General features: G+C 48.2%; 4 protein-coding genes across 10 annotated transcripts; 3 read left to right on the top strand and 1 right to left on the bottom strand.

The window, feature by feature from the left end:
- Nucleotides 1-14265: 14265 nt before the first annotated feature.
- Nucleotides 14266-21952, top strand: IGSF8 (immunoglobulin superfamily member 8). 4 transcript variants are annotated; one of them, XM_067728315.1, is made up of 7 exons: nt 14266-14656; nt 18146-18523; nt 19230-19691; nt 20022-20429; nt 20642-21055; nt 21407-21537; nt 21699-21952. In XM_067728315.1, exons 1-6 carry the CDS (start codon nt 14317-14319, stop codon nt 21520-21522), a joined length of 2118 nt encoding a protein of 705 aa, XP_067584416.1. In that variant the 5' UTR covers nt 14266-14316; the 3' UTR covers nt 21523-21537; nt 21699-21952. The 4 variants fall into 4 exon arrangements, with proteins under 4 accessions (XP_067584416.1, XP_067584418.1, XP_067584419.1 ...); XM_067728317.1 differs by lacking the exon at nt 14266-14656 and adding an exon at nt 14809-15072; XM_067728318.1 differs by lacking the exon at nt 14266-14656 and adding an exon at nt 15794-16353.
- Nucleotides 21953-22642: 690 nt separating this feature from the next.
- Nucleotides 22643-78365, bottom strand: KCNJ9 (potassium inwardly rectifying channel subfamily J member 9). Of its 4 annotated transcripts, none has more exons than XM_067728321.1 (4): nt 78191-78365; nt 45977-46084; nt 28287-29193; nt 22643-25659 (listed from the first exon to the last, which is right to left on the bottom strand). In XM_067728321.1, exons 3-4 carry the CDS (start codon nt 29134-29136, stop codon nt 25328-25330), a joined length of 1182 nt encoding a protein of 393 aa, XP_067584422.1. In that variant the 5' UTR covers nt 29137-29193; nt 45977-46084; nt 78191-78365; the 3' UTR covers nt 22643-25327. The 4 variants fall into 4 exon arrangements, with proteins under 4 accessions (XP_067584422.1, XP_067584423.1, XP_067584421.1 ...); XM_067728322.1 differs by lacking the exon at nt 78191-78365 and adding an exon at nt 49035-49144; XM_067728320.1 differs by lacking the exons at nt 45977-46084; nt 78191-78365 and adding an exon at nt 31436-31610.
- On the top strand, nt 38970-71623 carry KCNJ10 (potassium inwardly rectifying channel subfamily J member 10). The gene is made up of 2 exons (XM_067728325.1): nt 38970-39152; nt 66524-71623. Exon 2 carries the CDS (start codon nt 66524-66526, stop codon nt 67661-67663), a length of 1140 nt encoding a protein of 379 aa, XP_067584426.1. The 5' UTR covers nt 38970-39152; the 3' UTR covers nt 67664-71623.
- PIGM (phosphatidylinositol glycan anchor biosynthesis class M) lies at nt 77739-84324 on the top strand. The gene has a single exon (XM_067728319.1). The coding sequence runs from the start codon at nt 77984-77986 to the stop codon at nt 79253-79255; it is 1272 nt and encodes a 423-aa protein (XP_067584420.1). The 5' UTR covers nt 77739-77983; the 3' UTR covers nt 79256-84324.
- Nucleotides 84325-135213: the final 50889 nt, after the last annotated feature.

Below are 135213 nucleotides of genomic sequence, written 5' to 3'. Positions count from 1 at the left end.
TAAACACTTCCCATGAGTTACTTCATTTAATTCTCATAACAGCTCTTTGATAGATGGGGAAACTGAGACATGAAGATCCCAAGATGCTTACCCAAGTAAGGCAGCTGGGATTCAAACCCAAGCAGTTTGGTTCTAGAATCTGCACATATAACTTCTGGGTTATAAGGATGCAGAGAAGGAGCTGCTCTATCCCCAGGAGCACACGTGCAGAATCCTCCAGGCTGCAATGGCGAGAGAGAGGAATGCCCCAGAAGATACAGGGAAGGAACAGTACAGCTGGCTGCTGGCTGCACACTGTTGTGTTTAGAGGGTGATGGGAGCTCAGAGAAGGAAGAGATGGTTCTCAGCTGGAAGAATTAGGAGGCCTGCAGGGAGGAGGTGGCATTCTAGTTGGGTCTTGATGGATAGGTAGGATCCACCTCTGGCTCAGAGAACCAGAGAGAGCGTATTCTGCGTAGAGGAAACACAATAGGCACAGGCACAGAAGCCTGAAGCACCCAGTGTGCAAAGAAACAAGGGAGCTGATACTGGGAATGGGTGTGGGAGCCGTTTCATGGGGGGGGGGCCTTGAACACCAGACTAAGTGCCATTCTAAACGCCAGTATTTCCTAAAAGGCTCTGATGATAATAATCACTTCAGGGGCTTATTGCAAATGCAGGAGAGCAAGCCCATCTCTTAGAAATTCCGATCCATAAGGGCAGGGGTGGAGAGTGGGAATCTGTATTTTTACCGCCAAGCAACTTTGAAAAATATTGTTATAAGCAACGTGGGGCCGCTTCAGATTTTTGAGCAGGGGAGAGATGCTCTCGGAAGGTTCACTGATTGCAAGGGGTGTGTGTACATGGACCGAGGTGTTGGGCTGGAAGGGAGAGACAGGTAGGCGGTTATGGCAAAAATTTAGCCAAGAGGTGACAAGGGTCTGGAGCAAGAGAGTGGCCATGGCAATGAGGAGAAAGGGACTTTGGGAGGTAGAATTTCAGGATTTGTCAATTGATTGTACGTCAGGATGAGAGAGGAATGCGCTGGAGATGGGGGAGGATACTGGTGCAGAGTGAACTAAGAGAAGGGTATGGAAGAAAGGAGGTTGTGTGAGAGAGAAGACGCACATTTGCCCCGGGGCATATTCAGTTTGAGGTGTTCCTGGCAGGGTCTCCAGGTGGCGCTGGAACTTGGGAGAGAGGGCAGGCTGTGGAAGTCACCTGCACAGAGGTGGTCACTGAACCAGGAACATCAACTATCTTGGACAGAACCTTGGGTAACACCCGGTGTAGAGAAGGAGGATCCAGAAGATGGAGAAGTAGACAAGCCAGAGAGATGGGGGAACTAGACCAAGTAGGAGGCCTGGAAACCGAAAGAGGAAAAAGTTTTAAGGGGCAAGGAACTAACAGCTTCAGATGCTACAGGAGGCCAAGGGGAAATGAAAGCTGCTCACTTTGGGGGGAACTCAGAAGTTACTGGTGTGACTTTTGAGAAAACCATTTCCATAGAGGGTGGAGTTTGGAGATAAAATTGTGAAGGGATAAGGAGTGTATGGAAACTGAAGCAGGCGTGGAGATTACCCTCTTCCAAGAGGAATACAGGAAGTGGAGGGAAAAAGAGTGGGAAACAGAGAGCAGAGGGGGTGGGAACCAGGGGACAGACACGGCTCACTTAGAAGAATCTCCCCGCCTCTATTTGCTGCAGGTCCTCCTCCGCCACGCGCCCTAGCTTTGATCATAGCCAGGCACCGTGATACCTATATTCTCATTTTATCTTCACAAAACATAAGGTCAACACTGTACTAATTCTCACATTCCACATGGTGAAACCAAGGCTAGAGGAAGTCAGTAACAGGATGAAGGCAACACAGCCAGTAAAACTAGGTTCAGCCAGACCTATGTTGTCTGATTCTCGAATCTCAGCCACAAAGATTTTTTTTTTTAAATACATTTATTTATTTATTTATTTTTGGCTGCATTAGGTCTTTGTTGCTGCACATGGGCTTTCTCTAGTTACAGCGAGCAGGGGCTACTCTTCGTTGCTGTGCGCGGTCTTCTCATTGCGGTGGCTTCTCTTGTCGTGGGGCATGGGCTCTAGGCGCGTGGGCTTCAGTAGTTGTGGCACAAGGGCTCAGTAGTTGCGGCTTGCGGGTTCTAGAGCGCAGGCTCAGTAGTTGTGGCGCACGGGCTTAGTTGCTCCACTGCATGTGGGATCTTCCCGGACCAGGGCTCGAACCCGTGTCCCCTGCATTGGCAGGCGGATTCTTAACCACTGCACCACCAGAGAAGTCCAGCCCCAAAGGTTTTTTTTTGCGGTACGCGGGCCTCTCACTGTTGTGGCCTCTCCCGTTGCGGAGCACAGGCTCCGGACGCGCAGGCTCAGCGGCCATGGCTCACGGGCCCAGCCGCTCCGTGGTATGTGGGATCTTCCCGGACCGGGGCACGAACCCATGTCCCCTGCATCGGCAGGCAGACTCTCAACCACTGCGCCACCAGGGAAGCCCCCAGAGTTTTTGACTAAGATGAGAACACAGAAGTTTTACTTCATATGCCTGAACTCCTAAAGCTAACAGGCTTCATCCCCCAGCGTGGGGGTCTGCTCTGTCGAGTCACCTGCCCCCAGGGACATCTAGCTCAGAAGCTGGCATCGTCAGCACCAGCGCTCAGTGCCTCAGTGCCCTCTGGAGCAGGCAGTCCTGCCCACCTGGATTCCCATCACCCTGTCCTGCCAGCTGGCTGGGCCCGCACCCTTGTCGTTCCCCCAGACACTGGCCCTTCGGGATTGCCGTCTGTCCTATGCAGAAGCTGCATGGCAACGTAGTCAGGAACTACTGTGGAGTCAGAATGCCTGGATAAGAAACCCTAATCTACCACTCACTGGACAAAAGTTGAGCTTCTCTGAGCTTCAGTTTCCTTATCAGCTCTAATTCACAGGGTTATTTTGAGAACTCAGATGCTCGATGCATGTTCGCTACTATACTTTCTGCCCTTGCTTTTCCATGTCCTGGTCTTGGGACCGCAGTTTCTTCCTTAGCTGAGTCCAGTCTCCAGCACACTTCCTCCCCAGAGGACAGAGCTCGGCCCTTCCCAGGCTGCCCAGGAAGCCAGGCTGGGTTGTCTGCTGAGGGATGGAAGGTTAGGGCTCTGAAATAAGCGGAGAAGCTTTCTGTCAGCTGTGGATGGTCTGTTTGTCTGTGGAGTGTCAGACAAACTCCAGAGGGGGCAGCAGTGCCCACCGTGGAGGCGATCTGGCCACGAGAGAAAGGACCCAGCTTCCCTCTCTCTCCGTCACCCATTTGCTCCCGCGCTTCCTCAATTGCTTGGCACTTATCTGTGGTGCTTCTCCTCCTTGCCAAGCACTGTGCTAGGCATGGGGGCAGAGCAAAGAAGAGCCAACGGTGGCCTTGAGCGGCTCGCAGCCAGGATGGAGAGGCAAATATAAAGCAGGCTTGGGACAACAATGCAGAGTGGAAAACACCATCAAAGGGCTGAGGACAGGTGCTGTGGGAGCAGGGGAGGGCACGTCAGCATCAGGACCCCAGGCCCGCTCCACGTCCCCGGGGTGAGCTCCTTCACCCTCACCATCCACTCCGTTTCTTTGTTTTGTAGTCTTCATTTCTGGCTTTGTTTTCCCTTCTCTTTTCCAACAGAGAGCCTTTGGAAAGATTCCACCCTTGTTTCAGTTGGACTAGGGAAAAGGGCATTTGTCTACTCTTTGGCCAGGAGAACCAAGGGGTGCCAGGTTCCTGGAGAGTCCAGGTGTGGACATTGGGGTGCCAGGGCTGTGGGGAGGGGGGCTTGGAGAGCACGCAGCACCGGGGCAGGGAATGGTGACAAGCAGGGACTGCATGCTCCCATACCCTCTTCCCAGAGCTTGCCTCATATCCCCCGTCCTCTGTTCTGATTGGAGGGGAGAGTTAAGGCCCCCGTCCATCTCAGGGAGCCCTGTGAACCCCGCTTTCAGTCCTTTTTCCCCACCCAGGGTGCTTGGAAGGGCTGGGACCCCAGAGGGAGAAGTGAGCCTTTGACATCGGCAGCTCTAGAGGGCTGTGTATGTGTGCGTGTGTGCACGTGTGTGAAATTCCTCTCGCCCATTTCTCCCCCCACCCCACCCTCCATACCACACACACACACACACACACACACACACACACACACACACTCCTCTTATTGATTCCTCTTTTCCTGAGCCTCAGCACTGCATTCATTCATCGAACAAATATTTATTAAACACCCATTATGTGCCAGGAGCTGGAGACACCCTCACGGGAAAAGACTGTTATTTCAAGAGGTTGTATAGACACCAGGAGTGCGTGCGTGTGTGTGTGTGTGTGCGTGCGTGCACATGTGCGTATATGAGCAAGTGTGTGAGGGTGACGGTAGCAGGAGGGAGAAGAATGTTAGCAGCTTAAGTTCAGGAGACAAACGGCTTGCACCTGCATCTGGATGCTAACATGTGCTAGCCTGGCGGCCTTGGGTAGGGGATATACCCTCTCCAGGCCTCCTGCTCCCATCTGCAAAACAGGTGGCAACAGGACCCAGCCCTCGTAGTTGTTGTGAGGACCGGGCCGAGGGAGGGAGTGCGTGTGTGCAGGGTGCGCAGAGCAGTGCCTGGTGCACAGCAGGTGTTCAGGAAGCATTAGCAATCGCCGGTGCCGCCCCCTCACCTTGCTCAGAGCTGGGTGTGGGCAAACTTGGAACGACCTGTTCTCTAAACCTGTCTCCCGCTCACTGACTCAGAGGCAGTCACCAGGCGCTTACCACCTCCTGCCCCCGGAGTCTCATCTACAACACGCAGCCCACAGACCTCTGTCTAGCCATACCGCTGCCATCTTCTGCCCACTGCCCCACCCCAGCTGCTTGTGATGGGGAAGAAGTGACGTCACACAATGGGAGCTGCCTCAGCCCCATTGCCACTCTCCAGACATATAGGTCTGCACCGGCAGCTCCCTCTCAGCTGGCTGGGAATGGAGGAGAGAGATGCGGGAGCACCTGCGGTGGAGCCCAGGCACACAGCCTTATGGGACCGGGGACCAAAGGACTTGTGGGGGGGGAGGGGCTTCCAGCGGAGAGGGATCCATCCACAGCCTTCCAAAGTGGGCGGCCGCTGGCACTAATCCTGGCTTTAGAAATGACAGGGCTTCCTCCGGAGTCAGGGCTAGGCCAGCAATGGCGTTGTGGGTTCTCTGTTCTTTTTCTTCTTCTTCTTCGTCTTCTCCTCTTTTTGGCCACGACATGTGGCATGCAGGATCTTAGTTTCCTGACCAGGGACCAAACCTGCACCCCCTGCAGTGGAAGCTCGGAGTCTTCAACACTGTACTGCCAGGGAAGTCCGTGGTTTCCCTGCTCCTGAAGAGATGTGCCGCCCCCTTGGCATAGGCTTTGAGAACTGGGGGAGGAGTGTGGGCTCAGCCAGGCCTAGAGGAGGGTTCAGGGAGTAGATACACACACACACACACACACACACACACACACACACACACACACACACACACACGATCCCCCATGAGGGTGCAGATGCCTGGCTAGGAAGGAGGGAGGGAGAGGGTCTGGTGTGAACGTGTGTGGGTGTGGGAGGTAGCTTTGTGGTTGTGTGAGTGTTTCTGGGTGTGCACGCTGCCTGTGTGTTTCTCTTTTGCTGCACCCAGGTCCCTGTGTCTGCATCTCTGTTTCAGTGTGTCTCTGCATGTGTTGAATGTCAGGGTAAAGGTAGGTTTTTTGCTCCATCTCTGTCTTGTCTCTTTACTTGAGCCTCTCAGCAAGTCAGCAGAGGGAATTTCCCCTTTTGGGAGGGTGGGAAAATATGGCTCATCGGGGCAGTATGGGTCAAGGCTTTCCTAAACACACACAAATCACAGGACATTCTTGTGTGTGATCCTTAGCTCCCACTAAACTGGGATTTATACACATTTAAGAGAAAGAAAGCCGAGGACTGCGCGTGTGTTTGTGGCTCTGCTGTATGTCTACTGTCGGGTGGGTATGTGTGCTCGCTTCTTGGATGTGTTTGTCACTCTGTCCCCAAGGCACTGTCCGTAACCATAGAGGGGTGTGTGTCTGCACACACATGCTGGTCCACGTTTGCCTCTAAGAAGCCGTTTAACAGAAGGAGCACCGGCTCCTCAGACAACCTGAGGTTCAAATCTGAGTTTGGACAGTAACTAATCCATTAACTTTGGACACGTTCCTAAACTCCCGTAAGCCTCAGTCTCCCCACAGGGGTGATAATAGCACTCATCTCACGAGGTGCTGGGAGGATTAAATGAGATCATGTTACACACCTGGCACACGTGAGAATATGTCAACAGCCCCATCTGTGAATGTGCCTCTCTGGGAAAAATGTCTCCACGGTTGTGACTCGATTATCCGTTCCTTTAGGGCACAGCGTGGGTCTTATCTTTAAGGACTCAGGACACCTCAGTGCCTTGTATATATTTCATCTTAGGGGAAGTGAGTTAAATAAGCCTGGGAAACATAGGCCTGGTGTCTGATGTATGCCGACCCCTGGTGGTACAAGGAGGGCGAGTTGGCTGGTGATGGCATAGTGACAACAGCCCCCCATGATCACTACCGCCCGCTTCACTCACATCTCTGTAACCCCAGGCTCCCTCCCTTATGGCTGATGAGGCTGGCCCAAGACTCATGGAAAGGCCGCCTTCCTCCTTTCTCTGCTCACCCCACCGCAGGCATCAGCCTCGGTGCTGGGTAAGCCTGGGTGGAGTTTTTAGGGACCAGATCGGGAGGGTATGGGAGACCTCTCCGCTCCCGATGATATATCCCTCCTCTGCAGCATGTGGGTGTGCTGTGTGTCTGTGCATCGCTCTGTTGGGGGTGTGACGTCTTTCTGTATGAAGCTTCTCTGTGTTATTGTAGGTACGTGCGTGTGCTACTGTGTGACGCGCCTCTGCCTGGGGTTTGCTCTCCTCCCCCAGTTTTCCCAGTTACATAAGCATCTGAGGGGCTACTCAGGCCTGGGCAATGGGCTCCCCCTGCTGGCAGCCTCTGGAACTCACAACCTGGGGAGGGGCACGTGCAAGAGCGGGTCTCCCAGGGCCTCATTCCCACCGGAGAGGCCAGCCCAGCCCTCAACAGCTGCCTGCCCTCGGCTCCCTCCCAGCCCCAAGCCCTAGGGTGTTCTCTGCTCCTTGAGAGTCCCTCTCATGACCCTCATTCTGGGGGTTGGTTATTACTTGCTTATGGTACAACCCTCTGGCACGACTGTATGTTCCCTGAAGGAAACATTTCTGCCTGTTTACCACTGCATCTCTAGTGCCCTGCATGAGGTGTGGCCAAATCGGTATTTTTGTGTGTGCGTGTGTGCTTCCACAGCACGTCCATTTTTTGGAAAAATTTTTATTGGAGTATAATTGATTTTAAATGTTGTGTTAGTTTCTGCTGCACAGCAAAGTGAATCAGTTATACACATACATATATCTACTCTTTGTAAGATTCTTTTCCCGTATAGGTCATTACAGAGTATTGAGTAGCGTTTCCTGTGCTATACAGTAGGTCCTCATTAGTCATCTATTTCCAGTCGGTATTTATTCAATGAAAAGTTTATAGGGTGAAGAGGCTTGGGAAGAGAGACAGTGAGGTGAGGGAAGATTTAGAGTTTGGGGGACAGATAGGCCTGAGCTCATCATACCTTGGCCACTTAAAAGCTGTGTGGCCTTGGGCAAAATGCTTAACCCCTCTGAACCTCAAGTTTCTCATCTGTTAAATGACACCATCTGGCACAATATGCTGTAAAGACTGGAAGTAATGTCCAAAAAGGCCTTATTGTACAGGCATCTGTGAAATTGAACAAAGGAAACCTAAATCAAAATGGAGTCAGGAAGCCATGAAGGGAGGTCTCTCATGCACTCATTGCTCACCACAGCTTACAGATCCCAGCAGGAAGAAGGAAGTCTTCCTTTTGACCCAGCAACAAGCTGCCTGCCACTTGCAGCCAATGAAAATTCCCTGCCACGGCCTGCCCTCTTCTCCTCCCATTTCTTCTTAAAACCTAGTAAAACTTGACCTTCCCTTTGTCTCCTTGGACTTGCCTGTGGTTCACCATAGTTTGCTTGTCCCGAATTGCAATTCCTGTGCTATTCACGGATAAACTTATTTTGGTTAGTTTAAGACCTTGTTTAATTTTTATTTTGTTTTATTTTTTAACATCTTTATTGGAGTATAATTGCTTTGCAATGGTGTGTTAGTTTCCGCTTTATGACAAAGTGAATCAGCTATATGTATACATATATCCCCATATCCCCTCCCTCTTGCGTCTCCCTCCCACCCTCCCTATCCCACCCCTCTAGGTGGTCACAGAGCACCGAGCTGATCTCCCTGTGCTATGCAGCTGCTTCCCACTAGCTATCTATTTTACATTTGGTAGTGTCTATATGTCCATGCCACTCTCTCACTTTGTCCCAGCTTACCCTTCTCCCTTCCCACGTCCTCAAGTCCATTTTCTTCGTCTGCATCTTTATTCCTGTCCTGCCCCTAGGTTCTTCATAACCTTTTTTTTTTAGAGTCCATATATATGTGTTAGCATACGGTATTTGGTTTTCTCCTTCTGACTTACTTCACTCTGTATGACAGACTCTAGGTCCATCCACCTCCCTACAAATAACTCAATTTCGTTTCTTTTTATGGCTGAGTAATATTCCATTGTATATATGTGCCACATCTTCTTTATCCATTCATCTGTCGATGGATACTTAGGTTGCTTCCATGTCCTGGCTATTGTAAATACTGTTTCATCTTTAATGGTGACATTTCATGACAACCATTAAGGGATCTGAAGGAGATGAAGCCCCCTGGTACTGCATGCCCTCTGCTCCTATGAGATGTCTTCTTAGCGGTTCACAAGCCTCCTCTCAGATTCGAGCTCCCTCTTTTTGGCTGAGCTCTCTGACTTTACTCAGGATCTGTTTTCCTGAAGGCATTGTCCTTTTGGTGAGTACTTGTTTGTTTTTCTGAACTTCTAAGTTAACATTATGGGATCCCACAAACACTCTCAGGATGGCCCTTCCTTTGGGACCCTGGCCCATTCTGTGTTTAAAAACTATGGTCCCGGGCTTCCCTGGTGGCGCAGTGGTTGAGAGTCTGCCTGCCGATGCAGGGGACGTGGGTTCGTGCCCCGGTCTGGGAAGATCCCACATGCCGCGGAGCGGCTGGACCCGTGAGCCATGGCCGCTGAGCCTGCGCGTCTGGAGCCTGTGCTCCGCAACGGGAGAGGCCACGACAGTGAGAGGCCCGCGTACCGCAAAAAACAAAAAAAAACAACAAAAAAAAAACTATGGTCCCTCCTCACTTGCATTTTTAATGAAATGGACTGACCTAACCAAAGATAATTTAGAACTTCAGTGGCCATTATGGCGAAGCTTCAATCTCCCCAAATTTGTTTCTCTCAGAACCAAACTTGAGGACCAAAACTCTAAAATACAACAAATTGAATGGGATACGTATTTCAGTTGACATCTTGAGGCTTTACAAAAAAACCTTTCTAAATTGACAGGGGTGAATAAACCATTCCAAGAAGATTAACACGCATTGGAAGACTCTTCATCCTCTTCCCCTACTGCACTTACTCCACCTCCTTTGTACCCACCACATCCTCATTCCAACCCTTCCAGTGAATTTCCATTTTTCTCCAAACCTCTCCCTATTTTCTCTTCATCCGAACCTCTTAGAACCTGCTCCTTTAAAATCAGTCCCTCTGAGGATCCTATTGCTAAGCCCCCAATTTCCTATGTCCTGTAGACTAAGGCCAAACTAAAAGCCATAGTCAAGGATTGTCCTAGAGCTACTGAAGATCCTTATAGATTTTGCAGAGACATTTAATACAGTTACCCAGATTTACCAGTCAGGTTCCTCAGATATATACCAGCTAGTTCACACGCTTGTTGGCAAAGGCCAAGCCCAGCATTGAATGAAAACAGCTACTTGGGATAATCCTGAAAAATCCCTAGAACTGCAAATGAGAGACCTACCCCCTGCCTTGTTATAGGATCAGGCTGGGCAGTTGCTAAATGACTTCACCTGGAAATCCCAAAACCCTGTGAACTGGAATAAGATTCAGGCTTACACTCAGAAACCCAGTGAACCTGTGCACAACTATGACAGTCAACTCCAAATGTTTTGGAGATTTCTGGTCTCCCTCTGGATGTCCAATCCAATTGGGTAGGCTTCAAATCTGTGTTCATGAATGGGCTAAACCAGGACTTTTCTCTCTTGGTTAAGAGAGGCAGAATAGAATGGGAAACCATGTCCACTGCAGACTTAGTTTGGCAAACTAATTAGCCTGCACCCTAGATGATTATACTAAGAAAAAGACCATTAAAATCCTTAATCTCTAGCTTCAGCAGATGGAGGCCTTTAAGCAAAATCTCCCCGGCCTGTTGTTACTGTAAGAAGTCAGGACACTGTAAAAAAGGCTGCTATAAACTAAATGGTCCAGGAGTCTTCAGTCACCCAACCAATCTTTCCAATGTCCTTCCACATCCCAATGGTGGGACTCCGAGGAATCACAGGGGCTTTCCCCAACCCTTCTCCAGGCTGGGAATGACTTTCCACTGGGGCTACTATTAAAGAGGCCCTGCTTCAGAATACTAAAATGATTCATATAGTGGGGATCTCTGATAAACTTCAACCAGTCAAGAGAAAAAAACCATTGCATCAAAAATGCTTAGTGCCCTTTGAACAAGACTGAACAGACTGGTGATGACAAAGTGAGAGAGCAGGTTGACACACTGTTGAAAGTGTTGCATGTCGTGAATTTTAACACCAGTGTGCAGACTTTAAAGTTGCTTTCCCAAGTCATGAATTCTCAGCAGATGATAGCAGACCAATATTAGGCAGCATTGCCTAGGAAGATGTTGGATCCAGGGATGATGTTTATTCCTAAAATACAACCCAGAAAAATCTGTCCTCACTGCTTCTCGGCACTTTACGTTGCCTGATGGACCACGTGAGCCTTGGCAAATGGATTTTATACAGCTTCCCCCACCTCACGGGCGTAAATATGTCTCGGCAACGATTTGCATGTTTTCTTTCTGGACTGAAGCTTCTCCATGTAGACAGGCTACTGACTCCTCCGTGGCTAAGAACCTATTGGAAAAGATCATTCCTACCTGAGGGAACCGCCCCTAAACTTCATAGCGTTAGGGGAACCCACTTGACTCGTCAAGTGTGACAGGAAGTCTGTGCCACATGGCCAGTTCTACAACGTTTTCAACGCAGTTATCACCCCCAGTCTCCAGGACTAGTCGAATGTACCAATGGCATCATCAAAACCCAACAGGAAAAATCTGTAGAGACCCTTCAAATACCCTGGCCAAAAGCATTGCCATTGGTCCTTCTGAGCCTTAGGGCCACTCCTTTAGGAACCCACAAACTATGCTTAACCATATATTAGAACAATCTTTCCATGGCATGCTCCCAGGACATGAAGATCTTAAGCACCATACCCTACAACCTGGAGAGTTGTCTATTGGAAAAGACATCACTCTCTTCAGCCCCATTGGAAAGGTCACTATCAGGTACTGTTAACCAACCCTTGTGCCACGAAACTCCAAGGAATAGGCTCTTGGATGCATATATCACACGGGACCTACGTCCCAACTGGTGACCTAAAAGTAAAGATTTGCAAGAATTGAAGCATACAGTAGCTTAAGGAAACAGCTTTCCCATGATGACCGGCCTGTATATCTTTTCCTTACTCTTACTTCTTGCCTTATCTTCTCCCACTCTTTCTCGGAAAGACAATGCTCTTACCCATATTTCCTAATCCATTGCCAAAGGGGGAAACCTTCTGACTGTTGAATATGTTACCAGAAACCTCGATATGTCCATGACAGTGGTTACCCTCTGGTATTAAGTCTGCTTGATGTAATGAAATAACCCCTCTCTTTGCAGCCTTTAGGGACAAAATCCACAGAACAGAATGGTTTCTTCTTAAATATTCCCCAAACGTCATTGACTCTTGGCTCTAAAGGACCCACTGGTAAATTCCAGTTAGTGGCACTGTTAATAAGTCTTATGTGCACCCCCTGGCTTTAGCCTTGTCTGTGGCAAATGAAACTCTCAATGAGCCTATGAATGTTTGGACAGCTGGTAAATGGGAGGCCAGTGTTTACTGGGATATTTAACCATCCCTGTTAATATCTATAATAAATCTGAAGCTTCCCACTGATCTTCCCCATTATATCTTCGTAAGCATCTTAAATGGGAACTACCTGGGGCATACATGACTCCGGGCTTGCCTCCATAGCGAGACGCTTTCCCCCTTGGGTCAAAGTTCCAATGAGAATATGAACATAAATCTCTCCCTAACATTAGAAGAGCTAGCTGATTCTGCAGCCTAACAATGATCACTTGATTCCTTGGCTAAAGTAGTTGTAGACAAGCAATAGCCTTGATTTTGAACCAGGTGGCATTAGCATATATCACCTGTTGCATATGGGTAAACGCCTCTGGAGAAGTAGGAACTCAATTATACGAGAACAGGGAACAAGTGCACTTGCTAGTTGACTACTTTAGGATCATGACTTAAAGCCATCATACAAACAAAGTCATATTACTTTTAATTTGCTTTGTATAATCTTAAATTTTTGCACCTTTGCCTGCCCAACCTCTGCAGAAACTATGCACCAAACAGAATGTTGACTCAACACAATGCTTTCAAGGAAAGATTTTGATCAAAAGGGGAAAATGTGAAAATGAACAAAGGAAACCTAAATCAAAATGGAGTCAGGAAGCCATGAAGAGAGGGCTCTCACACACAAATCACTCACTGCAGCTTACAGATCACAGCAGGAAGAAGGGTTTCCTTCTGACTCAGCAACAACAAGCTGCTCACCAGTTGCAGCTAACAAAAAAGAAAACTGCCACAGCCCTATCCAGTTTCCTCCTAAAACCTAATGAAAGCTGACCTTCCCTTTGTCTCCTCTGACATGCCTATGGTTCACCATAGTTTGTTTCTCTCAAATTGTAATTCCTCTGCTATTCCTGAATAAACTCATTTTGGCTAGCTTAAGACCTTGTTATTTTTAAGATCAACACATCCCATAAACTGCATCTATGATGATGATGATGATGATGATGATGATGATGATGATGATGATGATGATGATGATGTTTGGCAACATCTCTCATCTCTCAAGCATCAGGAAGGTATCATGTTCACTCCTCTCCCCAATAAAGGGAGAGTGGCTTTCCTCCAAAAGCTTCCCTATACATTTCAGTTTTCACACAGCTCAATCTGGCCTGTGGATGAATTTAGATGGAATGAATCTGGAGATATCAGGCTGTGGATATGACAAAGTAGGAGGAAAAAGGCACCCTGCTGCCCTGTTCCTGGGCCAGAACTGGAAGTATTGAGAGGGGAGGGTTGGACCTCTGATTCCCTCAACTGTCCCCAGCGTTCTGTCTCAGAATTTCTCCAGTCTCTCCAGGGTTCCTGAATGTGGCTTCAACTGAGCACTTCCTCTGATCTAGCCACTGTGTCAGGCTCTGGGAAGACAAAGTCAGGGAATGTCTGGTCTGGCCTGTGTCACTTCCCCTCTCTGGGCCTCCATTCTCTCCTCTGTAAAAGGGAGTGACGAGTGAGTGGGAGGGTTGGGGGAATGAGTGGGGACTGATGGAAGTTTGAGGATGAAGGTGCTAGATGAGCTCTGGGGTCACCTCCTACGGATGGCCACTCTGACAGGCTTAGCTTTGCAGACCTGGCTGTCCCTTTTCCTGGTTCTAGTTCCACCCTTCCAGCTCCTTCCCACTCCCCACATTCTCCACAGTTGAGAAAGAAACAGAGTGCCTAGGAAAGATGCCTTTTCCTGTCTCCAACCTCCAGGGCACACCCCACCCCTCCCAGTGCAGAGTGTTGTCCACTTCTCCTCACTGGAACTAGAGACTCCTTCACCTAAACCCAGGCTCACCCTTTCCTTAGGTCCTAACTAAACCTCTTAGCAAAGAGTTTAAATAATTTATCCCCCGGTCCCATCTCCTATTTAGTGTATCCTGTGCCAAGCACTTTCTGTACATTATCTCAATTAACATCACAAAAATCCTTTGGGATGGATGTCATCCACCTCAATTTGCCAACAAGAAAACAGGTTGGAGGAGGTTAAGCAAGTTGACCAGGATCGCCAGCCAGGAAGTGACAGCATCCAAACGGCCCAGCCTCCTAACTCACTTCTTCTGGTTCTGCCCCGAGGGGGTGGCAAACAGGTCTCCAGTGACATTGCAGAGCCCTGAAGCGCCCTTCAGACCAGATCCTCCTCGTTCCTTAACTCCTAGATCCCGCCCTTTCCCACTTCAGCAGGGTTTGCGGCAAGGCCTAGAGGCCTAGAGCAAATGGCTGGATTCAAAGTGAGAAGCCACAGTCACCTAGCCGACTCCAGGGCCCCTGCACCCAACTCTCAGGGAAAAGCTGGAAGGTGCAGGGTACCTGTGCCCTCTGCGGAGCAGCCGGAGATTTGGCCAAGACCAGGTGCAGCCCGCCCCCGGACCGGGGTCGGGGCGGAGACAGGGCTGAGGGGGCGGGCCCGGGTGGGGGTCGGGGCGGAGCCGGGTACCGAAGAGGGGGCGGGGCTAGGGCTGGAGTCCGGGTGGAGCCTGGAGCAGGGTCGGGGGGAGCCGGGGCCGAGGTCCAGGACCCCGTTGGGGCACACCCGGGGACCTGAGCAGGGCCAAGGTCTGGAGGGGTCAGGGCGGAGTTGGGGACCGGAGTGGGGCCGGGGCCGGGGCCGGGAGCCCAGGGCGGGGGCGGGGCCTGGGTAAGGCGGGGCGGGAATGGTCTTCCGAGTTGCCAAGGCGGGAGGGAAAACAGAGGCGGAGGAGAGGAGGAGGGGAGAAGGGAGGAGGGAGGAGGGCAGAGGGAAGAGGGCAGAGGGAAGAGGGCCGTGACTTGGCAGCTCCAGCTTCGCTCCGCTTCGCTCCGCGCACCCACGCCTCGCTGCCCCGCTTCGTGCCCCCCACCCGGGCATGCGCCCCCCGAACCCCCGGCCACCCAGAGCCCGCGCCGCCCCCCAGAGCCTTCGCAGAGCCGGCTGCGCAGGATGGGCGCCCTCGGTCCCAAGCCGCCGCCGCTGCTGCTGCTGTTAATCCTGGGTAAGCCCGGCTCTGGCTCCCAGCCCCGCCCGGCAGGTGCCTGCCACCTGGTGACCAGCCCTGCCCTCCTCCCCAGCATTTCGGAGCCCCTCGCACCCGCTTCTCCGTCAGGGGCTCCCCCAGCCTCCCCGGGCCTGGCGCCCAGCTGCTGTCTGTGGCCGCGCTCCGAGCCAGTCTTGGGGCGGGCGGGGGTGGGGTAGCGGTGAAGGTTCCCCAGTTCTAGGCCCCGGGCTGGGGCACAGTGAGGACCCACCGGATGTCGCCCCCAGGAACCGCCAGGCCCCACTTCTCAGCCGGCACACTCAGGTCCTGAGGTCGCTGCGCACAAATGCTGCGACTCCTCTCTGCCTCACTTAGCTTAAGGCCCGGCCTTGGGTGCTCGCCCTGGTGGGCAGTGCCTGTCCATCTTTATAATTGCCCAAGTTGGCTGGAGGCCCAGGGGCCGGTTCTGCCCACAGTCTTTGAAGTACGTCTACCCTAACTGCACCCCCCTACCACCCCGCTTCATCATCTGAAGTTGGAGGCAGTTCCAGCTCCATCCTGGGCTGGGTCTTTCCCCCACTTTCCCTCTCCCAGATAGCAGCACTTGGCTTGTAGCCTCCCTGGTTGTCACACTCCCTTAGTCCCAGCTTCCCTGCCTCAGGAGAAACCAGGCTCCGTGGAGACTGATGCTGAGCTCTCCAAGCACCCTGTACCTGTTGTGGTGGGTGTTCCGGGCCACCGCTGCATGGATGCATGAGGACCGTGACGGTGGAAATGTTTTTGGCGTGAATGGGAGGGCTCCCTGTAGGGGTGGTCTGGGGAGGAGTATGGTATCGAGGCAGTGAGACTGCCTGTACAGATGTTCAGGAGACTGAAACCCTTGAAATAAGAATACAGGGTGGTGAGGGGGTGGCTTTGGTGTCAGGATTTGGAGCTGCCATAGTTAAGGCAGAGGCTGACGTAGCCCCAGCCGCCTGTTTCTAGACCAGAGCTGCATCGTGGTGCCAAGGAGCCTCCCTGTGCTGCATAGGTCCCTGGGCCCTGGGGGACTAGAATGAGTCCTGTCCTTGGGGCCCTGGATGGGAGGCAGGAGGATGTACAGAGGAAGGAGCTGTGAGGCCTGGCTGCCTAGTACTTGGCCCTTTTTCCCCAGTGGGCAGCGTGGAGCAGAGAGGAGCCCAGGGTAAATGTGGTGCAGAGATAGAAGAGCTTGCCGGATGTGAGCGCCCTGGGTGTAGGTGCTTAACTTTCATTTTGAAGATGAGGAAATGAAGTCACTTGCCCCAGAGAACATATCTAGTGAGTGTTGGGGCTTGGATTTGAAACCACTCCCGTGTGACTCCAAAGCAGGTCTCTTTGCTCTCCTTTCCCTCTCCGCTAACACAGAGGAGGGGACCTGGCTGGGGAGAGAGCTGCCTGGCAGCTGGTTTCCCGAGGCAGTGGGGGTGACTTTCCCATGGGGCTCTCCAAGCATCAGCATTTGTGGAGGCAGGAAGATGGGAGGGGGCCCTCCTGAGCAGAGTCTGCCCGGAGCCCAGGGAAGGTGTCAGCTCGCTTGTCTCCGCCATCGCTCTGATTATGAAACAGCCTCGGGCAGAGCCCTGCTGAGACACAGGCTCACTCACTGTCAGGGTGGAAGCTCTTAGCTCTCTTCCAGAAACTGAGGCCTGGGAGTGGAAGGGGCTGGTCCAAGCGGTACAGCTGGGGATGGGGATGGGGATGGGGATGGGGCTGGAACCCGACCTCCTGATCCCAGCCTGTGCTCTAACCGAGCAACCACAAGTTTTCCCTCTGACTCAGCCGCAGGAAGAAGGGAAAGGTAAGGGTAGTGCTTCTGGAGGAGCTGGAGGACAGTTTGAGTACAGATTAGGTGTTTTCCTCCAGCCGGTTATGCCCCTGGGACATTCTGGTTGGTGAGGTCAGTGCCCTCAGGCCTCTCCTTGGAGTTCCCCATGCCTCTCTGGCTTTGTCCCTCTGCAGGGGCGTGTGGAAGCTAGCCAAGGATAGTAGGAACTTGGCCAAGACATTATACTTCTTGTACCTTAACTTTCTCATCTGTAAAGTGGAGGCAGAGGGCTGACCCAGCCCTTCTTACATTCTGAGGTTCTGTGATCTGGGGCTGTGGAAGGATGGAAGGAGAGAAGGAAGAAGCTGAGCCCTCCAAGGCCACCGGGAGTATCTGCGAGGGCAGGGTAGGGGTGAGGGTGGGGTGAAGAAGAATGTTGGCCTCTTTGAGGAGAGAAGGATGGGAAGGGGCAGCTGGGGGCTTATTGCCGCCCTACTGAAAGGGAGCGGGGATGTAAATAAATGCACACCGTATGCAAATGAAGGCTTCTGTTAGGGAGCTGGAGGGGGTGGGGTGAGGGCTGTTTGTCAGCTGGGCCTGCCCGGGAAGATTGGCAGGCACTGGTGGGGGAGGGGAGCTTCTGCCTCCAGAGGCAGAGGGCAGAGGCTGGTTCTTGCCCCATGAGCCTCAGCTGCCTCGGCAGCGCTGTGGGGCAGAGGAGCAGTGAGCTCATGGCACAGCTGGAGTGGGGAGGGATTGTGTGGTGAGAACTGACTGGGCCTGTGCTCTGTCCTGCTCGGGCCACTGGCTCCATTGTCTGGAGTCCCCTGGCCCAGGTGACACAGCTGAGCGAACCAGCCCTTCTGATCAAGATTTGGCCAGCTCCCTTCAAACAAAGGAGGGGGACATGTGGTCTCAGGATCCCTTAGCTAGAAGGCTCAACTGGCATAAACGTGGGGAGACGGGGTGGAGGGGGAATTAAGGCACAGCCGGAATCGGGAATGGTTAAATCAGGAAGCAGATACACTCCTTTCTGACCTTAGATGCTCTGCTTCTGGCCTGCCAGTAATGGGGTGTTTCTGGGGTCTGAGGCAAACCTGGCTCTATACCACCACCTCCTTGAGACCCAGGTGTCTTACCTCCCAGCATCCTTTGCCTGTTCTCGGAACAGGGCCCAAGTGTACACCAACTTTCCTCAGGTTTCCTTTCCTTTCACAAGCAGAGGTCAAGAGTGATGCGGGGGTGGGGGTGGGGGGCTGCAGTAGGGACCCAGGCATCCCTAACTTCTCCTGTCCTTCCCTCTAGGAGTCGGGTGCTGTGCCCGGGAGGTGCTAGTCCCTCAGGGGCCCCTGTATCGCGTGGCTGGCACAGCCATCTCCATCTCCTGCAATGTCACTGGCTACGAGGGCCCTGCCCAGCAGGACTTCGAGTGGTTCCTGTACAGGCCTGAGGCCCCAGAGGCTGCCCTGGGTATTGTCAGTACCAGGGATACCCGATTCTCCTATGCTGTCTTTGGGCCCCGAGTGGCAGCTGGTGAGGTACAGGTGCAGCGACTGCAGGGTGATGCCGTGGTGCTCAAGATTGCCCGCCTGCAGGCCCAGGATGCTGGCATTTACGAGTGCTACACACCCTCCACTGATGCCCACTACCTGGGCAGCTACAGCGGCAAAGTGGAACTGAGAGGTACTGGGCCCTGGGATGGGGTCAGGGCCGTGCCCTCCCAAAAGGCAGAAAGTCAGGGCCAGCAGGGACCTAAGAGGAACCTGAGGCCCAACGAGGTTAAGTGACTTGCATGAAGTCACCCAACAAGTTAGTGGCTGGCCTGAGACTCTAACCCAGAACTCTGGGTTAACTCTCTTCATTCCAGTCCACGGCTCTTATTCTGTCAAGCTACTTCCTGGGAGAGGAGAAGTGTCCCTAAGCTCTCCAGCCCCTTTCCATTCCCTGATGGGGTAGGGGAGCCTGACAGGGTGAACAGACTCCATTCCTGGAGATTCCAGGATCCAGATCTGGGGGAGTGGGGGTGGCGGGGGAAATAGAGGCAGGGTAGGAGGAGTGAGACCACATGACATTCTTGCTCTCAAGTTTGTCTTCTGAGAAGGAAGACAGAGCCACTCTTCTGAGTATTTCAAACAGGGGTCAGTCTCAAACATAAGGGTCAGTAGGCGATGGGCTGGTTCTATGAAATTCAACAAGTATTGAGTGCCTGTTGTGTGCCCAGCACTGTGCTTGGCACCATTGGGTTACAGAAGAAATAATACAGCATGAAGTCTCTGCCTTCTAGGAGCTCACAGTCTATTTAGGGAAATAGGTTGTAGGTAGGAAACAGTACCAAGGGTTAGTTACTGTACAGCTCCCAGCCCTCCCTCACTCCAGCTGTTCTCTCCAGTTCTTCCAGATATGCTGCAGGTGTCTGCTGCCCCCCCAGGGCCCCGGGGCCGTCAGGCCCCAGCTTCACCCCCTCGCCTGATGGTGCACGAGGGGCAGGAGCTGGCACTGGGCTGCCTGGCACGGACGAGCACGGAGAAGCACACACACCTGGCCGTGTCCTTTGGGCGAGCTGTGCCCGAGGCGCCAGTGGGGCGAGCAACGCTGCAGGAAGTGGTGGGACTCCGGCCCGACATGGCCGTGGAGGCCGGAGCTCCCTACGCTGAGCGGCTGGCGGCAGGGGAGCTGCGGCTGGGCAAGGAGGGGACTGAGCGCTACCGCATGGTGGTGGGGGGCGCCCAGGCGGACGACGCAGGCACCTACCACTGCACTGCCGCTGAGTGGATTCAGGATCCCGACGGCAGCTGGGCCCAGATTGCGGAGAAGAGGGCTGTCCTGGCCCACGTGGACGTGCAGACGCTGTGTGAGTGCCACACGTCCCACGGTGCCAGCTGGGAGCCTTGGTATCTCAGTAGGCACCATGGGCACTAGATGGCCATCGTCTGACTCCAGGGAGCCCACCTTCCCTAGAGTGAAGTCCCATTAGTATCGCTTCCTGTCAGCACCTGTACCCGTGACGGGCTTTCTCTGCTCAGAAATTGGGTGTGGGGATGGGAGGGCCATGGCTGAGGGGTGAGAGCCAGGCCCCTGGGTGGCAAAGACGGGTGGCCTCGAAGTTGCTGCTGTCAAGGAAGGACAGGTGCTCTGTGCCCTCTCCTGCCTCCCTGACACCCCTTCCCCTCCTGTGTTTCAGCCAGCCAGCTGGCAGTGACAGTGGGGCCTGGGGAACGTCGGATCGGCCCAGGGGAGCCCTTGGAGCTGCTGTGCAATGTGTCAGGGGCCCTGCCCCCAACGGGCCGTCATGCCGCCTACTCCGTGGGCTGGGAGATGGCACCTGCGGGGGCACCTGGGCCCGGCCGCCTGGTTGCCCAGCTGGACACGGAGGGTGTGGGCAGTCTGGGCCCTGGCTACGAGGGCCGGCACATTGCCATGGAGAAGGTGGCTTCCAGAACCTACCGGCTACGGCTGGAGGCTGCCCGGCCCGGGGATGCGGGTACCTACCGCTGCCTCGCCAAGGCCTATGTCCGAGGGTCTGGGGCCCGGCTTCGGGAAGCCGCCAGTGCCCGCTCCCGGCCCCTCCCCGTGCACGTGCGTGAGGAAGGTGAGAGGGGGCGGGTTGGCCCTGGACAGGATATGGGGTCTGCAGAACCTTTCCCTTCTGTTTCTGTGCCTCTCTCCCTCTCCATCGGCTGCCTCCGTGTCTGTCTCACACTCCTCTTCTAAGATTGTGGGGACACCCGGAGTTTCTGGGGTGTTGCTTGGACAGCAGTCCTAACCCCATGCCCCTTTCACCTTCTGACTTTTGTTCTGCAGGTGTGGTGCTGGAGGCTGTGGCCTGGCTAGCGGGAGGCACAGTGTACCGCGGGGAGACGGCCTCCCTGCTCTGCAACATCTCCGTGCGGGGCGGCCCCCCCGGGCTGCGGCTGGCTGCCAGCTGGTGGGTGGAGAGGCTGGAGGACGGGGAGCTGAGCTCTGCCCCTGCCCAGCTGGTGGGTGGCGTGGGCCAGGACGGTGTGGCAGAGCTGGGGGTCCGGCCCGGAGGAGGCCCCGTCAGCGTGGAGCTGGTGGGGCCCCGAAGCCATCGGCTGAGACTGCACGGCTTGGGGCCCGAGGACGAAGGCGTGTACCACTGTGCCCCCAGCGCCTGGGTGCAGCACGCTGACTACAGCTGGTACCAGGCGGGCAGTGCCCGCTCAGGGCCTGTCACGGTCTACCCGTACACACATGGTGAGCGGTGCCCCCCCTTGCTCACGCGCCCCCAGCCCCCCTCACCCCTATGCTCTTGTTCTCCTTTTTGCATCTCATCCTCCTGCCAGTGGTCCCTCTGGTTCCTCTTTCTCTTCCTCTTTGCTTCACACGGAAAGTCTGAAAGTCCAGCTTTCAGCCCTTCAGTGCCCGGCTGCCCCGGTGTCCTGGTGGTAGGGGCTGGCTTGAGCGCAGAGCGGGCAGGGAGCAGGCGGGGGAAAGCTGTGTGGGAACGGGAGGAGGTGGTGTGGACAGCCTGACCGAGAAGGTACTGGCACGTGGGTGGAGGGCAGTGACACCCCGGACTGAACACAGCCATCCTCTCTTGCCCAGCCCTGGACACCCTGTTTGTGCCCCTGCTGGTGGGTGCAGGGCTTGCCCTAGCCATCGGAGCCACCATCCTGGGCTCCATCACCTGCTGCTTCATGAAGAGGCTGCAGAAACGGTGATCCCTCACACCCCAGGTGAGGGGCAAGGACCCCCATCCCCATCCCTGTCTTCCCTAGTCCTGAGATGAGCAGCTCCCTCCCTGGTCCCAGCTGGAGAAGGAGAAGCCCCTCTCAGCTCTGCGGGCCAGGGCCAGGAGGAATTCACACTCTCCACGTGCATTCTCCCGTTCCTGCAGGTGTGACTATCTTCCAGCCCAGCCGCAAGCCCGCCTCTGGTGTCTGAATACCCTCTCCCTCTGCCTGCCCTTCCTTTAATTTATTTGACCTACTCCCACCCAGAGTGGGGGACACGGCCCCCATGCCCCACTCCTTCCTTCCCAAGCTCCTCCCTCTGGCCTTCTGTTCATGATCTCATACATAGCCCAAAGGGAGGCCGTTCCCTGTCCTAGAATTAGTTTTTCTAAAATGTGAATAAACTTGTTTTATAAAATCCAGGGCTGGCTGTGTCTTCCCCGCCATGAGGCTCTAAGAGGCAGGGGCGTGTTGGCAGGTGGGCTACTGGGGGCTGACAGCCTCTTCTGGACGACCCGCACTTCTCTTCCCCCCCCAGAAACACCATCTGGCCTCCGTGGGCCGTGCCACCTACCCCGGGAGGGGAAACCTGGGTCCCATCTGCTGTCTGAGCTGTCAGTGCAGAGCCAGTTCCTGTTGGGATTCCTCCTTGGGGTGGGGAGAGAGAAAGGGGGATGAGTTCCAGTTGAGCACGGCCTCTGCCCCTAGACTTCTCCCAGGTTGCAGGGCAGGGTCTTCCAGGGCCCGGTGCCCTTTTCTGAGTCCCCATGCTATTCTGCAGTCTCATTCTCTCCGTCAGGCTGATCTTGGACCTGACTCCTCCCCCCAGGCCCTGGGGCCTCAGCCTTTCTCCCCCTGATCTCCATTATTCTGCCTGACAGCAGCAGAATGGAAGGCCCAGGACACAGCCACCTAGGCGACGGGGACGCCAGCAGTCAGAGGGGCCCCTGCACACACCCGCCCCACCACCTGCGCGCAAGCCCCCTTGCTTCACCCGTCCTCCCGTGCCCCCGGGGCTCCCTGCATTTGTCTCTGCCTAAGGATTCTCGGATCCTAGAATTCTTAGCTGCACTGCACCTCGAGAGGCACACAGTCTACCTCTTTCAACTCAGTGATTTAAACATTTATTGAGCATTACCAGTTTACCAAGTGTTGTTTTTACAGATAGGGAAACTGAGGCCCAGAGAAGTGATGCGACTTGCCCAGAGTCATAGAACTAATTCGTGACAGTGTCAGGCCTAGAACCCAGGTCCCCAGACTCCTGGCACTGCACACAGTGGGGCCCTGAGTGGTCGCTGAGTGGCAAGGAGAGGGGTGGCGGGGTCCCAATGCCTTCCATCCAGCCTCAGTTCCTCTACGGTGGGTTCACTTGCAATGGGTGAACTACCGCGTGAGTGAGTGTGGACACCCAGAGCCCGCTCCCTCCTGTCCGGACTCTAGATGTTTCAGCAAATTAAACCAGAACTGCTTCTTACCCCCATGCCCCAACATTTGTTCTTTGGGAACAGCCAGCACCAGTGTTCAGGGACCTCATCTTTGGGTGATAGTGACCCAAGTCACCCTGTGACCTGAGGCAAAGATGTTCTCTCCGAGCGGACCCAAGCTGGCGTGGGCTCCCTCCGCAGCCCCCTTTCCTGCTTCCAGGAGGCACAGCATCCCCCAGGACCCCAGCTTCCCAGCCTGGAATGCAGCACACTGGGGTGCTTCCCCGCAAGGGGCTCAGACTTTTGTTAAAGAACAGGAATGGGGTGCAGCCCGGGCCAAGGGCTGGAGGTCACTGCTGGGCCCGTGTGGTGGGAGGGTGTGTCTGCCTGTGTGCACACATCTCTCCCAGAGGCAGGTCCCCCTACCTCTGCCCCTTCTCGACTCGCCATTGCTCCTCCTTCACAATCCTGGGGTGGGGGGTGTCCCTGGTGACCGCGATGACACCAGGAAGGGGGTACACGTGGCGTGGGAACACCTCTCCAGGGGCTCCTGCCCCAGCTGGGCAGACGGCAGGTCACAGTCACATCCAGACATTTGGACTCTCGCTTCTCTCTCTCACATCTCCCACATTTAATCCTGCCTCTTAAGTCCTACGTGGGATTCTCTCCTTTGCCACAGATGCCCTTCCTACTTCAGCTCAGCACCACCCTGGCAGCACTTCCCCTGAAGCCTTCCCGACTGCTCTGTCCCATCTATCTTGCCTACTCATCTTGCCCAAACACCATCTCTAGCTTGTCACAGCCCTATTTCCACTGACGGGCGAGTCCCTAGGCCCAGAGTCGGACTCTTCAGCCTTGGTTTCACGGTCTCCTTTCCCCTCACCGCAGTTCTCCATACCCATTATATTTCAGTCTCCTCCCCGAGGACCCTCAGCTACTCCTCAGCTTGACGCCCACCTCCTGACAGGACCCTCAAGTCTGCTTAGGGAAGGGCTTCTCGGAGCGTGGTCCCTGTTCCAGCAGCGTCAGCAGGACCTGGGACTTGTTAGAAATGCAAAGTTTTGGTCTCTAGACCCATTAAGTCAGAAACTCTGGGAGTGGGACTCAGCCATATGTGTTCCCAAGCCCTCCAGGGGACCCTGATGCCCACCCAAGTTCGTGACTGCTGGCTCAGGTCACTCTCCAGGCCTGACGCAATCCGTGACGCAACTCTGATTACCAAGCCCTTCCACCCCGTGCTCGGAGAGATCGCCCAGGTTCTCAGTTTGAAACAGCTGCCACAGGCATATTTCTCTGTTTTCCCCACGTGTACTGTATTCCCAGAATAGGAATCGGGTCTCTGACTGTCCTCCCCACACATGCCCGGGTCAGTGCTCTGGACCCAACGGGCACCCAGTGAACCACGTGAATGACTCCCTCTCACTGTGCCCTAAGACCGATTCTGCTTTCCTGAGGACCCCGTGTCCCAGCTCTAGTGAACTCATGTTTCTCCATCTCTCCCCGGCCCTTCTTCCTCCTCAGAACCTCTCTATCCCCTCCCACCCCTGCAGTGGTACTCACGAGACCTCACTTCACTGTCAGAAAATAGCCATCCCTTGTTCCCCTTTCCTAGGCCCTGCCCCAGGGCCCCAGCTCTGGCATCTCCCCCATCGCCGGTTTCCCTGCACACATGGACAAGGTCATTCACACCCTGCTGAGCCGCCCTGCAGCCTTTCGCCCTCCCTCTCAGCCTGTCACAGTGGCAGGGGTGGAGCTGGGAGGGCACCCTCCTCATCTCTGCCCGCCTCCGTCCAGCTTTCTCACCTCTGGGTCAGCTTGGGCTACTGTGTCCGGTGAGACAGGTGTGCCAGACTCAGGGAAGCTGGCTGATGAGGTGAGTGGGGCCTAAACTCCAGCCCACACTCTGCTCCCCAAGCCATGCACCCTAGTTTGGGGTAGTGTCAGTCTGGAGGGAAAAGGCGCCTTTTTAGAATTTGCACCAAGATGCTCTGTGAGTCAGCGGCAGCCCTGAGCACACCACCTGTCTGTTGGTCTGTTGGCCCATTCACCTATCCACTGGCTGGCTGTCTCTCTCTGCTTCCACCTTCTCATCCAACCCGCATAGGTCCATCCTCTGTCCATCCATCCACGCGTGAACAGAAGTGAAGGTCAAACACAGACAGGCTGGCGAGTTTACCCATTCCCCACCCTCCGTCCTCCTGAAATCAGGATCTCTCCCATCCATGTTGGATCCCAGACCTGAGATTCTGAGGAGGCTCCCCAGCTTTAGTGCATTCCCAGGGACCTTGCCTGCGCCCTCCTCCACCTTCCATAACCAGCTCCCCAGGTACCTGTGTCTGGCCCTGCCACAGGGATCTGGAGGAAACTGGTCACACCTTGGACTCACTCTCCGGGGGCGGCAGGCAGCCGTTCTGCTCTTTGTCAGCCCCAGCGTCTTCGCCCGCCCCCTCCCCCAGCCCCTCCTCCTCCACCTTCTCATCCAGCCGGCTGGGGATGGACCAGTAGAGATGGGCGTCAAGGCGGGCTGCGGCCTCGGCCAGCTCCCGGGCACTGCATGAGGGTGTGGGCACCTCAAAGGTCTCGTGGAAGCTGGCATAGTCCACCTCGTAGAAGCCATCCTCCAGGGTCAGCACTGACGTGAAGCGGTGACCCCACAGCACCTCATCCACCAGGTAGGAGCTCCGAGCTTGGCATGTCATTCCTGGGGGTAAGGGCATGGGTCAAGGGGGATCCCGGCCCCAGCCTTCCCTCCCCTGCCTCATTCCACAACCCTATTCCTAGAACCCTTCCCTGGAGCCCTCCTCAAGGACCCCCACCCACCCACTTTGGTCCAGCCCGCTTTCTCTTCCTTCCCAACTCTTGTACTTGTCCAGTTCCCCCTCCTCCTCTCCATTTGCCCCAACTCCTCTTAACCTCCAGCCCACATTCTCCCCTCCTCTCCACTGGAGATGCCAGTCAGAGAAGTTTAACCTTGAAACTGACCTTGGGGATCATCTAGCCCAATTTTCCTCTCCATACAGGGCTCCCCACTGGAGCATTCCCAATAATGGGCAACTAGCTTGCTCTTGATTACATCTCAGGATTGAGAGCTCACCACCTCACAAGGAGCCCACTCCTTTGTGTGACGGCTCTAATATTTGGGTTGTTCTTTATACAGAGCTAAAATCTGCCACCCTTATTTTCACTCTCCTGCTGTATGACACCCCTTCAAGTATCTGAAAGCAGGAGTCTCAGTTTTCATCATGTCTTCTCTCCTTCAGGCTGAACATCCCTGTCTCCCTCCACCACTCCTGATGTGACCTGGCTTCCAAAAATTTTACTTTCTTGACTGCAAACCAGAGTGGCCAAGGAGGATCCTTTAAGCACTCTGAGTGTGATAAATACTCCAACTGTGGCCTGATCCATGCATAAGAGAGGGCTCGCCACCTCTCTCTTCTGGCCATGACGCTTTAGCTAATAGGGCCCAAGATTACATTACATAAACATTTTTGGAAGCTGTATCACATTGCCTGTGGCCAACTAAAACCCCCGATTCTTTTCTCACCAGAGCTCTTCCATGCTGTGCTTACATAAGTGATTTTTTAAAGCCTAAATGTAGAACTTTATATTTATTCGTTTTAAATGTCATCTTGTTGGATTTTGGCTCATTTTACTTGCTTTTCAGAAGCATTTTGGATACTGACTCTCTCACCCAAAATATTACCATCCTTTCCAGCTTTGTCTCTCTAGAAAAATCCAACAAGCTCCCCTCCCTATCTCCTCCACCCTACCCTCCCCGTATCTCCTCCACCTCACCCTCCCCTGTCCTCCTTGCTGTGGGCCTGTGTCCTGTTTTCTCTGTGGGGTGGGCACACCCACCGGGGCAAGTGATTTTCCTTCTACCCTGAGATCTCTCATGTTCCCCACAGCTCATATGCACCTCCGAACAAGGGAGAACGGAAGAGTGAACATTAGCTAAGCAGAGACTGGCTCTCAACATTGAAAGCCCTGCCCTGAGCAAACTTGGGGACATTCCTTTGTTCCTTTGGTGAAGACTGGCGTAGGAAATGTCCAGTAGAGGAGGGGAAGAAGAGGCAAAAGGGACACTGGGGAGAGGGGCTGCAAGGAAGGAAGGGAAGGGCTGGAGGTACAAAGGGAGAAGAGGGTTGGGCAGGGACTTCTCAGGCACCAGCAAAAATGTGCCAGCCGGTGAGATGAGAGGAAAGGAAGTAGGGTGCATGGGGGAGGGAGAAGGAGTTAGGGGAGTATTGGGGTGGGGAGAAGGAGTGGGGAACACTGAGGCAGAGAGCGGTGAAGTAGAGGCTCAGCATGAAGGGCCAGGAAAAGGGTTTGATGACACCAGTCTGGGAGAAGCCAGCAGAGGGCAACACTGGCAACAGTGGCAGGAACTGCAGGGCCCCCTGCTGGGCCTTTGGTTATCCCACTTGCAGTTTTCTTCTCCACTTCTGGATCTCAAGTCCCAAAGGACTCATTTGCTGCCCCTGCACTGGTCTTATCCTACCTGCTCCCAAACCTTTCACTGTATAAGCCTGAGTTGGAGGTTCTGACATCACAGGTACATTGCTAGTTCCTTCTGGAAAGGGGCTTGAAATGTGCAGATCATCTATCCTTTGTCAGTGGAAACCGAATCTTCTGATGGATGGGGAAACTGAGGCAGAAGTGAGCCCAGCTATCAACCTCTCCCTAAGGTCCAGCCTAGGAATAACTCAGGCCATGGAAAACCTGCACCATCACATTCCAGGGGCCTGGACCCCTCAGTACTGAGAAAAACCCGGAACCTAACCCTTCCTTCCTACTCTGCACCCTAAATGCTGAAGCCAGACTGCCTGGGTCCAATCCAGACGTGGCCACTTATTTAGCCTATGACTGTGGACAACTTAACCTTTCACTGGGGCAATTTCCTCCCTGAAAAATGAGCACAGTAACAAGAAATTACCTTCATGGGGCTCCGATTAAATAAACCAGGAGGTGTAAAGTGCTTTGGAACCGTGCAGGGCACAGAGTAAGCACTGGGTGTTGTCTACTATCATTACTGTCTCCTATTCCCAGTGACACAGACCTCTCAGCCCAGGGCCCCAGGCCAGGGCCACTTCGGAGGATTCCTCCCAGCTTTCTCTCGCCTCTCTGGGTGGGTGGGTGGGGGGTCACTCTTTTCATACACCCCTCCCAAACCATCTCATCTCGGCTCTCCTCCACCAGCCTCTCCATCCACCCCCCCCCCCACCCCGCTTCCTCCGCCCTGGCCCCTCTGGGTCCAATTCCCCGCCCACCCGCTCCCCTCCTCCCCCTGCACTTCCTCCTCTCCCTTCTCCTTCAGCCCGCCCGCACCCGTGGCTTCCACCATGCCCTCGAGGATGACGACGATCTCGAAGTCGTCCCTCTCGAGGGCGCGGCGCGACGCCTCCCAGAAGGGGCTGGCGGCGTCGATCTCGTGGCTGATGACGAGCGGTGAGACGAGGAAGAGGCGGTCGTCGCCCGTGTCAAAGCCCACGCTGAGGTCGGTCTGGTGCAGCGGGATGAACTCGCCCTCGAGCGTCTGGCGCGAGCGGATGAGCTTGGCGCGGATGGAAGCCTCGACTATGTGCGACGAGCGCAGGTCACCCACGCGGAACATGAGGCAGAGGCGCCCGTCGCGCAGCGACACCACGGCGTGCGAGGAGAAGACGAGCGTGGCGGCGCGCTTGTTGGGCTGCGAGATCTTGACGAACATGCAGCCCACCATGAAGGCGTTCACCATGGAGCCCAGGATGGCCTGCAGCAGCAGCAGCACGATGCCCTCGGGGCACTGGTCGGTGATGACGCGGTGCCCGTAGCCGATGGTGGTCTCCGTCTCGATGGAGAAGAGGAAGGCGGCCACGAAGCCGTTGAGGTTGTTGACGCACGGCGTCCACGCCGTGTCCTCCAGGTGCTCCAGGTCGCCGCGGCCGTAGGCGATCAGCCACCAGATGGCGCCGAAGAAGAGCCAGGTGAGCGCGTAGGCCAGCACGAAGAAGAGCAGGCTCAGGCGCCACTGCAGGTCCACGAGCGTGGTGAACAGGTCGGTCAGGTAGCGGTACGTCTCGCGCACGTTGCCCTGCTGCACGTTGCAGCGGCCGTCCTTCTCCACGTAGCGCTGGCGGCCGCGGCGCCGCGGCTGCTCCTCAGGCCCCGGCGAGAAGGCGGCGTTCTCCTGCGCCATGGCCGTGGCCGCGGCGGGGAGGTCACGGCCCGGGCGGCGGCGCGGGGCCTGGAGGGGCTGAGAGGTGGGCCAGATTAGCCGAGCCGCGGGAGAGGCCGAGACGTCCGGGCCTGCGCCCAGGGGCCGGGTGGCCCAGAGCGAGTCCCTTGCTGTGTCAGCCTCAGCTTTCCGCATCGGTAGAATGGGAACAATACACACAACCCTAGCCGTCCCCACCCCCATCTCACAACACCGTGAAGATCAAATGGGATAGTGTGTATGAACTGGATCGCACTCTGCACGACTATTTTCAGGGAAACGGGGTACCAGAGGTCTTGGTCCCACTGCTCTAACTGGGCTGTGCAGCACCTCACGGCCACCCCCAGGCGAGAGGCCCAGGCAAGGAGGGAGTTTCCTGAAACGCTTAGACTGTGGGTTCCTTCGAGGCAGGTGCTTAATCTTCCTCTCCTGTGCAGAGCCCTCCCTGCCTGAAGGCCACCCCCGCCCCACTCCGCCCTGGCTGATATCAGGCCATCCCCTAATCCCTGTCTCCGCAATTCAACCTGCTGTCTAACCAGGCTCTTTGGAAGTTCACCTGGAGACTGACACAGAAAGTCTTTCCCATTCCTTCCTCCCTGAACCTCGCTTACTCTACCCCCTCCCACATCTTCTTCCTCTCAACAAGCTTACGAAGGAGAAATGGAAGTGGTGGAAAACGAGTGAAAAATCTCCAGTGGGCAAGGGTTGAACATTCCCACCTTGGGAAATTCCTACTGGAAATCCTCCCTGAGGACTGACCATGATCAATGCGGCTGTAGCGTCAGCCCCATTTCCCCTAGGTTATTTCCACAGTGGAGACAGCCTGCAAATGGGCAGGAGGACGGGAGAATATGAGATCAACATGGACAGCCGGGGTAAAGGAAGCACAAAGTTCAAGGTAGGCTTGCAGCCCTCTAGTATCCTATTCTTCATGAGCCGTTAAATCAGATAAGTGATTTAAGCACACACCTTTACCTCCTTCCTCCCTTCAGTTCGCCCCTCCCTCCCCAGCCTCCCACCTCCCTTGACTATCCTTAAACGGCCCCCCTCCATATGCCGCAAAGCTCACATTCCCAGGGAAGCCTACCTGATTTTGTTTTAAGTTCTTCCCCGTGAGGAGCTCTCTGAGCTGCAGGCTGCCCTGAGAGAGAGAGACCCAGAGCCCTTCCCTAGGCACCCAGGGGCCCCTAGGAGGTATGGCTCGTATGAGGAAAGGTTAAGAATTCAGGACTTTTCAACTTTCCCTTCTTCTTGGGAATCAGCCTCTTTCCCCACTCCAAGGAAACCTGGGCTGGCTCGGGTGGGGTGATGGAGGGGAAGAGTGTGACATAAGGACCACAGATGGCCTGGACGTTTGACCAGGTCCTGGGGAGAAACTGCCTGGGTATGGAACTCCAAACCCAGCACTGTCGAATTTAAATTCTGGAGTGAGATGTTCTGCAGCCAGACCTTTGGAGGGTGTGTGTGTGTGTGTGTGTGTGTGTGTGTGTGTGTGTGTGTGTGTGTTTGTGGTGTGGTGTGGTGGGGTAGAGGGCAGGAGGAAAAAAAATGAGACGGCTTGGAGCTTAGGGGCATCCCTTACATTTCCAGGAGGAATCAGGGGACACAGGATCCAGGAACCCCAATGCAATGGCAGATTAGGGTCTTCCCCTCCCCCAACCATGAGCTTGCTTTTTCTCTTCCTGCAGCCCACGATGTCCTCGGTTGGCTTAGAGATCACAGGTCATTCAGAGAAGTACCTGGGCCCACTTATTCCAGCTTCTGCCAGGGTGGGCTTTCAGATGTTCTCTCAGGGTCTTAGGTAATCTGACCCCCAATCTGCCTGCTGAGCTGCCTCTGCCCAGGTGTGGGGAAGAAATGCCAGAGTCTGATGGCCCCCAGAACTCTCTCACCCGCCATTGCCCTGGGAATCTAGGTGGGCCTCACTTTGATTGTGTTTTATCTCCTGTCTTCGGGCTGCACTTTCTCCATGGGTAAGGAAAGGTGTGAAATTGTTGCCTCTATCTCAAGAGCATCGATTTCTACACCTTCCCTCCAAAGAGTCCTGTTCCTCCAGCCTATTCCTCCTTATTTCATGTGCATGCTGTCCCCCTTTCCAGAAGACCCCAGTGCTGCATTTTCCTGGATCTCCCTTTCTCTGGCTAGAGAGTGCTGGCCAGCAAGGGGGCTTATTTTTTGGAAGGGGATCGGGCGAAAACTCCCTCAGGAACCAGCTCTTCCCAAACCCCCACTTGCCTTGGAAATAGGGGCCCAAACCCAAGTCCCCTGGAACTCAACTCACAGCGTGTGGAGAGGAGAGTAGCCGGCAGCAGAGACCCCTGGGGGTGTAGCGTCCATGCCCCTGACACCGCCTCCCCCCCTACCCCAGCCCCCTTGGAGGGTGGGAGCCGCAGGCACCGCTGTTTCTCCTAAATGTAGCGGCAGCTCTGACTAGGACTTGCTATCTGTGTCATCCGCACTTCCCAGGCTCCCCTGCTCCTCTCCTGTTTCCACAGCAACCAGTCTGGCGACAGCTCTAGAGCATCCCCCTCCCCTCCCCAGTCCTGGGTACCACTAGAGGCTGATCCATACGCCATAGCTATTTTTAGCCAAAGTTCCTCCTCCTGGACAACTCAGAGCTCGCCTCTTCACCCCCTGAGGAAAACAAAACAAAAAAGAAAAAAAGAAAAGCTAGCATGCTGACTCTTTCCTAAGAAGCTCCTTGCTCTGGGAAAATACAGGCCTTGATGTGTTTGGGAATTAGGCATTTGGTTTCCTAGGGATTCACCTCCAGCCGGGCTTCTGGGTGCATGTGCTGCTCTCCGGTCAGGCCTGCCATCGCAGTCTCCGTTTTTGGAGAGGTCACCCTGATCCAGAAGAAGGTAGCTAGAGGGAAAAGAGGTCCACCCAAGGAAGGGAGGTAGGGTCAGAGGTGCTAATCTTTGTCACTGATTTGTGATGTGACCCAGAGGAATCACTTCCCTTCCCTCAGCCACAGTCGCTCCATCTTTCACAAGACGTGGACGTGTGCAAATAGCCCTTTCTGCCTACTTTACAGGGTGTGCAGATCGAACGAGGGAATGTAAATAGAAGGGCTTTGAGGAGTGGTTTCTTAACAGCAAAAGGTCTAGAAACAACCCAAACGTCCAACAGAGAGAAAAGGCTAGTTGAGGGCTTACTAACTCTTCATTCAACAAATTTTTGTGGAGCCCACGTGCCAGGTAATGTGCTAGGTGGGGCTGGTTACAGAAGTGGATAAGTCCCTGGCCGCCAGGAGCTCATGGTCCAGTGGGGGAGAAAGATCCGTAAGCACAGAATACTAACACTACTACTGAGAACTGACTGAGCATCAGCTCTGAGCTAGACACGCGCCGTATTCAACAACCCTGGGCGATACCCTATGAGACAGGTATTATTTTCTCTACTTATAGATGAGAAAATTAAAACTGAAAAACGTGAAGTGATTTACCTAATGTCACAGAGTTGGATATCGGCAGAGAAGTAGTCACACTCATACACCTGTGTCACACCCCCGTGCTCCGCTCCCTTGGTGATGCAATATTTGTGGCAGAGCAATATAATCAGTTACTATGTTCATATATGTAAATGTGCATGCAGGTACACTGTTACATAAAAACCAGGACATGAAAGTCTTCTTTTTTATTTTTGCCCGCAGCACCACATGTCTTGCAGGATCCCAGTTCCCCAACCAGCGGTCAAACCTGTGCCCCCTGCAGTGGAAGCGTGGAGTCCTAACCACTGGACCGCCAGGGAATTCCCCAAAGTATTCTTATAAACTGATCATAACTGTATAGAAATAGCTTTAGGAATACTGATAAAAATCAGGAAAAAAAAATTGGAGAAATGGAAATACTTCAATGTTCATTTTCCCCAGGGAAATAATCAAAAGCAGAGAGTGGTAGACGAATGCCAGGTGTTGCTAGTATCAGCATTATTATACCCAAGATATTGATCAGTTCTCCAGCTGCCTTAAAGTTGGAACAGGGAGATGTGAGCTAGAGAAGCAGGACGATATAGCAATGGATACCAGCAGGTGAGAAGTTCCTGGAATGGCCTGGCAAGGTGGAAAAGGTGGTGCTGAGTAATATAGTCTCAGGAGGCAGTGTCCTGGGTTCAACCCCCAACTCTGTCCCCTATCAGCTGGGTGACTTTGAGCAAGTTACTTAACCTCTCTGACCAGTTTCTTCATCTAAGAACTGAGAACAGCTGTATTATCCATCTCGGGGGGATTGTCATGAGGATTACATGAGGCAGTGGTGGCACATTGTAAGTACTCAGTAGATGCTAGCTATGGTCTTCCTTCTTCTCCTCATCATCGTCTTCATCCCAGGCATCTCCTGAAATCTCCACCTACCCTGTGCCACCTTCCTCTGTGCTGGTGCCACCCAGTGAGACCTGCAGGGGGCACTCCTGGTACACCGCCCTCCTCTCCCAGCCCTCTCGCCTGTGTTTCTTGTTCCAAGTGGAAATATCGAGTTTTCAGCCCGAGATTGGCATCAGGAGGGCTGTTAAAGCCCCAGTCAACATCCCCGTCTCCTGGGCCTGGCCCTGTCACCTGAGCCTTGGGACTGCTAGCCTGCCCTTCTCTGTCCTGCCAAGCAGCTGCTCACGTTGGTTCCACTGTGCCAGAAGCTCAGAGAGAAGAAACCAAACTCCTGGGCAAGAACGTATTTGCATAGAACTGGCCCCATTTCCTGGAGGGGGAAATCACAGGGCTGGCAGCGTCCTCCGGAAGATGTATCAGCCAGCCCCCTGCCTCAGTGCAGGCTGCCTTGAGCGCGGCCTTCCTGACAAAGGAGAACACCACCCCCTCCCCTGCTTTATGGATCCGGCAGGTCCTGGACTTTGCCTGGTATCTAACCTCAATTCTTTGTTTATCATTGAACTTGAACAGAGTGAGGGAAAAACATGTTTTCTGAGGTACCAGGATACAGAAAAATAAGCAGGATCCTAGCTTTCAGGTATTATGAAGTAAAGAAAGCAACTTTACGAGGAGTCAATGAAATATGTCAGTACAGTTGTGACAATGGGAGATTGGGTTTGGAACTGGAGAATCTTGAGGGCAGGATGGGCACAGCTGGGGCCACATTGCTGGTCTATAAAGAACCTTGGTACAAGGTAGAAAAAAGGAACCCCCTCTGGGCAGATGCACTCCTTATGGCATGTAGCAAGTGGTACTTCGGCATAAGAATAAAATAAAAAGGGGAATCCCTCCAGTAGACACGGCTCCAAGCCATGATGCAAGGAACGGCAAACTGAACATGGTTCAGTCCTCAGTTTTCCCCCACAGTGGGTGCCTTAATGCAGTGCACAAACTGTACAACTGTATGTGGCAGCCTTGGGATCAACCAATCTGGGAAGATTTCCTTGAGCAATATCATGAGACTTCTTAGGTAAAAGGTTGGAGGTGGGAGAGGAAGCATGATGGGGAATACAGGAGATGGCTGAGGATATGAACTTAATGGAGCAGGGAGGCCAATCAGTAGATTATAACAATTTCTATAAATTCAAGGGAGATGGGGCACTAGAAAACTCAGAGCAGAGGGAGCATAGGTTTGCAGGAGTGAAATGTGGCTGGATATTAGAGTGAAATGGGGAGAAGCAGAGCACAGATCCAGGACACATGGAGCCCCACTGGGCTTCTGAGGCTGCGGGCTTTGCTGGTCTCCTGGCTGAGTTCAGGAGAGCAAAAGGATCAGAACCTTCTCATACACAGGTCTATCTTGCTTTATAGGACTGGAGGAAGTAGACCAGGATCTAAAAGTCATGGACGTTAGAGGTAGTCCAGAATTAATCTTCACTTTACAGGTAAGGGATGCATCCCAGGCAAATTACAGACAAGGATGGGTCCCAAGTAATTTACAGGTAAGGGATGGGCCCCAAGAGCATAGACAGAACTAAGACCCAGGCCTCCTGGCTCCTGGTCCCTGGTTGTTTCTTTATTCCCTGTTGCCTCCCTCCTACCACAGTATATTGGGTGTTTCAATAGAATTTCTGTCCATTGGACCCAATTAGAAAGGTACCTAGTTAAACCACCTAGTTAAAGAAATTCTGGATAGAACCCTTTGGTAATGTGATTAAGCATCCCCTAACTTATGTCTTATAAATGTGAGTTCTTGTAAATCACGTTTACTGAAAGGAGGTGGTATACCTAAATAATGATCCATTCATGACTTGGTAGGGGAGTGTAGCTCAGTCCCTCTCTTGGATTTCTCCTCTGTGGTCACGATTATCCAGCTATTAGGTGCCCTACTACTAATGGAAATTGTTCAGCCTTGTGGGGCCCGAATACTAAAATGCCCCTTGGAATCCTGTGGTGGGCGTTGTCAGTATCTCTATTTCCAGCCGATCCCTCTGACTGTGAAATGTTGCCTATTCTGAGCCTCCTCATGCCTCCTGACCCAAAGCTTCCCTCATCCCTTCCGTCCGCACTGGCTTTTCCCAGCAGAAGCCCCTCATACTGCTGCCCACTTGTGGATTCTCCTTCCCAAACAAGTTATTCACCCCTTACTGTCCTCTGTGCTCTGAAGGAGCCCCTGCCCTATTACAAATGAGGTAAAAGAAGAGATGAGGCCAAAGTTGGGAGGAGGGAGTTAGAAAGGAGCAACTGAGAATAAGAAAGACAGAACTTGCTAAAGTGAGGAAACAGGGGTGTCCTTAAAAAGAGATGGTTCCCCTAACTGCCATTTTCTGTGGGAACACTGGACATCGCAACCCTGGCAAATTTTTCATACCGATGTGTGCTCATATGGACAAGTTTATGTTTCAACTATGCAAAATCACTCTAGTGTTACCTCGAGACAAGCTTTGGAGTTCAACGTGCGTGGATTCAAATTCCAAATCGAACACTTTCTAGCTATGTTACCATAGGCGAGCTGCTGAAACTCTCTGAACCACAGTTTCTCCATCTCAAGTAATATGTATATCTTGTGTAGTAAACACTCAAAAATATGAATGTCCTATGCCATTTATTATTGATTTCCTATTGGGCTCCTGGTGACTGTTCTAGGACTTCTTTCTTTTGTAAAAAGACCTCGAAATTAAAAACTGACATTTGATATGTAGAAAGGAATGTATACATGATGGATATCTGTGTATATGCTATAAAACGTAATTTAAGAACAAAAGCTCGATTTAAATCACTCTTGTAAAATTAGAAACTTACAGTGCCGTTCAAGCTATCTGTGTCTTTTTCCACAACCTCTGCACACCTGCTGTTATGGAACTTCTAAATGCTTTCTAATTGCTCAGTCCCACTGCCACCCTGAGTTTCAGTAAATGGCTCTTTTGAACTACAGAAGAGTGAAAACCATTTGGAAGGAACTTCTGCAGAGACTCCTTCACCACCAGGTATCTCTTTCTGCTCCTGCCCTTTGATTCTTTCTTCCCTCCTCTCTCAGAGGAGTACTCCAAATGTCGAGCTGAGGAGTTTGGACTGCGACCTGCAAGCAAGGGCCACCAGTTTGGGGTTTTGATCCAAGGGCACAGGGACTGACATTGTGAATACAGGTTACCTCTTCCTTTGAGACTAGAGAGAAGGGTGAAGGGCGGGTCAAGGTCCTGGGCTGCTAGTGACCTTCCTGATCCTGACAGTAGCCATGAAAGGAGAAAGGATATCCTAGAGACATAGAACAAAGGGAGACTTGACAGAATTTGGTGGTTTTGTTGACATGTCAATGGATGGAACATAGGGTAAGGGTGAAGAGTGAAGATGATTTTTAGCTTTTTAATCTGATCAACTGGGAGGAACACAGAAGTAAGGAAGGAAGTCATGAGAACTCCCAGCCTTGAGGAGGAAGAGGATGAGTTCAGTTTGGAGCCTGTCCAGCTGGGAGTGGAAATCCCCTGCCAGCCACTGGAACTGTGGAGGTAATGCTCTAAAGAGAGCCTAAGGCTGAAGGTAGAGATTTGGGTATAACTCAGGAACGATAGTTGGAGCCATGTAAGTGACGAAGGGTCCAGGAGCAGGACATGGAAAGAGAACGTAAGACTGAACCTTGGGTATTGGAGGAGGAAACAGCTGTAGGTTGGGGTGCATAGGGGCAGTGGAAGAAGATGAGGCTGGAATGGCACCAGGTCCAGGTCATAAGAGGCCTTCTGTTCCATGGTTAGGAATTTGGACTTTACTTATAGACAATGGGCAGTCTATGGAAAGGTTAAATCGGGAAGTGACACAGTCAGATTGGTGTTTCAGAGAGATCGGTGTTTCTTCTTAAATGAAGGATTTCATGATCTGACAGATTATTAGAGTGGAGAAAGACTAGAGGTAGGCATTAGAAGGCTGCTGTAGTAATCCTGGTGAGAGGTGATGGGGTCCTGGACCACTGGCATGATGATGAGATGGAGAGGAAGGGAGTGGGATTTATGTGATTCAGAAAGTAGATGCATTGATTAGATGAGGGAGATGGGGTGAGGAAGAATGAAGTCTAGGATTGCTGCCATGTTTCCTCTTGAGTCAAACCATTTTGTTCACCTGCAGATTAGTGTTCCTACAATTCTGCTCTACCTTTGTCTCCCCTCTGCTCAAGAAAACTTCATTTACTCTCCATTGCCTTCAGAGCTGACCATGAATGGGCACAGCTCTATACTTACTAGAGGTCTTCCCCCACCACAAACGCTACGCTTACCTTCAGCCCAGTGGCCCCCCACCCCCGCCATGGGGGCTATTTGAAATGGACATTTACCCATCATAGGGCGTCTAGAGGCTGAACTGAACTAAAATGTCAAGTGCCTTTCCTCTTTTTCCCCCCACTATGTATATCAACTCAATATGATAATACTGGTTACCGATTAGTAGTTAAATATCTACGATGAGCAAAAATGGGGAAATAAATGTTTTCTTCCTTAATACATGCCAAGAGTGGGAGATTGTGGATAAAAACCTCTCAAAACATGGATTCAGATAATGAAAGAAGTCCTTCGTGTTGAAAAGGTTGAGAACCACCACTCCGTATTCTGGTCCAGTGGACCACTTTGCTGCTGTTTCCCAAGCAGACTTGTATTTTTCCTGTCCTCCCAGGACTTTGTGAATGCAGTTACCTCTGCCTTAAATGCCCTCCCCACCGTCTCCCCGTACCTGAATCCTCTGCATTCTTTAGGGGCCTTATCGGATGGATGTCACGTCTGTCCTCCCACATCTGCAGGACCCCCTAAGTAGAGTGATCTTTCCCTTTCTGCTGCCTCCAGCACCTCCTGGGCACTTGGGCTGCGTGTTCTGCCCTCTCTCAGACCAAGCCACTGCAAGTGGGAATGATGTCTGCGCATTTCGCATCCAGGACCTCACCCTGCACTTAGAAAATGGCAAACAGCATGGAAATGGTGCTGAAGGATATAACCCCGTAGTCCCGAGCCCGCCCCTTCGGCGCTGCCTGTCGGGCAACTGGGCCGGTCCTGAATTCATTTCCACCTCATTAACTCGGCCCCAGGTCCGCCTCCGCCTGCTCCCGCTCTCGTTCCCCATCCCTGACACGACAGCCTCCTTTTTCTTCCTTCTCTCTTCCCCTGTCATCTTGCCAGCTCGGCTTCTATCGCTTCGCCTATCGTCTCTCTATTTCTCCCTGAGTCTGTCTGGGTCTCTGTCTTTGGGTGTTGCTCTCCGTCCTGCTCCTCCAGCTGTCTGGGGCTCTGCTTCGTTGCCCCTACGCCCCACCCCCTGCCCAGTCCCCTCCAATCCCGGCAGCTCGGGCCTGGCGCTCCACATTCCCATTGGCCTGTCTGGAGCCCCCCGCCCCCGCCAGCCCGGCCCCTCCAGGTCCCTCAGTTCACGCAAAGTTTGGCTCTGCGCTGCGGAGGGAGGGGGCGGCCCGGCCCGGCCCAGCTCTGCCCCCGGCCGGCCCGACCCCGGCCCCGGCCCCAGGACCAGCCCTTATCTGATCCCGGCTCCGAGTTTAAGAGTCCTGGCCCTGCCCGTCGCACAGCTCCGTTCCTCACGCCTGCCCGCCCCGTCTGTCCGTCTGTCCCGCTGCCCATCCGAGGGGCCACTCCACCCCGGACCCAAGGTAAGACCCTGGCCCTGATGAAGGAGTGCTGCCGCCGCAGCGGGGGTCCTGTCCACCTCACTCTCCAGAGATACCGGGGCCCCCAGCCCCTAGGTCCCTACCCTGACTTGCCTCAGTGGTACCGTCCTATTCCCCAGCCTCCCACCGGAGCGGCCCCAAACGGAGCCTTATAGGAAGGGCTCATCAAGAAGGAAACTTTCCCAAACTGGTCACCTCAGCACTTTCAGCTAAGAAAGGGGCTTTCCTAATGCTCCTTCCTATTGGGCAGACCTGCAGTTGCATCACAGCCCTCCAACTAAATACAGTGACCACCACATATAACCATGCACCCTCACAGGCACTGCAGACAGTGCCCCCTCTTCCCGGGATCATCAGGTTACTCCCACTCCCATGCCCAGCCCCTTTTCCCCCTCCCCATGATGTGACATTCACATAGCGACACTCACTGATCACTAGTTCACACAGGGGAAGAAAACACCTACAGCTCAGGTTAGGGAGATGTAGTAGCCTGGTGTGACGGGGACCCCTGCCCGCCCAGTTTCTTCCCTTCATTCCAACTTGCCTCCCACTTCAAGACACCTCTCCCCATTACAACCCTCCGCCCCTCGCCACAGCTGTTTCACACTGAGATCACCTGGAGGAGAGCAGCAGGGTCACCTCTGCTAGAGAAAGAAGGGCAGATTGGGTTCTATAACATCCACCCTCCAGGTGAGACGCCCCTTCCCCATCCCATCCCTTCTCCCCATCAGGAACTAACCAAGGGCACCTGTGTTAGGAAAGAGACCGGTTGGAACTTCCTGATTTGAGGGAGAAGCGTTGAGCCCCAGGATGCATGGAAGGACAAAACTGGGGACGCGTGCGCGTAGGACCTCTTGTATCTTGAGATCTCATGCTTGTTAACGAAGGGCCCCAGGCACAGCGAGGCAGATGGAGAAGTGGGGGTGCGGAAGAAGCCAGTACAGATTTGGACCCCAAAGGGGGCCTAGGCTGAAAGCCTGATTCTGTTGCTTATCGATACGTATTCTGGCTAAAGATTTCTGGCCCGTCTGCCTTGGCCATGGTGCTTGAAATTTTTTTCCCCACCAGAACTGCTTTAGGCATTTCTGGATGGGAGGGAGATGATGATGGGAGACTTGGTGCGCTTCTGTGAGGAGTGACACTTGTTTAGGCATGACGAGGGCCTGGAGTGGGTATCAGGAAACCAGTCTGAGAAGGGACCAGAAGCTACTCTGAATTCCATTCAGTTTCATCTTGAAATGCTGTTGCTAATCTCCAAGGATTTCTGTTCTGTTACGCGTTCCTGGCATGATGGTGGGTACCATCCTGTGCAGGGCTTGTTAATTCCTCATGGTATAGGCTGGGTACAGGGGACCAAGTGTAGAAGCAGCCAAGTGTCCTGGCTTATAGCTAGTTCTTCAGGGAGGAGGAAATGAGGGAGGAGGGGGAGGGAAGGCATCATGCCAGGGAGAGGGGCCAGGGCTGATCTGCAGAGGCAACAGGCATGGCCCAGGCAGTGCCAACTCCTCTTCCCCGCCCTCCAGTCCTTTGGTGGTGGTGGCGAGGGAGGGAGAGAGGGGGTGTTGGGGGGTGATCTGGGCCAGTCCAGCCTCCCAAAGCCTTTGCCAACCTGGGTCCTGAAAGAAGCTGCTGTTTTCTGAGCCATCCCCCCGCCCCCCACCCCGAGCGGAGCAGCCAACTTGTCTCAGTGGATATCAAATGGCAACGACTCCACTGAGTGGAGAGGGCTGGCGGGGGCAGGGTTAGGGTCCCAATCCTTCTGTGGTTCTAATGCAGAATCCCACTGCTGCCCCCTACCCTGAGGGAAAAAAATCTGTCTGCCCAACATCTGCCCTACATGCGGTCTGTGGACACATACGTGTGTGTGGGAGGGTTAGTTGTCCAACTCCTGGCATCCCTCACCTCCTCCCTGTGCCCCACTGAACGGCGCCCCCTCCCCACACCTGCACCTCTGTGCACGAGCTCGTCTATAACTCCAGCCTGGTTGGCTTGGGCTAGAAGGGAAGGGCGTGGCAGAAGACCCAGGGGCTTCCTTCCCTGGTCCTCCTTAGGGACCAGAGAGGCTGGGACACTTGGATCTGGGTGGGCTTAGATCAAGTCCTCTGGGGTCATGCCCGAATTGATGGAATAAGGGGTTTAGGGCTCTGGGGGGTGGGGGGTGAGTCATGCAGAAAGACCCACTTCTACAGAGGAGAAAAGACCCCCTGCATCTTTTAGCAAAATGCTTGGTTTCTGCACACAAGATGGAAGATAGGCCGAACCTCCTGGCGTCAGTGGGGAGGGAAAGAGATGTTGGGCAGTGGAGCCCCTCAACTTTCCTGCCAAGGGTTATTTAGGACGGAAGGAGAAAAGCTCCAGTCTCCCTCCCCTCCCCGGCCTAGATTCTTCTCTTGCCTGACTGGTCAGTGCTACTGTCCGGGTTAATGCCAGACTGTCCAGGATGGTGGTGAGGCCCTGGAAGGGGCAGAGAGAAGGGACAGTCCAAGGCACACTGCTAAGATGAAACTGCAGAAAGATTAGAGATGGGAGATCTGGAATCCAAGTGTTTTAGCACCCAGTGAAGGCTGGTTGGCAGGGGCGGCTCTTGGGAATCAGAGCTTTCTGAGTTTACCACATCGCCCTGTCTCTTCCACAGTCTGCGTTCAATGCTTTTCTCCCTTCATCCAAGTTTAATATACGTGTTGCCACCATTTTCATGGAGACAGTGCATCTGAGTGGCCCCTCTTCATCCCCTCGCCACATCAGAAGCTTGAAAGGGCACAGAGAAAGGGATTATGGGAAAAAGTCTCCCGTGGGTGTCTGCCAGCTGGGAGCTGGATTTGAGGTGGGGGAGAAGGGAGGGACTGGCTCTGGAATGCAGGAGAGAAGCGAAAACTGAATGGGGTGGCCTGGAGAAAGAGGCTGGACAAGCATGGGCTTCAGAGGACTGAATTAGCACTTCAGACCCCTAAAAAGGTGTCGCATAGAAGGAGTGGATATGGCCATTCTGCTCCCCTTCCAATGGCAGAAGACCTGGGGAAAGGATTGGGGCTGCAGCTTGAAGGACTTAGGCTAGATTTCAGGAAGCAGGTCCATAAAAGGAAAGAGATCCGAAATGGAGTTTGGGAAAGAGAGGCAGACCACCTTCTGGACCCAAACTAAAACAAACCCACCCCCAACAAAAAAAGCCCATCATTGGGGGCTTCCCTGGTGGCGCAGTGGTTGAGAGTCCGCCTGCCGATGCAGGGGACACGGGTTCGTGCCCCGGTCCGGGAAGATCCCACATGCCGTGGAGTGGCTGGGCCCATGAGCCATGGCCGCTGAGCCTGCGCGTCCCGAGCCTGTGCTCCGCAACAGGAGAGGCCACAACAGTGAGAGGCCCGCGTACCGCAAAAAAAAAAAAAAAAAAAAAAAAAAAAAAGCCCATCCTTAAGGCTTGTGAGGGGGAGCTGTGAAGCTCAGAGAAGCGCACGGATTATTGCAACAGTTGTCAAGAGGCTTCTTCTGGAGGGAAAGTGCGACCCCACAGTGCTGTCTCAGGGCTCCTTTCTGTTGTCTGAGAGGCAGAGGCGTAGTGGTTAAGAGCACAGCCTTGGAGTCAGACTTCCTGGGTTTAAAATCCTGCTTTCACTGCTTAGTAGCTACAAATGTCTCCTCAGCCTTACAATGGGGCTAATTATAGTTGAGTATTAAAAGACTCGATATTTGTAAAGGGCTTGGAGTGGTGCTCAACATGTTAAAAATAAAAAGTGCAGTTGTTGGCTGCTACGGTTCTCCCACCTCTGACTCTTTCTACTCCCTCATCTTGCCTGCCTCCTGGGCCTGCTGCAGCCCTTCTCTGTGGCTTTTCTGAGGTCTGTCCTAGGTCTCTGTCTCTCCGCCCTTCTAGAGTTTGGGAAGGTGGGAGAATTATCAAGTCGTTTAAGATGAGGTTCCTGTCTTCATTCCAACAAGCTGGGTGTTGCCTGGGTCTCCACGCCCCTGGGCCCTTCTTTCCATGAGTTTTCACCAAGCAGATGTGTTGTCTTCAACTTGGATTCGATAAATGTAACCGAGCTGCTGGGCTTCCCTAAAATAGTCTCTTTCCCCGTCTGGGTGACTTACGTCTTCCAGCCAAAGACACCAGCTTCTCTCTACCCTGACATCTCACCCCTGTCCCTCCATGGCCCTGCCTCTTTCCTCCCTGCCTGCATTTCCCCCACAACTCCGCTCAGGTGTGTGAGTCCATCTCTTCTCTGCCCCCTGATCAGCCTGTTCATCCCGTGAGCCTGGGTGGCCTCCTTAATGATCTTCCTAACTTCCACCTTTCTTTCTCCTTGATTCCCTCTTTACTCCACACAAAATTATCCCTGGAACTGTCGTCATGAAGCATCAGTTTTATCTTGCCCCTTTGCTACTCAGACGTCTCTGTGGGTTTTCAGATGAAAACTCCCAATCACAGTCTTCAAGATACTTTATATCAACCTTTCTCCCATCCCCTCCAGTTCCCCTATCTTTTGGGACCCCCATCAATTCAGACCTTGTTCTGGGGGAGCATATCCCATGGCAATCCCTGAGCCACACCCCTTCCACCCTGGGCCCTCACACAGGCCTACCCCTCCAAGTCCTGCCCCTCCTGCAAATCTCCATCCTTCTGTTTCCCTGTCTGCTCTGCCATCTTGTACCCCTTCTCCTCAGCATCCTGCCTGTTCCTTGTCCTTCGTGTCTATGAATTTGCCCAGGATGACCTGGACAGTGGTAATGTTGGAGGGGACATCCTGTCTCCTACCATAACAGGAGCTCCTCTAGGGTGGGGCCTACACCCCTGTCAGATTGTCGACTCCCTGAAGCAAAGGCATCTCTTCCCTCCCTGGACCCCTCTGCCCCCAGGGCACAGACTGTCTACTGACCAGCTTGACTCTAGGTAGGAAACCTTTCTGGTTGCTAATTCTGAGGGAGGACCCTGACTTCAGAGGTTTAGGAGTGTCCTAGACTAGGGTATATGTAAGACTCTATTATCCAACTCTCTAGGGAACCTCCAGAGAAACTCCTCTCCTGCTAAACTCCCCATCCTGTGGAGACAGTTTTACCCTAAGATTATAAGCAGCAGATTAAGCGCTGCTGGCCCAAACACAAAAATCCACGTGGGTATCCACAGAACCTTTCTCTCCTCGCCAGGGAGGTCTGCTCCTGCCTGATGCTGGGCTTGTCAGTGGGCGTCTGGAGTGGGAAAGGGGCAGAGGCCAGAGTCCAGTCTGGGACAGCCCCGTTGTCTGCAGCATACCTCTGGGTGGGAGCCTGCAAGCTGGGAGACATGTGGGCATAGCTCTCAAGTCGGGTTTGGCCTGACCTTTTAGCGATATATCCTCAGCTCCACCCCCATCCTTTTCCCAACCACACGACCCGGGCACACACCTTCTTCCCACATCTAAATCTCCCTGGTTGACCCTCTGTAAAAAAGACATGGGCAATGGCAAGAGGAAAGGGCGAGGATGTCTGAGTCTAGGGCAGTGGTTCTCAAACTTTTTGGTCTCAGGACCCCTTCACATCTTAAAAATTATTGAAGACTGAAAAGCGCTTTTGTTCACGTGGATTACATTGATAGGTTAGAAATGGGAGGAAACTTAAAATATGCATTCATGCATTTAAAAATAACAGCAATAAACCCGTTTTGCATGTCAATTTAGATGACTTTTTTTGTGTGTGTGGTACGCGGGCCTCTCACTGTTGTGGCCTCTCCTGTTGTGGAGCACAGGCTCTGGACGTGCAGGCTCAGCGGCCATGGCTCTCGGGCCCAGCCGCTCCGCGGCATGTGGGATCTTCCCAGACCGGGGCATGAGCCCGTGTCCCCTGCATCGGCAGGCGGACTCTCAACCACTGCGCCACCAGGGAAGCCCTAGATGACATATCTTTAATGAAAAAATAGCTATATTTAAAAACAGACAAACAAAAGTTTAGTAAGTGGCATTGTCTCACATTTTCACAAATCTTTTCAATATCTGGCTTAATAGAAGACAGTTGGTGTTTCATATCTGCTTCTGCATTCAATATGTTACAATATCATATTGCAGTGTAGCTTCTGGAAAACTCCATTGAACACTCATGAGAGAATGAAAGTGAAAAGAAGCAAATAACATTAGTATTATTATGAAGATAGGCTTGACCTCATAGAGCCTCTGAAAGGGTCTCAGGACCCCCCAGGGTCCCTGGACCACACTTTGAGAATTAACTAGTCCAGAGGAACGTCAGAAAACAGTTTGGAAAAGCCCCAGGTGATTTGAACATCCTGGTTGATCTTCGTTAGCTGCCCATGGTCTTTTGAATGTTTTCACTAGGGAGGCAGTATGGGGTAGTGGTTAATCATGTGGGTCCTGGGGACAGACTACCTACTGGAGCTTGAATCTCAGTTCTACCACTCACTAGCTGTGTAACTTTGGGCAGATTATTAACATCTCTGTGCTTCGGTTGTCTCGTCTATAAGATGGAGCTTTTAAAAAAGTGCCTACTTTTTAGAATTGTTGAGAATTAGACGATGTAACGCTAGAAAAGGGCCTAGCATAGTGCTAAATAATATGAGCTCTTATTAAATATCAGAGCCTTGCCCCTGAATCCACTGCCCACGGGCCCAGGAGGCAGTGCGATGCAGAAGTGACCTTTCCCAAATTGCAGACGCGGGCTGCTTGAACCAGAGAGGAAAAGTGACTTGTGTGAGGTCCCAGGAAAAGTTAACAGGGATGTTGGGCCCTGAACCCAGGAGTTCTAACTCTTAGCCCTACACGTTCCCCACCAGACTTTTTCAGTGGGGGAAAAAAAACCCAAGGTCCTGAGAGGAGGGGAGCAGAACTTACCTTTCCCCCAGCAATCCCAAGTGTACCATCCAGGGCCAATAGGAGTAGAGCAGGAAGCCTTGAGTTGAGGGCGGGTAGCAGGGAGGGACTTCCTGACCTCAACAGCAACTGAAAAAGGAGAAAGCAAGCCAGGGGAAGGCATTCCTTAGCCCAGAAAGTTTTTCCATCTTGCCTTGTGGGGAGCAGTTCTGTAAAGCGGCCCCAGCCCTCTCTCCTAAGGGTTCCTGGCCCAGGGCAGAGGAAGTCTGGGATGGGGCAACACTGCTTCTCCTGGGGTGTCTCTTTCCTGCTCACTGCCTGCAGCCCCTTCCTGGATCATTCCCTCCTCTCAGTCTCCCAGCACTCCAGGCTCCGGGTCCCTTTCCCGGTGGCTCCTGACCCTGCCCTTTGTGCTGTGGCACCACGGGCAGTGCGTGCACCTTGGGAAGGGTGCCAGTGGGGGTGGGGATGAGGCAGATGGGGAGACAGACGAACACACCAGGGGTGAGGGTGGGAGGAGCCAGCCCTGGCTCTTTGGCCTGTCAGCCAAACCCCCCTGAGCTGGGCTGCAGGTACCACCTCGTCAGAAGCCTAAATACCCCAAACCCCAAGCACCCACCCTGAGCAGAAGCATTCTGGAGGGTCAGATCCCACCAGCAGCCCCCGAGCCTGAGGAGCCGGGGCGGGCTTAGGTTTGAGACCTTGCTATCTATTGCTCAGTTTTTCCTCTGCCACCCACACAGTTCCCTAGAATAGATGGGAAAACTGAGGCCCAAAGTGGGTGGGGTCAGGCTGCCCACGTGCTTCTTTCCAGAGTCCGGTTGGGAGGAAGGGGCCTGGCCTCCCACAGCCCCTCCTCCCCCATCCCTCCCAGTCCCCCTGGTTTTTTCCATTTGGAAAGCCCTTTTTGGCTTGTGGCAGGTTTGGGGGCCCTGGTCTAGTCTCCCTTCCCTGTCTCCTGGGCAGTGTCCCCAGGGGAGCCCCCGGGGGCTGAGATCTCTTAAGTCTCAGCCCTGCCCCACCCCCTGCCTCCACCCGCCAGGCCAGCATCCCCCCAGCCCCCGCCCCTGGGCTGTGGGACAGGGAGAGGGCCGAGGGGCTGGCTCTGAATACTAATGTCCTGCCCATTGTCAAAGCCCCTTTGTGCCCCAGAGCTCCATTGAGGCGCCTCCGGGTAGGGCACAATGGGGGCTCTGTCCCCGAGTTCCCCCAAACAGTCACCTGCTTTCAGAGCCTCCCCCCGCTCCCACCCCCACCCGCCCCAGTGTCCGGAGGGCCCAGCGAGCTTGGGGGAGTGGGGCCAGAGCCAGGGGGGATGGGCAGGAGGCGACCCCTCCCCCCCTCCTCCCCGGGCAGGCTGGGGAGATGGGCCCAAGGCCGGGAGAGGCCCCGACTTACAGGGGGCGGGGGTGGGGCGGTCTGTGGATGGACTTGGAATGCAGGTTCCGTGAGGCCGGCCAAGGGGAAGGGGCACTCAGCCTGCCCACTCCTCGGTTCCACATGCCCGGCCGCCGCGGCCCGTGCCTTCCCGCCTCTCCTCCTCCTCCCACCACGAGGCTCATATATGCAGAGACACACAGGCACACGCTCATGCATGCGGCCCCACACACGGCTCCCGGACGCACGCCGGAGCGGATGTGCCCAGACCCAGCAGGCCAACTCAGGTACACAGACCCGCACCGGCCACTCGCATATGCACCAGCACACCCGCCCTCCATCCCCTTTGCACCCCTTCCGCCAGCCTCCAGCCTCCAGCGGCTCAGCACCAGCGCCCCAGCCCCCGACCACCCCCCACCCCGTGCCCTCGCTGCCCCCTGCTGCTCCAACACAGGTTATGACAAGTTTGCACTTGTTGTGACCTCAAGAATGTGGCCCTGGGGCGGGGAATGTCCCGCTGCTCCAGACCGCACTTGCTTATACGTTAACCACGGACACGGTCTCTGCTGAACCGTGAGCACGCCCGCCCCTCCCCCCATCCCACAGACCACAGAGAGGTTTGGTGAGCCAGGACCCCCGCCCCAGAGCGGAGCCAAACACACTGAATGGAGTCATGCGGGAATGACCAACCCCAGCCTGCCCCAGCACCGGCCCAGGGCCACCAGCCCAGGGCCACCAGCCCTTGCATCTGCCCAGTGCACTCAGGGTCACGGCCTCTCACCACCCTGTGAGGTAGATGGCCTCGTTATCATTTCCCCGTTTTATAGTAGGGCTCTGACAGGTGACATGACATATCCAGGTGGCAAGACTGGGACTCCATTCTCGAATGGAAGTCTCTTGCTGCTGGGTGTTTTTCTGGGTTGTGTTTTGCGGGGGAGGGGTCACTATGCCTCTTGGCTTCACTCAGATGACCCAACCCATGTGGAATTTTCACAGAATTATCTTTTGCCCACCTTCTTTGGGAAGAGTGGGGGCATGTTGGGGTTGGAGTGGGGGAGAACAATGGGTACAGGGACCTTAAACAGGATTCTGCATCCAGAAAGAAACTCAAAAGTTCACCTTGACCCTTGACTGCCTCTAGGCAGGGTGAGCCTACCTCCTTTCGTCTCCTACATTCCCATGGGCCCCATTCCCACCTCTGATGGATCACTGGAGAGAGGAGCCCCATGGCCTTCTTGGCCAGGGTTTGGAGTTTGAGATCTCTGTTGATTATAAGTCCTTCACAACACCCGGCTCTGACCTTCCCTGTTAATATCCTATGTCTGTATAAGGATCTATAGGGCATGTCTACGCCTCTCCTACTATTCTGGTCTGGGACATCTTCTGGAAGCCTGGAGCAGGTACCCTAAAAAGGGAAGAGATAATAATAAAAGATAAAAAAAAAAAAAAAAAAGGGAAGAGATGGAGGGCTTACCAGGACCAGGACCCCGAGGATTTGAGGGCTGCTTGCGCGATGGTGTGCTGGGGCCTGGGGTGGTTGATGGGGTCACAGTTGCAGAAACCCCATTAGATGGAGAACTAAGCTGATGTTGGTTTGCTCATCTGCAAATGTTATCGAATGCCGATCTCCATGATGTTTCCCTTACATCAGAATTGCAAAGCCCCCTGCAGGACCCTTCTATGCCTTAACCCCACCGCTCACCTAGCACGCTCCCCCGCTGGCTGCCAGATTCTGCTGAAGCTGCGTCATCCATCTGTTTTCCTCCACGCAGGAACACTCCTCTCCCAGCCCTTATCCTCTGGTGTATTCTTCGGACTCCAAGTGCCCTTCCAAATGTCCCCTGTTGGAGAATGAGGCCTGGCCAAAGGACAATTTCAGCCCCTCCAGCTGCACTCAGGCTCGGGGGGGGGGTGGGGTGGGGTGGGGGGGGACAGTGAGACAGCCACCTCTGAATCTAGTTCTGCATCTAGTCAGTGTCGTTGGGCCACCCCTGCCCCCATCCTTCTAGTCAAAGGAGAAATGTGGATAAGGAATAAGTGGAAAGTTGGGGAAGGGCAGAGAGATTCCCTCCCAGGGTGACAGTAGACCCGCCGCCCCTACCCCCAGGCCAGGCTTCTCTATGTGAGGGTCAGAGGTTGCTCTTCAAATGTGGAACCTGAGAAGGAAAGGGAGTGGCGAGGACCCCTGTCGGGGAAGGTGGCTCAATTCCCTGAATATGCTCAGAAGCACAGGGTGCCTATGGGTCTCCATCTCCACCAAGGGTAAAAATAAGAACAAATCCCTTAGGCAGCAGCAAGTAAGTTTTGACTTAGCAGGAAGCATTTCCTGGGTATAAGGGATTCGCAGGCAAAGGGGAAGGATGGAAAGAGGTGGAAGACTCACTCCCCCGATGAGAAAGAGAGGCCCAGCTTAGCCGCCTATTAAACAGAGGTTGGGTGGCCTAGGAGACATTTCCAAAGGGGCTCAGGGCCCCTGTGGGCCATGGACTTCCAGCTGTCTCAGATAACTCCCTTGATCATTTCCACAGCCCCTAGCAGAGAACATCATTGAATCTGCCCCTTCTCAACGGGCCCGCTATCTGCTGTTTCTTCCAGCTCTTCTTGTTGTCATATTTCTGGGCCAGCTGCTGTGGGGCAAGGAGATTCCTGAGGCCTGCTGATGGGAGGCGCACACTGGACACCCCTAGGCTGGGGCTTTGATTGGAGGGGAAGAGCTCAGTGGATAATGCTCCCAGGTTGGCCCTTCAGGACCCCAGGGTTAAGAAAAGATCTGGTAGGAAGAGAGAGCTTTGGGATGAAGAAGAAAGTCAGGGTTATTGCTCTGATTCTGGTGCTATAAGCCGGCTGTGTGATTGTGGGAAAGTTACTCAACTTTGCTAAACCTTGGCTTCCTCTTCAGTGAAATGAAGGGGTTGAACAGGATGACCATGCGGGCCTCCCAGCGCCGACATGCCATGATGATATGGTGGCCAGATGAAAAGTGCAGTTTAAGTGGGCCTGGGTTCAACTTGCAGTCACCTCTTCCTTACTCGTGGTCCTTCTGGACAAGTCAGCTAACCTTTCTGAGTCTGGTTTCCACACATTCACATGAAGGCAATGGCATTACCCACCTCTCAGGGAGGATAGGATGACGTGGTACGTGGAAACCCAGCACAAGGGCTGAGGTGGGGAAGTCCGCAGCACGTGGGGACACAGAGGGGCAGCAGCTCACACTGGGGCTGTGGGCGTCTGGAAGGGCTTCTCAGAGAAAGTGACATCTAAGGCGAGGCTTGAAGGAAGGGTAGAGATCGACCAGGTGGAGTGGGGAGGGGAAGAGTGCTTCACGGAAGAGGCCCCATTGTTTGCCAAGAACTGTTGGTAAGAGAAGGCATGGCCTGTTCAAGCACTGGGAGAAGCTTAGTGTAGCTGGCGGGCAGAGGCTGTGTGTGAGGGGTGGGTGGAGGACCGAGAATTCTGGTGCTGGAGAGGCCAGCTTATTACATACTCGGTCCCACCTGTCATTCTTGGGGCTTACGAGTTGGGATCCCTCCACTTCGCCTCCATCTTTCTTTTCCTACTTTTCTTTCTCCCAAGCTCAGTCCTCTTGTCTTTGGTCACGTGGGCTCCAGGAAGCACTGGGCTTCCCAGGAGGACCTGGTCGGTCCAGGGAGAAGCTCTATCCACAGTTGCCCGACTCTGGACCAGTTTGGGGTCCAGGTCTGGAGTTTTCCGCCTCTCTCCTTTCCCATGATGAAAGACGGATCTGCCTCCTGCAGAAGGCTCTGGGTTTCTGGCATTGAGGCTCCGTGCTAAGCACTGAGTACCCACGGTGGGCCCTCCCCCACCTGGCGCCTCCCCCACCTGGCCCCTCATGAGAGAGAGACACGAGAGTGTTGATGGCAGTGGGCTGAGGGCAGTGTGGAGTGAGAACTGAGGGAAACTAGAGAGAAGACAGCTCTTCAGCCTGGAGTAAAGGCGGATGGAGAGACCGAGTCAGTGCGCACAGCTGTCTGAAGGTTGACGCTTTAATGGGAAGCTCGGAGGAAGGACTTCCCAAGGATGAAGCAGGTCACATACCAAAAAGGGAGACTGAGGGAGGGAAAAGAAATGTACAATATCAATCCTATGGGCTCTTTTAAGCCAAAAAATACTTGGACAAAGCTCTATACTAGGCACTGAGGAGGTCACAAAGATGAACAAAACACAGGCTAGGAAGCAGTTCAGAAATGATTCTCCTGATTGACAGGAGAATCATTGACAGGAGGGGGTAACTCTCCTGCCTCCCCGCCACCTACACTGCCTCTTGGACCGTCCACCGACTAGGTCCAAGGCCTCCCTCATCACAGCCACACAGCTTCTAAGATCACAGATGAGAAAAGGTATAGAGAAGGGGGCTTCAGCCGGGAGGTAGGTCAGCCTCCCTCTCTTCTCTCAGGTGGGGAGCCCCACTGGTTCCAGGACCCTAAGGAACCGGTCCCATCAGGTTGGCCTCTCTCTGGTTTCTCAGATTCTGGTGGCAGATCTGGTGACAGCTCAGTGGCTCCCTGGCCTCCACCCCAAAAACCTTATCTTCTGGGACCTGGCCATCCTGGGCTCTTTAAAAAATTAATTTTTTTTTTTATCATTTCTTAGTGAGTTATTCTCTTAAGGCTCCATCAGCAGGTGGAATGGAAGACCCCTCCCACCCTGATGCCTTGGGTAACAAAAGCATTATCCTCCTTCAGTGCCTGCTCTGTCTGGAGGACCCGCACATCAATGCCTTGTTTCCCGAGGTACTCCACAGTTGATGAGGGTACCTTCGAGGCCTCACTCATCCCCTGGCCAATAACAAGGGTCAGCACGCCTTTCTTGACAACTTCCTGCACATCTGCAGGCTGCACACCAGGAGAACGCTCAGTTCTTGTTTCTCTCCAGCCCCAAGCCTGACTTCCCCCTGGCCACACTTTGCAGCCCTTACAGATTTTAGTAAAGCCTGGTACCTTCATTTGCCCCCTATGAGAGGGAAACAATTTCAGGGGAAGAAGGAACTTAACCGAACTCCCATGCCCTCTCTTTTCAGAGTTACGATCCCAAACCTCTCCGTGTTTTACCCCTCATCCCGGGCTTTGAGCAGCCTGCCAGCTGGCTGGAGCCCCCAAGGGGAAGCAGGAGGGCAAGGGGCCAACGAGCATGATGTAGGAACTGAGTTCTGTGTGTCATCCCTCACTAAACACCTTTCCTACCTCTCGGCAGGTTGAATGGGTTTTGGAGGGAGCTTCACCTTGGGAATTATGATGGAATTACAGGGAGGTAGGATGAAGGAGGTGGGCTGGAAGCCTCCTCCAATTCCAGGGCTGTAGTAAGTCCTACCGCATGAATCACTGTTACCCTGGAGAAAGGACAAATAAGGCAGGAGGTAGCTGGAGCGTCACCGAGCCCACGTGGGTGTGGAGAGGCCGCATGAGTGAAGGTCCCCGGGACTTGGAGACAGAGGGTCCGGCTTTGCCATTAAATAAACATCAGCAAGTTACTTTACCTCTCGGAGCCTTGGTTTCTCTAATTTGCTAGTTATTTTTCTTTCATCTGCAAAGTAGGCTAATAATAATATCTTATGTTTGCATACAGGCCTTACAGATTTCACATACTTTTATCTCCTGTAATCCCAACCAAACAATGGAAGGTTTTATTGCCTCCTTAGGTGAGGAAACTGAGCCCTAGAGAGATGAAGAGATTGACTGAAGTTCCCATAGCAAGTAGATGGCACAGATCTGGATGGCAAATAGTGGGAAAGAAGGATAGATAGGGAACTTTGGCTGTGACCCAGACCTGCCAGGATAACAAATAGGTTTCATTTGTGAGGCTAACTGCATTGGATGGAAAACGGCTCTCTGTATCACCATGCTGGGAAAGATTCTGAGGTTCAGTGAGGAAAAAAGTACTGTGATGAATTAGTGATATCTGTTAAGGGCAGGAGGTGGGGTAAATGACGGCCCAGACGCAGTTGGTTGGCATCCCTAGCCTGGAATCAGACCAGGGATTTCATGTCTAAGTCTTTCCTCTATACTAATCAATTAGGTTAAATTCAAAGGCACCAGCTTGACAAGAGAACTGAGGTGTAGTCTCTGCCTTCAAGGAGCTCACCATCTCTCAAGGACAGAGGCGTGCTATATCGATGATGTGGCAAAGCGTCCCGGGAACGTAGAGAGAGTAATGAGGGCATTTTAGGCAGAGAGACCTGCTTGGTAAAAGCATGGGGCCGTGCAAGTGGGGTGCAGACTGCGTTTGAAGAGCCAGTGGCAATTCTATATGGCTAGAAGATGGGGTCCATAGGGAAAAGTACCAAAAGGAGAGGCTTTGGAAATCAAGGTGGCATCAGATGGTGGAGGGTTCTGAATGCCATGTCTAGAAGTTTGGGTTTTACTACAGAAGCTGTGGAACTCCTTGAAGGATTGAGAGCCAGAGCGATGGGATGTAATTGTGTTGTTGAAAGGCACTGCGGCAGCTGAGGGGGTGGAGGTGAGGGAGGCGAGGCTGGGGGTGGGAAGACAGGAGATCATTGCAGCACTTCAGGTGAAAGAGAACTAGGGCAGCCTCAAAGGAGTTGGAGAGAAGCCCACAAAGGCAGAATTGATAAGACCCAGTGACCCGCTGGATGAGCGGCAAGAGAGAAACCGAGGGCGACTCTAAGGTTTCCAGCCTGGGCACTGAATGGACGGTGATGCTGGGAACAAGAGGGGAAGCACAGGAGAGACTCCCTTCTGAGTAGAGAGGATATCAGTCTGAACACGTTAAAACTAGACTCTCCAGTTAGAGGGAGCCTGTAAGTGTTGGTTGTACAGGGCAGAGGTGAGGGGAATCTGTGGGAGTGGTTGAAACAGCCGAGGAAGGGAGAGCAGAGTGGTTAGAGATGCCAAGGGGGATCCCTGAGAAACACCAACAATTCAGGGCCCGCGAGAGACCACAGCAAGAGAGATGGACCAAACCTAAAGAGACCGGGAGGAGAGAGCCTGGAGGACCATGTCAGAGAGTGAAGATGAGACTCTGCACCGTTAGTGCTGACCCCACCCAGTGCTCTTGGTACGTCTGTGCACTTATCTAATTCTCCCAGCACTCTGGTGAGGTAGATATCATTAGGCCCCTTTTTTTTTGCAGGTAAAGGAAAAGGAAACTCAAAGAGTTTAAGTGATTTGCTCCAAATCCCAAAGCCTAGAAGTGGCAGGGCCACTAATGAGCTAATCAAGGTCTCCAAAATCAGTGGATCCCCACCACATCTCAATAAGAACCGAAGGACAGAGTGTCCAGGGCAGACAGGCTGGCCATCAGTCTCACATGATGCAGAGAGACTGCTGGGGTCGAGGACTGAGAAAACGCCCTTGGCTTTGATGATTGGAAGGTTAGCTGTGACCTTGGAGAGAGATTCTTGCGGCTCTAACTGCCACCAGCTGGCTGTGCGGATCAAGTGGAATTGCGTCTAATGTGCTTCATATCAATGCAGAGCCTGGGAGTCTGAAGGAGGCTGATGCTGTTATTTTTACTGTTATTAAATATTGGTAAATTGGACCACTTGATATTGCTGACATGGGACCCGTTCTTTAAAACTGGTGATTTCATATGGTTCAACCTAACAGTAAAAGGGGGTGGGCTGGGGTTGGTGGGCAGGAGAGGACAGGAGAAGGCAAGCCGCCAGGGCAAGGGCAGTCCCATGGGGCTGGGGAGCCCTGCCCCCTGGTGGCGGGGAGGTAATCTTCAGCCCCAGGCTGAGGATCGGTGAGGCTTGAAGTTTGCAGGAGTCCCTCTCATCTCCTCCGCTCCCCTCCAGCCATCTGTATAGTCTTGCCAGCACCCTCTCCACTAAGTCCAGCTGGGCATGGGGGTGAACTCTCCCTAGGGGGCTCTGTCTGGAAGAATACTTCTAACCTCTCAACTAGGGTGATCCTCTCAACCAGTATCTTTGGGGATCAGTTGGGTTCTCCCCTATGGAGAAGCCAGGAGCCTAGGCCAGGTGGTGACTGATTAAATAGAGCAGGCTGACACACGAATAAGAGGTCTTCAACAGACCCCTTGATCATCGCCAGCCCAGCCCCTCTGAAATCTCCCCCAGTATGCTTGGGAGCCCTTTCAGTGTCGCAGGTCTTACTGATAACAGTAGAATAACAATGACAACAGAAGTTATTTGTACTAATGCCATTGCTTCCAGCCGTGTCTTAGCACCTGGACTGATTTTTCTGGCTCTTCGGTCAAGGTGAGGAGGGATGGGTTAATGTCTCTGAGATGTTCCTCTGGGGTGAGGACCCAGATGGGGCCAGGCCTGCAGGCTCTTGGGATGGCTGGAGCTGGGGCTGAGGAGGCAGTGGTGCATCCTTTGTCCTCAGCTGAACTCTGCACAGTGCCAAGCTTCTCAGACAGGACCAGGATGTGCAGCCCTGCAGCCCTACACAATGGGTAGGCGCAGGTGCTGTGGCCGCTGTGGTGACTCAGAGAGGGAGCGTGCTGGGGGGCTGGGGGGGCTGGAGGGTGAGGAGGCAGGTGCATCAAAGAGGCAGTCCCCATGGGCTGCGTGTGCCAGGAAGTCATCCTCCCTCTCCAGCTGGGGAAAGGGGGGTCGCTGAGGTACCCCACTCTGGGCAGTTCTCTGCAGGAACACTGTTCCCTTCTCACAGGGCACAGAGGCACTGCCTGGGGATTGGGGCGGAAGAAGGGGCAGTGGTCCCAATCAGCCCACACTGACAGGACGGGTGGTGTCTGGACAGAGGCGAACATCTGACATGGCCCCATCTCTGTGTTCTTCCCTCTCTTGACCGGAAAACACACAGGGGGGTCAGAAGGGCCAGATGGAGGTCACAGGCTCCCAGGAAACGCTTTGAAGGCTTTTATCCTTTCTTTTGATCAGTCTATGAGAACTTTCCAAACGTTGACACAAGGGAAGAAAAGCCTATTCTTCCTTGGGCCAGGGCCTTGTGTCAGGCCGAGGCTAGAGGATGGGAGGGAAGGGGAAGGAGACTGGAGGGTGAGAGGCAGAGGCAGCAGTGACTCAGCTGGCAAGGCAGGCCCCCCGACACACACACGGCCCTTTTCTTCCCCACCTCAAGATTTGTGTGCATCTGGCTCTGTTTCTATTTGTTTGTTTTCTTTGGGGCAGGACAGAAGGGAGATTAATGAACAAAGCCATCAAGTTTAAAAAGAACCCCAAACCCGACTCCATTCTTCTCCCAACCTTGAGGGCTTACATAATCCCGCAGTGCTTTTCTTCCAGGCCTTCCTTGACACCCGTCTCCTTTCTCCTCTCTTCCCCCCTCTCTCATTAAGAACACTTGAGAGCCCAGAAATGCTCCTTTTCAGTCCCCAGTGCAGCTGATCTCCTCCTGGAGGCCTCCAAGGCCGCTATTCAAGTTGGAGTTGGTATCCAAAACAGAGATAATATGGTTGGTGAGAGGGGGCTGAGTAGCAGTCTCCTGTCTCCACCAAGGCCAGTGGGAGGGATGAGACGAATCTGTATTGGGAGGGACACAGGCTGGATGTGGACATTTAAAACAGGAAATGACCTTGAAAACCCTCAAGCACAGAGCCTCCCAACCTGACCCAGAAACAGGTTGTGAAGGGCAGAGGGAATTTTACCCCAGAAGACACAGGGATGGGCCATAAGCTCCCACACACTGGACATCCTTGAAATCTGTTTTGTCTTTTAAATTATGTAAATTTTTCATTCTACTCCATCAGACATCGTTTGTTTAATATTAAAATAAGATTTTCCCTCAAAACCCTTGAGTAAAATTGATAGCTCAGGAAAATACATTAAATTTAATCCTGTGGTTCTGAACACCTCCTGGCACACTACTTTGAGAAGTGTGGAGCTAATCCAATGCCCTTTTTCCACAATTAAAGATATAATGGCTGAAGAGCTTTAGACACCTACCCAAGGTCACTTTTAGTCAGAGGCAGAGTTGAGGCTGGCACCTAAGTCTCTTGCTTCCCAGTCGAGCCCACTTTCTACCAGATAATGCTGCCTTCTTAGTTCTGTCTCCAGGATGCTAGGCTTGGACACGTACCCAGCTCAGCTGTCTAAGATGAGTGTGGGCTTAGAGACCAGCCCAACCTCAGGCCCGGGAGCTGGTCATGCTCACAACCTCTCTGTGTGCAGGGCTGTCTCAAAACGTAGCACTTGAGCATGATGGGCAGTTACTGGGACAGAGAAGGAGCTGGTACTACCACTTTCTATTTCTATCTCTACCCCCCAGTGACTGGTTCAGGTATTCCTGTACCTTCAAACCTAAAATAATCGGATTAGTTCATAGCTATAGTGGGAACGCCTCCTGTCTTCCTAAAACTGCCTTCCTTTCTGATCCTGTTTCCAAACCCCTAAATCAAGAAGCTCTTTTCTGGAGGGAAGAAGCAGGGAGAATAGAAGGTTGTGGGGCTTAGAATGCCTTTACTAATGCAGGCACCTAGGCTTCGGGTTATGGGTGGAGATACAGTGTGACGCAGAATTTGAAGGTCCGAGCTGCGATTTGATGGATAGCATAGTATTCTTCCATATCACCATCTTCCAAAATCAGATTTCTAGGAGGCTGAAGAAACTCTTAGGGGAAGAAGGGATGATCCAGACAGATGTGCAGGGAGTGAAAAGACAAAGAGGACAGTGAAAAGGAGGATAGAATCAGGGAGACACATTTTGGTAACAGCCAGCATGAAATACGAGCAAGGCAGTGTAGATGATAGAAGAGATGAGAAGAGAGTTGGGAGCAGAGCCCAAGAGAAGGAAATGGGGAGGATAAAGACCTGCCATGCAAACCTAGGAGAGGAGCACTGAGATGGAACAGTCATAACAAAAGAGTATCACCGCTAACCATCAGATGCACCCTGGGTGTCATTGCTGGTGAATTCTTCACACCTGGCTGGTTCCTGCTAGACTCCTATCATGCGCTAGGTGTCCATCTTCTCTGCTTGTTGAGTGTGGAATTTGCTCATCAAAGGCAAATTCAGTATATAGTATTAACCTGAAGCTACAGTGGAAAGGACTTTGTAATGCAGCCAGAGCTAGGTACTAATCTCAGCTCTGCTACATATATGTTGCATTGCCTGGGCTCTCTGAACCCCAGTTTCATAAGTAACTGTGAAGATAAAAACTCTGTTCCCCAGAGTTGTTGCAAAGATAAAATGTGAAGTGCTGGTCTAAACTAGGCATTCAGTAAATGATAGTTGCTCTCCTTCTTTCTTCTTCCATTTCCTTGAACCAAACATCAGGAAGAAGTACTCCATGGTCAAAAGAGAAAACTCACCCAGTGGCTCTGTGAAAGGGTATGCGGCTAGAGCACCATGAAGAGGAGGCCAAGTCCCTGCATCTGGTCCCTGTGGGAGGCATGGGGCTCCACACCCACGCCGTGTGGCTCTCACCCTTCATTCTAGTGGCCACAAGGCAGGAGGGTGTTGTGGGATCAGAGCCCATCATTGTTTTCCCGATTTGTCCTGTTAAGTCTTTCATGTGCTCCCAACACTTCAACCAAAATGATTGGCTCCTATCCCCTGCTGGCCCTGAATCTACTCAATGCTGTACCTTTTGCTTGTACTGCTCCCTTCCCTGGAGGTGCCTGCTCTTTGACACCCCCAAACTCCAGTCTCCAAGGGTCCAAATCTTGCCTATCCTTCAGGCCCAGTCCCAATGCCACCTTCCTCTATATAATCTCCCCTGAGTGAGACAGTCAGGTATGGAGGAAAAAACTCAACTCCTGGTTGTGACTTACTCATAACAACCTAGTAATAAGTGGGGATAATAAATGGGGATAATAACATTCCTACAGGGTTGTTTGAGGAATTATATGAGCTAACATTAAAATATCCCCAACAACTTAGCCCAGTGCCTAGCACCTAACAGGTTCTCAATCAGTACACGTTCGTCACCTTCTCAGCCCCACCCCCTTGAGCTGGATGTCACCTTTCCCTTTGCAAAGTCCCTCAGCACTTCATGGGTCCCTATTCCACGGCACTTATCACTTCTTGCCTGTTATGTGGTTGTCTCCCTTAATAGACTGTAAGGTCCTCAAGGCCAGAGTCCACACCTAATTCACCTCCATAATTCAAGTGTCTTGTTTAGAATCCGGCACCCTGTAAATGTGTATTGTATAAATGTATGAAAACACAACTGAGACTGCATGGATCTTCCTGTGTGGTGGGCAGCATCATTACAGATGAGGACATTTGGTTTGTTTGTGTATCTATTAGTGTCTATAATTAGTTAGTGGGGTTTCTGTGGATACAAGGAAAAAGAGAAAACGTCGTAAGAAAAATCAAGAGAAGACACAAACAAGAAGGGGGAGTGAGAAGGCCCCAGAGGGAGAGAGGCCCTGGACCAGAGTGAAGTTCCATCTGTTGTACCCAGGCCAAGAGCTTCCACATATCCTTAGTCCTCCTGGAGGATGGAGTCCGTTCCCAGTGCTCTTAGATTGGCCCCTACACCTGGAGTGATTTGGGAGCCCCCTTCTGCTCATTTATTCACTCATAAACTACTTCTTGAGCACCTACTCTGTGTCATACATTGTGTTAGTCGTATATCAGACTCATCAAAACGTGTTATGGCTGAATCCTTATTTTAAGAAGCTTCTTTGTAGTAGAAGACACATGCTATACCAAGTAGATGTGCCGTAAGAGATATAGATGGAGATATATATAATACATATATTCAGAAAAGAGAGGCCTTACTTAAGGCTATGCGGATCAGAGAAGGCTTCCTGGAAGAGGAGTCATTTGAACTGGGCTCTGAAAGATATCATGGCTATGTAGAGACAAGGAGAAAGGGAGGTCGGGAAAAGAGAAGAGCATGAACAATCACGTGAAGGCAGGAAAGCATGGGTGTATGCGACAGGGAGCAGGGGACAGTTGGTTTGTCTGAAGTTTGCCATAGGAGAGATGAGGCAGGAAATAAGGCCGGAATGAGGTGTAGAAGCAGACCATGCAACTGTGTCAGACTGAGTTTGGCTTCTCTTTGATGGCTAGTGGACACATTATCTGTCAAACCTAAACCCAAAGGTCGAAGGGATTGAGTTGGGGAAGGATTTTGGAGATAGTTACAGTATAATGACAAGTGGAGTTTGGAGGCAGAGAGGTTTGGGAGGCCGAAGGTCTCGATTTACCAAGTCACATCGTCTCTCGGAGCTTCAGTTTCTTCATTCATAAACTAAGGATTGTCATCTTAATACCTTATAGGAATTCCGTGAGAATAAAATGTGAAAGTGCTTTGTGAAGTGGATACATGTGTACTGATTTGTGATCAGAGGTGTAACTGGGGAAGAGTGATCCAGTAGTAGCGTAGGAAGGATTTGGGGAGAGAAAGAATAGAGACAGGAGATGTGTAGGAGGCTGATGATTCAGCAAAAAGGTGTGAAGGACCTAAAGTAAGACAGTGAAATGAAGGGGAAGAGACACAAGTAACCCACAGCTCGTGGCATCCAGTGAATATTGAGATGAGATGAGGAAGGAGGGGAGTTTGAGATAATCCCTAGATTTTCAAAGGATGATGGCACTGTTAACTATTTAGGAAACGAAAGAGAGGCAGGGGTAGAGAAGAAAGGGTTCATTCACACGTGGAGGTGGATGCATTTAGGATTCGTGCTCCAAAGCTTCTTCATTCAGGTTGCTCTTGCCACAGAGAGAACAGATAAAGCTCTCTGCTCAGGGCTGCTTCCCTGCCCACCACCCCTCCCTACCCCAGCCTGACAGGTTTCAGGAGAAGGTGCACAGCTCTAACCTGCCCCCTCCACCACTGCCCCGCGGAGGGGCTGAAGCATCCTTTCTGGTCACTCAATTTGACAGAGTCTGCCCCTATGCCCACAGCTATTCCCAAGCAAGGCTTGTTTTCCTCCTTCATCTTCCAGCAAAGGGGACAGCGAACCCAGAGGGAGCTGGGACCAGTGCCTTGGGGCTTGCTCTCTCCCACCTTCAGAAAAAAGAAATCGCAAACATTTGCACATGAGCAGAGTCCGTGAGGCAGACCAAGGCTGCAGCTCTGACTCAGGCCTCTGTCTCTCTAAATCAGGCTTCCAGTCATCCCTTTACTCAGACTTTCTTAACAAACTGCACTTGGTACTGGGGAAACAGGTGACGTTCACAGTCTGTGGGCTTAAATTGAGAACTCACAGATGGCAAACAGTGGTAAACAAACCATTGCAAAGCACGACGATGTTTGAAAATAGGAATGTGTACAAACCATGCTTAGTAAACCCATGCTGGGGGCGGGGAGGTAGAGGAGATGAGCTGTTTCTTCGAGGGTCAGGGAGGCTTCCAAAGGGGCAACTAACACTTGAGTGAGTTTTGAAAGATAAGCTGGAGGTCATCAGGTGGGCACGGAGCGGGTCCAGTGCAAAAGCGGGTCCAAAGGTAGAAGGGATGAACAGCGAGGTGCTTTGTGGAGCTGGAGTCTACGATACGTGTGGAAGAGTGGCAAGACCAAAGCCGAGAAGGAGGCAGAGACCAAATCATGAAGGGCCTTGAGTGCCATGCTCAGAGCAGTGGGGAGCCGGGGATCAGTTTTACTCACAAGAGGAGTGTCTGTACTGCAGAGCAGTCCTGTCCTCAAGAAGGGCTCTGATAAATCCATTCATTCTGGAGAACAAATGACTCAGGTAAAGAAAGCTCTAGGTCAGTCTGCAGGCAGGAAGCAGAAGGAGGGAGAGGTATTTGCTGAGGGAACCTGCTGGACATCACTGTAGGTGTGTCTGGCATTTGTTTTAGGGACTCGTTAGTTTAATTTTTAGAGGAGAAAGAAGGTGATTGTGTCTGTTTCTCTTCTGACCACTCAGAGGCTGCTTTTGTTTTCAGAATTCTTCAGCTCCTGTCCCTGGTATCTGGCTGGGACTGTTTTGGGGGAAACAGTACCCTCTAGAGGAGAGAGTTTGTGTGTTTCAGGTGGGGCAGCAACAAACCATTTCCAGAACTCGGGCCTGCTCCCTTCCCAGGGGCCCGGGGGGGTGGAGTGTGGCTGATTGTTTATCTGCTGCTGACTCTCACTACCGGGGAGAACAAAGCTGCCTGGCTCTGGGAGGTGCAGCAGATAATAGCTGGAGGAGGCAGATACAAAGGCTGGCAACAGCAGGCACACAGCTGGAGGTGGCAATCGCAACAAAGAGGTCTAGCCAGTACCAAAATCTCCAGTGCCCCGAATCTGTAGCCTTAACGCTGGGCTCTGGAAGCTCCGGGCTCTGTCTTCTCTGTCTCAGCTGTGATCCTCTATACAGGGGACCACAGAGGCACCTCCTGAAAACAAGAGACTGTGAGAATGAACCTGGGATGCACAGAAGCAGTTGCTACAATTTAAAAGTTCTGGATCAGAAGCCAGAAGACCTGGGTTCTGGTTCCAAAACTACTTGGAGCAAATCTCTCTGAACCTTAGTTTCTAATGATGCCTTTCCTACTTACCTCATGGTGTGGGGGTCAAATTACATGTTTCATAAACTGTAAAATGATATATAATCATAGACTATTATCTTGGGAACGATAAGCAAGACTTTCCTTGGGCCCCAAGAGCTTCCATTTCCCCAGATATAGAGTCTCTCTTCGGCACAAACAAAGCTAGGGCTTTGATGTGGGATCTCTGGATGTCATGGTAGAAGGGGCGGGGTAGAGATGGGGAGGAGGCAGGCATCTTGATCCTCTATGAATGTAGTTGGAAACTTAAAAACAATCTTTAACCTTCCCACCCAAAACTTTAATCTCCTCTCTAGAATCTCTGCAAAGCACTCGTCCAACCTGTCCTTGAACACCACTGGGGACAGGGTACTCTCTACCTTTTGAGATGCTCTTTCTACATTTGTTACAATGTTCTTCATATCAGTCTGGAATCTTTTTCTCAGTGGTTTGAGCTCACTGGTCCTGGTTGTTCCCCTTGGAGCTCAAAGAACAAATCCAAACCTTTGTTCACATGGCAGCCCTTCAAACCAAATATTCTCACATAGCCTTCATATCCCTCAGATCGTCTCTCCTCCCAAGTAAAGTTCCCCGTTTCCTTCAAACACGTCTCATATGATTTGGTTCTGAATCCTTTCATGTCCTGATTGCTCCTTGAGACTCAATACTGCAGATGTGGGATCAACAGAGCAGAATCAACTGAATCCTTATTTTATTCTAGATACTTTAATTCAACTAAAGCAGCTTAAGATTGCATTGCTTTTTTTGGCAACCAAAACATGTAGATAACTCACACTGGATTACTTTCTGTTAAAATGCCTAATTTCATTTTCATGGTTCTGCTTACGAGATCACATCTTTCCAACGCAGAACTTGCTCAGGTAATTTTTGGACCCAAATGTAATCAAACATTTATCCTTTTTGCTCGATTTGGCCCACTCCTCTGCTCCTTTTGGATCCTAATTCTGCCTCAGACCTTTCATTTGCAGTCCGTCCCAGCTCTGTGTCATCTGCATAACTGATGGCCATGTGTTCCATATTTTTGAATAAAATTAGTGTTAAGACCATCGACTAGAGCAAGGCCAAAGATAATGCTCTGTGGTACATTGCTAGAAAACTGATTCCAGGCTATCATGATCCGCTCACCAGCAACAGTGATTTTTTATTTTTTTATTTTTTTTGCGGTACACGGGCCTCTCACCGTTGCGGCCTCTCCCGTTGTGGAGCACAGGCTCCGGACGCGCAGGCTCAGCGGCCATGGCTCACGGGCCCAGCCGCTCCACGGAATGTGGGATTCTCCTGGACCGGGGCACGAACCCGTGTCCCCTGCATCGGCAGGCGGACTCTCAACCACTGCGCCACCAGGGAAGCCCTGATTTTTTAAGTCACCTAATTAGAGAAGCATTCTGTTCATTTTTCTCTGTCGTATCCCCAAGGACCTAACTTGAGATCTTGTCAAAATCTTGCTTAGATGCACTTTCTCTGTTGCATTTCTCTGATCTGCCAATTTAGTAACCTTGTCATAAAAGGAAATTAAGTTAGCGTGATGTGATGTTACTTGTTCTTAGTGACCCCAGACTGGGTCCTACTGATAACTACCTTTCCCCCACTCTGCCCAAGAATTCACTTTCTTAATGTTCCATTCTAGAATCTTGCCTGTGGTTGATACCTTATCTGTTTGTCTGTAGTTTGTGAAATGTACTTCATTTTTCTTTTTGAAAATTAAAATTATGCTCACTTATCCACAACTTTCCAGCACTTCCTTTGTTCTCTAGAATCTGTTTTAGATTCCCCTGTTCCTCAAAATCTCCTGTAGAGGTTTCACATCTTTTCGCGAGTTTGAGGGTCAAAGGAGAAGGCATGCTAATGTGTAAACTTTGAATGGTACATAGATGCAAGCTTTGTGGTGGTTGTTTCTTTTATTAATATTACTACTATTGAGTACTGAATGGGGCTTCACTTGGGCTCTAAATAAGAATTCTTCAAACTTCAGAATTACAAAGCCTCCCTCTTGCTTGAAAGTAGCCAAGGATATTGGGAAGTGGATGGCATCCAGTTCTGGCCAAGAAGTCTCATGTGTATGGAAGTTCCAAGTGCGTGGTGTAAAATGGGCTCCAGGTTGCCTCTGAATATTCTGGGATTCTCGTCTGTTGGTGGTTTCCAATTTCGTGTCTGCTTGGGTGGATATATGAATGGACCCAAATAATTTAGAGTTTCCCAGGGGTAAGGCCATGGGAATACAGAATAAGGGCAGGGTGAAGGAGAATGATAAAATGCAGTGGTATAGACTTTTCGGAATGGAGAACGTGATGAGCCACTCTGTGTTCTCCAAGAAGAACTAAAATTCCCCAGAGGTCACCTGCTCCTTCCCAGAAGGTCTGGCCATCAGATCCAGAGTCCAAGGGCTCAAGTGATTGCAATTCTTTCTCTGATGGAAAAGTACAAGTTATTCCTTGGGCAGGGGTGCCAGGCACTTTGTATTAAGTGAGTTGTCTCCTATTTCAGAGCCTTGTCCCACTTTCTACTATCAGAGTAAATAGCAATCCTGAATTTGAACTTGTGCAGACATAGCCACAGACTAACATACACTCCTAACTCTTCTACTTCACTCAGTCAAGACAATTTTGCCACCTACAACCTGGCATTTCTCCCAGTCCTTGGGAAAATGTTCCTGTGCTGCCAGGAGGCTTCAGTTTGATGTTTTTCCTCCACCATCGCTTGTTTATTTATTTATTTAATAAATTTATTTATTTATTTTTGGCTGCATTGGGTCTTCATTGCTGCGCATGGGCTTTCTCTAGTTGCGGAGAGCAGGGACTACTCTTCACTGTGGTGCGCGGGCTTCTCATTGCAGTGGCTTCTCTTGTTGCTGAGCACGGGCTCTAGGCGCACGGGCTTCAGTAGTTGTGGCTCGCGGGCTCCAGAGCGCAGGCTCAGTAGTTGTGGCACATGGGCTTAGTTGCTCTGCGGCACGTGGGATCTTCCCGGACCAGGGCTCGAACCCGTGTCCCCTGCATTGGCAGATTCTTAACCACTGCGCCACCAGGGAAGCCCCCACCCTCACTTGTTTATTTTTGCTCAGTTCTGTCTGTGCTCTTCCCAACACCACCCCAGACCCTAACCCGGACCTAATTTCCCCAGATGATGCAAATAGATGATGACAATAATAATGATAATGACAATGATAATACTAATAGCGAAATGGGCAGGGTGCTTAGAGAACGTCTTAAGGGGCAGAAGAATGGGTAGTTTCTGCTATCTTCTGAGCCAGGCGAATATCTTTGTATCACCAGTGAGTACTGACGTGGAGGTAGGGGAGAGAATGGAGAAATTAAGGGCATGTGTGTGTTAAGGGGGACTGGCTTGGAAGGAGTTCAACAGGATAGTCTTTCTTGCTGCTGCCATTCTTGAGGGTGGGGAGGGATCCTATTTCAGAATTAGAGATCTTCACGGAACTGGTTTTGTGGTGAATGGAGACCAGTAAACCATTAGTCTCACTCCCACCTTCAAGGAACTGTGAGCTTATTACTCTTTCTTCTCTGCTTCTCCTAAGAATTACCAATGTCAGACTGTACTGCAATTGTTTGCTTACTGAACATGAATCTTTCTCACTATGCTGTGAGTTCTTGGCGAGCAAGGATGCCGTCAGATTCATCTTTGACCTTCCAGCATCTTGCACTACAGTGCCTGGCATATAGCAAGTGCTCAGTAAACATTTGCTAATAAGAGGACAAATCAGTGGCACTAAAATGAATGTTTCTTCTCCCTTCCCATTGGGTGGTGGCTGGGAGTTGCTGGATTTTTGCAATACCGCTCATTATGCTGTCTTGCTCTCTGCAGATGACGTCGGTTGCCAAGGTGTATTACAGCCAAACCACTCAGACAGAAAGCCGGCCCCTAATGGGCCCAGGGATACGACGGAGGAGAGTCCTGACAAAAGATGGCCGCAGCAATGTGAGAATGGAGCACATTGCTGACAAGCGCTTCCTCTACCTCAAGGACCTGTGGACAACCTTCATTGACATGCAGTGGCGCTACAAGCTTCTGCTTTTCTCTGCAACCTTTGCAGGCACCTGGTTCCTCTTTGGTGTGGTGTGGTATCTGGTAGCTGTAGCCCATGGGGACCTGCTGGAGCTGGGACCCCCAGCCAACCATACCCCCTGTGTGGTACAGGTGCACACGCTCACCGGGGCCTTCCTCTTCTCCCTTGAGTCCCAGACCACCATTGGCTATGGCTTCCGCTACATCAGTGAGGAGTGCCCACTGGCCATCGTGCTTCTTATTGCCCAGCTGGTGCTCACCACCATCCTGGAAATCTTCATCACGGGTACCTTCCTGGCAAAGATTGCCCGGCCCAAGAAGCGGGCGGAGACCATCCGTTTCAGCCAGCATGCGGTTGTAGCTGCACACAATGGAAAGCCCTGTCTTATGATCCGAGTCGCCAACATGCGTAAGAGCCTCCTCATTGGCTGCCAGGTGACAGGCAAGCTGCTTCAGACCCACCAGACAAAGGAGGGTGAGAACATCCGGCTCAACCAGGTCAATGTGACTTTCCAAGTGGACACGGCTTCTGACAGCCCCTTCCTCATCCTGCCCCTTACCTTCTACCACGTGGTGGATGAGACCAGTCCCTTGAAAGACCTGCCCCTCCGCAGTGGGGAGGGTGACTTCGAGCTGGTGCTGATCCTAAGTGGGACAGTGGAATCCACCAGCGCCACCTGCCAGGTGCGCACTTCCTATCTGCCGGAGGAGATCCTTTGGGGCTACGAGTTCACACCCGCCATCTCGCTGTCAGCCAGTGGCAAATACATAGCAGACTTTAGCCTTTTTGACCAAGTTGTGAAAGTAGCCTCTCCGAGTGGCCTCCGCGACACCAGTGTACGCTACAGAGACCCTGAAAAGCTCAAGTTGGAGGAGTCATTAAGGGAGCAGGATGAGAAGGAGGGCAGTGCCATTAGTGTGCGCATCAGCAATGTCTGATGGCTTGGTTCCCCACCTCCCCGTACTTCTGGTCTCTTTTCCTCTTTTGGCATCCTGGGTGAGGGATATTACCCAGGCTTACTGGACAGCCCCAGAAGCACCCTTCTCCGCTCCCTCTTCTTTAACCCAGTTGGCCTGTAGTAGTCTAGGCCAACTGGACTTCCTCCCGTTGTTCCCTTCACCTCACCGCACTTCCACCCCAAGATGCACACGTCCCTTAAGCCAGGATGGGGGAAGGAGAGGGAAGATTAGGCTGAAGTGGCTTAGAAGGCCTCAGCCATGCCTGGAGACTCACATTAGGAGGACCATGCAGTTGGATGGATAGGCTCCCCCCACCCCGCCACCTCTCACCACCACCACCAGAAAGTTTGGTGCTTTGAGGCTGGAGTCCCCTCCCTATCTTTCCACTTAGCAAGTTCCCTAAGGCTAGACTCTGTCTCTGATGGTCCCTTTGGGGTTTGTGCCCTCAGAAATATAGGAGTCCAGAATCATTTTATTCTGAAGTCTCTACCAAAACCTGTTGAAAGAAGCCAGGGTTTTTCATGGTGTAGTTAATTTCTGTTGGCAACTCCTGACTATAACCTGGGACCTTGGTCCCCATTGTTCTCCTCTTTCTAGTTTCTCAAGTGGACACTTTCTTAGGATACCCAGTTCCCACATAGATGCCTCTGCTCCCAGAGAACTGAAGTTGACCCGGGAGATATAAAGCACACAGGCACAGCCACCACACCTGCTCCTGACCTGAATACTGAACTCTTCATTGTGGGGTGACTAATGCAGAGCTATTGTCTAAAACCTTGAACCTGGCCTCCAGGCAGCCCTGGGGGGATCTGTTTCCCTGTGTCCCATGAAAGTAATGACCTTCCCCAATATGTTCCCCTGGAAAAAGTCCAACACCCAGGCCCCACAGAAAGGTCTGGAAATGGTGTTCCAGATTACACTGTCCCTGGCTTCTCTATGATTCTTTCCTGCCCAGTCCACTCTCACCTAAACCCAACTTCGGAGGAAGGGGGAGAAAATGCAAGGGCCTTCCTCTCTTACCACTAAGACTAGACTCACAGGGCACAGAGTCCCCAGGAAAGTTAAACCAACCAAATGGGATGAGTACATTCTCCGATTTCCAGACTGCTGTATAGAGCTTCTGGGAATTGGCAGTGCTTTGTTAAGGTTTGGGCAGAGGCAGGACTCTGTGGCTGGCAGACACTATTCACACTGTTACCCCTCCCAGTGCCCTTCTGAAAAGTGCCAGCTATTTTGTTAGGCAGTGCTGGGAGGGAAGGAAATTATACCTCCTGATCAAATAACCATGGTCTCCCTCAGCCATTCCTGAGACAGTATAAAATGAATATCAGTCTCATCTCTCCTCTCCTCTGCTATGAAGCCAGTTTCAGGCAAGTTAAAAGGCATACTTTACGAGATCAGACTCAGGCCACTCCTTGTTCCCTGATGGGGACTGTGGTATGGGGTCAGGAAGGGTGTATGGGCACCAGAACTTGCTCTAAAGCTCCAAATCCCAAGAGTGCTTCCTGTTCTCATTTAGGTACCAAGGGACACTCTCCCCCACCCCAAATGGTTTGGCACAGAGTCCCTGTATGAATCAAGTGGCAGTTTATTTAAGGTGGACCAGCCAGTTGTTATAAGGTACACATTTATCCAGAATGAGTACCTGCATCTGTGTGCAGAGCCTCACAGAGAAACCCATGAAATTTGGAGGCTGGACCCATGGTCACCATTTATACAACTGCACAAGATCCTCTTATATTGATCTCTCCTTGAACTCAACTAACTATATCTTGAAGATGAAGACCCTTCATTCCCTACTTACTGTAAACCCCACCATTACTACCTAGCTCTCAAGAAAACAAGAACCGGAACAACTTGAAAATCTGAGACAGAGAACAGAAGGCAAAGAGCCAGCTTCTGGGCTCTCAACTTTATTCAAATGTTAGACTCACTTGATTTCTTTCAACGTGTGTGTGTGTGTGTGTGTGTGTGTGTGTGTGTGTGTGTGTGTGTGTGTGTGTGTGTGTGTGTGTGTGTGTGTGTGTGTGTGTTCTTATCCATTAGCAAGTTATCCTCCATCAAGTTTCTTCTGCACAGAGCTGCTTCCCTCCTGAGGGAAACACTCTCTTCCCATTCCCCTGCTGTCTATTCCAAGCCTCCAGAATCCTCAGATTCTTGGATAACAAAACGAGAACACTTTCTGACTTAACCTTTTTGATTCTCCTGCATGATTCCACACTTTCCTTTAAATTGCACTTTAAATCATACTCTCCTCTTAATACAACCTGGCTTATTCTCCCATAAGCCCCATCAGAGAGCAATGCCCCCTCCCTCAACCCTAAGTGGTCCTTTAGACTACAGCCCCCCTCTCCTCTGAGCTGAAATCATCTTTCAGGCTATCAGGCAAGCTTTCGAAGCAGCCAGGTCTGATGAGAAATGGGATCCCTGACCACACCAACCATGGACTTGGAATTCAGGAGAGCACTGGGCACAGATCTTAAGGGAGGAGATTTCAGAGGACAGGCAACACAACTGATGGGGGAGGATACTCAGGGTATGCAGATGAGGAAGGGTGGTGCTGCGGGATCTGGTGAAATCAATGAAACCCTTGAGTGTTACTTGGGCTAGCAGGTAAGAGGTAGGTGGAGGCTCAGGGAATTAAGCTATGATATATAAATGAAAGGTTTATCTAAGAAAGAGAAACAGATAATATATATATATATATATATATATATGTAGAGAGATGTATATAGATGTATATAGGACCAAATATACTGAATGTACAGAAAGAAAGTATTCAGAGAGCTTAGCATGGGGGCAGATATCTTGCTCTGGTTTGGGGGTAGGACTCCCCAGATTCCCAGACTTACAGCCAGTGATCCTGGTTTCAACATGGAAGTGAGATACCTGACTAAGGCTTTCAGGTTTGATGACAGGAAAGGGAGGGGTGGAAGCTGCTCTTCAGAAATAAAGAGGCTTCCAATGAGGTTTCTGACAAACCCTGTGCTGCTGACAGGACCAGGAAGAGGGGAGATAAGAGGAACATGAGGAGGGAGACACTCCATCTGAGGAAATCTAGGAGAACCTACTACTTAGGCTGTGCGCTCCCATCCCCAGCAGTGTCCTGTGACTGTAGCACTTAAAAAGAAAAATCCTGTTTCCCTCTCTTAAGGTACACTGTATTTCCCCTTCTTCCACAGGGGTGGGGCAACTGCAGCTCCAGCCCCGGGAGGTGATGGCTATTCAACTAAGAAGCTGAACACTTCAGTGTGCGGGAGGCACTAAAGGGAAGCCTCAACTCTAGAATCTAAATGCCAGGACTAAAGAGCTGTTGGGCCCAAGATACTCCCAAGGCAGAGGATCAGCTTTCTGTATGGTTGCAAGCAGCCCAAAGAGAATGCCCTCTATGCTAGAAGAGTCCCAATCCTGGCATCTGAGCATGGGGGAGGGCGTGGCGCTTTAGCTTTGTATCTCTGTATGAAAATGAGGAGTACGGGTACCAGCTGCCCTAGGGGATGGGGAGAGGCTTCTGAAATCCCTACTCTGTGCTTCACCTCATTACCTGCCCAACCTCCTACCCCAACCTGTCAGCTAAGAAGACCATCCAGGGATTTCTCTCTGAGGCCTGAGAAGAGAAAGGAAGCCAGTTATACTATTGCTACAAGCCAGGGACACTGCCCCCTCCCAAGGCTGCTACCATGGTCCTTTACCCTTGCTAGTTAACCTAGCTTATTTGTAAAATAACACACTACCTTTGCTGTAAAGTTAGCCTGGGCTCCGGCTCAGTAATGGCCAACTCTACTGAAGCAGAAATATCTAGGGATGGTTTTTCCATTCATTGCATTAAAGACTAAACCAGGTCAAATGTACCTAGGAAAAAAGACATGTGAGTTATTTTGGTTTATTTTATTCTTGTCTGTTCAGAACAAGTTACTAAATAAAATGGCTGAATCTGTTCTTCACTCTAGCTTCTTTTAGAAATCAAAACTAATCCTGGGGACTTCCCTGGTAGCGCAGTGGTTGAGAATCCGCCTGCGAATGCGGGGGACACGGGTTCGATCCCTGGTCTAGGAAGATCCCACATGCCAAGGAGCAGCTAAACCCGTGCACCACAACTACTGAGCCTGCTCTCTAGAGCCCGTGACCCACAACTACTGAGCCCATGTGCCAAAACTACTGAAGCCCGCGTGCCTAGAGCCCGTGCTCCGCAACAAGAGAAGCCACCGCAATGAGAAGCCCGCGCACCGCTATGAAGAGCAGCCCCCGCTTGCCGCAACTAGAGAAAGCCCTCGCGCAGCAACGAAGATCCAACACAGCCAAAGAAAAAAAATAATAAAAAAAAAAGTTCAAAACAAAACAAAACAAAACTAATCCTGTTACTAAGGCCTGAACTCACTGACCTACCTTTGGGAAAGGAGGGTGGAACTGAGCTGTGCTGGAAGAGCTTCTGACCACACAGCCAGGCCTTTCCCCTTTGGTGCTATCATGCATTCCCCCAACTCCCTTCTCACACCGCCCCCCATTAACTTCAGAGTCCTGTAGCAAATACCTTTTAAACTCAGTTTTTAAAGGATTACAAAAAAAGTTAAGACCTAGACATCTGAAAATTGGCTCAGGTTAATCCAGGAAAGTCAAGTTGCTTTGGAACCAAGGCACTGTCCCTTTCAGCCAGTGATCATGCACCCAACTTCCCTGCCACACTACAGTGCAGGTCGTTCTTTATATATCCTCAAGCCTCTATATGCCTATTCATTTAATCACTGGGCATTTCCTGGCCCAGTTCTCAAAGAAGTGGGTTTCTCTTCTACTCTTATCTATCAATAGCCTGAAAAAGGCCTGGCTATCAATATCCAGCCCTGAATTGAAGTAACAGACCCCTATGGTCACTGACTCTTGTTCCCCAGAAATGAAAGGACAGAGGGAGAAAATTGGGTCTCTTACCATCATCAGTAAATACTTATCTACAACATTTGGGAAACACTGTTTTTTAGGGATGAGTCATAGGACATGAGAGATATATAAGATATGTGAAATATAGAGTCCCATAACATATGAAGAAACTTGCCAACTTGTGAAGAAAATAAGATAAAATAACAAGTAGCATACATTAGGGCCAGATATGCCATTAACAACATGTTCTAAACAGTGAGATCTCTGTGGAAAACATTCCCCAGGGATAGGCACTAGGCAAGGGATGGTATCAATCTAAGAGGTCTGGTTAGAACACATTTGACACAGGATTCAAGAAAAATCAACTGAGTTCCTATTACATGAAATGTACCATTCAAGTGACAAAGAAACAGAAGACATGACACACGCCAGCAAGGTACATACAGGTTTTTTTTGGCTTTATACCTGCTATTCCTTCTGGGGAGCTCTCTGTACTGCCTGCCAACTCCCAAGTTAACTCTCAGTATGCCCATCTCAGACCAAACCCTGTTAAAAGCTGTGATTGCATCATGTACCCCTCTTTCATTACACCTGTCACAGATGCAAGTTTATATTACTTGCGAATTTATTTGACTAATGTCTGCCTCACTCACTAGAGTTTAAGTGCCATGTAACTGTAACTGGGATTCCTGTCAGTGTTGGGTCACCAGTACAGCTGGGCACTTAGCACAGCACCTGCATGTATGATGCTCAATAAATGTAGAAGGAAGGAAAGGAAGAAAATAGAGAGGGAAGGAATTTCCCTACAGTTCACACAGGTAGTATGCAGTGGAGGTGGTATATTGGTTAAATAACCGTAAAAGATTTAGACAACATATTTCATAAGGCATGACAAAATTAACTGTTTAAAAAAATAGAACAGACAATAAACACCAACGTTTTTGGGGAGAGATCATTTCCACTAGTTAAGATTTAGGAAGAGTCCAGAGAGTTCAGGTTTGAGCCTAGCATTGAGAGACAAACAGTATACAAATAAGTGATGAGAAATAGGATTCTTTGTAGGTGGGACAGCACAGGCAAAAGTACCACAGTAAGAAAGCAAAAGGCATATTTAAGAGATTAACCATCTAACCATTATATTAGAATATAATCAACAAGGACCTACTGTATAGCACAGGGAACTCTCTCAATATTCTGTAATAACCTATATGGGACAACAATCTGAAAAAGAATGGATCCATGTATATGTATAACTGAACTACTTTGCTGTACATCTGAAACTAACACAACACTGTAAATCAACTATACCCCAATATAAAATAAAAATTAAATTGAAAAAACCTAGAACAGAGGGCTTTCTAGGTGAACAGGTTGAAAAGGCAGGGTCATGGAGGGATTAAATGTCAGTCTAAATTATTATTTTTTTCCACAGGCTTGGGAGCTATTGAAGATGTTTGAGAAAGGAAAGCATCTAATTATAGTAGTTTATGAATAACAATCTGGCAGTAGAACTGAGAGACATGAGACACTAAACCAGTTAAGAGACTTGCAAAACCTTAGGGGAAAGGTAATTGCCACAGATCCTAGTTGAGTACAGGTGTCAATACTGTTATCAAATTGAGTTGTTGAAGTCTGGACTAAGGTGCAGGATGCTGAGCCCAAAAAGAATTAGGGATAGATTCAAAAGAAATTACAAAGCAGGAAATATAAGCAAGATCTAGAAAAAGAAAAAAGAAGGTGATTGAATTACAGTGCCAGCAGGAAGCAGATGGTACACTCAAAGGGCTAACTGGACAGGACTTAATGAAGGGAGTATTTACAAAGGTGTGGGCAGGGTCAATACACCAACAAGGGCTTGTGAAGCACCCAGGGACTTGCAACGGCAGGAAGCCTTTACCGGTATTAAAGCTGAAGGGACCGTCATTGAAACCTGGTGAGAGTTTCTGAAGGGAGATGGCTACAGCTTTAGCAGGAGCCTTGGCCTTAGGTAGAGGAACTCAGCCACTGCCGAAGATCTGCTAGTGCCTGCCACTGGCTTGTTCTAATGAGAAGCCAGAGGGCAAGCGAGACTGCGTGATGATGCACAGAACAGGGCAGAAGAGATGGCGAATGGATCTAAAAAGGTAATGACAGCATATACGGCATAGTGACCAAGGCCAAGGTCCTGGCTAAGGATGCTAGGGATGAGGTATGCATGTGTGTGCCTTCCCTAGCCACGGGCTCTAAAAGAATGGAAACCTAGAGACAGACAGTGAAAGGGAGAATGAGGAAGGGCTGTAAGTAATAATTCAAGAGGTAATGAGCAGTTGAGCATTTGAAAAAATGCAGCCCTTTCAGGGAGAAGTGAGAAAACAGAACCCCTACACCCAATGCAAAAAGCTCAATATGGCGTCCTTAGACCCCGTGATACTTCTGTCTCGCCTAGAAATAGTAACAGTAGTTGGCACACCACGTCCAGTTAATTTTACTGGACTCCCGTCCCCTCTTCAGTCCCACAAACACTATCTACATCTCATTTTGATCCAAGCTTCGTTTGTTTTGATTAGTTGCTTACTGTTTCCTTATTTGCCCAAATTTGGTGCCTCTCACCAATTTACTTAGGCTCTATAGGGACAAATTAGCTGAGGCCTTTCTGTCATACTACCTAAACCAACCCAACCAGAGGAACCCTCACTTAATTAATCCTCTGACATCTACCTCCCATATTCTCTACCTTCTGGGACTAACCCTCACTTATCTATCACTGGCAGAAGAAAAGAATAAATATATAGAATCACAGTGACAGAAAATATCAGAAAGATTCAAACAAGAGATCAATGAGAGGAGGCAGGGAGGGAAATTAGATTCATCATCAACATTTTATTTGCAGGTTAGCCACATAGAAGTTAAGAATACTCTGGGCCAGAGAGACCTGCTTTTGAGTTCCAGCTCTGCCACTAGTTGACTATGTGACTTCGGAAAATTACTTAATCTCCATAAGCCTTGATTTCATTTGTGAAGGTGGGAATATCTACCTTACATGGTTAAGTATTTAGCACAGTGACTGACACACTGCAAATAAGTTCTCAACAAAGCTGGCTATTAGAAATCATCATCATGGACTTCCCTGGTGGCGCAGTGGTTAAGAATCCGCCTGCTAACGCAGGGGACCTGGGTTTGAGCCCTGGTCCTGGAAGATCCCACATGCCATGGAGCAACTAAGCCCGTGCGCCACAACTACTGAGCCTGCGCTCTAGAGCCTGCGAGCCACAACTACTGAAGCCCTCGTGCCTAGAGCCCCTGCTCTGCAACAAGAGAAGCCACCGCAGTGAGAAGCCTGCGCACCACAATGAAGAGTAGCCCCTGCTCGCCACAACTAGAGAAAGCCTGTGCACAACAAAGACCCAACACAGCCATAAATAAATAAATAAAATAATTAAAAAAAAAAAACTATAGCTTTCATGAATCTTTAAGATTTGATTTCTAAATGTGAGAATAGCATTTAAAAAAAAAATCATCATTATTTGAATGATGATGTGTTGCCACTGTATATATGGCTACTGTACTGCAAAAAAAATGGTTAAAAGTAATTATCAACATAAGGCATTTACCAAGGTACAGATAAAGACAAAGAGATATCAGAATATGAATATGGAATGTGTGAGATTAACTTGGTTCATACAAAGGATGAATGTAAATTGTACGATGGATGAATGGAGGGTAGTCCTGGGAGCTGCATGTTCAGACTGGATGGAGTCATCTACTCTAGTAGATGCTAGTTTAGAAGACGTCCCCTAGGAAGCAGGATCAATCTGTAAAATCAAGTAAGTCAGTAGTTACTGAACATGTACCATGTGCCTAAGACTGCAATAAATTATGAGTAATTTTTAAAAATTAAGGATAAGATATAACCCCTAACCTCAAAAACCCTACAATCTCATTGAAAGGCTTATGAATACAATCTAAAATAAATTATGAAATTCTGAATTGCAGACTGTAAGTTCAATAAGTGCTCACAGAAGGGAAAGAGCTAATGGGTTAGAGTCCTTGGTGAGAAATTCATGGGAGTATGGTTGGAGTGGGATGGGTGAAGGGGGAAGAACTTGAAATAGATAAAGGATATTTGAGAGAGGAAAGGACTGGGAGTTGGGAGCACCCCAAAGATGCCACTCCCGAGGTATCCTGGTAAGAGGAACCTCAAAAATTAATTCAACTTGTACAGAATGCCTCCTGTGTCTGGTAATGTGTTATATACTGAGGTACAGAAAACAAGATAATCTCTGTTCTCAAAGAACTCAAAATGCCCTGACAGAAAACTAGGAAAATGAAACAAAAAAGTTATCACTGACAAATGCTATAATATAGGGATGGTCATTCCAAAAGGGAATTTTGGAGCAATGGGAGGGCAGTCAATGGACAGGACTCTATATTTACATAGAAGGGCAGGGGCTTCTGTGTGAGTGATTTTCTAGAGCTTAGAGCCCTTCGGCCTCTGTTCGTTTACCCTCAGTTAGCGGAAAGGCATCTATATCGCAGTGCATGATGAAAAAGTGAGCTGAGAGCCAGGATATACTTTTAGGAGTTAAGACTTGAGCCGAGGCCTGAAGGGTTACGTAGTGACTGCGGAGGGGAAGGTAACGTTGACAGAAAGAAGAGCAAGTACAATGACACTGAGGCATGACGGCGTGATATAGTTTAGGAACCCTACGAAGCTTCCTGTTCTCCCTTCCCATCCCTCCATCAAGGTTTGCGGGATAAAATACAGGATGCCCAGTTAAATTGAAATTTAGATAAACAACGAATAATTTCAAAATACAAGTATGCCCCAAATATCGCACACACTCTGGGCCCCCTTCAATTCATCCTAGCTCGGCCCCCCCCCCCCGGAGTCCACAAACCCCCCGGTATTACCCACGAGCTGGCGAGGTAAAGCATGAGAAACCATCACAGGTTTATTTTTCCTTCACTCCTATTTTTTTTCACTCTCGGGTCACCGGCCCAGGCCTGAGGGATGAAGCTCGAAGCTGGTTCCGCTTCAGGGGTCAGTCTCCATCAACTGGAGTTGAGGCGGGGGAAGTAGAGGGTCACCCACAAGTAACACTCGCCCGGCTCCGTAAAAATACCTCCCAGCGCCGGTCTTCCGGGCAAACTGAAGTCGCCGGACCGGAAACCCCGCCCCCTCCGGAGGTGGAGAGGACGCGAGATAGCCTGTCCAGAAGGAAGGTAATTCTCCCTCTGGGGCCACTAAGAACCCAGTGCCTTGCGTGCGACCGGAAACAGGACGGGGGCGGGCCTTCCTGCCGGAAGTTGTCGTCCCGCAGTTGTTTCGGTTGGCAGTCTAGCTGGTACGGGTAGTGCCGGCAGCCTGAAGCAAGGAACTGCAGCGAGGGTTAGAACTTCCAAGGCAGTTTAGAGCTGGGGACTGAGCTGCTGTGGTGCAGTCAGATCATGAGCCCGACCACGCCCTCGGGAGAGTGGTTCCTGAACCTGTGGGTGTCCCCCGCCGGGGTATTTGGTGTGGCCTTCCTTGCCCGAGTGGCCCTGGTTTTCTATGGGCTCTTCCAGGACCGGACCCTGCTCGTGAGGTATACAGACATCGACTACCAGGTCTTCACCGACGCCGCGCGTTTCGTCACGGAAGGGCGCTCCCCTTACCTGAGGGCGACGTACCGTTACACTCCGCTGCTGGGGTGGTTCCTCACTCCCAACATCTATCTCAGTGAACTCTTTGGAAAGTTCCTCTTCGTCAGCTTCGACCTCCTCACCGCCTACCTCGTATACCGGCTACTGCTTCTTAAGGGGCTGGGTCGCCGCCAGGCTTGCGGTTACTGTGTCTTTTGGCTTCTTAACCCCCTACCTATGGCGGTGTCCAGCCGAGGCAATGCGGACTCAATCGTCTCCTCCCTGGTGCTTATGACCCTGTACCTAATAGAAAAAAGGCTCGTCGCGTGTGCCGCTGTATTCTATGGTTTCGCCGTGCATTTGAAGATGTATCCGGTGACCTATATCCTTCCCATAGCACTCCACTTGCTTCCGGAACGCGACAGTGACGAAGGCCTCCGTCAATCCCGGTCTTCTTCCCAGGCTCGTCTGTATGAATTCATGAAGAGGCTGTGTAATCGGGCTGTGCTGCTCTTCGTAGCCGTTGCTGGACTCACGTTTTTTGCCCTGAGCTTCGGTTTTTACTACAAATATGGTTGGGAGTTTTTGGAGCACACCTACCTTTATCACCTGACCAGGCGGGATATCCGTCACAACTTCTCTCCATACTTCTACATGCTGTATTTGACCGCAGAGAGCAAGTGGAGTTTTACCCTGGGAATTGCTGCATTCCTGCCACAATTCATCTTGCTTTCAGCAGTGTCTTTCGCTTATTACAGAGACCTTGCCTTTTGTTGTTTTCTTCATACGTCTATTTTTGTGACATTTAACAAAGTCTGCACCTCTCAGTACTTTCTTTGGTACCTCTGCCTCCTGCCTCTTGTGATGCCACTAGTGAGAATGCCTTGGAGAAGAGCTGTGGTTCTCCTGATGTTATGGTTCATAGGGCAGGCCTTATGGCTGGCTCCTGCTTATGTTCTTGAGTTTCAAGGAAAGAACACCTTTCTGTTTATCTGGTTAGCTGGTTTGTTCTTCCTCCTTATCAACTGTTCCATCCTCATTCAAATCATTTCCCATTACAAGGAGGAACCCCTGACAGACAGAACCAAATATGACTGATAGATGCTCCAGTTCTTCTGCAACTTCCATTCTGATTGTTCTGAATGGACCAAAGAGAGCTTTGGAAAGAATTTTTTTGAACATCCTAAGCACTCTAGTGAAACTTCGGTTTAGAGCATAAAACCCTATTCCAACAAATTTAAATGAATATTTGCCTTATAAAGGGGACTCAGTAACTGAGGTCCGCCCTTTAGGAAATCTCAGGACTCATTTATCTGGGACATGATGGGAAGTAAAGGTTACTAGTTTGAATACAGAAGAGCTGGGGCTTCCCTGGTGGCTCAGTGGTTAAGAATCCGCCTGCCAATGCAGGGGACACGGGTTCGAGCCCTGGTCCGGGAAGATCCCACATGCCGCGGAGCAACTAAGCCCGTGTGCCACAACTACTGAGCCTGCGCTCTAGAGCCCATGAACCACAACTATCGAAGCCCATGCGCCTAGAGCCTGTGCTCCACAACAAGAGGAGCCACCGCAATGAGAAGCCCGCGCACCGCAACTAGAGAAAGCCTGCGCCCAGTGAAGACCCAACGCAGCCAAAAAAAATTATTAGGCTAAATTAAAAAGCAATTAAAAAAAACAGAAGGGCTGATGAAATTATCAGATGCTAAAAGGTTTTTGTGGAAAATAGAGGAAACATAAAGTCAAAAAACATAAAATTCTAAGCCAGTATTTATATTGTGGTACTCTCTGAAGCTGTCTTATCTTTTGTACTATCTGAAGCTGTTTTATCTTTTAACTCCCACTTTTTCGTTCTGAAGCTTTCTTGATAACTGAAAACTCATAAAATGTTCCTAAAGTACAGCTTTTAGATATGAAGTGTTAAATAATGATGCTGTGCTTAGGTTGGAAAAGTTAATTCTGTATTAAAAGTGGGGGCTTAGAAGATAAAGAATCCAAAGAATTTAAATTGTAGTCATGTTTCATGTACTTGTTTTATAACTTAGTTTTTCAGTGCTTAGTCCCAGTGGTAATAGACTGCTGTTTGGTTTTTTACAAAAAGGATTAAATTTAAATTCATCCATCTTTAAACTTTTCAACATATTTTAAAATAGCATCTTGCTTTATATGTTTGAGGTCACACACTGTAAGGACATTTTAGAACTCGCTTTTATCCCTTTGTTTTTAATTTGCAGATTGCTAAAAAACATTTTTCACTTAGAGTTTAAGTTAATCAGATGTTATCAGTGTTGTAAAAATGATTAGTAGGTTTTAGGTGGTAAAGTATTAAATTGTTAATAAGGCATTTCCCAGCTTACAAATACCTTACTTGTGAAAATTCCGTGATAGGAATGGAGGCCTGCATGGGAGGCTCCCGGAAAGCATAAGAAGCATCCTAATAGCCATTAGACTTTTAGACCAGGAAATTGAGGGAGAGATTGTGGAAATGAGGCTTTGGTGGCCAGATCCATTTACCTTTTTACTATAATATTTCTAGGAAAAAATGCTTTGTGAGTTTCAAACAAGCAAGTTAAAAAAAATTTTAAAAAAATAGCCTATCTAGGTGGAGACTCCCTAACACTCTAAAATGCATTAGCAGTGAGTGACCTTATGATTTTGATATTAAAAGATGAGTAATTTAACAACATTGTTCTTTCACAGTTAAACAGAAAAACAAAAACCTCCAGAGAAGTAGTATATTTCATGTCAGTTCAGGCCTAAAAAGCCTCTGAGAATAAGATGTCTGTAGGCAGGTCACAATTAAGAATGCTATTACTGGCAGCACTTCTTAGATGGATACCTTTTAGGACCCACCATTGGAAAGAAGGGATGAATGGGTGCCTTTGCATGGATTGCTGTTAGGGTGAAAAGAGCAGAGACAATTAATTGTTGAGGACGGTGACCTTGCTTATAACATCTTTATTCATATCCCACTTTAGGTATTATCTTAAGGGCTCTTTGTATGTGATTGTTCATTAGTGGCCTTCCAGCCAAGGCATTCTTACCGTTCTTTTCCCTTCATTCCTTTATAATGGTAATTTAAAAAAAATTTTTCTGGTAGAACTAGTGGGAAAATGGAAACAGAAATAGAATTCCAACATCTCATTATAATTGTCTTTTTGGTATCCCTGACTAATTTTTTTTTTTTTTTTTTTTTTTTTTGCAGTACACGGGCCTCTCACTGTTGTGGCCTCTCCCGTTGTGGAGCACAGCCTCCGGACGCGCAGCCTTAGCGGCCATGGCTCACAGGCGCAGCCACTGCGCGGCATGTGGGATCCTCCCAGACCGGGGCACGAACCCGTGTCTCCTGCATTGGCAGGCGGACTCTCAACCACTGCGCCACCAGGGAAGCCCCCCTGACTAGTCTTTTAATAGTCACAAGTGTACTTACTTATTCATTTCCTTATTATTATTATTTTTTTACTTTAACATTCTTTGTTGTGCTTTACTCTTCCTACTTACATTGAAATTGCTGAATAATATTCTATCACACAGATGTTCACATTGTAAATGCGTCATAAGACGTTAAACATTTTGCATGTTTTAGATCACTCCCTTAACATTCTTAGAAGTCGGTGGAGTTCTGTTGGGATATTTGGAGGGAACTGCAGATCCTGCCTTCCAAGAAATTCTCTACCAAAGAACTGCAGGTGTTTCTTAAAAGATGCAGAGAGGGCTTCCCTGGTGGCGCAGTGGTTGAGAGTCTGCCTGCCGATGCAGGGGATGCGGGTTCGTGCCCCGGTCCAGAAAGATCCTACATGCTGCGGAGCAGCTGGGCTCGTGAGCCATGGCCGCTGAGCCTGCGCGTACGGAGCCTGTGCCCCGCAGCGGGAGAGGCCGCAACAGTGAGAGGCCCGCATACTACAAAAAAAAAAAAAAAAAAAAAAGATGCAGAGAGTACTATTTTATAGCTTATATGCTGTGAGACATTTAGTAAATTAACTCAAGAAATGATTTTATTTGGTCTCTTGGGTTTTTTAATTTTTTTCATTTATTTTTGTGTTCCAGTTTTGTAAAATCTCTTTTTGTCTTCTTTTCACTTGCAGTCCTTTGATTTCTGTATTCATCTTGTAATAACACTTTAAAATTGCATAGCACTTTGGCTTATTTCCTATATGATTCTTTTTGTTCTTATGCCACCTCTTAAGATCAATATACCCATTTACAGATAAGCATTAATTATTAGCATATGAAGCATGGTTCTTAAGATGGTCTGTGTTCTAAACAGAGGGACTGCATTACTTATTTTCTTCTGTACTTGCCTTAATGTCTTCAAAATGTGGTCCCTAAATATCCCTAGGTAAAGTCCCTAGATTAGGTCCATTGGAAAGGCTAATCTCTTTGTTAAAACCATGTTGTTTCAGTTACTGACTTATATAGCTGAATGACTCTGTAAGTGACATAACATTGTTTCAAAAGTTTTGTAGGACTTGTCTTTTAGTTAGTTGACCTGTGGCTGAATATATTGTTATTTCTCCAGCTGTTTTCTATTCTAACCACCCTTACCTCAACCATCTATGCAATGAGTGGAAACGGAAAAAATGGAAAATTTCACATGGGACAGTCCCTAAACGCAACCTCTTGTTTGTTTCTTTTCCCCCTAATGCTCTACTATGAACAATTTTAAACATTACCCATATGCCTACTATCTAAGTTCAACAATTAACATTTTGCCATGTTTGCTTTATTTATATAATTTTTATTTATTTATATATAATTTTTTTCTGAACCATGCAATGTTGCAAACAGCATTGAACTTCGGCACTAAATACATCAGCGTGCATCTCCTAAAAAGTCTTTTCTTACAAAACTAGTATATTGTTATCTAATATAATTTTAACATCCTGTCCATTTTCAAATCTCTCCAATTATTTTGTGTTTAAAGAATAGACATTCTTGGATCTCAAAGATTCCATGAAAGAAAGAGATTATAAATAATCTATGATTAAGAAGTTTGGAACTTTCCCTGATCTTTTTTTTTTTTTGCGGTATACTGCTGTGGCCTCTCCCGTTGCGGAGCACGGGCTCCGGACGCGCAGGCTCAGTAGTTGTGGCGCACGGGCCCAGCCGCTCTGCGGCATATGGGATCTTCCCGGACTGGGACACGAACTCGTGTTCCCTGCATCGACAGGCGGACTCTCAACCACTGCGCCACCGGGGAAGCCCTCCCTGATCTTTAGAACAAAGTGAGAACTAAAGGGATTTACCTTCCATCAAAGTTGAACAAACAGTTTTTTTGTGCAAATCTTTCTGTCTCCCTCCTAAGAAAATACAGGGTGGTAATCATCCCTAATAAGTTTTCCAAATAAAAGATTATATATGTTTAGATTCTTTTTTTTTTTTTTTTTTTGTCTACACCGCACGGCTTGCGGGATCTCAGTTCCCCAGCCAAGGATTGAACCCTGGCCATGACAGTGAAAGCCCGGAATCCTAACCACTAGGCCACCAGGGAACTCCCCATGTTTAGATTCATTTTTTAAAAAAATTAATTTATTTTTGGCTGTTTTCGGTATTCATTGCGGTGCGCGGGCTTCTCATTGCTGTGGCTTCTCTGTTGCGGAGCATGGGCTCTAGGCGCACGGGCTTTAGTAGTTGTGGCACGTGGGCTCAGTAGTTGTGGCTCACGGGCTCTAGAGCACAGGCTCAGTAGTTGTGGCGCACGGGCTTAGTTGCTCCATGGCATGTGGGATCTTCCCGGACCAGGGCTCAAACCCGTGTCCCCTGATTTGGCAGGCGGATTCTTAACCACTGCGCCACCAGGGAAGTCCCACGTTTAGATTCTTAACACCTACCCCTCTCCTCCAACAACAGGTGATTAACTGATTTTAAATCTTGATTATAAGTTCTGGCTTTTCATGACTATATGAGTTGGGGTACCTATTCCACCACATATGGTTTCATTTTGTTTTCACAGCAGCACTTTAGAGTTGATATTTGTATTTCCATTTCAAAGGTGAACAAAGAGGCTCAAAGGCACAAATAAGTGACAGGGCTAGAATTTGAAGCAAATTTTGCCTTACTAAATGTCATACTCTTTCCACTATATTAGGTTTTGGATTCTTCTAAAGTGCCCAGTTGCAATGATTAAAGATTGTGGCAAAATAAATGAAACTCATCACCACTCTAACAAATGTCTTGCCAATCAATTTGTCCTTAATCTTTTACGTATTTGCTTGAGGGGCAGTCCCTTGCAGTTGTGCAAGTTTCTGTCATCCCCAGACTTTTCTCTTTAATAATTCCAGACCTTTAATAACCCCCTCCCACAATCAAACCCTCTCACCAAATTGTATAATTTTTTTGTTACTGCTGACTTTGCAATGCCCTTTCCCTCCATAGCCTGGTCTAAGAAGCCGATTTGCTGAACCACATGTTAGCCCATCTATTTGTAAATCAAGCTATGGAAATTATGTGACCATGATTTCCAAATGATTATTGTTAAATTTCTCTTGCTCTACAATGTACCTTCTGCAGTGTGCATTCATACAGTTAAAACTCATGTCCTATACTGATAGTATAGCATAAGAGAACACAGATTCATATAGTTTAGGTTCAAATCCCAGCGTGTAACCTTGAACAAAATTCTTTTATCTAGATGAAATAGTATTCCATCTGTGAAATGAGGATGATAATGTAATACTCATAGAACTGTTTGTAAGAATTAAATGAGTTAATAAACCCAAAGTGCTTATGCTGGCCCAGGACAAGCCATTCCCTATCACCTCCCCAGCTTTAATATCTGTTTACAAGCCTTTAAGGAAGGAGCTCATTTTGGAACTTAGGCTTAAGCCTTTTCCTCCCAATTTACTAGGATTTAGGAAAAGAACCTGCATTTATGCAAAATAATTGTCTTAACTACCTGTCAATATAAACTTTATTCCTTCTAAACTTTATTCCTTTATCCCTTCTAAATAATTGTTTTAACTACCTGTTAATATAAACTTTATTCCTTGTGTTAATATAAACTTTATTCTAAACTTTGGTTCTCTGAGAAGATAGTAGTTATACGTGAAAATGTATGCACAGGTTTTTTAAATGTCTAGTTCTGGCTTGACAATTTTGTGTTTGTGCATTCCTGTCATACATTGGCTGGCTCTACGCAGTGGAGGTTTGGCTCTTGCCCCTAAGTTACACAGCACTTCTTTTTTCCATTGTGTTGAGGGGTCATTCAAGGGTTGGTTCTCTGTTGATGGAAGCACATGTCCTCTGCCTAGATCAGAGTCATCAGAATAGCACAAGCATTTATTCAGCGCTGATCCAGGGGAACCATTCATTTCGTCAAAACAGCATTCATATTCATTATCCTAAAAAAAAACCAGGCTAAATGGGAATATTTCTAGCTGCTCAGACACTTTGCTAATTGTTATGTCTGCCATATAAAATGAAATGACACTTAGAGTGACTATTTAAAGATAATTTGGATCATGAATGTTTGAAGCTCAGTGATTTCACAAAGGGAATTTTTAACCTTCTTTGCTCTCTATTCTTTGGGTGATTATTTATAAATCCAGGCCTATGCCAAGTCCTATAATAGATGAGTAAGAAAAGGTCCACGCTCTTGAAGAGTTGACAGTAAGGACAGAAGCATTAATGTAATAAAATTCCATATGAGACCTCATTAAGTTCCACCACAATCCTGTGATTTGTAAAATGGGGCAGTAGAAGGTATTACTATTCCTATTTTACAGATAAGAAAATCGAGGCTCAGAAGCAAGTGACTTTCTAAGGCCACACAGCTTGTAGGCCTACTCTTAGAAAAGAGTAGGTCTTCTGATTCTAATTCTATATTTTGCAAGTCCTCCTTAATTCCATATGATGCAGGTGATCACAGTGAAAGGCTTCATTTGTTTACCAAATGTCAATCATTTAACAAAAGGCCCCGAGTATCTTCTATGTGGCAGACATTGTTCTGGGCAATGTGGATGCAGCTCTGAGTGAGGCAAAGACTCTGTCTTCATGGAGCTTACATTTCCACGGGAGGCAAAGAAGAAGCAAACACATGATTGTGGCGATTGCCATAAAGAAAAATAAGGTAAGCTAAGGAAGTAGTGATGGCAGTGAGGAGAGGTGTGGGTGCTGTTGTAGATAAAGCCGTTGGGGACGGCATCTTGAGGTGGCATTTGAGCAGAGACCTGAAAGAACGAAGACATGACATTCATGCAGCTCTCTGGGGAAGAGCATACCTTACTGAGTGGAAGGCAGTGCAAAGGTGAGATAGGAAAGAGCTTGGCATGTTTAAAGAACAGCAGGAAGGGGAGTATAATTGGTTGGAGTGAGCAAGGCTCACCCAGAATCTAATTCACCGTATCCAGTAGAACATGAATGCTAGTTGAGAAATACAATCAACATTAGTATTTTTATTGGCCTGTAATAGAATAACTTTGCGCTCAACCTGTTTTTCCTGACGTTTGAGCACATGTTAATTTGTAAGGAAGATGAAATATATATAAACAACTAAGTTGAGCAGTGTTACAAGGTACATTCACATGTTACTTTGAGATGTTGAGGATTGTCTTAAATCCATTTTTACAGATGAGAAGCCTAAGGTTTAGAATATATGCACTCTGCCCAAGGTCAGAGTTAGTACGTGAGACGGGACCAGAACCCATATCTTCTGGAGCAAAATTTACTACTCCATTCTCTGTACTACGCTTGTCATTTAGATACTGACCCTAGAAGGTAGGAAGTTTGGGGAAAAGTTTTCCAACAGATCATTCATTCGTTCATTTAGTAAACGTTTCCTAAGGGTTTACTTTGTCCCAGACACTCAGCTAGGCTGTGGGTATGAGGATGATTATGACAACAGTCCTTGCTTCAAGGAACTCACAGTGTCTAATAGAGGACACAGATGGAAAAGTGATTATAATTCAGTGTGACAATGGCTAGAGCAAATACATAAAGTAATTGGGAGCATTTCACTAATCCATCCATTTGACAAAGCTAGCAGACAACATGGTGCATACTAGTGTTAAACTAATTAAACAAGGAGGCCATTAGACCGAGATGGTTCCAATACCTTAGCAGCCTGCATAAGCAAGCCAAAACCTAAGCTTGTAAAGGTTAAAAAAGCCTTAACCTCTCAAAGGTTAAGAAACCGAAACCTAGGGACAACAAGTCATGAACAACCAAGTAGGTTTTCTAAATAATGCAACGGCTATAGCCAATCAAATAATTTTTGCTTTGCTTCTACCTCTTCCCTATAAAAGTCTCTTCCCTAGCTCCTGTTGGTGGAGCCCTCCTAACCACTTCCAGTTTGATGCTGCCCAATTCGAATCAATTTTTGCTCAAATAATCTTAAAAGTTTTAATATGCTTTGGTTTATCTTTTAACGCTACGTACTGAGATGTTTGTTACCTTACCTGTTTTCCTTTATACTGAGTAAATATTGAGGGCTTTCTTTGAAACTCCCTTGCTTAAATCACTAGGTGATTGATTATACTTTTGATCATCTTTAGCTTAGCTCCCACGACCTTTCATGTTGGGGCTCTGGCCTATATCTCCAGCTTCATCTACCTCACCCCACCCTACAGTTATACCAAATCACATCACCTCTTCATGCCTTTGCATCTGCCGTTTCTTTGGCTAAAACGTCCTTCTCATCCCTTTGTCTCTCTTACCAGCTCCTAATTCAGCTATATATATTTGTTAGATATTTATTTATTTTTCTGCTCTTCTTCTCAGTTGCGGCTTGCGGGATCTTCATTGCCGCATGCGGGATCTTCGTTGCATCATGCAGGATCTATTTCCCCGACCAGGGATCGAACCTGGGCCCCCTGCATTGGGAGTGTGGAGTCTTGACCACTGGACCACCAGGGAAGTCCCTCCTGTTCAGTTTAATGATTACCTTAATGAAACATTCTCTAATTTAGTACCTCTATTATATAGAGTGGATAACATTGCACAGTAATTTCCCATTTGTGTGTCTGAGCTAGCTAGACTGTGAGTTCCCTAGGGATAGTGATTATTTCTTAGTCATTGATATTACTTTCCTCGGGCTTTCCCAGAACCAAGCAAAGATGAACGGGAGTAACCCATGTCATCAAGCTGTTAGGTGTGCCACATACTTTCCTAGGTTTGTTGAATTGAGTTGTACATGAATCTGTCAAGTGGGAACTGGGGAAAGTGAGCTTCTTTGCCCAGTGTCAATGGAGGCAGCTGCGAAAAAGAAAGGGAGCAGTTTCTGGGTGCCTGTCATTTCTCAATGCCCTCGGTATCCACCTGATTTTCTAAGCTAGGATCTTATAATCACCTCCTATTACTTCTTCGTCCCTTGCCACCTGCCTTCCCATCTCATCAGTCACTGATTCCTGTCAGCTCTACCTTGTAATGTACCTGGAGCCTGCTGGCATCTCACCATTCTACAGTTCAGGCCCTCATCATCTCTCATCTGGCTCCTGACTGGTCCTCGTGCTTCCCATCTCTCCCACCCTTTACTGCACCTCTCATTTATCCTCCCCACTGGTGCCAGAGTATGCTTTCCGAAGCAGACTGATCTTGTCACCATCCCGATAAAAGCAGCCCAGAGGACTCCAGGTGTGACCTGCGAGAAAAAGTCTAAATTCTGTAGCATCCTCCATCTTGTGCCAGTTTCTCCTACTCAGCCTCACTCCAGCCCGCGGGATAATACATAGTTTCCCGAAATCACTGCACTATTAAGCCTTTGCCCATGCTGTCTCTCTGCCACGTGTGCTTCTCCTGTTCTTCAGATGAACTACCATTCATTTTCTTAAGACCCAACTCACAGGCCTCTTCCTCTACCAGGAGGCATGCAAGGTGAGCTTATGGAGAGACATTAACTATCAAGGAAAGAAAGAAACATAGGGCTAGAGTTGTAAGATTGGTAAACTTTAGTAATGCACTTGGTCTAGTATAGTTGTTTGCGTATCTGTCTTCTCTCAGAGTTGGTTACCTTGTGGAGGACAAGAATTGTTTTGTGCTTGTATCCTTAGTATACAGCATAAATTCTCAATAAATATTTGTTAAATAAATGAAGCTGGAATGGGGAGGGAACAAATGCTAATTGAATACCTGTTGGGAACTTAATAATAATAATGTGTGGTTTTCACACGTTTCATTCCATTCTCAAAACAACTTTTTTTTTTTTTTTGCAGTACGCGGGCCTCTCACTGTTGTGGCCTCTCCCGTTGTGGAGCACAGGCTCTGGACGCGCAGGCTCAGCGGCCATGGCTCACGGGCCTAGCCGCTCCATGGCACGTGGGATCTTCCCGGACCGGGGCACGAACCCGTGTCCCCTGCATCGGCAGGCGGACTCTCAACCACTGCGCCACCAGGGAAGCCCTCAAAACAACTTTTTAATATAAGTATTATTTGTGGACAAGAAAACAGACTCAAGTAAATATATATTTTTTTAAGGTCATAGGCTTGTAAGGGATGGAGCTAGAGTTGGAACCTAAATCTGACTCTGCAACTGCCCTCTATTGAGTGATTCTCAGCCAGGGGCAGCTTTGCCCTCCACTCTGGGGACATTTTTGGTGGCCACAACTGGGAGATGTTACTGGCATCTACTGGGTGCTGGGCATGTACTGGGTACTGTACTGGGTACAGGCCAGTGATGCTGCTAGACATCTTACAATGTACAGGACAGTGCTGACAACAAAGACTTTTCTGGCCCCAAATGTCAACAGAGCCGAGGTTGAGAAACCCCACTCTAGACCATGTTGACTCTACTGAAAAGCAAGAAATCAAACGAAGTAAATGCATCTGCTAGGAGGCTAACCGGGCTGAAGAGATGTCTTAGGGGCTTGAAGCCAATCGTGAGCTACCGGCTTTAATGAGAAAACAAGACTCTTCTGCCCAGTCCCTGACCTGCCTCCGATCTTATGGTTCTTTCTCTACTGCATTCACCCAGTCTTTCTTCATTCCATCTTTCTTCTCTTTTCCAACTTTTCGTCTCCTCAGCAGACTCTAATTTAGCTTGGAGAAGGCAACCCAGAAAACTCCAACATTTTCAGTCCTCTTTTCTGATTAGAAGGTAGAGTCACTATATAAGAAGCTGCAGGTTTCAAACTGACAACATCCCTAGAATCTGGGAACAAGGTCAAAAATGTCACCTTCTGAAACTGTCAACAAAAAAAAAAGGATGAGATGAATAACTGTGGTAATCTTCCCAGGAAATAACCCATCTAAGAAATTCTTGCTAAGTGTGCTGCTGATAAGACGTGGCTGTTTCCTGCTCTCAGCCAGGGTCCAAGAGTGCCTCCTCATTGAAGGAAAGCATTTAAAATGTAACTTGTGTGAGATAAACTGTAATCTAGGAAATTTTAAAATGTTTGTCGTGGGGAAGTGTTCTAAAGGGGGAAGCTTCTGATGACTCATGAGTTTAACTGCCTATAATTGTTAAGGATGCTTTGCATGCTTTTTTTTCCTACAGCAGAATAAACTCTAGAAGGGAGGAACCACGTTCAATTTATCAGTATCTCCGGCAGCAGAGGCATGGATGAGTCATTGGTAGAGAAGGGTAGGAATTAGTGGTGCGTGTGTGAATGGGGTTGTGGAATGTCACAGAAGTACTATTACGAGTGAAGTTCTCAATCAGGAATCTAATAACTTTTGTTGTACGCAAAATTGTGTGTGTGTGCGCAGGGGGATGGTGTGCATTTATTTGTGGGAAATGTCTGTAGACTTCATCAAAGGGGTCCTTGACCTCCAAAAAGTGAAGCCCACTCCCCTGGTGATGAAAATATAACTACTGGGGAAAAGGAAATAGAAAGAAGATTAACCAGAAAAGGCAAGGGAAGTGAATTCCCCTTAGGAGAGAGATGTTTCCTTCTTAAAGTTCAGATTTATTGCTGTGTTTGCATGAGGCCCCTTCATGTACATGTACAAGCATGCAGTGGAGAGATGAGCTGTGAGCAAACATCAAGGCAGAGCAGAGTCCATGCTCAGGGATGCCGGCGAAAGAATGATGAGAGGACCTGGAGAGAATTCAGGAGCGTGTGTGTGTGTGTGTGTTTGTGTGTGTGTGTGTGTATGCACGTATGTATCAGAGGGGACAGGATGAATATTAACTTGTCCAAGTATGCCAACATCAGTGCTGATTTTGGGTTCCAAGGATGTCCTGGGTTAGTCAATAGTCACCTGTAAAAGAAGAATTCTGTGAGCCTGAGTTCTAGGAAGCGGAGTAGGCAATTAAGATGGAGTCCTTCATTATTTTAGCCAAAATTCAGGTGTGAGTTACAGAAACAAATGTTAGCCAAGGGACTTATTTGAAGTGTACTGGATAGTTCATAAACTCCAAAGAAAGAGCTGAACAAGAAAATCTGGGAACACAAGAAGCTGGGCAGTCTGGGGACTTCCACAGCTGGTGACCAGCTCCAGTGACCTCCAGTCTGCAGATCTCTGGGTCTAGGTTTTAAATTTCCAAGAGAGAAGCTAACTGTTGGTACTGGTCCTAGAGAAGAGGAAACCGTGAGCCAAGGTATTTCCTCAGTTATTGCTGACTGCAGTCCTTATCACTATTGGTTTGGGGTAGGTGTTATACCTTGAAAATAATGGGAGACAAGTACCCAGGTCTTCTATTTGACAGTTACCACTATGTGCCCTCAACGCATATTCTTAATTTCCTACTGTTTTAAAAACTAATGAATGGGAATGGGGTGGGAGTTGGGTGGGAGAACTTTGAGGCAAAGGAAACAAACAGTGCAATGGCCCTCTGGTAGGATGAACTTGGAATCCCAGAAATAGAAAGAAGGCCCTTGTAGCTAGAGAATAATTTGCAAGGAGATGGGAGTAGAGGAAGGGCGTTCACAGAACTTGTGGGCCTTTGTGGGCAGTTCAGGTTTTTTCTTCCTAGGTACAATAGAAAGCCACTGGAGGGATTTAAACACATATAAATTACATTTAAAAAATTCAGTTTGGTGATAGAGAAAGGATTCTAGAAAGACCAACTTGGACGTTATTGCAATCATCCGGATGAGAGGCGATGGTGGTTTGAATCAAGGGGTAGGTACTGGAGAGGGTGAGAAGGGGGTGGATTCAGCATGTATTTTTGTATTTTGGAGAGAGAATTGACAGGACTTGCTGATGGAACTGAGGTCAGGGAGAAGAAGAGGGAAATCCAAATCACATCCTAGGCTTTTGGCTGGAGCAACTAAAAGGGCAGTAATGTCCTTTACTGAGCTGTGAAGACTGAGAGAAGGAGCAGATTTAGGGAGGAAGATGGAGTTTGGAATCGATCAATCTCGTGTCAAGTTTGAGGGGTCAGATGTCTTAATGGGGAAGCATGGGGGCCGCTGGATGTACATCTGGGAGCCACCAGATTACAGGCTTTACTTACAACAAGGGGCAGGGTGAGGTCACTTGGGAGGTACCTAAGACCGAGCCCTGGGCACTGTCACATTAGAAAGTCTAGCTGGGCAGCAACAGGCAATGGAGACAGGGAGTGGTCGGTGAGGTCAGAGAAATGCCATTTTGTTTTTAAAGTGCAGGCTTTTAATTTGTACGTTCTACATGTCCCACTTAGTTTATTTTGGACACTTGCATTGTTTATGAATACACTACAGATTTATCTGGTAAATGTCAGACCTTCACAGCTCCACACTTTTCCTTGCCTAAATCATCGGCAAGATATTTCTAGATTCTTTATGTGTGTTTGAGGGATTGGCAGGAATTCACTGTTAACTAGGCCTGGCAGGAAGGCCAAGTCTGCCAGTAAATCTCTCTCTGGGCCTGTAAATATTTGTCTAAGGTCCATTAAGTTACTGGGGATAAACCAGGTTCTTATAGGCAACTCTAATAAACCACATGCAGAAAATCCACTTTGTGGATTATTGGCAATAAATTCTAATTTTTCAGAGTGTTACATTAAATCCTGCCTAAGCTCTATTATGGCATTTTGCATGTTTCTGGGGTGGCTCTCTTTACCAACGTTTAGCAAATGACTTTATTTTAAAAGCAGTCTAGGGCTTCCCTGGTGGTGCAGTGGTTGAGAATCCTCCTGCCAATGCAGGGGACATGGGTTCAAGCCCTGGCATGGGAAGATCCCACATGCCACGGAGCAGCTAAGCCCGTGCGCCACAACTACTGAGCCTGTGCTCTAGAGCCCGCGAGCCACAACTACTGAGCCCATGTGCCACAACTACTGAAGCCCGCATGCCTAGAGCCCATGCTCCGCAACAGGAGAAGCCACTGCAACGAGAAGCCCGCACACCGCAACGAAGAGTAGCCCCCACTTGCCGCAACTAGAGAAAGAGCGCGTGCAGCAACAAAGGCCCAATGCAGCCAAAAATAAATAAATAAAATAAATTTATTAAAAAAAAGCAGTCTAACCAAAACATACGTAGAAAGGTGAGCCTGATGATTATATACAGTATACATATTTACACACACACACAGCAAACTGAACTATGTGAACTCTATCTAGCTCCTTCTAATACTCATAACTATGTAACTATAATAATCAATTAGTCTACCTGGTACCCCCAGGTTTCCTTATTTTTTAATTAAAAATAAAGCTTTCCCCCTTGTTATGAAAACAAGATATTCATTATAGAAAAACAAAATGTTAAAAAAGGAAGTTTGGGGCTTCCCTGGTGGCACAGTGGTTAAGAATCCGCTTGCCAATGCAGGGGACACGGGTTTGAGCCCTGGTCCGGGAAGATCCCACATGCTGCGGAGCAACTAAGCCTGTGCGCCTGCGAACCAGAGCTACTAGAGCCTGCGAACCACAACTACTGAGCCCACATGCCACAACTAATGAAGCCTGCACACCTAGAGCTTGTGCTCTGCAACAAGAGAAGCCACTGCAATGAGAAGCCTTTTCAACGCAACTACAGAAAGCCCATGCACAGCAATGAAGACCCAACACGGCCAAAAAAATAAAATAATAAAATAAAAAATAATAAATAAAAAAATAAAAAGGAAATTTGGAACACAATAATCATAAGCTCACTATCCAGAGATAACCTCTGTTAGTACTACTGTTGATATCTTGAGATATATCCTTTCTGATCTCTGTACATACATTGTGTAGTTTGGAGTCACACTAATCTAAAATAAAAATAGACTTAATTTTATGTTTTAAATGTAATTAAAAATAAATTTAAAAAACCCTTAGCAAGGAAATCTAAAAAAGAGTGGCTTTACATATATGTATAATTGATTCACTTTGCTGTACAGCAGAGACTAACACAACATACTCCAATAAAAATTTAGAAAAATAAATAGATAAAGGAGACTTAAAAGACATATCCCTCCCCCCCAAAAAGGAACCAAAAATAAAAAACAAAACTCTTAGCAATGTATTGTGAATATCTTTCAATAATAATAAATATTTTTTCAGGACTTCTTCAGACTTTAAATTGACTGCCAAGAATTTCCCAGTATGAATGTACTAATTTAGCTATTTCTCAATTAGTGTTTGCATTGTTCTGTTTTTTGTTTGTTTGGGGGTTCTGCTATTATATCAGTAATGACATTTTTGCAACTGAATTATTGTATATATTCTTAGTTCCTTAGGCTAAACCTCCAGGAATGGACTTGCTGAGTTAAAGCATTCTGACACATATTGCCAGATTTTTCTACAAGTTGTATTCAAAAATACCTCTACCAACAATAAATGTCTTTGTCAATACTGGACCTCAAAAACAATTTAAAAAAATCTTTGTCAAGTCAGTAGGGGAAAATGGCATTGAGTCACTGGTTTTATTTGTATTTCTTTGATTACTAGTGACATGGGATGTTACCATATATTCATCGGCTGTTCGCATTTCTTATTTTGCAACTTGCTTTTCCACATCCTGTGCTTGATATTTTCTGAAGGTGCTTGTTACTGATTTGTAAGACCAGTCTTTCTATGTAAGAGATATTGATCCTTTGTGTTTTAAATATTTTTCCTAGTCTGCCACCAGCTTTTTAGTTTTTGAGACCTGAAATATTTAAAAAGTACATGTAATCAAGGTCAGACTTTTCTTTTATAATTTCTCTATTTATCGTTAGTTTTAGAAAGCCTTCCCCACACCAAGATTATATAAATATTCAGCTTTATATTTTTTCTAGTGCTTGTTATGTTTCTTATGTTACATTTAAATCTTTATCCTCCGGGCTTTATTTGGTGTGCTGTTAGAAGTAGAAATTTTGTTTTATTTATTTCAAATGGTGAGCTATTGAAAAGTTAAATCAATTTTTGTTCCATTTCACATTTCCCTCCATTATATTTGCAGAATAGCTATATAGGAAAATGCTGATCAAAAGTTGCACACGGGGGCTTCCCTGGTGGCGCAGTGGTTGAGAGTCCACCTGCCGATGCAGGGGACATGGGTTCGTGCCCCGGTCCGGGAGGCTCCCACGTGCCGCGGAGCGGCTGGGCCCGTGAGCCATGGCCGCTGAGCCTGCACTCCGCAACAGGAGTAGGCCACAGCAGTGAGAGGCCCGCGTACCGCAAGAAACAAAAACAAAAACAAACAAACAAAAAAAGTTGCACACTGGAGGCCCATGGTCATATCTAGACTATGGATATATTTAGTTCATGTAATTTTTGAATTAGTTATATACATAAAAAATCAGAAAATTTTATACAAAAATATAATTTTCCAAATTCTCTTGAAAAATCAGAATATCTAGCAACTCTGTGGTCACTTTCTTTCTTGATAAAAATGAACTGGGAGGGCTTCCCTGGTGGCGCAGTGGTTGAGAGTCTGCCTGCCGATGCAGGGGACACGGGTTCGTGCCCCGGTCCGGGAGGATCCCACATGCCGCGGAGAGGCTGGGCCCGTGAGCCATGGCCGCTGAGCCTGCGCATCCGGAGCCTGTGGTCCGCAACGGGAGGGGCCACAACAGTGAGTAGGCCTGCGTCCAGGAAAAAAAAAAAAAAAAAAAAAATGAACTGGGAGCTGGGAAGCTGTTGTCTCCTATAGTCACAGAAGGTCCCCACCAGTCTGCGTCATTCATTTTTATTGTCTGCCTGAAGGCGTTTGAGGTTATGATCGTTACTATTAATTTTTGTACATTTATTTTGCAATTGAACACAACACAAAAACTCTCTCATTAGTACTAATCATTTTTCCGTTAATTTTCTCTATTGATATTTCAAATAATTATATCATCATGCAAAAAATTATAATTGTCTTTTCCAATATGTATACTTCTTTATTCTTTTTTCTTACCTTATTACACTTGCCTAAAACTTCCTAATAATTTTGAATAATGGTCGTGATAGCAGACATCTTTATATTATATTGGATTTTAGTAGGAATGCCCCTAGTGTTTGACTTCAAAGATGTATATTTTTATAGTTCTGTGATGTTCTGATTTTTTATTAATATAAGTAAAATGTGTTGAATTTGACTGAATGACTTTTTGGCATCTACTGTTATTATCCTGAGACTTTTCTCTGAATTCAGTATAAGACATTTTCTAGTGTCAAACCATTTGCATATTTTTATTATAAAGTCTAACAGTACCTAACAGTACCAGATTAGCCTTAATAATATGCCTCTTAGTCTAATTTCCTATTTTTTAAAAAAACTATTAGGAATTTTTCATCTGTTTTCACAAATGAGATTCATCCGTTGTAGTCTTCCTCTCTTCTCTTTTTGGTGCTCTATCAGATTTTTTTCTTAACATATACTTTATATAATATTCCTACTTCTGCCCATGCTTAATTTTTAAAAATTGCATTAACTGGTACATTCTTTAACTCTTAAAAGTGTTAATTTTTCATTTATACATTTTCTTTATTTTCTATTTTAGATGTATTTTTTTTCCTAATTTTTATTTGAAACATGTTATATATACAGCATAGTGTACAACATGTATTTGTACAATTTAAAGGGTAATAATAAAGCAAACACCCATGAAGCTACCACTGGCCTAAGGAATATCAACAGAACTTCACCAACACCCCAAAGTTTCCAGGCATCCTTCTAATTGTTCCCCAAATGGAACCATTATCCTGAATTTTGAGTTAATGTAATCTCACTTTCTTGTTTATAGTTTTACTTCTGAGATTTGTATCCTTAATAATACAGTGTTTAGTTTGACTATTTTTGATCCTTACATGTATAGAATCATACTGTATTTTTATGAAATCCCTTTTGCCCCATATTATGAGTGTGAGTCCTCTGTGCCCAAGGTATAGCTGAAGCACACTTATTTTCCCTGCAGTATCTTCTTCCATTACACAAATGAATCATCTGTTCAGCTACCGAATGACATTTTTGCATTTAAGTTTCCAAAGCAGAGATCTGCTGCTTTTCAGTATAAATAGCCCGTTGGTTTTGCTTTCTACCTGGATGGCTATAGGCCTTTTTTCTTTATCTTTGACATTCAATGTTTGCTTAGAGTATACCCTCATGAGCCTTATTTTATTGAATTTGCCTGGCACTCCTCATAGTGGCCCTTTTATTTCTATATCTGGTAATTTCCCCCCATGTTCTCATCCTTAAAGAAGAAGGTCTGTCCTTGTCCAATATGGGAAAGGATAGATGTTCTGTTAGAGATTATGTGTCCCTTCAGCAAAGGAAACAAGTTTACATCTTCTTGACTTTAATCACCTTAGACATTTCATGGTGTGTGAGGGTGAGAGAGAGGTGGCCAAGGGCAGCCAGTCTCACCTCTGACTCAAGGGCTCCTTCTGTGGCCGCTGAGGCTGAAAGGGCAGCTGTATCTCTCCAACTAGCATGGTGGCCCGCACCAAGAGCAGACCTCATCAGTACCTCTGCTCCATTCTCATGCTTTCTGTGCCGCGAACAAGCTTTGGGCCTACCTCTGGCCACCTGCCCCTCCTTGAGGTAACTCCAGCATCTGTCCTCTTCTCAAGGAGGTTGTGGGGTTCGAATCTGGTGCCACCCTCCACAAATTCCTCATCTCATCGCTGGTCCATGTCACACTGAGGCACTGAGTGTCCTCTTCTGCCCCAGAAGTCACTTCATCTGGGAATTATGAAGGGACAGTGTTAAATTTATTGACTCAGACTGTCATTTTGGACTGGAAACACTACCTATTTCACTTGCATTGACTCTCAGTTTGAAAAGTGGGCCTGCTGGGCATCTATGAGGTCTCTCAGAGCCCCGTGGCGTGGAGGACAGAGATGGAGAGGCAGCTTCTGTGTTCCAGTCCACACTTTGAGAATATTGTAGCCTATTCAGCAGGTTACTGCCTGAAGGCTGCCTGGGATTTATAGTCACTCAGGAGATAAGCATTTGTCTCTAATGTTGAGTTAGATAGCCTTTTCCTCAGTTTCTGGACAGCAAAAAGGAGGGCCGACCATATGCCAAGGATATTGTGGAAGGGAAAAATACACTGGATGGGAGGTTGTTAGACAATGTCCTTAATACTCTTCATTTCCAGAAATTCTGTGCCTGCTGTTTTCATTTGCTGTTAAGGGGAATCCATCTCTCTAATCCTGAAATCCTGAGATATGTGCCTCCTTGTTCAATGTCACCTAAGGCTTCTTAGTCAGTGTGTGAAGGATGGGGCTGTCTTGGGATCACATAGATTTTTTTTTTTTTATTATTGTTTTAAGGACCTAACATATCAGAGATGCCTCCCCTTTGGGGAGATCTCATTATGGGCCTGAAGTCCCCTTAATACTCATCATGAAGTTAAAGTTTTCCCCTTTCTCCTGAGAAACAAATGGGAGTAGCGAACTGTGACTTTATTATTCTTAAGCAAGTTGCATTGAAATTTATATGCACCTTTCCAAAAGAAGATTAATTATACATATTACAAGAAGGGTGAAAACACAGTGATGATGGGTTTCTTTGTTCCTTGCTTGACACATAATGTATCTATCAGAGCAGACCTGTCTATTCAGCAGCTCTACGATGTCAGTGAGTTATGATTGGGAGTTTCCAGCTGATCATTCCTGCTGTTGGGAAGATAATTAAAAGGTGAGAACACTTCCCTTTGAGAGTTATCCTACGGTGCCCACAGGGCTTGGCTGTAGTTGGTTTGGGGGTCTTTTTCCTTGCAAGGCCAGGGTAGGGTAGAGTAGGGAAGGTAGTCTTGCAGAGAGTTCTCAGAGTCTCGAAAAGAAAATCTCATCTTCAACCAAGATCTGGAAACTATACATATTACAGTCAAGTACTTCTTGGATTTTCTTCGATAGAGGAAAAAGGGGAAAGTAAAATAATTCTGATTTTTTAATGCCCATTAGAGTCCTGAAACGCTCATCTTTTTGCCTTAAATGTCATCCAAGGGGACCCAACTTGAAAAGGATTAGATAATCCTCTTTGTCTAATCTAAAGGAGGATTAGATCTGATCAATCTAATCTTATCGAATATAGACTTATACAGGATGCTAAGAGATAGAGACAGTCCAAAAACTTGACTCTCTCTTTCTAAATTTCCTTTTCCTTATTGAACACAATGCTAAGCAATATTCAGGCACTGCCCATGCCACTGCTGGCCCTGGACAGAAGGAGGGATTCTTCATCTGTCCAGATAATACCACAGCCCAGAGCTGGGTGCAGCAGGGGGCCCACAGCAAGGCCTCTGAGAGTAGCCAGTGGGCTAGCGGGGAGGATGGAGCTAGTCTGACTCCTTTTTATAACTTCCCTAAGGGCAGGAAGTCTGGATCAGTGGTGTCAGACAATGGTAACTTCCTTGTTATTTAATGACTCTGTGCCTCAGTTTCCTCCTCTGTAAAATGATGATAAGAAGAAAATGTAGTTTTTAGGGATTTTGTGAGGATAAAATAAGTTAATGCTCTTAGAACAATTTCTGGGCCAGAGTGAGTACTTAATCAACACTAATAATTCATAATATTATTACCTTATTTGGATCATTGAGTAGTACATTGCTCCCTATTCTTTAATAGAACTGTTTAAAAATCAAACAACTTGATTACAAAATGAAGATGGACTTTGAATGGGAAATTTGCAGGTATATAGCCTGTTGTCTGGGTTGGGAACCTCAGAGCCTTATGTACTTTGCTTAAGAAAAACACACTACTGGCCAAGTCTCTAATCTGATACACTTCCCATGAGAAGGAACACTCTTACATAGTAATGACAGTGGATCTCAAGTCCATAACGGTTTCTTCCCAAGAGACTCCTGAAACACTCATTTTATAGCAAAGACGCCTTCCAGCAAGATTGACTATAAAAAGAATTCTCTCTCTGATCACATGGAAAAAATATCCTAATTGGTTTGACAAAAATGCTTAGTTAAGGAAGGAACAGATTATGTGCTTGTTTTATTCCACAATCGTATTGTAAGTTCTTTATTTTTTAAGAATTAATTAATTATTTTATTTATTTATTTTTGACTGCGCTGGGTCTTCGTTGCTGCCCGCAGGCTTTCTCTAGTTGCCGTGAGCGGGGGCTATTCTTCGTTGCAGTACGCGGGCTTCTCCAGTTGCAGAGCATGGCCCATGGGCTTCAGTAGTTATGGCATGCAGGTTCAGTAGTTGTGGCTCGTGGGCTCCAGAGCGCAGGCTCAGTAATTGCGGTGGACGGGCTTAAGTGCTCTGCGGCATGTGGGATCCCTGGACCAGGGATCAAACCCGTGCCCCCTGCATTGGCAGGCTGATTCTTAACCACTGCACCACCAGGGAAGTCCCTGTAAGCTCTTTAAGAGAAGCGGGCTGGGACTCCTATGTTGTAGCTCATAAAGAGTTAGTACAGGACCTTAAAATGTGGTAGGCACAGTAAATGCCGACATAAGTTGACCAGTTCTTTAGAGTACAAACAGAATTTTGAGAAACTTTTGAAAAGAGATGTGGAATTCTTTTTGAAAACAGAATATTATTTTAAAAATTAGCATATGAAGAGATAAAAAGAGAAGTGCCTAGATTAGGAGGAGGAGAGGAGCCACACTCTCTTGGCTCTGCCTCTCTGACATGGCCCCTTGGGGTGCCCTTAGTGCTTTGGGGGCACAATGGTAAAGCCCAGGTGATTCAAGGTGAGGTCCTGGAGCTAAGGCACCAAACGTATTGATTGCAAAGTCGGGACCATAACTCGAACTTTTAACTGTGCTTGGAAATTCCAAGCTCTCCCCCTTGCTTTCTCTGTATGACAGAAATTTCTCCTATTTTGATTTACATCTGCAACTGGGTAGAATTTAGCCGTGGGATCCTCATTTCCGGTAAGAGGAAGTTGAATGCAATACCACAATTTACCAGTAGATGTCACTATATGCCATATATTCTGTATACGGTCTCCACCTGAATTTTACTTGAATTTCTTAATTGCGGGTCTGCAGACTCCTGGGAATCCCTGAATCTATTGAAGAAGGCAGATGGGGGAGCTGGGGGGGAGGGGCGACGACGTGGGACCGGATGACCAAAGAGAGCTATGAGAATTTAAAAATCTGTTTTAATCATGATGAAAATTTTTTTTAGTTATTTGACCAGATATAAAGGCAAAACTCTTAGTTGAATTTTTTTTTTTAAAGGAAAAAAACAGGCACTTCCTAAACTGAACTCCTAGGATGAGAAGTAGAGTTAGTGGGGCTCTGGGGAGCCCCCACTTGCTCTTCAGTCAGCAAAGCCTCCCTCTTTGCTTCACAGAGAGGGCTTCAAATGATTAAAGAGCATGAGACTTGAGGTTGAGAGAACTGGGTTTGAATTCTAGCTCTGTGGTTAGCTGTGTGACCTTGAGTATGTTAGCTAACCTCTTCTGGCCTCTGTTTCTTCAACTGCAATATAAATTGGACAGTGGTCATACGGTGTTGTGAGGACGAAAAGTGAAAACACAAACATTACCTGTTATTATTAACTATGATTATTTCACTTGATAGAAATGTTTTTATAGCTAAAATCGTTTGAAAACTACAGACTAGTCCAAGCTTCCATTTAAAAAATGTGGGAACTGGGACTTAAGAGGCTAAGTAGTTCTCTGAGTTTCACAATTTCATAACACAATATAATTATTTATGTAAAACAGGACATGCTGGTTCTAATCTTTCCTCCCTACTCGGGGAAACTTGATATGTCACCATGTGAATTTAGAAAACTGATGAAATGCAAAACAATTCTTCACTTAATGATCTATCATGCCAAATAGTTCAGTTTATTTTTAAATTTACTTTTCATTCTATTTGTTCGGCTTACAAAAGTAATCCAGAACAAGTCTGGCAAATTGAAACAAAGGATGTGCTTAACTAATGATTCTGTTAACGCAGTCAAAACATCATTTAATAAATAAATATAAATGGTTTCATAACTTTTCAGCCACAGATTTAATGCTTTGACTCAACTGATTTGGCAGGATTTTGGTTGGGAACTTTCACATTCACTGACTAGCTGTGGAGGCTGCCAAGTGGAGGCTTTAATGAAATGGGAATTCATGGATCTGTGGCCTTATGATATTCTTTGCTTTGATAATTATTAATTGAAAGAATAATTCAAAGTGTTGTGGATCTCTTCCTCACATGTATGTAAATTTCGTTTTACCTTCCTATGGAAATCCACCTTACACTAACATTTAACTTCTGTTTCTCAGAATTCCTAAGATTTCAAATAGTAATTTGCAAGGAGATGCAATTTTATTATGATAGAATCCCATTGCAACTCCACGTGCTCCATAATCCAGAGTCAGAGAAACCCCTGGATCATGGAACCAAACAGTTCAAGGACTGGTATGATGAGACTCAAGATGTTCTGGCTACTTTGAAGGGTGCCCATGGTATTCAGGGAGAAGCAGAGAGGCCATTAGAGTCACGGTCACTGGTCCCTTAAAAAAAAGCAACTTGGGCTTCCTCGATGTCCGCTGGGGACGCTGCCGACAGAGGGCGCAGGCGTGGGCGCCCCGGTGAAAAGGCCGGTTTGCGCACCTGTGCAGTTCGGGCTTCAGTCCTGAGGGGCCCGATTTAACCACTATAGGCACGGGAATCACAGTGTCTAGGGGCCGCGATATTTGCGGGGGGGGGGGGGGAGCTCATGAACATGATTTGAATTTAATTTCTTTTGAAATCAAAATAAAAAATAAATATAATTACAATGAATATACAATAATGAATCCAGCCTAGATTACATTTGTTTTTATACTGACAGTTGTGAAATATAATTTACAATTTTTTTTAACGGAACAAGGGGCCAACAAAGACCAAATTGCCTAGGGTCCACGAAAGTTGTAATGTAACCCTGAGTTATACTTCCAAATTCTGAGAGTCCTAAATTGACTGTTGGGTGAGAGGGAGAAAGTTGGAGGAGGAGAATCCCTGTCCGGAGGGCAAACACTGGCCTGGGGCCTGAGGTGGACATCGGGTGAAGAAGTCTGAGCCCATGTGGGCTCGGACTGACTGTAAAGGAGGTGGCGTGGGCGTCTACGAATTATTTTAAATGACAAAACTGGTCATACAAAGACCTTCCTGACCTCACAGCCAGGAGCCTCTAGCCTCTGACCTGCCTCCCAAATCTTCATAAATGGACCGTTTTACCCCTTGCTGTGGTCTCCAAAACGCCTTGCAATCTGTATGACATCACACATCTGGACTGGTGGGCACAGGGTGGGGAACTGGACGTTTCCTCTCATACAGGCTGGGGGTGGGGGTGCGGAGAGGAGAACAGTGCTTCAGACAAACTAGTAGCTTGAATCGACTTTTCCCTCCTCGGGCAGTGACCGTTGGAGGAGCTCTGAGGTTTCCAAGCAGGTGTCTCTACCTGGACTTCAGAGGATACAGGAGACCACCTCCCGGGTGAATTGCAAGCCTTGCTGGTTGACGCAGAGGAACTCTTGGCGGCGGGCAAGAAGGGGAGGTTCTTCTTCCAGCCTTCCCTCTCCAGCCAGTGACACTGTGCTCTGACACTCCACGCCCTACTGCCTGGCATCCTGGGGGTGGGGCCTGTACCCTCTAGGCTGCCCGATCGGGGCTGGGGCCTTCGAGGGCGTTCCCCCAGGAGGGGAGGGGAGTGGGGCAGGGTGGTAGTGGGGGAAGCTTGCTTGGCTCCTGGGTGGGGAATGCAGTGCAGATTCTGCCCACCAGGTGGCGTTGGGCAGGCGCCAGCAGCCCCTCCCATCCCGGAAAACACTGTGAGCCTCGTGGGGTGTGGAGAACGAACAGGTCCATCCATCATGTCAGGATCCCAGGACTCGGTGATGGTTATTTGACCACCACTGAGGTCACCAAGGCGGCTCTCACCCTCTGGCCTCTCCTAGGTCCGTTCACTAGGCTGGCTCTGGTGGGAGGCAGGGGGAAGTGTTACTACCACATTCATTTCTGTGTTCATTTATGGTTTCATCTTTCAGCCTTTATGGAGCCAGGCCTGGGTACACAGATGAGTAACATATGGTCCCTGCCTTCAGGCAGCTCAAAGGTGGGGGAAAAAAAAGCAAATAGACCATTGGCACACAGTGACAATTGCTGGACTAGAAGTCTGCCCAGCAGGGTGGCAGGAGTTGTGAGGTGTGTGCAGGGCAGAGCAGGGCAGTCCTGGCTGGGAAGGTGAGTCTCCCAGGGCAAGCAGGAGCAAGCCAAGTGAGGAGGGAAGGGCGTGAGTGGCCCTGATGCCATAGAACACAGGGTGCTGGGGCCTGCCTACGCTGCGTAAGGCTGAGCTTAGGGGACGGGATGGGGATTGAGGAGAACTAAGCATGCAGAGAGGCAGGGCTTCAGGCTCTGCCCAAGAGCCAGGCTCCCCCTGCTAACAGTGGGGGAGTTACTGCAAGATTTCCTCAAGGTAGCGACACAGTCAGGTTTGAATTATACAAAGACTGAGTCGGGAGAGGTGAGGGCACGGGAGCCGGAGACAGGGGAGCCTGTTAGGAGGCAATTCCAAGTAGGAAACAATAAGCTAAGAGAGTAGACTAGAAGCCCCCCTCTGCCTCTCAGTCACCTCGGACCCCTCCTGCACACACCCATCCTTCTCTCCCTTTTCTGATGCCCATAATCTTTAGTCTGGTTCACAAGCCCTGGGACCGTGAACTGGTCCTCAAATTGCTTCTGTTCCTCCCCCAGCAAAATGCAAATAGCCAACCTCCCAGGTGGGGCTGGGAAGGTGAGAGGGTTGGTGGGACCGCTGGTCGGGGAGCCACTCTCAGTGCAGCCCCCTGTACCATCCTAGTGCCAGGTGGACCAAGGGCCTGGGGACCTGGCATCAGCCTGTTCTGGGGGCGAGAGGAAGAGAACAGCAGACCCCAAAGTGACTGGACTCAGGTGTGCAAGCTTCCAGGAAGGGCAGGGACACCCTTGTCACTGAGGCTGCAGAGTCAGGCTGGGGGTGCGACTGGGGAGGGGGTTGAACAGCCAGGCGCCCGCACGCCCGCATCCTTTATTCTGTGTGGCATGGAATGTGCTTAGAGCTTTAATTACCTTAATCGCCACTCAGTGCCTGCTTCTCCCTTTTTCCAAGAAGGGCTGGCCCTCTGGTCCCTGCACTTCACTGGCCCCCAGGAAGGCTCCAGAGGATGGTAGTGCATGTCAGCCCTGGGTCGTTGTTTTCCCCACTCCAGACTCATTGGGGTTGATGGGGGTGGGCATCCTGCACAAGCAGGCCCAAGAGCTCAGGGTTCAGAGCAGCCGACAGGTGGGAGGAAGGGATCCACCCTTCTCAGGGACTAGGACCCTGGACTCTGTAGTTCTGGGCCTGATCCTCCCTCTGTTCTCAGCTGCGTGGCCTTGGATAAATCTATTCGCTTTTCTAGGAATTGCTTTTCTCCTCTACACAGTGAAGGAGTTGCACAAGAAATAGAACCCTGAAGGCCCTCACATTCTGTGGAAGTGCTGAAGTATTCTCTAGGGTTCTCCCATTCACCTTTCATCATTCCCGAGGCCCCTGCCTCTGGCGCCTCGCTTCTGTGCCGATGGTTTTGAGTTATGTGAGGCCTGTGGTGTTCTGTGAGTATGTTCCACAGAATGCATTCTCCTTCCCCTTTCCGTTCCAGGCTCAGAGACCACTTTCTGTTCCCCTGTTTCCTACGGGGTGAGGTGGGTTGTCATGGTGAGGGGCTGCTCCTCCTGGCCCGCCTGGGGGGTCTGGGGCCAGAGTCACTGGGCGGTTTGCATTTGACCCCCAGGAGCTGTTAAGGAGAAGATTAAGGAATCATACAACCTGGCCGTAGCTCCAAAAGCCTGGGAAATTGATTGCCAATTCCCAGCGCCGCCCACCTCCCCCCCCAACTCCCTCCCCACCCCGCCAGGACAAATGTCCTCCTTCCCAACACCACACCTTTTCCTTGGAGCTGAGCTCAAAGCGGTGACTTTCCCTGATTTTTTCCTGATTTCAAATACAGAGTAAGATTCCAGGCTTCCCTGGTGGCGCAGTAGTTGAGAGTCCGCCTGCTGATGCAGGGGACACGGGTTCGTGCCCCGGTCCGGGAAGATCCCACATGCTGTGGAGCGGCTGGGCCCGTGAGCCATGGCCGCTGAGCCTGCGCGTCCGGAGCCTGTGCTCCGCAACGGGAGAGGCCACAGCAGTGAGAGGCCCGCGTACCGCAAAAAAAAAAAAAAAAAAAGATTCCAATCCTGTGTGGTCATTTTAAGGCCCGCGTGTGTGATGTGCTGCCAGGGATCTTCCGAGGAATATCGCTGCTGGCCTTTATCCAGCCTTGGGGGTGGGGTGGGAAGTCAGAGGTCACGGGCAGCAGGGAAGCAAGATTGGCTCAGTCGGGGAGACGCCAGCCCTATGGGGAAGACAGGAAAGGAGAGACGGGAGTTACCCCACATGTACCTGTGGTTTTCCCAAGAACAGGCCTCAGGCCTTCTCCACTACGGAACTGGCAATGTGGGGTTCAACTGGCAGCCTGGGATGGGGGACGAGCCCTCTCCTGGGAGACGGAGCCTCTGTTCTAATCCTGGCTCTGCCACTTCCCCGCTCTGCGGCCTTGGGGAAGGAACCTGACCTTTCCGGGTTTCTTTCTGTGAGACGGAGATATGACCCATGTGTGGTTGTGAGTTCAAAGTGAGACCTTGCTCCCAAACCACACACTCGACTCTTAAAGGGCCAGTTACAGAGAATAACTGAGACGATCAACGAAAACCACCCAGCGCAGGATCTGGGATATGGCAGCTGCTCAACAAATGTTAATTCCCTCCCATGTGACTCAAATTTCAAACACAGCTTATTCCCAACTCCCCTCAGTTCCCTCCTCCTCCCCCACCCATGACCTCATACTCGCCCCTTCTGTACTTCCCAGCTGCCCAGCCCAGAAATTGGAGTCATTCTTTCCTCCTGCCCTGTTTCCCCTGGGTTCCCAAGTCCCATCTGCTCTGCCTCTAGCTCAGATTGGTCCTTCTCAGCATCAGCGCTAACACCACCTCAACCCTGGTGGTCACAACCTCTCCTCTGGGTTAGGGCAAAGCCTTCCAGCAGAGCTCCCTGACTCCATTCCCTCCCAGGCTGCAATCCATCTTCCACGCGATCTGATTAAAGTACAAAGCGAGCATGTCACGCTTACCTCGACAGCCCCCTCACCTTTGGGATAATACACGAGCACACTAGCCCTGCATCCAAAGGTCCCGCGTCAGGCTTGTCCGTTTCCCATAAGGGCTCTCATGCCTGGAGTCTTGGCACGCGCTGTTACTCCTGCCTAGCACATTTCCTTTCTCTGCTTCTCATGATTAACCCTTATTTGTCCTTTAAGGCACAGCTCGTGTCCCCTCCTTCAGAGAGACTTTTGCGACTTATTCCTTCCCCATAGCTTGGGTTAGGACCTGCACCTCCAAGCTGTTATGGCATTTGGAGCTGAAAGTAACTGCTCGTCATAGAGCACTGAAATTGTCTCATTTGCCGTCTTTTCCTACTAGACTGTAAGCTCCATGAGTGAAAGTTCTGTTCGTATTCATTAGGTATTAAATACATATTTACCAGGAGCCTAACTTGGTAAGCCGGAAACAGAGTTAGGCACTCGAGATGCAAAGGTAAGGGGAAAATGGGCACCAGCTGTGCAGTCATGGAAATTAGAGTCTATGTTAACTGAAGAATCGTGCTATGATGGATAGAAACACTACACTATGAGAGCTCCTAGGAGGTTTCTGTGTTAGTCGGGGTTCTCCGAGAAGCAGAACCAATAGGATGGATAGACAGATGAGAGATAGATAAATGATAGAGATATAGGTGATTTTTAAAAATTTTCTTTTTTAATTGAAGTATAGTTGATTTACAATATTGTGTTAGTTGTTGGTGTACAGCAAAGTGATTCAGTTTTATATATATATATATATAAAATACATATATTAAAGATCCTTTTCCATTATAGGTTATTACAAGATAATGAATATAGCTCCCTGTGCTGTAGGACCTTGTTGTTTGACTATTTTATATATAGTATGGGACTTTCCTGGTGGTCCAGTGGCTAAGACTTCACGCTCCCACTACAGGGGGCCCAGGTTCGATCCCTCGTCAGGGAACTAGCTCCCACATGCCGCAACTAAGAGTTCGCCTGCTGCAACTAAAGATCCCGCATGCTGCAACGAAGATCCCGCACCTGGCAACAAAGGTCTGCGTTCTGCAACTAAGACCCGTGCAGCCAAATAGATAAATAAATAAAAATAAATATGTATGCAGTAGTGTGTATCTGTTAATCCCAAGCTCCTAATTTAGCCCCCTGCCCCTTGATATTTGGTCTTCATTCCTGTACCTGGCATGCAGCTTCTAAAACCCTTGGACTTTCCTGTGATAAGAAAGATAAAGGTGTCTTTTGTTAATGAGACAAAGCCCCCAGGTGACCTATGGATGGGGCCTGGTTGCCTTCCAGTTCCACCTCCTGACCTCCAGGGAGGGGAGAGGGGAGGGAGGTTGAGTTCAATCAATGGCCAATGATTTAATCAATCATGACTACGTAATGAAGCCTCCATAAAACCCCAAAAGTACTGGGTTCTGAGAACTTCCAGCTTGGTGAACACATGGAGGTTTGGGGAGAGTGTCATGCTCCATTCCTGGAGAGGGCATAGAGCTTCTATACTTTCCTCATGCTTTGCCTTACACATCTCTTCAGGCTGTTTCTGAGTTATAGCCTTTATAATAAACTGGTAATCTAGTAAGTAAAATGTTTGAGTTCTGTGGGGCACTGTAACAAATTAATGGAACCTGAGGAAGGAGTTGTGGGAACGTCTGAGCTATAGCTGGTTGACCAGAAGCACAGGTGACAATCTGGACTTGCAGTTGGTACCTGAAATGTGTATGTGTGTGTTGTGGGGGACAGTCTTGTGAGACTGAGCCCTTGACCTATGGGATCTGATGCTGTCTCTGAGTAGATAATGTCAGAATAAATCGCTTGGTGTTATGGAGAAAACCACACACGTTGGAAGTGGTGTTAGAATTGTAATATAGATAGAGATATAGACATTTAAATATATATGTAGAAAGAGCTTTATTATCAAGAATTGGCTCATGGGATTATGGAGGCTGGCAAGTCCAAAACTGCAGTGTGGGCTGGAAGGCTAGAGACCAAGGAGAGCCGATTGTGCAGTTCCAGTCTCAAGGTTGGCAGGTGGAGAGCCAATGTACGGGTGAAGTCTGCAGACAGACTCCTGGAGAATTCTCTCTGGTTTGGAGAGGCTGGTCTTTTTGTTCTATTCAGGCCTTCAGCTGATTATATGAGGCTTACCTACATAATGGAGGGCAATCTGCTTTACCTAGAATTCACCAATTTAAACGTTAATCTCATCCAAAAACAGCCTCCAAATTGACGCATAAAATTACCATCACTGCACCCTTGCTCTAATCTGGGAGGTCAGGAAAGCTTCCTTTGACAGAAGAGCAATAATCTAAAGGGTAGGACAGGGCACATAAATAAGGTGTGTGTGGTGGGGCAGGGGAGTTTGAAGAGGAGGAGAGAGCATGTCAGGCAGAGAAGACAGCCTGTGTAAAGGTCCTGTGTCAGAGGGAGCGTGGTGTTTCAGGGATCTGATAGAAGACCCATGTGGCCAGAAGGAACAGACCAAGGGAGCCTGGCGTGAGCCTTTTCCGGATAGGTGGAGAAGGGATGACCTTGTGGGGTCTGGAGGTCATACTAAGAGTTTTGGTTCATACTGCAAGAGCACTGGGAGGCTATTGAAATGTTAATCAAGTAGATAATATGATCAGATTTGCATGGTGATAGACGTCCTCTGGCTGCAAAGTAGAAAATTCAACAAGGGCAAGCAAAGGTGGCCATGGGGAGACTGGGTTAGCACTTATCCTGTTGGGGTCACTGCTAGCTGAAGCAGGGCGGTGGCAGCGATGAGAAGCAGGTGGATCTGAGCAGTGTTTGGGAGGCAAATGTGCCAGAACCTGGTGATAGACTGGGGTGAGGTGAGGAGTGGCTAAAGCTGCCTGGGGTTAGGACTTGGTCTCCTGTCCTGTGTTCCCAGTGCCAGCCGTGGCGTCTGGCACACAGCAAGTGTTCAGTTCAATAAATAATAGCTTGTGCTTCTCTTCCCTTTTGGTTTCTGCCACTGATGACCTCACAGATTATTGTGAGGAACAAATGTGTTAATGGTTGTGAAACCAATTCACAAACTGGCAAGGGTTGACCCATGTGTGGTGGTTATTTCCCATAGATGAGCAGGGGAGACTGGAGGCCTGTTTCCTCTGCTGCGTTGTGGAGACGTCTCTCAGGCCATACATGGTATTCCTTAGGGTCTCAATACTTCCTCTCCTGGGTACATCTGGGTATGCTTTTTTTGTTTTTTTTGTTTTTTTTTTTTTGCGGTACGCGGGCCTCTCACTGTTGTGGCCTCTCCCATTGCGGAGCACAGGCTCCAGACGCGCAGGCTCAGCGGCCATGGCTCACGGGCCCAGCCACTCCGCGGCATGTGGGATCTTCCCGGACCGGGGCACGAACCCGTGTCCCCTGCATCGGCAGGCGGACTCTCAACCACTGCGCCACCAGGGAAGCCCACATCTGGGTATGTTTAGGCCTCACTTAGAGCAGATTAGAGCTGCAAGGGCCAAACATTCATTCATCAATCACCAAAGGAGAGTGTAGTGTGGGCCAGCCAAGCTCTGCATTGTCCTAAGAACCCAGCTTCCATCTCCCACTGGGCCACTACATGTATTTGGTGGTGAGATCCTAAGATGCTGACCTCAAACTTTTCTTCTGATTTGGAGAAGCTACCCGAATTCTACTGGATATAAGGAGAAGGTGGCAAAGGAAAACTGGGGGAGGGGTGGGTAAGGTGGTAGGGCTGGTTGGACATCCACTACTGATTTGCCCAGGATTTGGCTCTGCTAGAAGGTATGGGCCATTCAAGTTCTGTTGCTGACTCACTGCAACACCCCTCAAGACTGTGAGCACAGGAAAGAAAGGAAAGCAAGGGAAGGGGAAAGACTCCTTCCTCTTCTCTGTGGCTTTCCCTGTTCATCCAATCAGTATGGACATCTCTGACATCACTGATGACGGTCCCATATGTCCTCAAGGATCAACACTCGGGGGTCTGTTATGCCAAAGGGTCCAGGTGACTCAAGCAGAACCAGATCTGGAGGTGCGAGGGGTTTGCTGGGGATAGAGTGATGAAGAAAGACCCATCCAAAGCTATGGACTCTCCAGGATTGGGATGGAAGCATGTGTGACCTCCCCACTGAGTCCTTGGCATTTGGGTGCTGGGGTGTTGTGGAACCTGGAGGAGAGGACCAGGCCACAGCTCTCCCAGGGAGATCCCATCTACCTCTTCTTCTGGCATAAAGGAATCTCCATTCCACCTCTATCTTCCTGTCACTTAGAGGAAAGGGGTCAAAACGGTGGGCATGGGGCCAAGTTTCAAGCTTAATCTCTACTGCCAAGTAAAACCATTCAGTCTAGATTTTCTAAGACAGCCCCAAGTTCAACTATCCTTTTCCAGGTGCCTCTTTATGACTGTAACTCAGAAGAGGGGCCTAAAGAAATTGTATGTACCTGATTGGGACCAGAAACCATGGTCATAGCACATAAGTACAGGGCCACCATCAGGCCCAGAATCATCTGCTGGGACATTTACATGGAGAACTGGACACCCCAAATGTTATGGGAGATCAGGCCTCAGAAAATACTCCCTAGATTGGGTTGGGGGCAGAGGGGGAAGGCTCCTTTTGGGGTCCAGCTGCTGACTACCAGAGCAGTGTCCTATAGAGCCATACTGGAGCCTGGAGCCCAAAGGGAAAATTAATAATACTGATCCTGTCTCCAAATTTTGATATTTGGTTCACAATGGGTTGGAGGGCATTGATATAAGATTTTTAAAATTATTGCATTAAAATATTATTTATCTTGACTACTAAGTTTTTCGGCAGTTCCTTAAATTTGACAATACCTAAGGTGATGTCTCACTCACCCTACCCAGTCCTGGAGAGTCCCAAAGCCAGAGAAATTTACAGCCAGTGTCCCTGAAAGGGAAGCACACAACTCTCCCAATTAAATGGAGATTCCCCAGAAAGACTGGAGGGTAATTGACGGTGTCTGCAATAGCACTGCTTCTTCACGGAAAGAGAATGAACCCATATTCAAAGCTAGGAAAGAGTGAAAACAGTATAAGCCCCACCCCATCTCTGTCACACAGACTCGAAGACCCAAACCGTGAGAGAGGCACGCTTTGAAAGTAGAATTACTCTATCAAAAGCTATAAACAGAGTAATATTATTATCATTTCTCACTATTATACTCTCTTTCCATTTTTTCTTTTTAGCAGATAGATCTTTTTTCCCAGCAGATTTTTTTAAACTTCTTGTATTGCATTTTTTTAGTTACTAATTAAATTACTTTGGGTTCCTTGAACAGAGGCATCATTTCACAAATGTTCTGCTGGGATGATAGGGAAAAGTCTGCCTAGAATGAAAAAAGAAAAAAAACTCTTCGTGATCCACAAAGGGAATAATCCACATTATCAACTGGAATTAATTGAGACTTGATTGGAACCATCTTAATCAAGTAAATTCTCTGAATCTAGGAACCTGGTATAAATCTCTTCCAGGCCTAGTGTTATTAATAATGTTGGGCACCCAGTCCTCCTGGTCCTGTGGCCACTGGTTTCTGCCTCCGATGAAGGTGGGAAGGTTTTTCATTATCATCATTTATGAATTGAATACTTTCCATGCAGAATGTATTGAATATAAAAACTGCGTATGACCCTGAGTTATTCACAATCTTTTTTCAGACAGGCAAGGCAGCTGGTGATACAGGTGGGCCAGATTTATGTGCCCTTGGGTTAGTATTTCAAGTTGCCACATGCCTTATTAATCACGTCCTAGCTGGACCCTGAAGCTGTTGAGCTCGCTTCTTAGACCGTTCCAATATCCACACACCTCTCCCATCACCGACATGCCCTCCAGACTCCTCTCTGTTCTTGGGCTTTCTCCTCTGTGATGGGAGTCTGTGATCTTCAGTTGCCCATCCACCCTGACCCCTGAGGCCTCAGCCTTTCTCATCCAGCTGACCAGGGCTGCCAAGGCTGTGCAGTTGGACTCTTGCTCCTTTCTTTAAGAAAATACCATACTGTTTGGGGCTAAATAGTACCCAGACCTAGGCCTAAGTGCTAATTCTTCCAACTCAATGATATTCACATCCCCTCCCCGCTTTAATGATGAGGACATCCCAATGAGAACCTCCTGCATCTATGGACCTTAGTGTAATCTCTCCTACTAATTAACTACACTTTTTGTCTTACACTTATTTTCTTTTAAATTCACAATAAATGGAGGAGTTAATTAATTACATCTGCATATTTTGAGGATACACTTTGAGATTCCAGGTTGCTATGAATTCTGGGGACACTATTCAACTCACTGTGCCCTCCCCCAGATATGATATCATCTACATATTTGATCTCAGCCTAACAGTCTACTGTTCCTTATGTACTTTATGTGGACAAATGGCTGACATAAATATTTTTTAAAAACTGAAAATCAAGACTGATAGATTTGATCAAGTTTTATCTCTGGTTAAAATTCATGGGCCATGAATCTGGTCAAATGTCTACAAGTCTGATTGAACACTGCTGAGAGGCAACCCATGGCATAAATCCAGGAAATGCATGGTGTAAATCCAGGACAGTCTTCATCCACATTTTGAACTTAAGGATCAGTGTTGCACATTAGTTCGTGGTTGCTTTTTATTTCACCTTTGCCTGTCCACATCTTTGAAATACATATTTTATACTGTAATGATAACTATTTATTTATTTGAAAAATAAATTTATTTTATTTATTTATTTTTGTCTGTTTTGGGTCTTTGTTGTTGTGCACAGGCTCTCTCTAGTTGCAGCGAGCGGGGGCTACTCTTGGTTGCGGTGCGCGGGCTTCTCATTGTGGTGGCTTCTCTCGTTGAGGAGCACAGGCTCTAGGTGCGTGGGCTTCAGTAGTTGTGGCACGTGGGCTCAGTAGTTGTGGCTCGCAGCCTCAGTAGTTGTGGTGCACGGGCTTAGCTGCTCCGTGGCATGTGGGATTCCCGGACCAGGGCTCGAACCCATGTCCCCTGCATTGGCAAGAGGATTCTCAACCACTGTGCCACCAGGGAAGCCCATGATAGGTATTTATAAATCTGTTTTCCCCTTAAATGTATTGGTGAGCATTAGGGGTAAAGGAAGCTAAGATGAAGTGAAAGGTATTTACATTTGATAAGTAAAATTTTGTATATTGCAGACATTTTGTTCTAATTTGTCACTTGCATTTACTTTTAGCTATGGTGTTTTGGGACCAAGAGATGCTTTAAATTTTCATGCAGTCAGATTTGTCTGTCTTTTCCTTTATGGATTCTACATTTGATGTTATAGTTTAAAAGAAGTTTCAAAACCATGATTTTGAGTTTTTGTCTAGTCCTTTTATGATTTCATTTTTTAAAATGTTCAATTCTTTATTCCTTTTGGAATTTATTTTGATATAAGGAATGAGGTGGAGCTTTAGTTTAACTTTTCTCCTAAAGGCTAGCCAAATATCTCAACACCCTTTATCAGATAATCCACCTTTCTCTATTGATTGTAAGTGCCACCTCGACATTATACTAGATTATATTAAATGCTCACATGTATGTTGGTCTGTGCTTTGCTGCCAGAGACACCCCAATATCCCTTTTCCCCTTCATCTTTAGTAATAAAACTTTCTAATTTAGCTGGACACCTGATTCCCCTAAATCAAAACTATGTTTCCCAGCATCCTTTCCTGATAGGCGTGGTCAGGTGGCTATGTTCTGGTCATTGATATATAAGGGGAATTTTGTTTGTAAATTTCAGGATGTGTCCTGAATGAAAAGGGCCATGCTCTTCTTTAGATCTTTTCCTGCTTTCTGACAACTGTAATGTAAATGTGATGACAAGCACTCTGGCAGCCATTTTGGACCATAAGTAGAAGTTACTTGTTGAGCATTATTGCAAAATAGGAGGAGTCTTGGTGTCTGAAGGGGTCTTGATGACTTTCTATCAGCTGTGGATTGCTTATCTCTAGATTTCTAATAAACGAGAGAAGAATAAACTTCTATTTTGTATAAATCATTGTTACGTTGTTTTTATTGGTCATTGCAGTTGAACCTAATTCTAACTGATGAAACTTTTCATTAGATTCCACTGGTATCTGCATATTCATGTAACAAGGCTATGAAATTAGATTTTAACACTGTAACATATTTTAATATGTGACAACGCATATACCTCTCAAAATGTTTTGTTAATTATTCTCATCTGTTATTCTTCTTGATACAATTTATGATAAATCAGTCAGTTTGCACACAAAAAATTCATTTGTGATTTTGATTAAAATTGCATTAAATTTGTAAGTTAATATAAAATCACTGACATTTTCACAATACTGCATTTTACCATCCAGGAAATATGGTACATCTCTCTCAAAGCTTTTATTATATTCCTCAATATAATTTTTCCTTATATCAGTTCGTATACTTTTTTTAAAATAAATTTATTTATTTATTAATTTTTGTCTGCATTGGGTCTTTGTTGCTGCACGTGGGCTTTCTTTTTAGTTGCAGTGAGTGGGGGCTACTCTTTATTGCAGTGTGCAGGCCTCTCATTAAGGTGGTTTCTTTTGTTGAGGAGCATAGACCCTAGGTCTGCGGGATTCAGTAGTTGTGGCACATGGGCTCAGTAGTTGTGGCTCGCAGGCTCAGTAGTTGTGGCACATGGGCTTAGCTGCTCTGCGCATGTGCGATCTTCCTGGACCGGGGCTCGAACCCATGTTCCCTGCACTGGCAGGCGGATTCTTAACCACTATGCCACCAGGGAAGCCCCAGCAAAGACTAAGAACCTGGTGAAGTCCAGGAGTTACAGCAAGAGGTAACCAGGAGAAATACAAAGTCCCCTGAGAATATTATTTAATTGGAAGTGAAATCGTGTAACTAAGAGATTGGGACTTGAACCCATAGTCTTTTTTTTTTTTAATTTTATTTATTTTATTTTTGGCTGTGTTGGGTCTTTGTTGCTGCACAGGCTTTTCTCTGGTTGTGGTGAGTGGGGGCTACTCTTCGTTGCAGTGCGTGGGCTTCTCATTGCGGTGGCTTCTTTTGTTGTGGAGCATGGGCTCTAGGCACGCGGGCTTCAGTAGTTGTGGCTCGTGGGTTCTAGAGTGGAGGCTTAGTAGTTGTGGCACATGGCCTTAGTTGCTCTGCGGCATGTGGGATCTTCCCGGACCAGGGTTCAAACCCATGTCCCTTGCATTGGCAGGCAGATTCTTAACCACTGCACCACCAGGGAAGCCTGAACCCATGGTCTTTTACCTGCGATCACACGTCTGGTCTCAGGACTTAGTGAAGCTCAGGTTTTTGATGTCTCATCACAGAAAGAATTCGGTGAGAGGCAAAGTGATAGGTAAGAAGTGGATTTATTTAGAGAGAAACACACTCCACAGACAGAGTGTGGGCCATCTCAGAAGGCAAGAGCGGCCCCAGGGTACAGGGTTGTCAGTTTTTATAGGGGTGAGTAATTTCACAGGCTAATGAGTGGGAGGAGTATTCCAGCTATTTTGGGGTAGGGGAGGAGGTTTCTGGGAATTGGGCCACTGCAGACTTTTTGATCTTTGATGATCGGCCTTGGAACTGCCAAGGTGCCTGTGGGTATGTTACACTGAGTGCATACTGAGGCTCAAGGTCTAGTGGAAGTCAACTTGGACCATCTTGGACATATTTGGTTCTAATCAGTTTACGTTATGTCCTTGGGCTATGTCATTCTTACAAAGATTGTGCCCTGCCCCCTTCCCTCCTGTTTCAGAGGGACCCTGGATTTTCTACATGGGATGGAGGACAGAACTGTTTTCTTTGAATTGTAGAGAAAGGTAATCCAAGAAGGCTGATGACTTCAAGATATTCTGGTTGCAGAAATCTAGGTTACAACTATACTTCATTACCTTATTTTGTGGTTCATTTTCATTTATTTTTTGGTTGATATTAAGAGACTAAATATACAAATGGGGGACTTCCCTGGTGGTGCAGTGTTTAAGAATCCGCCTGCCAATGCAGGGATCTTCCTGGTCTGAGAAGATCCCACATGCCATGGAGCAACTAAGCCTGTGTCCCACAACTACTGAAGCCTGCGCACCTTAGAGCCCGTTCACCACAACTAGTGAGCCCATGTGCTGCAACTACTGAAGCCCACGCACCTAGCTCCCGTGCTCTGCAACAAGAGAAGCCACCGCAATGAGAAGCCCGCGCACCACAATGAGGAGTAGCCCCCACTCACCGCAACTAGAGAAAGCCCATGTGCAGCAACGAAGATCTGAAGCAGCCAAAAAAACAAAGGAAAGAAAAGAAAAAAAATATACAAATGGAAATGGTCAGACCATAGATGACCATAACACTCTGACCCATAACCTTTGTAGCAACCAACCTGGAAAGTCAAGCCAGACTCTGCAGCAGTCAGACCAGAAAAGTCAGGACTTGGTCAATGGTGGCCAGTTCCCCAAATTTTTGCTCCTGATTCTGTAATTGAGCAGGACCCTGTGGGGCTCCTTGGCACAAAAGCCTTTCTGTGTCCCTGTTTCTTTTTTGTAGAAGATAGGCTTCATTCAGCCTCCATGACCTTCTCTGAATTTCAAAGGGCAGGTTCAAAGAGTTGCTAATCAGGGAAGGGAGGGGATGCAGAGACAAGGGAGGAGCAGACAAGAAACAATAGTGCAGCTTTGGGGCAGGGTCCGGCTTCTGCCTCAAGGGAGATACATAACAATACCTTTGGGCTGTTTTGCAGATACTGAAACCCCCACCGGCTGGAAGAAGTTAACTGTCTGCTGCCCACTAGCACAGAGACCCCAGACCGGTTGGAACCAGGTTGATGATGCTGGCTCCCAATTACCTCACCACCAACCAATCAGAAGAATGTCCACAAGCTGATCATGCCCTCCTCTTTGAACCATTACTATAAAACTACTCACTACGCCCTCCAGGTCAGTTTTGAGGGCATTATTAATTAGCCCACTGTGACTCCCTTTGCCTGGCAAACAATAAAGTTATTCTTTTCTACTTCACCAAAACTCTGTCTCCAAGGTTCAGTTTGGTACCAGTGTACAGAGGTGGAACTTCGGCTACAATTCCAGCTCGGGACCAACCAGAGAAAGTCAAATATGCTCCCCAAATCAATCACATAGGATGAATCTAGTTAGCCTGGCTTCAGTGTCCCCATGCCGACAACCTCCTATCTGAGCATACTTGAAACCTCCCCTCTCCCGTTTTTGTTTTTTTATTTTTTTCACTGTAAAGCTTTCCTGCTGGCATTTGAGTTCCACCAAACCCAAGTGAATGTGACTGACTTCCCCCCTAAACCAAGCTCTGAATAAATAGCTTCCAATTTGTTTTCATTTGGGTGGTCTTTATTTTCACAATATTCTTGGGTTTTACAGGTAGGCAACTATGTGAACTGCAGCAAAGACTTCTCTCTTTCTGATAGCTATACATTTATATCTTTTTTCTGTCCTATTGCATACAGTTGCAACAAAGTCATATAACAATGACAATAGCAACTATTGTTATCTTACTCCTTACTTTATTGGGAAAGTCTCTAATGTTTTGCCTTTATATAACAACATTGTCTAGTGGTTTGAAATGGATATTCCCTCTTCTATTAAATACATATATTTTCATCTCCAGTCTATTTAGGTTTTCCTCTTTTAATATCAGAAAATGATGTTTTTACTGTATTGAGTTAATCTTTTTCTTTTTCTCCTTATGGGTAATAACATATTAATAGATATTCTAATTTTAGTCCTTGTAGTCTTATAAAAATAAACCTACTTGATCACAGTGCATTATTCTTTTAACACACTGCTGCGTTTAATTGGCTAATATTTTATTCAGGATTTTTGCATCTATATTCATAAATCAAGTTAGTCTGTAATTTTCTCTTTTTGGTGCTATTTTAGTCAGATTTTTGACTTGAAATCTAGTTCATCTACTATTAATATGGTAGATATTTTTTGTTAGCATGAACAACTGGCTGTTGGTTTGAAATATATGTTTTTTGGTCATGTTAAAAGATTACATCTAGACCTACCACATTTGGAGGATGGATTCTTTGGCAATGATTTCCAATTTGTTCCATGTTTGTTAGTCTTTTCAGACCTTCTACATTCTCTTGAGCCAATTTTGATAATTTTTAGTTTCCCATACATTTACCATTTCATGAAGATTTTCAAATAAGTTGGCACGAAGTTTTATATAGATTTTTAAAAAAATTTAGTCTCTCTATGTGTGGTTATAATATTTAGTTTTGATCTGTGGCTATAAAATATCATTTTTAATTTGGTGTAATTTTTTCTCCCTCTATGGGTACAAGACTTCGTTTGTTTTGGATATTTATTCAATGTACAGTTTAAGTTTCCCTTTGAGAAGGATTTGAGTTCAAGGAGTTTATTTGGTTGATGCAAGAGAACACTAGAGGGGAGCAGGGAGGTGACCCAGGGGGAGGAAGTCAGCCAATAAGGGATGAGTTTTCAGCCAGCCACTGCTGTGGGGACGGGAACGTGACCCTGGGGAATTCGGGAATAAAGGCATGCCTCAGGGGGATCCCGCAGGACGTGCGGTGGCGTGGAGGTATTTACACACACAGCTCCTGACCGTTATTGGTTGAGGGTTACTGTGTGTAGAAATGGGGTGGGTTGTGAGTGTCAGGGTGTTCATTCCCTGGCACTTAAGCCTGTCTTGGGCACAAGCAGAAAGGCCTCCCACAGTCTTAGAAAAAGCTGTCATACAGGGGCCTTCCCTGGTGGCGCAGTGGTTGAGAGTCCACTTGCCAATGCAGGCGACACGGGTTCGTGCCCCGGTCTGGGAAGATCCCACGTGCAGCAGAGTGGCTAGGCCCATGAGCCATGGCCGCTGAGCCTGCGCGTCCGGAGCCTGTGCTCTGCAACGGGAGAGGCCACAACAGTGAGAGGCCCGCGTACAGCAAAAAAAAAAAAAAAAAAAATCTGTCATACAAAGGGATGCAGATACTGACACTGGAATTCCTTTGGAAGACACAAAAGTGATGATGCCCTGAGCATTGGGACAGGCACAACAGCTTCTGTTCTGTACACCCTCTGGGGCTTATTTATCAATTCTGTTCTTTCATAGGTTTCTAATTAATTTCATCATTTGGCTTTATTAATTTATTTCTTCTGTTTTTTATCTTATTTTATTTATTTATTTATTTTTAGCTGCGCCATTTAGCTTATGGGATCTTAGTTCCCCAACCAGGGATTGAACCTGTGCCCTCGGCAGTGAAAGCATGGAGTCCTAACCATTGGAGAGCCAGGGAATTCCCTATTTCTTCTGTTTTTTAAACTTTAATGTTCTTCTTTTTAACTTCTTGCATTATGTGCTTACTTCATATATTTTTACTTTCTTATTTGATAATATTAATAAAAGCCTTTCAGATTGGTTATGAGGAATAATTGAGAAACTACATGTAAAAGTGCTTAGTGCAGTGTCTGTCACATAGTAAGTGCTCAACAAATGTTAATTACTATTTTTATTGGCTACTTTGAAGTAGCCTCTGATTACAGATTTGGCTGTCTCCTCTTGGTGTTAATATGTGGTATTGTTATTATCATTATTTTTGAAGCGTTCTTTAAATTGTGGTTTAAATTTCCTCTTTGATCCATGGATTATTTTGAAAATTTTTTCCATACCAAGTAGTCAGACATTCTTTTGGTTACAGATTTTTCCAATTTCTAGTTTTATTGTATGTGGTAAAGGGTATAGCCATGTGTAATTTCTGGGTTTGGAATTTTGTTAGAGTTTTTTGGTGGTTTAATACACATCCATTTTTTAAAATATCTTTACTAGAGTATAATTGCTTTACAATGTTGTGTTAGTTTCTGCTGTACAACAAAGTGAACCAGCTATATGTATACATATATCCCCATATCCCCTCCCTCTTGAGCCTCCCTCTCACCTTCCCTATCCCACCCCTCTAGGTGGTCACAAAGCATAGAGCTGATCTCCCTGTGCTATGCAGCAGCTTCCCACTAGCCATCCATTTTACATTTGGTAGTGTATATATGTCAGCGCTACTCTCTCACTTCGTCCCGGCTTCCCCTTCCCCTGCTGTGTCCTCAAGTCCATTCTCTACATTTGCGTCTTTATTCCTGCCCTGCCACTAGGATCATCAGTTCCGTTTTTCTTAGATTCCATACATGTGCATTAGCATATGGTATTTGTTTTTCTCTTTCTGACTTACTTCACTCTGTATGACAGACACTAGGTCCATCCACCTCATTACAAATAACTCAATTTCATTCCTTTTTATGGCTGTGTAATATTCCATTGTATATATGTGCCACATCTTCTTTATCCATTCATCTGTCGATGGACATTTAGGTTACTTCCATGTCCTGGCTATTGTAAATAATGCTGTAGTGAACATTGGGGTACATGTATCTTTTTGAATTATGGTTTTCTCAGGGTATATGCCCAGTAGTGGGATTGCTGGGTCGTATGGTAGTTCTATTTTTAGATTTTAAGGAACCTCCATACTGTTCTCCATAGTGGCTGTATCAATTTACCTTCCCACAAACAGTGCAGGAGGGTTCCCTTTTCTCCACACCCTCTCCAGCACACAATCCTTTTTTAAAATTTTTTCTTTTTGCGGTACACGGGTCTATCACTGTTGTGGCCTCTCCCGTTGTGGAGCACAGGCTCCGGATGCGCAGGCTCAGCGGCCATGGATCATGGGCCTAGCCGCTCTGCTGCATGTAGGATCTTCCCGGACCGGGGCACGAACCCGTGTCCCCTGCATCGGCAGACGGACTCTCAACCACTGCGCCACCAGGGAAGCCCCACAATCCATTTTTTAAAATATTCTGTAGACACTGAAAAAGAGAGTGTATTCTCTTTTATTTTTTTCATATTTGCTAAATGTATCTCAGCAATGCGTTTTGTCAGAGGTTCGACATCTTTATGTTTGTTTACTTGATCAGTTAAGAACTGACAAAGTCTCCACAGCAATTGTTTTTCAGTCATTTTCCTCTTATTATTCAGAAACTAAAGGTTTATGACAAACATATCTTCATTCCAGATCTTGGTCTTCATTAATTATTTTTTATTTTGTTTAATAGTTTAGGACTATAATTTTCCTTTTCTAAATATATCTTTTCCCATCTTTTTATTTTTAAACATACCGAGTCACTTTGTTTTGGATGTGCCTCTTGTGGACAATATATAGTTGGATCAAATATAAGAATCTTTGTCACTTCAAAGGGAAATATAACTTATTTAGATATATCATGTCACAACTAATGTGTTTGACTTTCTGATGAATTTATCTGGATCCCTTATTGAGGTATAATAAGAAAAAACTATTTGATGTTTGTCCCTGATTCCTGGCAGAGACCTAAAACCCATGGAATTTCCCAAGTGATAGAGGTGATAAGAGCATCTTCCCATAATCATAAGGGGCCCCTTTCAACTAAGTTCATGCTAATAATGTGACTCTTGGCCAGCCCCTACATAGCTTCAGGATGGGGGTTGATGCCAGAAAGAACAAGGCAGGATTAAACACTTGGAACTTTCAGCCCCACTCTGCCCCCTCTCACCGTCTTCCACCCAACCTCCTGGGAGGGAAGAAGGGTTAAAGTTGAGTTAATTACCAATGGCCAGTGATTAATCAATCATGTCTGTATAATAAAACCTCCACAAAAACCCTTAATTACATGGTTCAGGGAGCTGCCCAGTTGGCAAACACAACCAGAGAAGGTGGCACATTCCAAATCCATGGGGACAGAGGCTCCTGTACTCGGGAATCTTCTGGACTCATCCTACGTATCCCCTCATCTGACTGTTCATTTGTGTGCTTTATAAAGATAAAAGATAAAATGAAACATTTTATAAGTTTTAAGAGTTTGAGCAAAAAAATCCATTGGAATGGGGCAATGCCAAACCTGAAGAGGTCAGGTGCTTTCCGCCTGTACGAGCTCAGGGAGTGACTTAGAGGAGGTGCCAAAGAAAGGGAATTATTTGATTGGCTGTAGCTTAAAGCCTGATTGGCTGTTTGTGATCGGGTGTCCTTAAGCTTTCATTTCGTAACCTGAAGGCATTTCCAGGCTTAGGTTTTGGTTTGTTTACATAGCCTGCCATGACATTAGAGCCATCTCAGTCTGATGACCTCCTTGTTTGATTAATTCAACATAAACTGTAATAATAAATGTAGATTTTTCCTGAGTTCTGTGAGTTGTTCTAGCCAATCATGGAACCTGGTGGGAATGGGGGTGGGTTGTGGGAACCCCTGACTTTGTGGTCAGGTTGGACAGACGTGTTGGACAGACCCCAGTCTTGAGGCTGGTGTTTCAGGGACTGAGGCCTGAAACCTGAGGAGTCTGCATGGGCTCTGTGTACTTAGTGTCAGTAATGAATTGTGGGGCAACCAGCTGGCATCAGAGAATCAGCGATTTGGTTGGTGTGAGAAAAAAACCTCATGCTTGGCAAAGATGGAAATCTACTTTCAGTTTAAGTGTTTGCTAATATTTATAAATACTTGCTATTTTGACTCTAGGGATTGGCCCAGACCCGTCCCTACACAGCCTTGTTGATAGTGGTGCTACATGGAAACCAGACGGGATTCATGTTGCTTTGGAAGATGTCTCTTCATTGCTGCTGCTGCTTTTTGTTTGAAGTAGTTGTTCATGCCTGGGCTTTTAAGCCTGGCTTCTCAGGAAGTTACTATGCTACAGAGCTCAGAAGTACTCCCTCTGATCCCTTTCCAGACTGTACCAGGGCCTGCCCTTGTCTCCAGCATTTGCCTCTCAAACTGGGAGTGTCTCAAGATTTTCCCTTCTGTTGTTACAGAACTAGGTGATGATGGAAGTTCTCTTCTTCAGGAAACAGAGGGGAAAAATCACCCTGAAGTTTTTCTTCAGTCTAGTCCCACTGAACTTCGTCTACTGTAAACGCACTGAAGTTTCTGCAGTGTGGCTGGCACTCTTCTTTGGACCCCGGTCAAAGTATAATTTTCAAAATGATAAAAGCCTAACTCTCATGCATATATGAAATGAATCATGTCAAAAATTTTATTCAACTATCTCATGAATTAATGTGGAAACCAGTAAGATGTCAAAGCTGGTTCAAAGAACATTTGAGAAACTGAATATGCAGATGTATAGATAGGCAATTTAATAAAGAAATGTTAGGTTAAGATTGCTGGGTTAAATTTAGACACAAAATGTTTTAAAGTGTTATAGGGCAATAAACTGTAACATTTGGGGTTATCTGTTCTATTCGACAATAAATTTTTCACAGTTTTTAGTCGACAAAAACTACAAGTTAACTTCTTAAGTATTGCAAAATAACCTAATCAATAGAAACCAAGCTCAGCACTGCACCGGAAGAACACTTTAAATATCTCTTTTGCCTAGTTCCAAGATACGGATTGTTTTTGTGACAGACGTGCTGTTTATCAGTATCATTATTTCTGGACTGGGTAGAGGTAGAGGGTGTCCTCGGTCTTTATATGGCCGTCTTACACAGAGCACCGAAAGAAGTATTTCTTGTTCTGCTGCAGCTACCTCCCGAGAGAGTGTTTTCATTTCTCTTATTAATGGATTATTATCTACTCTACTCAGTAGAGTCTTAGCTAAACTAGGGGTCTTAAATTATAAAAGAAGCTTCTCCAAAATTTAACACAAATGTCTTATTAATTTAACCATGCAAACACAAAAACTCAAATAAAGAAGAATTACATCATATACTCGTTGAAGTTAAATAAGTCCAACTATATACTGAGCAAGAGAATACTTTACATAGTAAGAGAATTTCCATGTGCTATTTCAGATTCAATGAATATGTACCACAGAATGAGGGTGAGAGGGAGACACAAATTGGCTTTCATTTTCATAAATCTCAGTTTTCTTGCATGAATATCTTAGTATGCTGAGTGTGATTCTCATGTTTAAAAAACACATATATTTTGGAACCACATGGTCCCTAAATGAAAGCCACCTACTTCAACTGGTACCATAAATTCCAGGGTAGAAGAAAAAAATCTAGCTGCGAGTGTCAGCTCTCCTAAAGGATTTTCATGGGTAATTTTAACACTATGTTTGATTTGCCGCATACAAAGTCTGAAGACATGGTATTAGTTTTCTATGGCCACATAACAGATCACCACATGAGCAGCTTAAGAACACACACATATATATTAGCTCACAGTTTCGGTGGGTCTGGAGTCCAGGTGTGGTTTAGCAGAGTCTTCTGCTCAGGGTCTCCCAAGATTGCAATCAAGGTTTCAACTGGGCTGTGTTTTCATCTGGAGGCTCAACCGGGGGACCATCTGCTTCTGAGCTCATTCCACTTGTTGGCAGATTTCATTACCTTGTGGTCATAGGACTGAGGGCCCCGTTCTGAGTTCTTTGCCGTATGGGCCTCTTTAAGACAGCTCTTACTTTATCAAGTCAGTAAGGAGTGTCTTTCTGACCTCAGAGAAGGCCTAGGCCTCTCTTAGGGGCTTTTACCTGATTAGGTCAGGCCCATCTCAGATGATCTCCCTTTTTATTTACTCAGAGTCAGCAGTTTGAGGACCCTAATTACCTCTGCAAATTTCCTTCAATTTGCCATGTTCTATGGGCTGGAAGCAAATCACAGGTCCTGCCCACACTCAAGGGGAGGGGATTATGCAGGACCTGGACACCAGGGGACAGGGGTCATAAGGATCACCCTAAGGGTCTATCTGCCACAGACCTTAACCCCCCAAAATAATCAGGGCCCAGTCAGGAAAACAGCAGCCATGCTAGGTATCCTAACAGAAAATATTTAATGTAAGAGATTGGTCAAATAGTTACTAGAGGACTAAAAAAATTAAAAAAAAAAAAAAAAAAAAGGAATAGTGAGGTAAGAAAGAAAATAAGTGCAGGAAACATCTACCTTTATGGCTGGGGGATGAGGGGTGAGGTCAGTGTTACCAGGACCTATGAGCTTGGAGGAGAGGCCCACAGTGCTGAGCCTTAACCTCAGAGTAAAGTCCCACTTTGACTACCTCTGTTTTTCAAGGAGGCAGCAGAGCTGGCTCAGACCTCTGAGGAGGGGGTGCTGTCTGGCTCAGGCTGGTACCTCTGAGGTGGAGTCATGAGGCTTGTCCTGGGAGTGTGGAAAGAAGCTGTACCAGGTTGACTTGCTGCTCGGATGAAGGGCTGTTGCTGGGCCCACCTGCCAGGAGGTGCAAGCCAATAGGAAGAGCATCTTCCCTACTCCTGCCTTCCAGTCTCTCTCTAGCATCCCTCCTGGCAGAACCTAACAGCTGCAAGCCAGCAAAGGAGAAACATAATTTGGAAAGTACTCAGCATCACAAAACAAATATGAAAGGGTAGATTTGGAACCTACACACAATAGCTTGATAACCAGCATATACCTTCCCTCGCTAAGACTGCTGAAACCTAGGTCCAGTAGAAAATCCTGGCCTTGGCCTCCTGTCTAATACTGGCAGTGCTGGGATTTTAGGTGGTCAGTGAGTAACACCTCTCTCTTCCCTGCTTGAGTTCTGAACCAACCAAGTCAGAGTATCAGCAGTTAGAAGATGGAGATAAAAATATCAGCTTTATAACTAACAAAGTCTGTGTGGTCAGGTATGTAGCCAAATGTGCTTGCAAACATGCCCAGACCCAAACTTCCTGCCCCAAGCTTCAGGCTTTGCCCTGTGGATTCATGAGAACATGTGTTCTCAGGCAGCCCACAACTTCCAATAAGAGACAGAGAAACATCTAAGTGAAGCCCACCCTTGGGCACAGTGCCTGGAGGGTCCGAGAGGGGCCTGGGGGTATTCTCTGGTAGCGGGTCCTCCACTAGGGAAGGTGGCGAGATTTGGAGGCATATTTGATCATAATCTGGCTCTGGTTAGAGATGTTGTAGAAATACAGATTATTTTTTCTCTTAATTAGAGGTATTGTTTATTGTGGTAAAATATCTATAACATAAAATTTACGCATTTAATCACTTTTAAGTATACAGTTCAGTGACATTAAGTGCATTCACATTGCTGGCAGCCATCTCCAGGACTTTCTCATCTTCCCCAATTAAAGCTCTGTACCCATTAAGCAAGAAGTACCCATTACCCCCTCCCTGTGCCCTGGAAACCTATAATCTAATTTCTGTCTCAGAAACTGACTACTCTAGCCATATAAGTGGAATCATACAATGGTCGTCCTTTTATAACTGGCTTTTTTCACTAAACATAATGTCCTCAAGGTTCATTCATGTTGTGGCAGGTGTCAGAATATCCTTCCTTTTTTAAGACTGACTGATATTTCGTTGTATGTATATACCACGTTTTGCTTATCTATTCATCATTGGTGGGTTTCTTTTACCTTTTGGCTATTGTGAATAATGCCACAATTCACATGCTTTGAACATGGGTGAACAAATACCTGTGTGAGTCCCTGCTTTCAATTCTTTTGGGCATATACCCAAAAGTAGAATTGCTAGATATATGGTAATTTTTTTTTAAATTTTATTTATTTATATATTTGGCTGCATTGGGCCTTAGTTGCGGCACACGGGATCTTCATGGCGGCATGTGGGATCTTTCGTTGCAGTGCACAGGCTCTTCATTGCGGCGGGCGGGCTTAGTAGTTGTAGCACGCAGGCTCGCTAGTTGTGGCATGTGGGCTCCAGATAGCGTGGGCTCAGTAGTTATGGTGCATGGGTTTAGTTGCTCCATGGCATGTGGGATCTTATTTTTTTTAATTAATTTATTCTATTTATTTATTTTTGGCTGCATTGGGTCTTTGTTGATGTGTGCAGGCTTTCTCTAGTTGTGGCGAGTGGAGGCTACTCTTCGTTGCGGTGTGTGGGCTTCTCATTGTGGTGGTCTTGTTGCAGAGCACAGACTCTAGACACACGGGCTTCAGTAGTTGTAGCACGTGGACTCAGTAGTTGTGGCTTCCGGGCTCTAGAGCGCAGGCTCAGTAGTTGTGGTGCATGGGCTTAGTTGCTCTGTGGTATGTAGGATCTTCCCGGACCAGGGCTCGAACCCGTGTCCCCTGCATTTGCATTCTTAACCACTGTGCCACCAGGGAAGCCCCGGCATGTGGGATCTTAGTTCCCCGACTAGGGATCGAACCCATGTCCCCCGCATTGAAAGGTGGATTCTTAACCACTGGCTCACCAGGGAAGTCCCTCTGGTATTCTATTTGATAAGGATTGTGAAGAGTATCCAGAGGTATGGGCAGAGAGACTGTGAAGTGCACATCACCCAGTCTCAAGGCCTCTTAGGTACAAACTGCCCACTTGGCCCTGAGTCTGCTCCTGCTGCCTCTTCAGGCCCACAAAGTGGGGAAGGGGCTTCTCGGGAAAAGGAGCCCACATGCTCCTTAGGCATGGGGTGGTGAGCTCCACACTCATGAATGAGGGCAGGGACTGGAGTCCACTTGAGTCCCCATAATCCAGGGACTAGCTGTGGGACTTGAGGAAGGTTCTGGAGACCTTGCAGCTTGCCAAACTTTGTTATTTTTGCCATCCTTTGCCATCACTATCAGTGTAATGATTGGCAGTAGAGCCTTTAAGATGGGGGTCAGCTGTGTGTATGTCTTTTTAAAATAATTAATTAATTAGGTTGCACTGGGTCTTAGTTGCAGCATGTGGGCTCCTTAGTTGTGTCTTGCAGGCTTCTTAGTTGTGGCATGCAAACTCTTATTTGCAGCATGTATGTGGGATCTAGTTCCCTGACCAGGGATCAAACCCAGGCCCCCTGCATGGTGAGCTCAGAGTCTTATCCACTGTGCCACCAGGGAAGTCCCAGCTGTGTGTATGTCTTTAGGGATAACTGGTGAAGGAAGCTGGGAGGCCTTTTTCTGGTCTACGGCCACTCTTGGGGTGAGGGTGAAGAAAGGAAAACAAGCTGAATCCCTGATGGTTGCAGAGGTTTGACAGTTGTAAGACCCATGCACCGTTTCTGGACAGAGTTAAGTTTTCTATTCAAAAGAGTCACCCCAATTGTGGAATTTCAAGAACGGGGGCAGACTGTTGGGTAAACATTTTGGAGCAGATGGCAGGGATTAAAAAATAGTGTATGGTATGGAGGCAACAGGCTCCTGCTAAGCCACACTGGAGGATGGTGCTCTGAGCTCACTGGATGTCTCAAAGAGAAAGTGACAACTACCTCCTTCTGCCCTGGGGCAGGGACCCACACTGTGTCTGAGGCTAATTGAACTTACTCTCTTGGTTTAGCTGGACCTGGCAGTCAAGAATTAAGGGTGCTCCCAGGAATGTCTCTTGGACAGCATCATAAAGATACAAAAAAGAGGAAGCAGATGAGTGCCAGGGGCATTTGCAAAGAAGTCAGTGTGTCTTACTGCTTTCCCTGAATGCTCAGGGCTTGCCTTTGTGTGTTCTCTTCAGCAAGGTTCAGAGACTCAGAGCGCTCTGTCAGGTGGAAACATAATGCGAGCCACACACAGAAATGTAAAGTTTCTAAGAGTCACTTTGATATAAAGGTAACATACAGGGAAAGGGAAACGGGGGAAATTAATTTTGATAATATATTTTATGTATCCACTATACCCAAAATATTATCATTTCAGCCTGTAATCCATGTCATAATTATTGAATTATTTTACATTCTTTTTTTTTTGGACTACGTCTTTGAAATTTGGGTATATTTCACACTTGTGGCACACCTCAGTTCAGACCAGCCGCATTTTGTGTGCTCAGTTGTCGCATGTGGCTTGTGGCTGCCATATTGGACAGTGAGGTTCTAAGAGATCCAAGGATATTTATAATAGCGGGCATTTATTGCACAACTACTATTACATGTATTAAATCATTGAATCCTCATAGTGATACTCCAAAGTAGTTGCTATCTGCTAAGGAATATGGATGCATCCCTTGCTTTGTGGCCCCCTTCCTGCATCTTTAAAAAGCTGGTGATATAGCATCTTCTGTCCCTGATCTGCTTCCCTCTACGTCCATCATCACATGGCCTTCTTCTGACGCTGACTTCTACTGAGTCCCTTTCATAAGGACCCTAGTGATTGCCTCAGGTCCTCCCAGTAATCCCAGCATAACCTCCCCATCTCAAGATTCTTAATTGAATCACATCTGCAAAGTTTCTTTTGCCATGTAATGTAACACTCACAGGTTCCGGGATTAAGGTGTGGGCATCTTGGGGGAACACTGTTCAGCCCACACGGAGTGGACTTTGTTTTCATAATCATGTAAGGAAAACGCTGCACTGAGGCCACACGTCTTCTACTTCCTCTTCTCACTGTCTGTGTAGTCAGCTCACCCTGCTCCTAGAGACCATCTCCTTTGCTCCATCAAATATGAAGCACTGGCTGCTGCTGGGACAAGTGTGGCCATGCTTCTCCTGGTGTCCTGGTCGCTTGCCGCTGGGAATAACCCTGCTGGGACTTCCATGTGTCTCTTCCTTGAGGGAACTGGTGACTTGTGAGGAACCTTCTTCCTGCCTTTTGCTTCTCATTTTGGGGGAGCGGAGAGAGGAGACTGACCAGAATCACTAACGAGAGGAGGCACCTCTATCCTCTTACAAGGGACCTAAAAATTCATCTAGCCTCACCACCCTACCCCTGCCCTGCCAGCATCCACCACCCTGCTCCACTAGCCAAGGCTGGTGGAGAGGTTAGGGATATGGCAGATGGGAGGAGGCTGGGAAGAGTGGCTGAAGGAAGAACACTAAGCTACATGAGAAGGTGAGTCTTTCTAAGAGCAGAACCAAAGACTCAGCTCCTTGTGGAGAGACGTCTGTGCCCCAGAAGCGCATCCTGGAAGTGTGCCTAGGAATCATGGTTCTAGTGGGTGGTTAGGGATGAGCTCTCAGAAGCAGAAATGGGAAAGAACGGAAGACTCATTGTAAATTGGCTCTAAACTTCCCTTGCCTTGGTCTTGCCCAGAGGCCCTAATGTTCTCTCCCATCTTCAACTAACTTCCCATTCCTACCTTATGATTCATCCAGACCTGACCACCTGACATTTCCTAAAATATATTGTGATTTCCCATCTGCGTGCCTTTGTTTATGTCAGTTCCTTCACATACAATCTATTTTACTTATAGCTGCCTCTAAATCCCTCCTATGCCTGCTGAGCCCTGCAACTGGGTGGGCTACCTCCCTTCATTGAACTCTCCCAGTACTCTGACACTTTGCTTTGTGTCTCCATATGTATTTTGTCCTGCATGGCAGACTGTCTGGGAAAGGGGACTGTTATATGCAATTTTGTGTCCCCAGTTTCACCTAGCACAGTGTCCTACATATAGTAGAATGAAATAGATCTTTGCTGAGTTAAATTGAAGGAGAAAAAAATTGCCTTATGTTATTTTCTCTAGGTCATTCATGGTAAAGAGTCCCATGAGAGTCTCTTCCAGTCGATAAAATATTTTTTTGGCTACCATACTTTGACGCTTAACTCCTGGTCTTGGAAGCTTAGGTTGCTTTAAATCTCTTTGCTTGAAATGCTTAAACTTGCACATTTACCAAAATGAGCTCATAGCTTCATCTCATCCTGCTTACCCAAGGAGATTTACATTTTTTTCCTAAACATTTACAAATATATTAGAACAGTTTTTAAGCAGAGATATGCTGTAGTTTCCTCTTATCTTCCCAGCAGTATTTGCATATTAAAGAAGAACTTGGGGGAAAGTAGTGACAACCAAAAAGAAATCAGTGTCGGGCGTGCGGGGAGGGGGGTGGCGGGGGGTGCGTCTAAGAGAGTTGTGCTTGAGAAGGGCTTCTCTAAAACAACTCAAACTTTACCACCTAGGTAGCCTTCTACTCCCTCTGATTTGTAAACAGTATTATAATTTCTTCCTACCCACACCAATTTTGCAAGAGTTTCTACTCGTGACCACACTAAGTGAGACAAAAACTCAGAAAATTGAACACCATCAAATAGAAGTTAAAAGGAAACAATATCAACAGCCTTGATGAGATGCATCTAATGATGTACAAGGCTCATGTAGTGCCTCATGATAAATAATCATAAGTGAATCCTCTGTCCTTCAAAACGAAAAGCAATCTGTATTTTCACACAGTCATATGAAGTATTTTCTGGGGTCAGCTTGGGAAACGATGGTTTGGAATGGGAGACTCTCCCCTTCCCATAAGAGGAGAGAGCCAGTTACAGCTCAGATTACAAGGAAATATTGCCTTCTGTGATAGTAACAAAACTCAGAACCTCTGAAGTTGGGCCTGGAACAAGGATCTCCTGGTGAGTGGACCAACTGGGCCACAGATCTGAGGTTCTTTTGGCTTTTGAGTTTCACCTTCTCTTGGGTGCTCTCCTTGGTGACCACTCCCAGTGTCTACCATGCTGGGTTTTGGAGAGCTCTGCTTCCTCTTCAACACACGACTGAGCTGGCCTGAAACCTTTCAACAGCTATTTACTAAAGGCTAGGGTAAGCAAAAGGGAAACAAAGAAAAAAGTACCAGGAATCTGTCTTGTAAGATATAGTTTAGGCATCTTTATCTGCCTCCCTTCTTAGGTCCTGGTCTGTTTGGATGCCATCCTAGCATCTGTTACCCAGGTGACTACAGTCGTCCATTTACCTCCAAGTTGGAGCCAGGCTCCTAAGAGATGAAGAGTCCTTTCCACGTGCTGAGAGCCACCTCATCAGATCTGCTGTCCTGTATGAAGACCCACGTTTACCCTCATAACTGACATCAAAGTCAGTTATCCTTTCTAAAGTCCCCACCCTGACCCCAAGTCTTGTCCTGCCTGCTGCTTCTTAGAGGACGAGGCAGTTGTCATTTAAGTCCCATCTGGCTTCCTTTCCTCATTCCTCCTGAAGCAGGGAGGATAGGGAGTGGGGAGAGGTATGCCATGAGCTGGCTCCGTGGACACCCTAAAGTCATGATGGCCAGATGCTGGGCGGAAATGTTCCTATGAAGCTTCTCAGGAACTATGACCAGCTGGGGGTGGGGAAGCAGTGGGGGCTGGTACTTACCAAATGTGTGTAGGAAGAGGGAGTAAGGGGGCCCACTCATCCTCCTGTATCCACCATTCCCATGTTGAATCTCTCTTTCCATCAGGAAGTCCTTATGGTCGAATCTAACCCCCATCACTTTTCTCCACTGCAGAGCCCTGTGATGGAAAGTTTGGTGTGTTCTTAGTTTCATGTCCTTGCTGTTTCTGTGTGTGTGGCAGTATTCACGTCCCCGTCTGACCACCCAGACTAGAAATGTCTGTCTGAGGGGACAACCATCCCGCCGAGGTTGCTACAGCCCCTGACTCTAAATCCGTCCGTAAGGCTGGCTTCACGGTGCTGAGCTGGAGCTTGTGTGCCCGTCTGTGCTGAGCCGTATGCCAGGTCTGAAGGCATGGGAGGTCTCAAGGTCTCTTCCCTCCTGCGAATGGCCTTGAACCCACCCCCTCCTTCCCAGTGCGCAGTGACGAACATCTGTGCCTGGGCCCATTCTGCTTTTCTCTCTCAGCCACTTTCTCCCATTCACACCAGGCCTCTCCACCAACGGAAGTCCTAGCCTTGCCTACAGGAGCTAGAAGATGTGTTACTAGCTCTGCTGTCAGCTCAGCATACAGGACAGAACAAATCTTTCCCATAACTGGAGAGAGAGCATGACGCCAGCAAAAAACCCTTCTTTTTGTCTCTGAGTGAAGACTGTATCTGCTCACCTTATGTGTCTTCCAGCAATACCTGGGACCTCGGCCTGTAACTCCAAGGACTCTGGCCCAGCCCTGCTTTGTGTCTCTCCTGTCTTCTGCCACCAACAAGAATGCAAGCCTATGGTCAGCTGTCAGTCTTCTCGCTTACTCACCCTGCTCTGCCTAAGCTGAGGTCGCCCGGATTCTTTTTTTTTTTTAATGTTTACCTTTAAAAAAAATTGTTTTTGTATTTATTTGTTTATGTATTTGGCTGAATCAGGTCTTAGTTGCGGCACGCAGGATCTTCGTTAGGGGATCGTTCCTTGCGGTGTGCAGGCTCTCTAGTTGTGGCGCGCGGGCTCCAGAGTGCGTGGCCTCAGTTGCCCCATGGCATGTGGGATCTTAATTCCCCGACCAGGGATTGTACTTGCCTCCCCTGCATTGGAAGGCAGATTCTTAACCCGTGGACCACCAGGGAAGTCCCTCACCCAGATTCTCGGTCCCAGAGTCTGTTCCTTACCTTCTCCTGAGCACCCTCCTTGTGCGATGAGAGACTCAGCTCCTCAGGGTCTCCTGCTGCAGGGAGCGGATCCCTACTCAGGTAATTCAGGCAGGAGGGGTTTATGAAAGGATGGAAAATGGGAAACAAAGGTTAGAATCTTTTGTTTTATCTAGTTTTTTTTAATAAAAAAAATGTGAATGCGATAAAAACGTTAGAAAATTTTTAAAGAACAAAGAAGTGCATTGTGAAAACTGTTTTTCCCCAGACCTAGCCCACGAGTTACCCAGTCTACCCACTATATGCTAAAAATCTTATATGCATATGCAAACTTATAGATGTGTGAATATATATGTGTATACCTTTTTATACACGGTGGAGGTGCACTGTACACGTGGGTTCACATGTTGCTTTTTTTTTTTTTTTTTTGCGGTACGCGGGCCTCTCACTGCTGTGGCCTCTCCCGCTGCGGAGCACAGGCTCCGGACGCGCAGGCTCAGCAGCCATGGCTCACGGGCCCAGCCGCTCTGCGGCACGTGGGATCCTCCCGGACGGGGGCACGAACCCGCGTCCCCTGCATCGGCAGGCGGACTCTCAACCACTGCGCCACCAGGGAAGCCCTCACATGTTGCTTTTAATTTTCTTTCACTAACGCTTTATCTTTGGACTCACTCCACTTGGTATTTATGGACATACCTCTTTCTCACGGCTACGTTATATTTCATTATA

This window comes from Pseudorca crassidens, chromosome 2 (assembly GCF_039906515.1).
Source record: "Pseudorca crassidens isolate mPseCra1 chromosome 2, mPseCra1.hap1, whole genome shotgun sequence".
NCBI classification, from domain to species: domain Eukaryota; kingdom Metazoa; phylum Chordata; class Mammalia; order Artiodactyla; family Delphinidae; genus Pseudorca; species Pseudorca crassidens.
This window is presented reverse-complemented; position numbering and strand designations above follow the sequence as displayed.

What these genes read in the sequence shown, in the direction of transcription:
- IGSF8 (XM_067728315.1), top strand. Translation starts at nt 14,317, where the DNA reads ATGGCTGGATTCAAAGTGAGAAGCCACAGTCACCTAGCCGACTCCAGG. An exon ending in GGGACCTGAGCAGGGCCAAG is followed by an intron (nt 14,657 to 18,145) that starts GTCTGGAGGGGT and finishes CCTTCCCTCTAG; the next exon opens with GAGTCGGGTGCTGTGCCCGG. An exon ending in CGTGGACGTGCAGACGCTGT is followed by an intron (nt 19,692 to 20,021) that starts GTGAGTGCCACA and finishes CCTGTGTTTCAG; the next exon opens with CCAGCCAGCTGGCAGTGACA.
- KCNJ9 (XM_067728321.1), bottom strand. Translation starts at nt 29,136, where the DNA reads ATGGCGCAGGAGAACGCCGCCTTCTCGCCGGGGCCTGAGGAGCAGCCG. An exon ending in GGGCATGGTGGAAGCCACGG is followed by an intron (nt 25,660 to 28,286) that starts GTGCGGGCGGGC and finishes CCTTACCCCCAG; the next exon opens with GAATGACATGCCAAGCTCGG.
- KCNJ10 (XM_067728325.1), top strand. Translation starts at nt 66,524, where the DNA reads ATGACGTCGGTTGCCAAGGTGTATTACAGCCAAACCACTCAGACAGAA.
- PIGM (XM_067728319.1), top strand. Translation starts at nt 77,984, where the DNA reads ATGAGCCCGACCACGCCCTCGGGAGAGTGGTTCCTGAACCTGTGGGTG.